The sequence below is a fragment of the Monodelphis domestica genome, chromosome 2 (assembly GCF_027887165.1).
Source record: "Monodelphis domestica isolate mMonDom1 chromosome 2, mMonDom1.pri, whole genome shotgun sequence".
NCBI lineage: Eukaryota > Metazoa > Chordata > Mammalia > Didelphimorphia > Didelphidae > Monodelphis > Monodelphis domestica.
The window spans coordinates 12,825,056-12,969,234 of record NC_077228.1 but is presented as its reverse complement, the minus strand read 5'-3'; the positions used below and the strand labels follow the sequence as shown (position 1 = coordinate 12,969,234).

Here is a 144,179-nt window from a genome sequence, read left to right as displayed (position 1 = left end):
GTCAGGAACTCTAGCCTAGAGACTCCATTTCTCTTTTGGGAAAGGCAGAATGAACTGGGCTATTCTCCAGGAGCTTTCTAGTTAGTCCTGTGGGTCTTACAGAGATCACCCATAAAGATTCAGCAATTTTACCCTTCAACTCTTACTGTCCATGCACTGGGAGACTGTTAGACTAGACATAGCGAATTACAGATCCAACCTTGTGAGCCCCTATCAAGTGGTCAGTGTAAACCATGATGGCCTCACAAAAGACACATTAGACCAAGCTGACTTCATTTCCTTTTTTTTTGTATCAGTAACTATCCTGGTTGACCTGGGGATTTTGGTAGATGAGACATGCTTCTATTTGAGCAAAACATTTCATAGAGTTTCTCAAGCTCTACTTGTAGGTAAGATGGAGGGATGAAGGGAAGATGATAAGTAAGAGTTTGAGCCCAAAGAGTAGTTATTAATGGATTAATATAAAGAGGGAGACTAATGGTAAAGCTCTTAGCACAGTAGCTGGTGCATAGTAAATGTTAGCAATTAGCTGGTATTAACTTGGAGGAAGGTTCTCGTGGAGCCCCCCAAGGATCTGTCCTTGGCTCTGGGTCCCTTCATAGTTATGAGTGACTTGGGTGAAGGCATAGAGGGTGTGTTTATAAACTGTAGAGAGAGGATGGCTAACATGGTGGGTGCTGCATCTTGGTAGGCTAGAATGTAGAGTGCAGAAATGGGAGAGATGCATATATGAGCCAGATGACAAGCTAGATATGTTGGGGCACAGTCATGATGGGCTTTGGATACCAAATAGAGAAATTTACATATTGGCCTGCCAACAAACTGCCAATGAAAAGGGATTCTTTTGAAAAGGAATTTCTATTGGCTATTTAAATACTTCAAGGATCTTTCCTTAGTCTCATGTGAGTCACATTTTGTTTTTATTCATAGCTTCAATAAAGCTATAAAAGAGATGCTTAAACCTTTTTCAAGCCAATGAATGTGGAAGGGTTTGTTAGTGCCATGAATGACAGAAGCAGGAGTCAAAATTACCTCTCCAGGTCAGAATTTGGGGTCCAACCCAATAAAGTGAATACAGTGTTTAAAAGTCTCTTTGGACTCAAAAAAATCAAATGCACAAGTACAAAATGGAAGAGACATAGTTTGGCAACCACACACACACACACAAAAGATCTGGGGATTTAACTTGATTTTATGTAGCTAAAAAGGGGGCTGATGTAATCTTAGGCTGAAGTAATGGAAGTCGGCTTCCTTGATCACAGGAAAGAATCATTTCATTACACTGTGCCCATCAGAGAATTTTGCCTTCCATTCCTCATTTTAAAGATGTTGACAAACTGGTGCCCACACAGAGAAGAATGAAAAGGATGGCAGGGGATGATGAACTGTCTGGAAATTGTGTTAGAAAGAGGAAGAGGGATAATGAGTATTTATTAAGTAACGTAAAAGGAGCTAGGTGGTGCAGTGGATAGAATGCTTGACTTGGAATCAAGAAGACTCATCATCATAAGTTCAAATTTGATTTTAGACACCTGTTATCTGTGGGACCTATTATGTACAAGACAAAAATGGCATAGTCCTGCCTTCCAGGGACCTACATTCTTTTGGGATGGCATAATGTTATAAGAGACTGTTCAAAAGAAGGTCTAGTATCCCCACAATGTCCTGGGAAGAATCTAAAGGACCTGGTTCAATTCCTGGCTTTCACCTGCCCTAAATGAGGCCAAATCACCTAAGCTCTCTTAGGAGCATCAGTTTGCCCAGCTGTTAAGAATTCAGTAAGGCTAGAAGATCTTGGAAATGCCTCCCCTCTCTAAGTCTATGCAACTATGAACTCTGTCTTTTTCCTTCTGGGGCCAATGCAGTTACTCAAGATAGATGCCCTGGGTGCCATTCTCCTTCATTTCTGTTCCATTCATCATCCAGACCTACTCCCTGGTGATGTCCTTATTTATAAAAACATTCCATGACAACAAGATGCTGAGGGGTTTTCAGTCAAGAAGAATCTACCATCTATTTTGTAGTCTTTGTGGGGAAATAGTAGCTGATGACTTTCCTACATTACACAATTATCTCAAAGCATGGGGCTGCTAAAAATGTCAGGGTTTTACTTCCAGAGAGAGATGGCAGAGAGAAGTCACGGTGTGTAAAACTGGTGACACCATTTTTCTCTTGATCTGATATAATTTGGAGTTTTTGTGAACTTACTAAAAAAAGATCTTTACAATAAGTTTCAAAGACTTGCCTAGACAGACTCTGCTGGTAATTGCAGTGTTGACAGAGACCTTCATAATAAAAGGGGTGTTATGAACACATTAGGGAGATTATAAAAATTAACAGCATTGCATGCTGTCAAAAACCTGATAGCAATATGATACATTCTTTGTGGATAGGAAAATGCTGGGATAGCTGGGCTGTTCTTCTCCCCCTCTTAGACTAGGTTTAGTAAACCCTTGGAGCAATTCAGAGGAACATCTGAACTCACAGTTATTGAGATCTCATCAGATCCCAGATATTCTCTGCAATTTTTCCCTTTTAGATCTGATACCTTTCATAGGAACAAAATATGCTTTCAGAGGCTCAAAGAAGATAATGTGAAACTGGTCAACATTGTCATTTAGGCCTATTTCAGAATAAAAAAGTCAAATTAGGAGGATTTTAAGTCATTCACTTATCAGATGAGAAATCTGATGCCCAGAGAGGTCTAGTCACTCATACAAGCAGCCAATTTGAACTCAGATCCTCTGACCTCATCTAAATGCAATGCTTCTTCTGCCTCTAAGTAGCTCTGGCTTCTTTTAACTCTCAGTTCCAGCATCACTACCTACAGGAAGCTTTTCCTGACACTCCCATCACTACTACCCCTCCCCACATCCCCTTGTGTTTCTTTTGTCTCCCTAAGACTACAAGCTCCTTGAAGTCAGGGGCTTTTTCCACTTCCCTTTGTGTGTTGCCTGGAGGCCCTAAGTAACTGTTGATTGATTGGTTGCTTTCCTATTCTTCCCTTGTAGACTGTGTTGACTGTCCATTGCCTAAAAAATGAAGGCCATATTCCTCAGTTTAGCATCAAAGCTCACCATAACAGTGGCCCTATGTGTTCACTCAGCTTCTTCCAGTTTTAATCAAAAAGCTACAAATATAGGTTTGATGTAAGGGAAAAGCCTTCACAACATGAATGGGCTGCCTTGAGAGGCTCTTGGAACAGTGGTTGGACGACCATTTGTCAAGGACAGTGAAGTGGGTGGTGGGAACTCCTTTTTAGGAATTGGTGGAGATCAGATAGATGTCCTCTGAGCTCCTTTCCAAATCTGGAATCCTAAAAAATGGGATTTGCCACGATTCCAGCTTTCTTCACTGAAATTTCTTCTCCTGTCAGATGGGCTCCTCCTCCTTCCTCAAAGACATCAACATGGGTGACTGGAAGAAGGAAGAGCTCTTGACAGAAATAAGGAAGTTTGGGAGAGGAATGTATTTGGAGAGGATAGGGTAATATGAGATTTGCTCTCCAGATCATGTCATCCATGTCTGTTCCTCCAGCTGGGATCACGATGTGTCACCCAACAGAAAAACTGGTGGAAGTTCAGGGCTCTGACACTGCTCAGTGCTCTTAAATATAAAGCCCAACCTCTGAGGAGCACTAATTATAGGTATGAGTTGGAGTTTAGGGGTGGGTGGAAGTTTCCCTAGTGCTACTCTGTAGGACCCTGCATATTAAGTCAATTTATAACTGAATTGAAGGGTTTCAATATGGAGAGGTTATAAGCTTGCCCAGCAGAAAGAGGCATCTAGGTGGAGGAGCCTTCCAGGATGAGGGTCTATGTGGCTCTGTATGGGACTAGGCATGCAAGCGAGTATTGCGGGGATGGTAGTTGATGGATTCAGTAAAGCTCTTGCAAAGTGCTATATAAATGCTAATCATCATCATCACCTTCACTATCATCACCATCCTCATCACCACTATTATCATCATCTTCTTTCCACCATCCTAGCAGTTGATCACACACCTCCTAAGGTCAATCCAAAGATCTCACTTTGGAGACCACCAATGTAATGAACAGAGAACTGGCCTGAACTCAAGAAGACTTGGGTTCAAGTTTCACTTCTCTTTTCTTCTCCTGCTTCCGCCCTTCATTGAATCTGTGGTCTCATAAATATGTCTACTGGAGCCCATCATAAGCCATCCAACCTAGTCTCATTCTGCTTGTTGTTCATTTTATCTGAGCTGGGAAGAGGTGGGGAATCTCTCCATTAGGAGATCTCTCTGCCCATGCAGATCAGCAAACGCTCTGCAATTGAGAGGTTTAGAGGATAGCTAGAGAAGAAGAAAGGACTTTTTCAGGCTCAGCCAGTCAGCCTGTATCAAATCTGGTCATGAGCCAACTCTTTATATATGAATTTCATGTACTAATAATGCTGTGCTTTATTCCTGTCCCTAACCTCCATTGTCTTCACAGAAGATTTAGCCAATATGCCAAAGGCTTTTATTTAGCACCTTTTGTAGAGATGTTGGGGATTAACAAATACAGAGATGGCATTAAGATATTCTCCCCACACCCCAATTTCTGCATTTATAACTGCATAATCCATTTAGTGACCTAAAGATGTCTTCACTAGTGGTTGAAACAAAATTTGCCATTTTCCCTTTCAGAGTTGGATAGTGAAGAGGATGTTGGTGTCATCTACATCAAGTCACCAGAAGAAATATCAACCCTGTCTGAAAAGTAACCTTTTTTTGTTATTGTTCTTGTTGATCTAATGACATCTAGAAAAAGAATGTGTGGTATAATAGCTAGAGATCCAGCCTGAAAGCTGAAGACCCAGGTTTAAGTTCAAGTCTGGCCTCTGACACACAGACGGTGTTTCCTGGGAAACTCACTTACCTTCCCATTGACCTAGCCAACTCTCAAAGAATTAAGCTGTAGACAAGGTGCCCTCGGTTGGCGTGCAATGGTAGGGAAATTCCTTGCTGGATGTTTCTGGCAGTGATAAAATCTCAGATTCCATTCAAAAGAACAACCGTTTTCATAGTTCTTTCCTCAAAGAAGTGATAGATTTCCATTTTCTGTTAGAGATACTTTTTTAAATTTAAGAATGAACTTATATTCTCTTCTAATACAATCAATGTTGATTCCTCACTCCCAATATTCAGAAAAGGGACCCAAGACCTTTTCAATTATCCAATGCCTGTCAATCAGGCAACATACTTTTCTTGAAGTTAAAATGTCTAATTTCTTTCCTCTTCCTAATTGTCTTTCCTCTTCCTGTGCCAGAAATGTGGTTCCTTCTCTTTCCCAACTCTACACAATACTTTCTAGTCAGCATAATATTGATGTTCTATGTCCTCTGAGTAGGTGGGTCTGCAAGTTCCTTGGGTGCAGAAGCCATTTTCACCTTTGTCTTTGTATTCCCTTGGGCAAGCACCATCTCTGGAACACGGTAGATGCTTAAACCCTCATTTGAAACATATGAAGAGGGGGTATAATCCTGTCTGCAGGATTATACCTACACCCCACTGGCTGGTGAGGATCAAAGAAAATAAACCACGTAAAGAGCTCTGAGAATGTCAGTGTGTTATCCACGTGCCCACTGTTAGTATTGTGAACTAGATCCAAAATCTGCTGTTGCACTCACTGGGCCCATGCAGTTCTACAGAGGGAGCCCTTCAGGCCGCCATATTGCATCTTGTTTAAGGCAGCCTCTGTCCCAGGCCAGTGAAAAGTCTAGTTGTAGTGAATATGACCTGGATGCTAGAAGACCAGCAGGATTCTTGGACCTAATTACTAATGGATGGCTCTGCCTCCCTCACTCTCTGTGTCTGTCTATACATCTGGCTCTTTCTATCTGTCTGCTTCTGCCTCTCTTCTCTGTCTCCCTTTCTCTCTCTTCTCTGTCTCTGTCTCTCTTATTCTTTCTCTTTCTCTGTGCCAAGAAGCTCTTGATTCAGACTCAGTCTCTAACACAACTAACTGACTATAATAACCCTGGGCAAGTTACAGCTATGATGCCATCTATATCGATCCAGAGACTTTCTTTTCCTAGAAGCATGTACAAATGAAGTCACAAGTCCAGGCCTTAAACCCTATCCTTTGGGGTATTCATATGGAGATGGCCAGCAGTTGAAAATGTTGGACTTGAGCTCAGGAAAGAGATGGGGTTGATTATATAGATTTGGAAATCATATTTATATAAATACTAGTTGAATCCAGTGGGACTTGGCAATTCTCAAAAGAAAAAGAAAAAAAATCAGGGAAAATGAAGAGGGCTCAAGACAGAACCTTGGATTACACCCCCAAAAATTTTCTCTTCCTTGTCCATCAGAATAGCATAAAAGGTTTCCTAAATACCCTTGACAAAATTCAAGTATGCTATTTCCTCATCGTTCCTCTGATTTAGCAGACTACACCATTGTCCAAAGGGTTTATGTGATCATTTGGGTGGGACTTGCTGACTCCCAGTGGTCATTCCCTGCCTTTCAAAGTACTCACAAATCATTAACTTAATTCCGTGTTCTAGAATTTTCCAGTAACAACAATCAAAACTACAAGTCTATAGCTTGAAGAATCTACCTCCTTCCTCTTATGAAAACCAGAGTGACATTTAAGCATTTCCACCTTTTAGTCAAATTTTTTCTTGATGGGTTTTTCAAAGATCACCAACAGAGGATGGATAATCACAGCTGGCACTTCTTTCATGACTCTAGAATGTCCTTCTGTGTCTGATGTCTTGATACTGGAAGGAATGAAAACAAAGCATAGTCCCTGAAGACCACCGACACATTCATCTGGTCTTTCATGTTTACCAAAATTAAGGTTTCAAGTCTATGAAGCTCTTGCTATTAATTGCTACAACAAACTGTCCATTTGCCACAACTATTTCCACTACCTATAGTTTTGTTTCTAGGGTGGCATTATTTTAAAAAAATATAATGGTTTGTTGGACTTTAAAAAATATATATAATGTTTTCCCCATTTTTTTCTGTTGCTTTTTCAACCATTTCCCCCCAGTCTAGTGCTTAGGCGAATTCAATCTGAATTAAAGAGTTTTCTATGTCCTAAATTGTAGTCTAAAAGAATTTCCTGACAAAATCTGCCTGACATTTCTTGACTATTCCTTCCCGTTTTCAATGCTAATTAGACCCAAGACATCTTTTACTTTTGCTTCTTTTAAAAATATTTTTACCAATTATATATAATAAATTTCCATTTAAGTTCTCCAATGTTACATGATCCAAATTGTCTCCCTTCCTCCCTTCCCTCCACATTCCTGGAGATGGTAGGAATTTGATCTGGGTTACACATGTATTATCATGCATAACATATTTCCATATTGTTCATTTTTTTGTGAGTGAATAATCACATAAAACCAAAACAAGAATCCAAATAAACAAGTGAAAAATCCCATGCTTTTGTATGCATTCTGACTCCAACAGTTCTTTCTCTGGAGGTGCATAGCATTTTTTGTCATAAGTCCATCAGAATTGTCCTGGATCATTGCATTGCTGAGAGTAGCTAAGCCTTTTCCAGTTGATCATTCCACAATATTGCTATGACTGTGTTCAGTGTTCTCCTGGTTCTGCTTATTTCACTCTGCATCAGTTCATGAAGGCCTTTCCAACTCTTTCTGAAAACATCCTGTTCATCATTTCTTACTGCACAACAGTATTCCATCACTGTCATATACCACAACAATTTTATTTCTTTTTCCTGTCATATAGTCTACAAGGCTGAGTTGGCAGTTCCTAGAGGACATTGAGGAAGAGAGGTCCTTTGGGCAGTTGAAAGTCTGGAGTTCAGGAAGGAGAACAGCATTGGAGATAGGGATTTTGGATACATCTCCATTCGTCATCATTAAAACCATGAGGGTGACTGAGATTGCCAACTCAGAGAATAGGGACAGAAGGAAAAGGGACAAAGAATGCATTGCCCTGGAGAACATTGACCTCAGGGGAATGGCAAGAGGTTGGAGTGTCAGCAAAGGAAGCAGTAGTAGAGAAGGAGTAGTAGAGAAAGTACTAGTAGGGAAGGAGTAGTCAGGGAAGTAGATGAGAACCAGGAGGTTGTGCTGTCTCAGGCCAAAAAAGAAGGTAATAAGAAGGAAGGGGTGTCCACAGTGTCACATGCTTTAGAGAAGTCAGGAATCAGGAATACTGAAATGTTGCCTGTGAGTCTAAATTCCTACATAGGATCTTCAAAGCCCTCCATGATTGGGCCCCTCTACCTGTGTGCTGTAATTTCCCCATCACTTCATGATTTTGGTGGTCCCCATCCTCCTCCACTCCATTCCCCCACCCCAACCTCTGCCACATGCAAGGTCTAATCCCATTTAGTAACCTAATAGTAATGAGGATGAGGAGGATAATGAAAATGTTACATCAGTGCATTTATGTGGCCATTCCTCCCAGATCGTGGTTCATCTGCATTTCTTCATCTTATCCAAGAAAGATAAGCTTATGCTTGCTTCTTCTTCCACATCACATACAGCAAGGTGTAGCCTGGAGTCAGGCAGCCCTCAACTCAAACCCTGCCTATACCACAAGCTCCCTGTGTGCCCTGATTCTTCATTGGCAACGTGGAGATAATGACAGCACCTACCTCTGGAGATGGTTTCAAGGACCAAAAGAGAAAACATACAGACCTGAAAATGTTCTAACGACGCTAGCTATTAAAACTCTACTAAGTACCACTGAATAAAAACTCAGCTAATCAGCTGAACTAACCAATCAGCTTGTACTTCTTTATACTCCAAGAGAAAGAGGATTAGACTGAACAGCTTTTGTTATTTTCATGGATTACTTTCAGAAATAGATTTACAAATGTCTTTTTTATTTTAAAAAAGAGCTTCAAAATTCATTGCTTTGTGCGAACTAAACTTTCTCTAAGTCTTCTCTTTTAAGAGAACACTTTTAATAGTTCAGAAAGAAAGCAAGAAACTCCAAAAGCAGAGAGCTTAAAAGTGAACAGGCTGGATCCCAGAGGAGGCAGAAGGTCATGGATTTTCTTTTTTTTAAAACAGACAAAAGACAATGGAGCTCCTTGTGCTGGAAGATTGGACACATACACATACACACAACTTGGTTTCTCTCTCTGTGCATGTATTTATATGTGCCATCTAATGAGGAAAAGGAAAGAAAAGCTTTGCCATCAGAGAGCAGATGCAAGAGTTTGCAAAGAGGACTTCGCACTCGCCATGGAACTGTAAGGACCTTATTTTACAGTGTGGGACGATAGAAGACTCAGGGAGACAGTTGAGGGCCATTGATTGGTTCCTGCCCTTGGGAGAGCTTGGAGTGATAACTTCCTGTGGCTGGGTCCTGTCTGAGCCAAATGGGAGCATTGCCTACCTGTTTGCTGTGGAGCCAAAAGTTCCTGTCCTGCTGTCCTGGTGTCCTGGTGGGAGATCCTATCGACTCTGTCTCCAAAGTTATCATCTACCTGTACTCCTGTTCCTCAGCGTGTTTCCTGACATCTGGGAAGAGAACTGCCAGCAACCCAGTAAAAACTGTCTGTGGGGAAGCCTGTAGCCATCTTGGGTCCAGGCTGAAGAGGTTTGAACTCTCCAAGAGTTCAGCTCTATCATTTTGACAAACTATAAACTTGTCCAAGCACTATTTTGGAGGACTAGTTAGGTTTTATAGAGGAGTGTAGAAACAGGCAGCCGGAAGACTTTGAAGAAGGCCTTTAGAAAAGGTGGGAGGAGTATCCAGAATTCAGAGCATAGGGATTCCTTTGTTCCTAGTCCTCCTGTCCTCCTGAATTTTAATAATAATAAACCCCATCTTTGATGTTTTAAACCTTGATCTAAGCGTCAGATAGCATTTGGGCTTCTAAGCTGCCTGTTGGGTCTTCCCTCTCAGTGGTATATCCAAGCTTGATACATCATTTATACAAACCTTATCATCAATATTACACACATTTTTCAGTTATATGAGTGTATTGACTCCAGATCAATGTCGTTGACCACGTGATCTGTGACAGCAAATTAATCTTGGACTTTTTCTTGTGGGATACAGAATACCATCCTTCATTTTGGTACCTCCATGGCCAATTGTGGAAATGTTTTAATGGCAAATGAATGTCACTTCCTCCTCAGCTGTCTGCATTTCAGAATCTTCTTCAGGGTTCCTGGCATAAGTTTGCATTAGCCTTTTGGAGACAACTTTCAATTTCTCTTAAACATACTCTCATCAAAATCAATCTCTGTAATTTCACTATTACAGCACTCATGGTACAGTAGAAAGAGCCTAACCTCTTGTGTCAGAAGACCTGGATTCAAATCCCACCTCTCGTGTTTACCCTATAGAAGTCACACTTCCCTGGGTCTCAGTTTCTTCATCTGTAAGTTGAGCTGGTTGATCTAGATGGCATAGAAAGTTCTTTGCACTCCTAGAGCTACAATGTTTGTATTCTGGTCTAATTGAACAACTTCTTGGCTGTTTTCAGTTGTTTTAGTTGTGTCTGACTCTTTGTAACTCCATTTGGGGTTTTCTTGACAGAGATATGGGAGTAGTTTACCATTTCCTTCTCCAGCTCATTTCACAAATGAGGAAACTGAGGTAAACATGATTTGCCCTAGGTCACACAGCTAGTAAGTGTCTGAGGCCAGAAGGATCAGAAAGATAAGTCTTCCTGACTCTAGACCTGTTGCTCTATCTATTGTGTCAACTAGCTTCTTTCTCTTAATTGTTTCCTGAGCTCAAAAAGGGATTTCCTGCCATCATTGAAACCATGTCCCATGGCAACGACGTACCTCACTGTATACAGAGGATAAAGGGAGTGGGCATTGAGGTTCTTCCTCTCTTTTTGGTATGATGTAGAATCAGCAGTGATGGTGGTGAGTGGGGATTCTTAAAATGGCTAAACAGCCATGGCATGTGCTTTTTATTTTGTACCCGCTTTATTCCTTGATTTCTAAAGATCTTTAATAAACCTCCATAAAATATAATATTTCTTTTATTAGATATTTAATTTTTACACATCTCAGTGCTTTCTGCCAAGCTTTTTCTTTCTGTTGGATATGTTACCTTTTCATCTCTGACTTATATCCATCAAAGCTCAACACAAAGGCTCCTATAAAACCCTGACCCATCCCAGTCTCTCCTTCCCCCCACTTTCCCACTCCAAGGACTTGGGCTTTCCCTCCCTTCCAGGATGACTTTTGGTAACTTAGCTCTACATACGTGTTGTTTCCCCCCATGGAATATCAGCTCCCCAAAGGTAGAGACTGTTTCATTTTTCCCTGAACCCTATTTTTCGTGACTTGAAGCCCACAGCACATGTTCTAGTTTGCCATTCCTTGGTCAGTTATTATAACGTGATGAGGGTCCCAGATAGCATACTTGCACACCACCTTGGAAGGTTTTCAGATGAGTTCTGGTTCTGGAACCTCTGTGTGCCCAGCAAGTATGAAATTTCACATTTGCAAGTTGATTGTGATTGGATTTGACTTTTCTTTTTCTTTTTTAGAAGTATTAAAGGAATTTCCTTTGATGAATACTACAAGACAGTCAGGAATTGCAACAACACAAACAATGGCTGCAAAATTCATGGTAAGGTCATCAATCTTATCTTATCCTAGGTCCATTGGGCAAGGTTGGACTAAACTTTTAACTTTCCCCTTGTATAGTTTGGCTTTTCCAGTACTGGAGTGAGTTTATTAATTCGCTATAATTTGCCCAGGGCTTGTTGAATTCTTCTGCTGGAAAATTCATTGGGCAATACCCTGAGAGAGGAGTATGGGGCAAAGGAGGTCTTTAAGAGTCCATCATAAGTCCATTGCCTTGAAAAACTTATATTCTGACATTCAGAACTCCCCACCAATGCCTGTACTCAAGTGGTGGTGGTGGAATCTTTAAGAAATAAAACTTCTTTATTACTACTTTTGGAAAGAAAGTGTGATCAGTAAAGACAAAAATATAGAAAAAGGCAAAAGAAGAGTCAATTTGATTTGTGAAACATTGAAAAAATTCTGCTACATACCAATTACTGTGCTTGGTGCTAGGGGTATGAAGACACAATGAAAAAGTGCCTTCCTGCATTGAACTTACATTCTTCTGCTGGGGTTGGGGAAGACAGAGTCATGTCTAGATGTGTCCCATAAGGTAGAGTGTGATAGAATGTCAACAATCACTCAGTTGGATTCATTCTTCCATCACCTGCTACCTGCCATGGGCTAGGCTAGGCCACACCTTCCAAAGGGCATGTACTTGATGAATTTTGTTAGTAGTAATCATGGATTGGCTTCACTGGCCTTCTAAGATTTTCATTCATGAAACTTGTAAAATAGGTCAGATTTCTACTTCTCCCAGGAATGTGGGGCTTCTTCTGTACTCTCCTTCTATGCCTAGGACTCTACAATAAATCAGTCCATCCTCACACCTCTCCATATCCTACCTCAATGCCATTCTACACAGAAAGACCTCAAGGAGAGGCCTGATCTGCCAGAGGACAGTGTCCTACACCCCTAATTCCACCCTTTCTCTAAAATTGTTAGACTGGGTTAAACTTCATTCCTACTAGAGATGCCAAGTCATTTATCATTCCTCTCTCCTAGTTGATAATTTGATGTCTTTTCTTGTATGCAAATTATCATCAGTAAAGTGTTGTAGCCTGCTTAAACCCACCATGCAACTCTTCTCTTTGGGGTCACCTGGGAAACCTTTCTGGGTCTCCCTTAATTCTAGTGCCTTTACTTTACTTTACATCTCCAGTTTATCTCATGTTGATTCCCCTAAGGCTGTGAGCTGGAAGGTAGGGACTGTCTTTTGCCTCTCTTTGTACCCACAGTGCTCCCACAGTGCTTGGCACATAGTAAATGCTTAATAAAGATTGAATGATTGACCGATTCTTCAAATATTGTGGTATTGTGTCATTCAGAGACATATGGCCTCACTGGCATTAACAAAGATAGATTTTTGTTTTAGGGCTTGGAATCGTTGAAAATGTTGTTTAATTTCTGAAATACAATCCAGCCCACTATTTGCCTCCTAATAATTTCTAGGCCTAGCTCACTGTTGACATGTAGTGTGTAGAGAAATATCTGTTAATTAATTAATTAAGAATTCATTAGGAAATAGGGTTAAGTAGCAAAATGTATTAATAGACATATAAAAGAGATTAATAAATTGGGTTTTTTTGAATCTGAATGGAATCTCAGAGATGATTGATGGCAAAGAATTTTCTCAATGAACTTTGAGAAAGGCAGTTGATAACAGCTCAGTCTCTTTGGGCTGACCTGAACAAGGAAGGTAATCCAAAGAGCTGCTCCACAAGTTTGGAAAATCTTGGTGAACTGACATCCTGAGAATAACCATCTTATCAAGCCAGAGAAAAGGAGAGTGTTGGGTGCAGTACCTGTGCTTACCCCAATAAATGGCAGCAATGTCTGATCTGTTGAGTGGAAAAGACTGGAATCTGACCAGCTAGAAATCACATCTGAGCAGCAGGAAAGGGAAAACTGACTTATTCTTCTTGTTTACTTGTTTATAATTAGATTAGGATAGATAGATAAGGATTTGGGGTTTTTAGATAGAATACGAGGAGAGGATAGCTTCAGCTCTGTCGAAGGAGAAGAAAGTCTTCGCGGACCAGACTGGTTGGGTGGTTATAGTAAGATTTATTAGCATAGGGACCTACATAATAAAAGAAACACTTTTCTACCTATTTTTCCTTTTACTATCCCTTCTTCTAAAATTTTTATACCAATAATAAATGTATTTTTCTATAACTGGCCTGAGCCAGAATTCTTTCAAACTGTTTAGAGAAGCCATCTTTCTCAACAAGTGTCTGCTCAAGTTGTTTGCGTTGATAGAGTAATTTGGTAGGCTGTTGATTGATTCACATATATTCTGGACAGTTGGTATGTTTTTATTCACTTGGTTTTTCCTACATATACCAACTCTTTTGAATATTATAGATCTCATTTAGTGTTCTTGGGTTCGATGTTACCAATACAAATTCTTCTGCAGGAATTTGTTTTTTATGGTAAATACCCTTTCTCTTTGGACTGTGCACTGAATATCTTGTGACAGTTTTAAATTATTTGATGAGTCCACATGACCCTAAATATTGATAAGCATTTGGATTGCTCTAGGAAGATTCCAAAGATTATATTGCAAAATAAAGTTCCAGATATTGGGGTCCTTTCTCAAGCTGAACTGCCAAGCATTCAAACTTTACTGTACAAAGGACAACTCCAATGAATTGCTTTAATGGACAAGTGGAGAGAGACAACATTAGGCACAAAGTAGTTATTAATAGAGAAATGTTAATTAATACCGGTCACTAATGGGGTGCCCAAGGGGTCCGTATTAGACCCTAAATTGTTTTATTTTTCTATTAATACCAGGTGGCAATGCTGAGCAAGTGTTTCAAAAGTAGCAAGGACCACTGGAGCACCCCTGAGAATGCCTAGATCTTCCAAAGAGGCTGACCCAATATACTCACCTATTGTTTTTCACTAAACTGGGGTTATTAATGATTTCTGCTGTTGCCTGCTAACAACAGAGAAGAGTTTCTGAGCCTCTGACTTCTTTCCCTAGAGAACAATGTCATCTGAATAATAACAGGTCCTTAATTTAGAAAGGAAAAAAACCAATTAAAATGTAAACTTTACACATATGTTGCTACCCATCCTGAATTCCAAGGACACAGTAGAGTAGGTCCAATGTTCTCTCTCTCTCTCTCTCTCTCTCTCTCTCTCTCTCTCTCTCTCTCTCTCTCTCTCTCTCTCTCTCTCTCTCTCTCCCTTCTCTTTCTCTTTCCCTCTTAATTTTCAGTTTCCTGAAAAAAATGAAGATGAATGTATAGATCAGAGAGCATTTCTTGAGCTACACTAAAATAAAAGAGAATTTAAAAAATAAACTCATATTCTCCAGGTATCTTGTTATCATCAAAAAGATCACTGAAGGCTAGAGAATTTTTTTAAGGTTGTGATCTTGGATGAATACTTCAGAGTAGTTGTATTCAGGTGGTTGATGTTAAGCCTTCTCCTGAATGGATGAGTTTTTTTCCAAGCTTATAAATATAGACTTGGTTACTGACAGAGCAGATTTTTGTTTTATCCACATGGGATTTTACCTGGAAGTATCAAATATGAAATATTTTGCTTTAAAATCATTTGGCTACATGAAATAGTGTGTATGAATATGTAGAGTTTGATTCAGTTCTTTCTGATTCTTTATGACCTCATTGTGAGTTTTCTTGGCAAAGATACTGGAGTGGGTTTGCCATTTTCTTCTCCAGCTCATTTTATAGATAAGGAAACTGAGGCAGAGTTAAATGACTTGCCCGGGGTCACATAGCTCGTGAATTTGTACTTGGGTTTTCCTGACTCCAGACCTGGAACTCTATTCATTGTGTTGCCTACCTGCTTTCATTTATATGTATATGATGTTGATACCTAATGACTGGCATATGGTAAATGCTTAATTAATGCTCTATGTATATTGGTTTCAAATCATGATTCTAACACTGACTAGCTATGTGACCATCTGTGAATCACTTCACTTTTTAGCCTCAATTTTCTCATCTGTAAAATGGGGATAATAATAGCAACTAGCTAGCATCTATGTAATGCTCTTAAGATCTTCAAATCACTTTGCAAATATTATCCCATTTGATCTTCAAAAAGATCCTGGGGAGGTAGGTGCTATTCCTAGTCCCATTTTATAGATGAGGAAACTGAGGTAGATGGAGGTAAATTCAGTTGCCGAGGGTGACACTGCCTGGGAAGTATCTAAGGCCATATTTGAACTCATGAAGATGAGCTTTCCTGAAGTGAAATTGGTTACAAAAATGAGAGTATTGTAGAAAAGTCAACCATTATTACTCTTATTATCACTAATTTAAATATCATTAAATATAGGATATCTCCAACTCAACCCCAGTTATCATGGTATAACAGCAACCAAGAGACTTGGCTTGGAATCTGGTCACACATATGGTTATGAGCAGCAGAGCATTGATGACAGATTTGGAACTCCATAAGGAAATGTTTAGGGGAAGGGATTCTTTGAGAGCACCGGGATCTGTCCCATAGAGGGGAGGCTTCCTGCTGTTCCTTTGCTGTCATCAAGACAGACAAAACAGCCTGCTGGCATCCAGGGGATGTTTGCTTTCACCCTAGGAGTTCCCAATCTCCTGCCAAGCCCAGGGGCCATGGGCTACAAGGCAATGGGAGTGAGTAGGCAAAGTGGCACCTCAGAAGTGTGAAGAATTAAAGCCTGCTTCTAATTGTGTCACCTAGAACCAACTGGACGTGGGGCAAATTGGTTAAGGCTCCGAATCTCAATCCTTTCATCTTTTCACTGGGGAGTTTAATATGGGTCTTGCCTTATTCGTGAGGCTGTCGGAAGTTTGGGGTTTTATTTTTTGGTGTCGGGGCAGAGTGCCCTGGAAAGGCAGCTGGATACAGAGCCGGGACTTGGATTTGAATGTCTTCTATGTTACTGACCACCTGCAGGACCTGGGGCAAGTTCTTAAAGCTCTCTGTTTCCTCAACTGTAAAGAGAGGTCATTGGACTCAATGGCCTCGAAGATCCTTTGTAGTTCTAAATCTGTCATCTTTTGGGGCCAAACAAAATAGCTGGGAATGTCTGGACTCTTCCACTAACTTCCAATATAGAAACTCTACTATTCATTCAGCTTGGTGATTTCTCTGTCATTTAAATCTTAGTGGGTCACCTGAAGCCACAGAGAGGGTGAGTAATCTGTCCATGGTCACACAGTGTCTGAGGCTTCTTGACTCCAGACTTGGCTTGTCTTTACCTTCCTTCTCCTTGTTTCTTGACAGTTCAGAGGCGATAACTCCAGATGGAAAGTGTTCTTGGTAGGTAGATATGCTAAAGAAAGAATGAGAAAGAGTTCTTGTATTCCTTGTTCTGAGGCATTCTTAGAGGCTCCCAGGGATATCAGAGAACACTTGATGCTCCTTCTTCCCAGACGTCTCCCCTTCCATTTCAAGGATAACAAGAGATACCCTGGCAGTTGGGGAAAGAGGGTTGTCGAGGAGGAAGAGCCCATTTGGGGCTGGGATACACTGCCGTGTGTGTAGACAGTGTATGAGTCCCCATCTCTAAAAGTCCATTTAAAAATGCTCCAATGGCCATGGATGGGACCCCCAATGGCAACTAAATGAAAAATGGCTGTCTCATTTCAACCCATTAAATAATAATAACAATGTAAATAATGATAATTGATATAATAATAGCGACTACATGTTGCTTTAAGGTTTGCAAAGCAATATTATCTGGAAGCAGGTAACTGGTGCAGTGGATAGGAAGATGGATCCTTACCTTCCTCATGAGGCTGTCAAAAGTGTTTTGTTTCATTTTGTTGGGGTAGAGTGGAAAGGCAACTAGATTTGGAACCAGGACTTGAATTTGAATCCCATAAAAAGTCAGGAAAGTCTGAGTTCAAGCCCAGCCTCAAATTCAGCCATCACCGGCCTCAGTTTCCTCAACTGTAAAATGAGGGTAATAATAACACCTGCTTTCCAGGACTGCTGTGGTCATCAAATGCTTTCATATTTGTAAAAATGCTATAATTGTTGTTGTTTTATCCTCACAACAACCCTGGGAGGTAAGTGCTATTGTTATACCCATTTTACAAAGGAGGAAAGTGAGGTAGGCAGAAGTAAATTGGCTTGTTTAGGACATTTACAGAGTGCTTTAAGCTTTACAAAGGCCATTTTTAACCTCACAACACCCTAGAGGATAGACATCACTGTTACCTTCATTTTATGTTCGATGACCCCAAGGCTCAGAGAGCTCAATGATTTGCCCATTGTCACACCAGCAAGGTGTTGGAGGGAGGCCCCAAGCCCAGCTCTCTACCTGACTCTGGCCTCAACTCACAAGCAGTAGAACCTTTCTGTGAGATTTTGACCTGAATCCTGAAAGGCTGGAGGGAAGATCCTTTTCACTGGCTGGCTTTGCCAGTTCTTCGAAGGCCATGTTGATTGGTCTGGAAGTTTGAGTTTGCAAAGGTCCAAATTCAAGTCATGTTGCAACTGACATGGCTAAATGGCAAAGTGGGGTGAATGCTGGGCTTAGAGTTAGAAAGACCTACCTCGGACAGCTCTGATACTTGTGTGGCCCCTGGCAAGCTACTTAACCCTCGTTTGCCTCAGTTTCCTTACCTGTACAGTAAGGATTACAGTAGTACCTGTCTCCCCATTGTGAGACTCAAATGAGAATATTTGTAAAGTGCTTAGCATGATGCCTGGCACATAGTGTTAGCTATTATTATTATTACCACTAGTGTGACACAAAGCTTTCCTAGGGAAGTATTTCTGATTCATTTGACTTGTTAAATCTAATTTAGATTTGATGCTGTTTTCTTTTTTAACTTATATTTATTTCTAAGCCCATTTGCTCCCTACTCACTGAGCCTTCCATCACAACCAAGATTTAAAAAGAGAAAAACCTCTTCAGTAAAAAGTGCCCAGATTTTGACACCACCATTGCGCCCAAACTGGCCAGAGACCTAGAAGATCATAGAGTGAGAGGAGGAAGGGAATTTGGAGATCCCCAAGTTTATCCTCCTCAATGTATAGAGAGGGAAATTGAGTCCCAGCAAGGAGTGATTTTCCCATTGCCATACCAATAGTAAAAGATTGTGAAGATTAGATTTAGCTATCTCCTGATTATAACAACGAAGATACTTAGCTCTTCCTTTATTGTAAAGATAAAATTGTAATCTCCAGATTGTAACAATGAAGGTACTTAGCTCTTCCTTTATAGTGAAGCTAGAATTGTAATCCACAATCTATTTTTAGACTTTAATCTATAAAAGGTGATAACTCAGTATTTTAAGTACATCTACCCATTTTAACCACAAAAAGGTGTTAAGTAACTACAAAAGGTGAACTTACCAAAAAAGGTGATAAGTAACCGAAAAAGATATAATATAACCAAAGAAGGTGAGAACTAAAGAGTGGGCAATACTGGAGAGGAGCATCTGCTGTGATTGGTAGACATGAAATTTAGGGGAGGTGACACAAGAGAAAAGGATTTTTTTTAAAAAAAGGACAAAAGGCCAGAAGAGGACATTCGAGATATTTTGATTTGAGTTTTGAATTGAAGGCTCTGACTCGGAGGAGAGACTGGAAGACAGACACTCAGACTTCTTTCCATTTAAACTGTCACCATTGGTGAGTGAAAGGCTGACTTAGTGGCCACGACTTTCCTGGAGCCTTCAGGAGTGAAGGCTCCAGCAAAGGCCCGTCGTCTTGAGACTCTCTTCCCCTGGCTGGGGCTTAGAAATTTCTAACTGGCTCAGAGTTTTCTCTCTCTCACTCCTTAATATCTTCCCTCTATTGTAAATAAACTATCATAAATTCATTTTACTTTAGTAATTTATTTGGGATTTAGAAATTTAAATCCCTGGAAACCACCTATTATATATTCAGAGTCCAACCACAAATAAATTTAACAGGTAGAACCAGGATTTGAATTCAGGTTCTTTAATACCAAATCTGGTTCTTTGTCTGACATGTCCCTCTGTTTCATGTTTCTTTTAGGGTGTCATGAATAGACAAATAGTGATCTTATTTGAGACCTAACTGATTTATTCAAGGAGACAGGCAAATAAGTCTCAGCTTCCCATTTACTTCTATGTTCTCCATGAAAGAGATAGAGCATCAGTCTAGAAAGGATAGAACAAGCATTTTTAAGAGAGGTTAGAGAGAATCTGGGTTCAAATATGGTCTCAGACACTTCCTAGCTGTATGACCCTGGGCAAGTCACTTTACCCCCCAATTGCCTAGTCCTTACACTCTTCTGCCCTGGAACCAATACACAGTATTGTTTCTAAAATGAAAGGTAAGGGGTGGGGGGAGACAGAGAGACAGAGAGAGAAAGAGAGAGAAAGAAAGAATTGTCTTCTTCAGGATCATTGCTGTGCATCTGATAAAAGTGAAGCCTCAAAGGGTAATGAGTTTGTCCAAGGTCACCTCGAGCCAGGATTCTGTTTTAATGCCAGCATTCTTTCCATCACAACATCTCCCTGCTTCCCTCTTCTCCAACAAATTGATTAATAACCTAACTGGTGTGCTTATTATAATTGTACTTGAAGCAAACCTGGGAGGACTAATTAATACACTGGGCAACAAACAAGAATGCTAAAAGTTCTCATTGAGCCCAAATGAGTCATATCTAGTTTTTATTGAAGATGGCATTGGAGCTTACTGTCAAGACTTTGAAGAATAATGTTTAAGACACCACTCAATCAATCAAGTATTTGTTACAACAAATGCCTTCTACATCTCAGGTGTTGAAGATGAAACAGGAAATAAACCAGCCTCCCCATCACAATATTAGGTAATTAAATTTAAGTGACAGACATAATGGCTTTCATTTAAGTAGGGAAAAATGGATGAGGAAACTGGATTGGTGTGGCATAGCAGAGGACAAGGTTAGATTCCCAAAGACCTCAGTTCAAGTCTTACCTCAGACACACACTAGATGTCTAATCCTGGGAGATCCTTTAAAATTTCAGTATGCCAGGTTCCTAAGATTCTAAGGTACAGAATGGTTACTATGTTGGTAGAATGAGTTTCTTTTTTTTTCAGTGCCTGCAATATGTTTTATTATTGTTGTTCATATTAAAATACAAGATGCAATATCCCAGTTAATTTTTTTGTGATTTGAAATTTTTTATTTAATTCATTAATTTAGAATATTTTTCCATAGCTACATGATCCATGTTCTTTCCCTCCCTTCTCCCAATCTCCCTCCCTTAGCCATCTCACAATTCCACTGGGTTTTACATGTGTCATTGATCAAGACATATTTCCATATTATTAATTCTTGCCCTAATCATATCCCCATTGACCCATGTGATCAAGCAGTTGTTTTTCTTCTGTGTTTCTACTCCCACAGCTCTTTCTCTGGTTGTGAATAGCTTCTTTCTCACAAGCCAATAGAGGGAATTTCTTGATGGTAAGTTTTAATGAAATCATTGATCCGGATACTTGTTCCCTAAAAAAAAAAGAAAAGAAATATATTGTAGGGAGTGAACTTCTAGGCCTGAGTATTTAGGAAAGCAACAAGCTTGGAGAACTCCTAGAGTTGTGTAAACATGTCGGAAAAGGCCATCAAGATCCTAACAAGAAGTTTGATAAGAGACTGGGGTGTTGAGTCTGGAAAAGATGAGACTCATGGAAGACACGATACAATAGCTGTCCTCATGTATTTGAAGACGTCACACAAAAGCAGATGAGAATTGTTCTGCTTGACCCCAGAAGGCAAAGTCAAGAGCAGTGGGTGGAAGGAGGAAAGGTTAGACTTCTTTAAAGGGAGCGTTGCTAACAATTAGCACCATCCCAAACTGGAAACACCTCCCAACTGGGCTGGCTCTTTTTCACTGGACGTTTTGACCACTTATCTGAAAAAAGCACAGGGCATTCCTATTCAGATATGTGGTACAAGGGAAAGAGCCCTGAATTTGGGGTCAGAGGTGTGGGTTCTAATCCTAGATCTGCCACTTACCACCTGTGTGACTTTGAGTAAGTCATTTAACCTTACTAAGCTCCAGTGTCTCCTCTATTAAAAATAAGAGGTCTTTAAGATTGCTTTCAGCTCTAAACCTCTGACCATGATGAGGTAATGGTTGGACCAGATGCTCTTCTGAGGTCCCTTCCCATGGTGAGATCCTGAAAAGTTCCATATATTCAGCACTCCTGGGATACCATCAGACCAGGTCTGGGCACCATATTTTAGGGAAAGATTGACAAAGAAGAGATAATCCAGACAAGGGCAACTAGGCAGATAAGTGGGCTGCAAACCACATGAAGCATCCTTATGCTTATGAAGAAGAAAAGTCTACTGCATTTTCTCTGTCTTTAAGTACCAGGAAGATTGCCATGTGAGAGTCAGAATGCTGCTGCAGAAGGAAGATCTAAGACTCAGAGATGAGTTAAAGGCACTTACTATAAGGATCTTATTGTTAGAGCTGTCCAACAATGGAAAGGTTGCCTCCTGAGCCAGTAAGCTTCCCATTCCCCTAAGTCTTCAAGCAATGGGTAAATGACCGCTTCTCAGGGATTCCTATTATAGGATGGAGATTGAGCTACTCTGTTCCAAAGATCTCTCCCATCTCTCAGAAACTGTCTATTTTTGAAGCACAGTCACTTCCAGTGTTTAAGTATTTCCCTGGTGAGTTATTTCAGACTTGTTCTCCATATGTCCTTATTCAAACTGATCACAAGTCAAATTCCATTTCAACAAATCTATGATAATGAAAAGCCCATCGATGGCCATGTGTAGAAAAACCATTGACCTGGGAGTCAGAGAGCTTGGGTTCAAATCCTACCTCTAATGCTACTGGTCTGACCTTGGGCAAGGTATTTAGCCTCCGTGGGCCACTGAATCCTCCACTATAACAATGAAGGGGTGAGTCTAGAAAGCTTATGAGGGCCCTACTCTCCCAACTCTGGGATTCTATAAATAAGCAACATGTTATAAGGACATGCTGAATTTCAGAATTACAAGAGACCTCAGAGGTCATTTAGTCCATCTCATACCCAACAAAGAATCTACCTTAGGACACATTGGTCTGATGGTCATTCAACATTTGCTGTCAGAACCCTCCACCTCTCTAGGCAGCTCCTTCCACTTTGGGAAACTCTCATCTTTAGGAAGTTTTCCTTAACATCAAGCCTCAATTTGCCCTTTTGCAATCCTCCCAGTTGTGCCCTCTGGGACTAAGTAGAATAAACTTAATCCCTCTTTCACTGACAATCTCTCAAGGATTTAGAGACAATTCTGGTGTAATCCATGAGCCTCCTTTTCTCTAGGCTAAACATCCTCAGTTCCTTTGACTGAGATTCTTCAGGCATGGATTCAGGACCCTCCCCTGTTCTGGCCACCCTCTTCTGGATGCTGCCCAGTTTATCAAGACCCTTCTGAAAATGTGCTTTCTGGAACTGAACCCTGTCCTCCACTCTTGACAATTTAATGGAATGTGACATGTACATCAATCAGCAAACACTTATTAAATGCCTATTATGTGCTGGGCTCTGTGTTATGTATTCACATCTCCTCATTGCCAAGTAAGCTGCTTAATGAAAGACATTAAATGACATTTAGTGAAAGGCATTAAATGCTACTTAGTGAAGTCATTAAATCAGGCTGAGATATGAGCACTGAGCAATTCTGGACTCATTAATGTAGCAAAAAATTTAGTTTGAAGTTAAGTAAAGATTTCCACAAGTTCTGATGGACAAGACCATTGAGTGTCATCTTGACCCTGGGAGATCCTGCTTCTGACACTGGCTGGCTCTCTGACCCTGGATGAGTCACTTCCTGTTCCAGGACCCCAGTTTCCCCATCTGTAAAACAGGAATAATAATACTGTGACTCACAGGTGTGTTAGGAGAAAGATGCTCAGCCAAAACTTCAATAGTACATGGGAATTACTGTTTTTGTTTCTTCTTCATTAACATTCATGATCCTAATTTAATGGAATACTACAAAAAAATTGAAGAGCAAGCAAAAAAAAAAGGCAGGTCAAGACTAGAATGCCAAGTAACTTACTTGAGTTAGAGTTCGGATTGTAAATATCATGTAGAATGTAAGCTCCCTGAGGGCAGCAGGTGCCATTTTTGGTTCTGTTGTGCAGAAGGGGACTCAGGCTACCAGGGCAGCTGCTCCCATTGGGCTACTTTAAAAATCAAACGGATCCCAAGTTTCACAGATGATCCCCTTCTTTAGTTCTTTGATCAGGGAAATGATGGTATTTGCTTATACCTGTTGAGTTCATAATTTTTAAAATAATAAAGAAGAAAGTTACCAAAATGAAATCAGCAAAACAGAAAACTTACCAGTTTTGCTAGGAATGCGGATGGACAGGCTTTACATAGCTTTAGGCACTGGATCTTGCCTTCATGGCTGCAGCCAAATATTTTAGTTGTGTTGGCTTGTTTATTATTTTTACAGAACTCTCTTTGCAGGAGTTGCCTCAAAGCTAGCGTAACTAGGCATCCTGTATCTGCATTGTTACTTTCTAAACGATCTTCTAAAATGCCTTCAACATGAGCAACATGTGAGTCTTTTTTCTATCTTGTAATGATGGACTAGAGAGACAGCAGTTTTTCAGTTGGGCTTCTGTCCCACATTTAACACACACTGACTGAATAACCCTGGGCTGTCACTAAGGTTCAGTGTTCCAAACAACACTAAGACTGTTAACCTACAGGTGAGTGGTTGGTCTACATATATAGAGGGAATTCCCACACTGGGAATAGTCCAAATCAATGAAAGATAAGTCTCAACAACCAGGGTCACAGAATCACTCAAACACGTGGTAGCTGTATGATCACTCTCTTTTGCCTCAGTTTCCTCATTTGTAAAATGAGCTGGAAATGGAAATGGCAAACCACTCTAGCGCTTTGCCAAGAAAATCTCAAATGGGGTCACAAAGAGTTGGATAAAACTGAGAAAAAAGCTGAAGAGCAACAATATCATAGATTTAGATCTGGAGGCAATATTGTCATGAACAAAGGAGTGCTGAATCAGGCATTAAAGGGCCTCAGTTCAAATCTCAGCTCTACTACTTACGATCCATACCACACTGAACAAGTACTGTTTCACCTTCCGCTTCTTCATCTTTAAAATGAGGAGATGAAACGTGCTGAATTCTGAAGTCCCTCCTAGCTGCATCAGCTGTGGCTGTGTGGCCCTGAGGACTTCTGGTCACAGGATCACAGGTCCAGAGTCAAAGGGAGCCCAGAGCCCGCCCAGTCCACCTTCATCTTTTTACAGCGTAGAGAACCAAAGCCCGGAGAAACCAAATGGCCCCCACGGCCACACAGGTAGTAAATGACAGTAAAGGCATCATGGTAGTAGCAAAGGCTAAACTGGAGGCCTTAATAACAATAGTAACATTCAGGCCTTTGCATTTCGATGCTTCCCAAAGTCCTGAAAACTTCAGCCTTCCACCTTTAACAGGATAATTCAAACGATATTTTTCATCTGATTTTCTTTTCTTGGCTGACTTCAGCAATAGCTTTTCTTGAAGCCCAAGTTGAAGAAAGGCTTTTCCCCTCCTCTTTGATATTGTTCTGCTTTCAAAATGAATTAGGAGTAGGAGAGCAGCCTCTACTAAGCAAGCCTGCTGTTTGCTGATGGCCAGTGTGGGGCTTCTCTGAGGGTGGAAGAAACCTAGACGAGGAGGTTAATTCTCCTCTGACACGACTTCCTTTCTGATTTCCTCTAACAGAACGGCTTTGTTGGATTTCTGGGCTAATCGATTCATCATGAATATCCCAGCATCCCTCGGGGCCCTGAAACCAGCAAAAGTCAGATCTTGTCACTTTCAACTTCTCTGTCCATTTCGACATGTGGCGGAGGCCATCAGGAGCTCGTGGAGCCCTTGCATGTGTCCCCCGCATTAGGGTGAAGGTGGTGGACAAATTGCTGTAGGCCTTGATGACTCTGTCAGGGGAAAATGCTCCCACTCGCTGCCATCTGGTGGCTGAGGAGAACTTCTTTGGCGTGTTTCTGCTGTGGATTTCATTAGTTAAAAGCAGACTCAGACTTGGGGCTGCCCAGTCCTCAGGACTTTTCATGGGCTGAGGTGACACAAGTATTTTCTTGTGGTTAGTTTTTGAAAGACAAAAGTCCGGTGAAATAGGAAAGGTCCGAAGAACAGAGATATTCAGGACTGATCAGTAAGTGAGAATCATTCGGAGGATCATAGCTTGAGATCCAGAAGGGATGCTCACAGTCACCGAGTCCAACCCCCCATTTTTATTTTTTAAATTGAGGAAACTAAGGCCCCGAGGACTTAGCGAGTCTTAGCCAGGGAGAAGTAACAGCTGAGGCATTCAGTTCAGGTCCTCTTTTCCCAAATTGATGAGAACCAACATCCTCAAATATTAACTGAGCACCTACTGTGTGCCAGACATCATGCTAAAAGCTCGAGACTCAAAGGAATCCAGGACTCTTTCCAGTATACCCCAGTGCTCAGTGAAGGTTTGGTTTGGGCCAGGAAATCTTGAGCTGTTCCTAAAGCATGGCCTTCATCACAGCAAGCTTGTTCAAGGACTTGAACCAGAGAGATGCCAATAATTGTTTCTGAAGACTAGCAATGAGTATTCCCTCTGTCTGTGGTTGGAGTTACAAGTAAAGCATAGTTGGAAGATGTATTGAGAAGAATGAGAAAGAGGCATTGGAGTGAAGAGCCCTGGGCTCAGATCTCGTCTGAATGAATAGCAGGATGCCTAAGGGCAAAATAACTCACCTCCCTGGGCCTCAGTTTCCCTAAATGCAAAATAGGAATAAAGATGTTCATAATACCTACTTCATAGGGCAGTTGAATTGGCTGGAGACCAGAACTCCATACTTATTCTTGGTCCTCTTCCTGGCCTTCTCTTCCCTATAGTACTTGCCTTCTACCAATGGTCTTGGTCTTCTCCCTGCTGATCTTCCTCCCACTGGAAACTTGGACTCCTTCCCAGGATGCCCTAGGTCTCATAGGTGTGCTTTCACATTCTTGCACAAATCCAGTCCTTCTTGCTACTTTGGGGGAGGGGGCACTTCCTCCTCCTCATATGCTCTCTCCCCTCCACCCATTTACATATTGTTTTCTTCCATGAGCAAGTGAGCTCCTTGGAGATAGGGATGGTTTTATTTGTATCCACAGTTCTTAGCATAGTGCCTGGAACGCAGTAAGAATTCAATATAGATTTTCTCTCTCTCTTATATAAACACACATATAATGAGATAATGCACATCTATGCAATATGTTGTTTAAAGTTTAGAGCGCCGTACAAATGCAGTCATTGTTATTGAAGGTGCTCTCGAAACATGCGTAGCTACTTGTATATGGAATCTCAGTTGCCTAAACGTCTTGGCTTTCATCTGGCCCAATCTATTTCTCCCATTCTTAGCACTCCTCTAGCCTTTGCCTGGAGAGAACTGTGGAAATGGCACTCTCGACCGCCTTTGGCACTCCACTGCACTTAGGGAAAGCGTTAATTGGAAGGAAGCTTTTTCTTAGTCCAAGACGACATCTTCCTGCTCCCAGCTCTGACCCACTGCTGATTCCTTCCTCTAGAGGCAAGTAGAGACGTTCCCTCCCTCCTTGGCATGGCGAGCCTTCCTGTTCTATCAGCGCGTGACCTGTCCCATAAGTGTTGTCCAAGATAAGGATTTCCAGTCCCTCCACCCGGATCTTCTCATGGCATGCTCTCTAGTCCTTCAGCAGCTCAGGCATTTCCTATTTAAGTGGCCCACCTGTCAGGCAGCTCCTAAAATGGGTTACCCCAAATTCAACGTAATACTCAGGATGCTGTTTGACTGGGATGGAGAGAGAGAACAAAGTTATCATCTTCCAAGTTCATGGCCTCAGACTTTGCTTCTCTCTGTGACCCTGGGCAAGTAACCCAGCCACAGATCCCTAGCCCCCCTGCCTAGCCATTCCTGCTCTTCTGCCTTGGAACCAATATTTAGTATTGATTTTAAGATGGAAGCTAAGGGTTAAGATATATATATATATATATGCATAAGCACATGTGTATATGTATATATGGCAGATTTAATGATAAATTCAAGGAAGAATAAAGATGACATTAAGTGTGAATTTCTGTCTGTACAGTTTGCTTTTTTAAATTCAATTTTGTTTTTCCCCAATTCCATGTAAAAACAGTTTCCGACATTTTCCAAGGAATATTGAGTTTCCAATTCTCTCCTTTCCTCCCCACCCCCAAGCAACCCCCTGAGATGGTAAGATGGTAAGAAATCTCATATAGATTTTACATGGGCAATTATGTAAAACATTTCCCTGTATTAATCCTTTTGTGGAAGGAAACTTGAACAAAAAAAATGAAGAAAAAGTGAAAAAAAGTTTGCTTTGGTCTGGATTCAGACTCTATCAGTCCTTTTTTCGCTCAGAGCAGATGATATTTTTTAACATGAGTTCATTGGGATAGTTTGCATCATTGTGTTGCTGAGAATAGCTAAGTTAATTCACAGCTGCTCATTGTAAGGTATTCCTGTCCCCATATGTCCTGTTCTCCTGCTTTCACTTACTTCATTCTGTTTCAGTTATTGTAAGTCTTTCCAGGTTTTTCTGACTCCTTCTGCTTTTCATTTCTTATAGCATAACAGTATTCCATTTCAATCATATAACTTGCTTGGACATTGCCCAATTGATGAGGATCCCCTCACTGTCCAGTGCTTTGTCCCCACTGAAAGAGCTGCTTTAAATAGTTTTGTCTTTTAACATTTAAGTCTTTCCTTTTTTTAAATCTCTTTGGGATACCAACCTAGTACTAGTACTGCTAGATCAAATAATATATACTGTTTCGTAGCCCTTTGGCATAGATCAGAATTACTCTCTAGAATGATGTGAATCAGTTCATAACTTCGACAACACTGCATTGGCTTCGCAAGTTTCCCACTTCCCTTCAACGTTTTGCCATTTTTCTTTTCTGTTATACTTGCCAATCTGATACATGTGAGTTCTAATTTGCATTTCTGTAATGAATAGTGATTTAGTGCAATTTTTACATGACCAAAGAGAGTTTTAATTACTTCGAGAACCATTTGTTCAATAGCTTTAACCATTTATCCATTGGGGAATGACTTATATTCTTACATATTCGACCCATTTCTCTATGTATTTGAGAAATGAGGCCTTTATTAGAGAATTGAAAAAAATGCACCATGATGATTACTGTGTATTACTCCCCATCCTGTTTTCCCCATTTAGCTTCTGACCACCACCTTCCCCAATTTGTCCTCTTTTCTATCATCCTCAACCCCTTTTTCTTAATCCCTTCCCCTCCTACCTTCCTGAAAAGGTAAGAAAGATTTCTATAACCAAATGATTGTGGAAGTTCTTCCCTTATTGAGCCAATTCCAATGAAAATAAGGTTTACGTGTTCCACAGCCCACCTTTCCAACCTTCTCCATCCACTGTAAAAGCTCTTTCATGCCTCTTTTATGTGTGATAATTTACCCTATTTATTTCATTTTGACTTCCCCCTCTTCCAAATGCATTTCTCTTTCTCATGGCTTCATTTTATTTTTTTAAATGTCACCCAATCAAATACAAATCATGACCTTGCCCTCTGTCTATATATATATATATATATATATATATATACATATATATATATATGTATGTATTTCTTCTAACTATGCTAATAAAGTTTCTTTGAAATTATAAAAATCATCTCTCCGTGTAGGGAAGTATAGTATTTAACCTCATTGAAAGCCTCTTGATTTCTCTTATCTGTTTACTTTTACATGCTTCTCTTAAGTCTTGTATTTGAGAGTCAAATTTTCTATTCTGTTCTGGTCTTTTCATCAGGTACATAGGAAAGTCCTCTATTTAACTGAATACCCATTTTCCGCCCCTGAAGGTTTATACCTATTATGTTGGGCAAGTAATTCTTGGTTGAAGTCCTACTTTTTTGCCCTCCAGAATATAATGATATTCCAGGCCCTCTGATTCTTTAATGTAGTAGCTCCTAAATTTTGTGTCATACTGGCTATGGCTGCATATTAGAATTGTTTCTTTTTGACTGCTTACAACATTTTCCCTTTGACCAAAGAGTTCTGCAATTTGGCTATAATATTCCTGGGAGTTCTCTTTTTTGGATAACTGGAGATGATCAATGAATTCTTTCTATTTCTATTTTGCCCTTTGGTTCTAGAATATTAAGGCAATTTTCCTTGATAATTCTTGAAAGACAGTGTCAAAGCTCTTTTTTTGATCACATCATTCAAGTAGTCCAATTATTCTTAAATTTTCTCCCCTAGATTTATTTTCCAGGTTAATTGTTTTTCCAATGACATATTTCACTTTTTCTTCTAATTTTTCTTTTGTACTTTGTTTCTTGATGTCTCATGAAGTCTTTAGCTTCTATTGGCCTAATTCTAATTTTTAAGGCATGATTTTCTTGAGTGAGCTTTTGTGACTCCTTTTCTCTTTGCCCAATTCTACTTTGAAAAGAGTTCTTTTCTTTAGTGAATTTGTGCACCTATTTATTCCATATGGTCAATTTTCCCCTTTAAAAGGTTATTTTCTTCAGTGTGTTTTTATTTATCCTTTTCCATTTGTCCAATTCTGCTTTTGAAGGAGTTTTCTTCTTTGGATTTTGATGACTCTTGTGAACTGGCATAATATTGATTTTTAAAGTATTTATTTCTTCAGTACTTCTTCATGACGTTCTACATCTCATTTCTTTTTTTATTTTTTCTCCTCTTTTTTGATTTTTAAAATCCTTTTTGATCTCCTTTAATTATTTCAGGACTTGGGAACTAGTCACATTTTTTCATTCAGTTTTTAAGTGTAGCAGTATTGACTTTGTTTTCCTCTAACTTTATGTTTTGGGCTTATCAGTTACCAAAATAGATTTCTATATTGAGGAGTTTTTTGTTGTTGTTCTTTTCTCACTTTCTAGACTTTTTCTTTCTTTTTTTTTTCATTAAAAAAAGAATCTGTTCAATTTGGGCTGTGGTGAAAGGAGCACTGTTTGAAGCTTCAAGTTCTTTGTGCAACTGTGGCCCCAAGCACTGGTTTGTGCTATTGCTACTCCTCACCCTGAAACCTCCTCTAAGACTGTTACCTGGATCTGAATAAGGGTAAGGCAAAATGTGTCTTGTGCCCAGAGGCAACAAAGGGACTCCTGCAATCTCCTTCTGAATAGTGGTGTGATCCCCACCCCCTGCTCCTTCCTGTCTGTGGCTGAAGCTCCACAAGCCTTTGCTTTTGGTTCAGTTGTGCCCAGGGGCTATTGCTATGGTTGGGTCCTCCCTGGCATATTGCTTTGTGCTCCCCATCCACCCTTGTGTACTAGACCTTTCCTATTGATCTCCTGAGTTGTTTTGGACTGAAAAATTACTTCATTTTGTGTTTTTTGTGGATTATACTGCTCCACAATTCATTCTGAGGCATTTTATCATAGTTTATTGGAGGGTAATTTGTTAGAGATCAGGTGGGTCCATGTACCTTCTCCACCATCTTGGCTCCACCCTCCTGTACAGTTTGCCTCTTATGAAATATCTGTATCCCTAGAGAGTCATCATGATGAAGTAGATAGAGAGCCAGCCTTTGAAGCCAAGATGATCAGAGTTCTGGTCCAGTCTTTGACTTTTAAAGTCTGTGTGTGATCCTAGACAAGTCATTGATATCTCCATACTCTAGATCAGGAGCTCTATAGTAACTTAGTTTTAAAATGTAATATCTGTTTATTGGTGTTTATTCTTTACTTATTTGGCTAAGTCTTTTTCAATTATGTTTTTAATATGATTCTGGCAGCTCTTGGATGGATGGCACGAGACTTGTGGGCCCTGTGTCTGACACCTAATTCATTAAAAGAATAAGTTGCAAAGGAGTTCCTGACCTATATTTGTAGAGGGTTTTTGTTTTTATCTGAGAATATCCCATGTAGATGAAAGCACAGATTTCATAGAAAGAGTCTCTACCTATATATTTTAACTCTCTCTTTATCTTTAACCTTATCATTACCAATATATAGACATATACATGGAGATTTATATAAACAGATTATATATAAACACACACACATTTTTATGAAATATATATTATAGGATATCATATAGCACATATACATTTTAACAATGAAGTAAAGCAATTGTAGCTAGGTGATACCCTAGACAGAGTGCTAGCCTGGAATGTGGAAGACCTGAGTAGAGACTGAGTAGAGAATTCATCTACTGTAGCCACTACTGGGCTTTTATAGAGCTTTTCCATCCAGAGTTCTCTCCTCCTTTCCTATTCACTTATAGGTGTGAATCCCAACCTTATCTCTCTCTCTCTCATCAGGAGAGAAGTTGTTGAAAAATCCCTTTGTTCTCCCTCACCAACTCACCTCTCCTCAGGAGCTTAACACTTCTCTGAATGAACACTTAGTTCTGAAACCCTTGTGAATGCCTCAAAAAACTCACAACTGCAAAATAGTGAAGAGGGAGTTCACACCCTTGATCAGTTCACTGTAGCAGAGTCCTAAGCAGTGAAGAGACCTTACTAGCTCTGTGGACTGGACAAGTCACTTATTTGATTTACTTTCCCTAATGGTGAAGTGGAGTTAAAATCAGAACCTATTAGGATCATTATGAAGATCAAATGAAGTCATCCTTTTAAAAGTTCTTAGCACTTTGACAGGATGTAGTTGGTTGGCTGGTTGTTGTCTTTTAACTTGAAGTGTACCAAAATGATATCACTGGTGATGTCTTATGGCTCTGCATTGTGAATTTTCACTCCACCCTGCTTAGTTTAGCAACCAGGAATGTCTACACCCCTACTTAAGGATTAAATGTTGAGGAGGATGGCTTATGATGGATATGTGCTAGCCAGTGACAAATAAGAAACAACTGGGCTGTCCTAAGTCAAGCTTAAACTACCATTGGTACATGTGAGACACAGGAAGTGATGAAAAAAACAGTCTATATACTTCGTGTCACTTCCTCCCTCCACCCATTTTTTTGTAGAGACATGACTCTGGCTTTCTTGCAAGAAATGGGTCTGGTTCTCTCATGTGGAGACATTGGCAATGTAGGGAGTGCTGGGCAGTGTTTCACATCTTGGGTCTTGGCATCTTGGCATGAGCATGCTAGGTGAGTGAATTTAGACCAATTCCTTTTCCGTTTACCTTCCAAAACACTATTCTCTTAGGAAGCCCCTAATCTTCTGAGAAGGCTTTATGGCTGAGTTCTCTGAACTTCCCTTGGCTTAGGCTAGGCCAGAGAAATCTTATACCCCTTTTTCTCTCTCTTCTTAATTCCTTCCATCTATGTTAATTAAACCACCACAAAATTCCCAAACTTAATTGAGTATTTGACCATTAGTATAATATATTAGTGAAAACCTCTAAAATTACCCCTTACAGCATGAGCTGGATTGAAGTGAAGCAAAGGTGTGCAAAGTTGTCAGATTCCCTTTTCCAAAGGCATCAAAACCAGGCAATGGCCCAGTATGCAGTGGATGTCTTTGGCTTTTTTGATGTCTAGTCAGGCTCTAAGTGCTCCACAGTGCCCACTTTAGCCACCTACTTGGCTGGTGGAACAAATTGTTCTCCTCTAGCCCTTCCTCTGGGGGAAGTCTTCACGTGCCTGGGGTAGACACCTTCAACTTACCCAAGGGTTTGAGGTCACTTGACTATCCTGGACCTGTCTTAGGTTTCCAAAGGCTTTGACAGGATCATACTATGCAGAAAAAGTTATAGATCTTCGAGTTTTGAAATAAATACCCCCTCCTTAGAATGTACCATAGGTTTGCCATCACTGCTCTAGAGTTTATTGGGTGGTGGGCTAGAATGCTTAGATCCTCATTTAAGAAAATAATTTTGGCAGGTGAATGGTGAATCAATTTGGAGAGCTGTTGGGGGCAGGGAGACCAGTTAGGAAGGTATTGTAACTGTCCAGGCAAAAGGTGATAAGAGTTTGAACTAGAGGATGGGTGAATGTGTGAGTGGAAAGAGGGCAAGTATTTGAAAAATGTTGTATAGAAAGAAGTGACAAGAACTGGGAACTAATGAGATGTGAGAGATGAATGAGAGGGAGGAATTAAAGTCAATATGAGACTGTCAGCCCTGAGGAAAAGGAAGATTCTGTTGCCTCAACAGAAATGGGAAAGTTTGGAAGGAAGGAGGATTTGGGAGAGAAATCAGCTCTGTTCATGGTTGGGTAGATGTATTCTTAGAGGCTTCTCATCTTAGAGGGAAAGTTCATGTTGTTATTCAGTCATTTCAATCTTGTCCAACTTTTGTGACCCCATTTGCGGTTTTCTTGGTGGTGATACTGGGGTGACTTGCAGTTTCCTTCTCTAGTTCATTTTATTGATGAGGAAACTCAGGCAAACCAGGGGAAATGAATTGCTCAGGGTCACACAGCTAGTGAGTGTTTGAGCCCTGATTTGAACTCAGATCTTCCTGACTCCAGGGACATTGAATTATAAAACTCGATAGATTGGAAGAACTTGCTCCATCATCTTTTCCCAATCCCACTTTTTCTTTCCAGATGAGACAGTGCAAGGAAGCTAACAGTATAATCATAGTGATAGCTCACATGTAATGTTGGCACAATGCTTTCCAATATTATCGCATATTACTAAGAGCCTTTATTCATGTCATTCTTACAAATATGGAAACTGAAAAAAAAAAAAGACAGATTCAATTACTCACCCAGTCACAGAGCTGGAAACTGAGGCACACCGTGGTGAAGAGATTTCTCAGGGACACAAAGCTGGCAAGTGGCTGAGGCCAGATCCTCCTGAGTCCAGGGATCTATCCACAGTGCTGAGTGCAAAGAGTGCCATAGTGAGAGGCATTTCACTCATTATCTTTGGGACTTTGAGCAAGTAGCACAATTCTCTGGGACTCAGCATTGTTTCCTCTAAAATGGGAAGATTGGACAGGATCAGGCCTTGGGCTCCTTCTAGCTCTCACACCAGGATCCTAGAAAACAAGTAGTTGGACCTTCTTTTCTCTTCTTTTCTCCCCTAATCAGAAAGATTCGTGTTGAGCAAAAGTTGAAGGTGATACTCTCTAACCTTCATGCATTTTGGTCCCTGATGACAGGTGTGTGAGATCAATCCCGAAGGACACCAGCACACAGTCTGCACACTTCGCCTCAGTTTCCTTAGTGACAAAGTAAGGGGATTGAACTAGATGATCCCTGGCACAGTTGAAAGGAAAGTGGGTCTGGAGGTTCAGATCCTTTGTTCAGAGCCCAGTTTACTTCTTATTGCCTTTGTGACCTTAGCCTAGTCATGAAACTTCTTGGGGCCTCAGTCTTCTGATCTGTAAAACTGAGAATGGAAAGCTTTGGACTAGATGACCTTTAATGTCTCCTCTGTTCTAAATCTATGGTCCTATGAACTTGAGAGTGTGGGATCTGGTCTGAAGGGATGGTCTCTGACCCCTAAAGGCTGAGCCTTGGCTGCCATCTCGTGGCCAGAAAGAATATCGCCTTCTGGGCTAAAAGTGTTCCAAGAGATCTGAGCAGTCAGAGGATCATTGAATTTGGGCTTAGGAGTCATTTAGGTTGTCAACGTAGAATCTAGAAGCCCCCAAAGTTGTAGCCTAGAAAGACTGAATGACCCCCAGGTTACATGGCTTAAAGGTGAAAGCCCCAGGTTTGAACGGGTCCCATGAGAGTTCCTCCCTCAGGGGGAGTCCTACATCTCAGACTAACAATAGACCTTAAGGTGGTTTGGGTGGGAATAGCTAATCCAGCAGATATGAAGTATCTCTTTTATCCCAATGGTTTCTCCCCTTAGGCCAACATCCTTTACCAAGATGGCCCATCCATTTTCTGGGTCCTTTCCTTTTGTACCCATTGTAAAGCATCAGCCCCTCTTTGTTATTCTCATTTTCCTTTATTACCATGGTAAAGCCAATCAACTGTACCTCTCATCCTCAGCCCCCATGTTTCACCTAGAAAGGTTTTTAAGCTTCCCAACTTTAATGGCTCCTTGGAATTATCCAATCTAGCAAAGTTGGCTTTCTCAGGTTTCAGTGTCCAGAGCATCCAGAGTTCAATCCTTGGACTCTATGTAGTTGTTAGTGTGCAACTCTGTGTAGAGGCCTACTATTATGCTGAATCTCTTTTCCTTGATTAAAGAGTGATTTTTCTGACTATTGAATAGTTCTGTGTTTTTCAAAGTCAAAAAATTGGAGGTCCCACCAAGATCTGAAGTCCCAGCTGCCTAAGCCTCCCTGCTAATGAGGAACCCAAGAGATGAGTTACCCATACAACCCATTTGGGGTTGAGTCAGGGTGTTAGGTTAGCAGAGGGGCCTGGTAAGTGGCTCTTAGAGTATTTGGTAGTGACCCACTCTTTAATTAAGGGGTCATGAAGCACTGGTCTGTGGATTACACAGAAAGCCTCTGAGTCCAAATTTACCTGGGAGCTCCTGGAAATGGGAACAGCATGTCTGTGGTTCCCAGGAGGAGGTGGGGGCATCGGGAAGCCGAAGGGACCACCTAATGATACATCCACAAGTTAAATGTTTTCAAAGTTTGGGCCTGATTCTGGCAAAGGTTTAGATAAGAGGGCAGGTTGCCCTGGGCAGGGCAAAGGATCAGTCAAAATAAACAACAAATGGAAGACAGCTTAATCATTACAGCCATGGGACTGCTTCGCATCTGATAGCTGCTGCGCCATTCCCAGGCCTGGGATTTATTTTTATACCCATTTTCTTGGAATGCAGATTACATTACCTAATACACATGTTCAAAGAGAGATAATTGGAGAAGTGATACATTAACTTTTTTCAAAATAATATTTTATTTGATCATTTCCAAGCATTATTCATTAAAGACAAAGATAATTTTCTTTTCCTCCCCCACCAACCCCCATAGCAGATGCGTGATTCCATTGGGTGTCACATGTGTTCTTGATTCAAACCCATTTCCATGTTGTTAATATTTGCATTAGAGTTTCGTTTAGAGTCTCTCCTCTGTCATGTCCCCTCAACCGCTATAGTCAGGCAATTGCTTTTCCTCGGTGTTTCCACTCCCACAGTTTATCCTTTGCTTATGGATAGTGTTTTTTCTCCTAGATCCCTGCAGATTGTTCAGGGACATTACACCGCCACTAATGGAGAAGTCCATTACGTTCGATGATACCACAGTGTGTTTGTCTCTGTGTACAATGTTCTCCTGGTTCTGCTCCTCTCGCTCTGCATCACTTCCTGGAGGTCGTTCCAGTCTCCATGGAATTCCTCCACTTTATTATTCCTTTTAGCACAATAGTATTCCATCACCAACATATACCACAATTTGTTCAGCCATTCCCCAATTGAAGGGCATCCCCTCATTTTCCAATTTTTGGCCACCACAAAGAGCGCAGCTATGAATATTTTTGTACAAGTCTTTTTGTCCATTATCTCTTTGGAGTACAGACCCAGCAGTGCTATGGCTGGATCAAAGGGCAGATAGTCTTTTATCGCCCTTTGGGCATAGTTCCAAATTGCCCTCCAGAATGGTTGGATCAGTTCACAACTCCACCAGCAATGAATTAATGTCCCTACTTTGCCACATCCCCTCCAGCATTCATTACTTTCCTTTGCTATCATGTTAGCCAATCTGCTAGGTGTGAGGTGATACCTCAGAGTTGTTTTGATTTGCATCTCTCTGATTATAGGAGATTTAGAACACTTCTACATGTGCTTATTAATAGTTTTGATTTCTTTATCTGAGAACTGCCTGTTCATGTCCCTTGCCCACTTATCAATTGGAGAATGGCTTGATTTTTTTGTACAGTTGATTTAGCTCTTTATAAATTTGAGTAATTAAGCCTTTGTCAGAGGTTTCTATGAAGATTTTTTCCCAGTTTGTTGTTTCCCTTCTGATTTTAGTTACATTGGTTTTGTTTGTGCAAAAGCTTTTTAATTTGATGTAGTCAAAATTATTTACTTTACATTTTGTGATTCTTTCTATGTCTTGCTTGGTTTTAAAGTCTTTCCCCTCCCAAAGGTCTGACATGTATACTATTCTGTGTTTACCCAATTTACTTATGGTTTCCTTCTTTATGTTAAAGTCACTCACCCATTTTGAATTTATCTTGGTGTAGGGTGTGAGGTGTTGATCTATTCCTAATCTCTCCCACACTGTCTTCCAATTTTCCCAGCAGTTTTTATCGAATAGAGGATTTTTGTCCCAAAAGCTGGGATGTTGTAAGCAGTCAAAAAGAAACAATTCTAATATGCAGACAGTATGACACAAAATTTAGCAGCTACTACATTAAAGAATCAGAGGGCCTTGAATATCATTATATTCTGGAGGGCAAAAAAGTAGGACTTCAACCAAGAATTACTTGCCCAACATAATAGGTATAAACCTTCAGGGGCGGAAAATGGGTATTCAGTTAAATAGAGGACTTTCCTATGTACCTGATGAATAGACCAGAGCAGAACAGAAAATTTGACTCTCAAATACAAGACTTGGGAGAAGCATGAAAAGGTAAACAGATAAGAGAAATCAAGAGGCTTTCAATGAGGTTAAATAGTATACTTCCCTACATGGAGAGATGATTTTTATAATTTCAAAGAAACTTTATTAGCATAGTTAGAAGAAATACATATATAGACAGAGGGCAAGGTTATGATTTGTATTTGATTGGGTGACATTTAAAAAAATAAAATGAAGCCATGAGAAAGAGAAATGCATTTGGAAGAGGGGGAAGTCAAAATGAAATAAATAGGGTAAATTATCACACATAAAAGAGGCATGAAAGAGCTTTTACAGTGGATGGGGAAGGTTGGAAAGGTGGGCTGTGGAACACGTAAACCTTATTTTCATCAGAATTAACTCAATAAGGGAAGAACATCCACAATCATTTGGTTATAGAAATCTTTCTTACCTTTCCAGGAAGGTAGGAGGGGAAGGGATTAAGAAAAAGGGGTTGAGGATGATAGAAAAGAGGACAAATTGGGGAAGGTGGTGGTCAGAAGCTAAATGGGGAAAACAGGATGGGGAGTAATACACAGTAATCATCATGGTGCATTTTTTTCAATTCTCTAATAAAGGCCTCATTTCTCAAATACATAGAGAAATGGGTCGAATATGTAAGAATATAAGTCATTCCCCAATGGATAAATGGTTAAAGCTAATGAACAAATAGTTCTCGAAGTAATTAAAACTCTCTTTGGTCATGTAAAAATTGCACTAAATCACTATTCATTACAGAAATGCAAATTAGAACTCACATGTATCAGATTGGCAAGTATAACAGAAAAGAAAAATGGCAAAACGTTGAAGGGAAGTGGGAAACTTGCGAAGCCAATGCAGTGTTGTCGAAGTTATGAACTGATTCACATCATTCTAGAGAGTAATTCTGATCTATGCCAAAGGGCTACGAAACAGTATATATTATTTGATCTAGCAGTACTAGTACTAGGTTGGTATCCCAAAGAGATTTTAAAAAAGGAAAGACAAATGTTAAAAAGACAAAACTATTTAAAGCAGCTCTTTTAGTGGGGACAAAGCACTGGACAGTGAGGGGATCCTCATCAATTGGGCAATGTCCAAGCAAGTTATATGATTCTAATGGAATACTGTTATGCTATAAGAAATGAAAAGCAGAAGGAGTCAGAAAAACCTGGAAAGACTTACAATAACTGAAACAGAATGAAATAAGTGAAAGCAGGAGAACAGGACATATGGGGACAGGAATACCTTACAATGAGCAGCTGTGAATTAACTTAGCTATTCTCAGCAACACAATGATCCAAACTATCCCAATGAACTCATAATAAAAAATATCATCTGCTCTGAGAGAAAAAAGGACTGATAGAGTCTGAATCCAGACCAAAGCAAACTTTTTTTCACTTTTTCTTCATTTTTTTTGTTCAAGTTTCCTTCCACAAAAGGATTAATACAGGGAAATGTTTTACATAATTGCCCATGTAAAATCTATATGAGATTTCTTACCATCTTACCATCTCAGGGGGTTGCTTGGGGGTGGGGAGGAAAGGAGAGAAATGGAAACTCAATATTCCTTGGAAAATGTCGGAAACTGTTTTTACACGGAATTGGGGAAGAACAAAATTGAATTTAAAAAAGCAAACTGTACAGACAGAAATTCACACTTAATGTCATCTTTATTCTTCCTTGAATTTATTATTAAATCTGCCATATATACGTATACACATGTGCTTATGCATATATATATATATATATATCTTAACCCTTAGCTTCCATCTTAAAATCAATACTAAATATTGGTTCCAAGGCAGAAGAGCAGGAATGGCTAGGCAGGGGGGCTAGGGATCTGTGGCTAGGTTACTTGCCCAGGGTCACAGAGAGAAGCAAAGTCTGAGGCCATGAACTTGGAAGATGATAACTTTGTTCTCTTTCTCCATCCCAGTCAAACAGCATCCTGAGTATTGCATTGAGTTTGGGGTAACCCATTTTAGGAGCTGCCTGACAGGTGGGCCACTTAAATAGGAAATGCCTGAGCTACTGAAGGACTAGAGAGCATGTCATGAGAAGATCCAGGTGGAGGGACTGGAAATCCTTATCTTGGACAACACTTATGGGACAGGTCACGCGCTGATAGAACAGGAAGGCTCGCCATGCCAAGGAGGGAGGGAACGTCTCTACTTGCCTCTAGAGGAAGGAATCAGCAGTGGGTCAGAGCTGGGAGTAGGAAGATGTCGTCTTGGACTAAGAAAAAGCTTCCTTCCAATTAACGCTTTCCCTAAGTGCAGTGGAGTGCCAAAGGCGGTCGAGAGTGCCATTTCCACAGTTCTCTTCAGGCAAAGGCTAGAAGAGTGCTAAGAATGGGAGAAATAGATTGGACCAGATGAAAGCCGAGACGTTTAGGCAACTGAGATTCCATACACAAGTAGCTATGTGGCCAGCAGAGAAGAAAGAGAAGGTGACAGACTTTTTTTTCATTTGCCCCTGGTTTGGGTTGATCAAGTCCAAAACACTGAGTAAAGCTGATGACCAAATCATTCTCACTTGTTAAGTGTTTTTAGAGTTAAGGAACTCAAATTTCAGGGATTTTCAATTATCCTCAGTATTCAGGAATGTAAATGGATAAAGAGATCACAGAACAGAGACTTCCCTTCTAAAATCCTAGCTATGCACACATGGATAGAGGAATTAAGGAGTTGGGGGTGGGGTGGGGGAGGCAACATGCAAAGAGCAAGATTCAGACGAAACAAAAAGAAGATAATCACCAGGGGAAAATCCTTCCAATTATCCAGAAATTATCCAGAAAGAAGTATGCAGAAAGTCTTTGCCCCATGGACACCAAGTTTAAGATTCTTTTGAGTGGGTGGTGGTTATCTCTCTCAGGTGGTCAAAAGTGGCCCCAGCTACATGTTGTGTTCTTCCCTCAGTTCTCCTTATGTATAGTATACTGGCCCTACCAATGTTTTCCACTCTTGCTGTTCCTTAGTTCTCTGGCCCAGTACCAGTAACACAGAGACTGCTTTTCTCTGCATTCACAGTTCAGAGCTCTTGGAGCACTGATGATTCCACAGGACAGTCCCCAAAAGGCGTTTGATCCTGAAGGATTGTCGCCAAGGTAAGGCCAAGAACTAAGCCAATTTCTGCAGCATGAATCTGGGGTTTCCATAGCACTGGGAAGAGGGCTAAAGAACAGGAATAGGGGTGAGTTTTGTCGTAAGCCTGTGCCATATCCTTGGATTTGCTAGTGTGGCCTTGCCACTGAGTCATGGGAAGTGAGGGAGTGCTGATGGTCAATGAATGCCAATTTCTGGGAGACAGGTGTAGGTAAAGAATTTCCAGCACACTGGAGGAACTCAACCTGTCTGGGAAGACCCTTTTCAAGAATTGCTAACTACTCCAACTGCTATCAAAATTGGAGAAAAAACAAATAAACTCTTGAATTCATTGTTCTCATGGAAAACACACAAATAGCTGCTGAGGGGACATTCCCCTTTGTCGTAAGAATTTACAATCAGGATGAATGACTCACTTGCTGGAAAAGAAAGTCTCATAATGATGTTTGGTTTTGCTAATTCAAATAGTAAAATCAATAAATAGCTTCTAGATGCTACATCTTTTAGACAATTTTAATGAGGTAAATTGTAAATGACTTTCAACATACATATATCCTTATTAATATCCTCTAAAAGGATGTCCTTAATGTCTGTGTAAATTTATCATATATATTTTTTTTCTTGGAAGGGAAAATAAACATATAGGTCTGTAGTTGCTATATTTCCCTTAGTTTCCTTTTTATCTACTTATTTTTTAGTGTTAATAAGGCTTATGATTTTCCCTCCACACTTTTGGTATATTTTTCCTTCCTTAGGAACAGAACACTTAATGTCATCATACTTATGCTACCTCCAGCACAAATATTTTCTGTGTATAATAGGTCTAATCCAACTGCTTTCCCATCTTTATTTTCCTTAGTACTGTTTCTACTACTCAAGTCAATACATCCAGGATTGAGATTTTAAAGTCCAATGGATCCACACCATCCAAAGATAACTTGAGGAATTTGTAGTAAACATCTTGGCTGATCTTTTCTTTCTTATTCTTGTCATCCCTCCAGTTCCATCCTGAAATGCTGACAGAATGACTTTGCTTAGTAATATATCTCTCTAAGCTTTCTTTCTATATCATCCATTGTTTCCTCTGTTTTATGAAGCCATATTGTTCATTATCTTCAACCACCAAAACATTCCACATCCAAATCAGTCTAAACCTTTATAGTCTAAACCTTTCTCTGCTTGGTAAGTAAATCAAATTTTGAGATGAGGCCTGGAACATTTATTAGATTCTTTCTTTCATCTTTCTTTTTTTTTTCATCATTCTTTCATCCTCTTTCTGTGAAAGTTGACTTACTACAATGAATCTATGATTTTGGTAGTAGATGTTTGTCCTGCTCCATCCAGTGTTTGTGACCAATAACTTTAAACAGATTATGTTCGAATTATTTTACTTCATCTTAAATTTTTTTTATTGTGTTATTTCTTCTAACTCTGTTCTCATTTTTAGTCTTTGCTCCAAATAGTTGATTCTCTGTTATACACAAACAATTGATTCAGGAATGACTTATCTCCATCAGTAATGAGTAATTTCCTGTGACAAAATATCATGTTTTATTTTTTATGCCATTCAGCGATTGCCATAGCCAGTACCTCCCAATCCCACAAGAGACTTCTTATTCTCCAAATTTTGACCTCTGTTTATATGTCTGACCCCCATATCCCACCATATGTTTTCCATTCTCCCCTTTGCTCTCACTCTTTCTTTGAAGTCAGTGAGTACCAAAGAGTATGATGATTTAATTTGGAGGATCTTAAGGTGTTCTCCTAGAATTTCGCTAGGTCTCCATCCTCTACAACAGCTTTTGTTGCATAGACTGCAATCTTCCTGGTGGTCTTTGTCTTATCATAAGCTCTGAAATGAATGTCTTAAGGAATTTACATTTCTTGTTGTCTTTGGATAGATGATAAAACTAACTCATACAACTCTGTTATTTGCCATCCCAAGGGGGGCCTGGCCTCCCAACCATCTTGCCATTGATCTTGAAGCTTTCTTATTTCTCTAAACCTGTAGATACTTTCCCATCCAGACCTTCAAAAATCTTGTCCTAGTCTTTAGAAGAGTTAAATTATTCATCTTTGAAGCTCCTCCTCTAGGATTTAGGTATCTTGATTGGTGAATTATTACAAATTCACCTAATCTGTTTATCTAATAAACCCCAGACCAGACTATCCCTCTTATTGCATCCAGCCACACATCTGGGCTCCAGCTAGTGTCCGCCATGTCTAGAATGCTGCTCTCCCTCCTCATCCCTACCTCCTGGCATCCTTTCAGTCCTAGCTAAAATCACCTCTTCTATAGGAAGCCTTTACAACCCCTCTTCATTTTAGTGCTTTTCCTCTATTAATTATTTCCTCTTCATCTGGTAGATAGCTTGCATCATTCACATTCCTTTTCTCATTTTTTCCTCCATAACTCTTTATCTCTTTAACTCTTCAAGGATTTCTTATTGAGCTCCAGTCTAACATTTTACTGTCTGGCTTTTTCAGTAATTGTTTTCACCTTGTCATCTTCTTCTGGGTCTATATCTTGGTCTTACCTGCCACTGTAATAGTTTTTATGGCAAAAGGTTTTTTGTTGTTGTTTTCTCATTTCCCCAGCAAGGTAGAGCAAGGAATAGAGCACTGAGTCTGAAGTCAGGAAGACCAAGGTTCAAATCCAGCCTCAGACACTTACTAGTTATGTGACCTTGGGCAAGTCAGTTAAGTTTGCCTCAGTTTCCTTACCTGTCAAATGAGCAGGAGAAGGAAATGGCAAACCACCCCAGTATCTTTGTTAAGAAAACCTCAAATGGGATCATGAAGAGTCAAACATAATTGAAAAACAACTGAATAACCACAACCATTTTTCTAGCCTATTTATTAGCTTTGATTTTGTTGTTATTATTGTTAAAGATGGGTCCTGCTCCCCTAGGGGTGAAGATATACTTTCCCAAGCTTCAGGATGATTCATGCTGTAAAAATGGAGATTTTGAACCCTAGAAGTCAATTCCCAGAAGTCCTTGGTATTTCCCAGAATTCCCTATAATCTCACCGGAGTCTCCACTTAGGTGAGATCACAATTGGTATTTAACTGGCAGTAATGCCTCCCCCACTCTCTACTCTTCCCTTCCTTTGCAAGATGTAGAAGTAAGCTAAGTGCAGGGATTTTGAACGGGCTAATCAGCCATAGGCATGTGATTTTTATTTTGTATCCTTGATTTCTAATAATCCTTAATAAACCTCAGAAAATATAATATTTTTATTATTAGAGATGTAATTTAATTTTTACATGCTCCTGTTTCTAGTGCTAGTTCTGAAGGTCTGAAAGTTTTCAATGTTTCTGAGGTGCATTCCAGGGAGAGGTGTGATTGCTGCTCCTGTTCTTTACATTGTGGTCTTTACCCAGAAAGAGTCCCTGCTCTCTTGCAACTATCAGCACTAACACTCCTTTTTAACTTGGAACTTTGACCAGGGTCCCTGCACCTTTGTCACTGAACAAAAGCACTCCTCTCTACCTTGGGATTGCAACCCAGAACTGGTTACATGCAATAAAGGTACCAATCAGCACCACCTATAATCATTGTTAGCAATGGGTCCCCTGTAATCTCTTTCTGACCGGTTTTCTGACCCCTTAACCACATCTAGACTGACAACTCCTAAACCTATTCCTATTGCTGCTATTGCAGTCAAATCCAGGATCCACTGCTTCATACACTCCCACCCAGTGTCACAGACCTCTTTTGCCAACCTCCCAAATTGTCTTGGCCTGGAAAGTTGTCTCACCCCCCTCACTTTTTATTTTTTGTTGGCTCTGCTGCTCCAAAATTTGATTTGAAGAGTTATTCTAAAATTAGGTGGCTGCCTGTACTCTGCCATCTCCCATCTAGGCTTTGCACATATTATTTGCTTACTAAACATTTGCTGTATTGAACGGGGAGTGGCATATGTATTAATTGATGTAATGAGAAAATGCTGTATATCAAAGAATATGAGGCAGAATTCATTTGAATAGGACTGATGGGTCTGTGATGTGGGAAGCTGGACTCTTTAAAGGCAATGGGATCTTTAGAACCGATCTAGTTATGAAGGGTCTCCATGTGCCTAATACTACTGAGTAAGTAAATCATTCTGGAATTTCATAAGATTATAGAGTTTAAAGCAGAGAATGTTCAAGCTGGAAGAAACCTCAGTCATATAATGTAAGGACACAGCATATATGATATTAGAGCAGAAGGAGTCCTTAGGGTTGTTATAGAACAAGGAATAGAGAAGGAATAAAGGAACAGCAAGGGGCCTAACAACAGAGCATAAGAATATAGGAGAAGATTAGGGAAAGGGAGCTCAGAGGAGGGGAGGGGAGCTTAGAGATTATTGAGTGGAACTCTATTTTAGAGAAGAGAAAGATGAGGTCCAGAAAGGCCCAAAATCACATAGCTGGTAAGTAGAATTCAGAAGCAAAGAAGACATTGTCATGTAATGGGGTGGGGGAGAGGAGGAGGAGGAGGACTATGTTTCATTCAATAACTGCTTGGTGACTGGCTAACCAATTGCATCTGGAATCAAAAGACCTGGGAATGAATCCTATCTTCACTACTTGCTACCTACATGGAAAATCACTCTCTCTGGGCTGATTCTCCTCATTTTTTTTTGCATGTAACACGTTATTAACCTAAAAAGTATTACATAAATGGATACTATTATTCTTTTTCTATTCAAAGATATTTTATTTTCCTAATTAATGTAATAATAATTTTCAAAATATGTTTTCCAAAATTATAAGATCCTAATTGTCTCTTTCCCTCCCCCTTCCTAGAGATGGTAAGCAATTTGGGGTTTTACATGTATTATAATGTAAAATATTGATCATTGTTATAAGAAAACAGTCACATAAAACCAAAACCCCAGAATAAAACCATAAATTACTGTGAAAGATAGTATGTTTTGATCTGTATCTGACTCAAACCAACAGTCCTTTCTCTGGGGGTGGATATCATTCCTTGTCATAAATCCTTCAAAATTGTCCCAGACCATTGTATTCCTGATTCTCCTCATTTTTAAGATGAGGTAGTTGTTCTTAGATGATGAGGTTCTTTCCAGTTCTAAATCTTCTAATTTACCACCTCCAAATCCAGTGCTCTTTCCTTAGCCTTATCCTCCTCTCATCCCTTCCTTTTATTTATAAATAATTTTCCTCAGAGCAAAATGAAGGTTTGGACTAGTTGATCAGATGTTTCTTTCTATCATCACCTCTTTCTCACACTCCTCTGCTATGTTTGTTTTTCCCACACCTTGTTTCTGAACAGCTCCCTTTCTGCTCTGACTTGGATTACTTCATATTCTATGTATAGTCCTCATCCTATCAGCCTATGTTTCTAAGGTCCTCTCCTCCTCTACCTATTTCTTGTGCTAAATATTCTATTCTTAGAGCTCTATCCACATCCAGAGAAAGAACTGTAGGATCAGAAATGCAGAAGAAAAACCTAGGATCGACAACCTAGTTCAATAGGGATATGATTAGGGTTTTGATGTTAAAAGATGGCTCTGCTGCAAATATAAATAACATGGAAATAGGTTTTTGAACAATGATAACATATATAACCCAGTGGAATTGCTTGTCAGCTCCAGGAGAGGAGAGGAAAAGGGGGGGGGGGATCATGAATCATGTGACCATGGGAAAATATTCTAAATTTAAAAATTTAATGAAATAATAAAATAAAATTAAAATTAAAAAATAATCCTATTCTCAAACTAAGACCACTATTTCCAAGGTCATTTCCTGCTTTCACCTATGTTCCCTGATTTCACATTCTAAAGTCCTGATTCTATGGTTCTACGGTCTTCTTCTGTTACTAACTTGTCCTAAAGTTCTATTTCCCTCCTTCTAAGATAAATCTGATATTCTCCTATTCTAAACCTGCCCAATCCCCAACCTCACCCCTTACATTCTCTGTTTCTAAAGACTTCTTTCTCCCAGCTCTAACATCCCGGGGTTCTCCCTCTTCGTTCTATGATGTTCCTTGGATGTTCCAGTTTTCTAAGGACGCTTCCCCACGGGGCTAACATCCTGGGACTCGGGCTTAATGGGTGAGAACCCGACTGTAGGCGGGGGAGAGGGGTGCTGAGGACTTTCTTATCTGCAAAAGGAGAGCTTTGGCTACAGGAGCTCTAGGGTTCCACAGAGGCCCCAGAACCGCTCCTCACCCCCACGCCCCCATCTTTAACGCCAGGATCTGAAGGTACAGTCCTCCGCAACTCCGGGCTCCTTCTGACTGGACTGCCCAGAGGACGCTCAGAGTCTTCTGTTGGCATGACAACTGCAGGCGGGGCTGAGTCGTTCCCGCCTTTCCCAAGAAGGACCGTTGGATGATTGGTCTTGGAGCTCGGCCCTCCAAGTTGCCCTTCGCTGATTGGAGAAAGTGGAGGCTCCTTGCTCCGCCCCCTCGTGGTTGCCAGGACAACTGCTCCTTCAGCAACAAGCCCACAAGGGGACCAAGTCTGCAACCATTACCACCATCGCTGTCAGCAGTAGGCACACACCTGAGGCTCCCTCCTCCGTGGTCTGTGGGTGGGAACACCCTCGGCCCCGACTACAACGCCGTGGAATCCTCTCCTGACGTAGTCCCAGCCCAACCGCCAGGAAAGCAAGTTCACCCCCGGCAAGGTGTCTGCTAGCCCCCAGCATCCTTGTTACAGCCGTCCTGAGCCCAGGAGAAGCGGAGCCTTCGGGAGTCTCCGGACGGAGGCGTTTCTTCCCCTGAGAGCAGTGAGGAGCCCCTCTTAGGACAGCTCCGGGAAGCCAAGGGCTACCCCGGGCCATCGCTTCGAAGGAGAGTTCCCTGCCCTGAGTCAGCTTGGGTGTGGGCAGGCTCCTGCTCTCTACAGCCCCGCCATGCATTGCAGGGCGTACTGGTTGCTGGAGAGAGAATACCTAGAGCTGAAAGAGGAAAACCCCTACGTGAGTGGGAAGGGGGGGGGGGGGGAGAGGGAAAGCGGAAGGGGTGTTGCTGGGGGGGGGCGGGGAGGAGGGAGGGGGCTGTTGCAGGTGGGAATTAGTCTTTTAAAATCCTGATGCACTTCCTCTCGCCTTCATGGTACAATGCAAAGAACAAGACTTAGGGTCAGAAGACTTGGCTGGAAACCCCGCCATCACAGCTTGCTGCTCCTGTGACACGTCACTTAAACTTTCTGGGTGTCTTTAATCATCTTTAAAACGAGGACGTTTGACCACATGGCCTTTGCTCAGAGTACCTTCCAGCTGGAAATCTTTGATCCTGTAAATGGTCTTTCACAATTGGGACTGTTTGAAGATGGAGATGGGTTGGGGCTGTCCCGGTATGGGAGGGGCTCCCACAGTAGGTACTGAGTTGCCTGTCACCAGAAGGCAGAGAACCACTTCTCAGGATTCTAGTTTTGAGATTTGGAAAGAATATTAGGAGGGAGTTAGATTGGATGAAAAGTGGTGAGAGACGGCTCTTTGTAAACTTGCACTAGCTGCATGAATCTGAACTATTATTAGTCTTATTATCTTGTAATCCAACTGCCTTATTGAACAAATGAAGGAACTGAGGTACAGCAAGATGAGCCCTGGAGTTGGAAATGCTATAACCCAAATGGCTGGTTTCTGCTTGCCTTAGCAATTACTCATGGAGGTTTGGAGTGGAAAGTTAGAAGGGAAAAGGGATAAGGGACTAGAATTGCCTTAAGGGGGAGCAAGGAAAGAAACCTGGGTTGGGAAGTGTTCCCTTTGGAAATATTCTATTTCAATACTGGGTCGTGTGCATTTTGGAGTAGAACTCCCCCCCCCCCCCCCATCAGTGATACCAATAAATGTTTGTTGTTTACAAAGAAAAAGAAGAAAAAAATGATGCAGTTATGAATCGGATTCTGTGGCCTCCAATATCCTTCCTATTGCCAACAATACTACAATTATTATTTGGGGCCAGATTTGCAATGTTATTGGTATTGGGGACTACCAAAGAACAGAACCCTGCTACCAAAGCAAATTAGCTCCTGACTTGCAGCACCTATAGTATTTCTTTTAAAACTTTTACTTTCTGTCCTTCCCATGACTCTAAGATAGAAGGGCAAGGGCTAGACAAATTGGATTAAATGACTTGCCCAGGCACATACAGCTAGGAAGCATCTAAGGGCAGATTTGAACTCAGATCCTCTTAACTCGTGACTTTGCTCTTTATCCAATGTGTTATCTAGCTGCCACACAACTTATAGTCTTAAGAGGAGCCTAGGGAAGTGAAAGACTAAGTGATTCACACAGTCAGAAGGCTAGTATCTGTCAGAGATGAGGCTTGAATTCATGACTTCCTGAATTTAAGGCTTGGCTTTCTATCCATTAGACTTTGCCAATCAAGTCAGGTAAATAGTGTTTAAGTCTTATATGAATGCACTGAGCACTTGATTTCAAACATTTTATGTATTCCATTCTTCATCTAAATGGTACCACCTGTACCTAAGTACCTCCTCATCATAGTTTTAAAGGCCTCAACTCTACTGGACCCAAGAGTCACCAATTGCTAAGCAAGCCAACTGGTAGAACTCAGACAAGAGCTATGGAGAAAGGGAAAAAAGAGGAGAAGAGTGGAAGAAAAACAAAAGCGGGTGTGGGTGTGGGTGTGAGTGTGAGCTAGATTGACAGTCATAAAGTAAAACTGGAACTCCAGTCCAACCACTCCTTTTAGAAAGGGAAAACTGAGGTCCAGAGAGGTGAATTCTCAGCTAATAAATGTCAGCCCATCAGAACTAGAGAATGGTGGCTTTCCACTTGTCATCCTTTGCTGTTGCCAGGGACCCAGGCAGAAAGGATGCAAAGATGAAATCAAAATAGACCTGCTCTTCAGGAACCATACAATTTATCCTTGAAATATCTGCAAGAAAATGCAGTGTGATATGAGGAAAGAATGCTGACCTTGGAATGACAATGTTCAAATCCCAGCTCTGTCATTTATTAAATGTGTGTCCTTGAGTGAGTTACCTACCCTCTCTGGGGGTCTGTTTCCTTATCTGTAAAATGAGGGGGGTGGATTAGAAGACATCTCAGGAGCCTTTTAACTCTAGATGTAATAATAATAAAAATATAAATTTTAGGCAGCTGGATGACAGTGTAGATAGAGTAATGGGTATAGAGTTAGGAAGACTTGAATTCAAATCCAGTTTCAAATACTAGTATAGGACCCTGAACAAGTCATGTAATCTCTGTTAGCCTCCTAATAAAATAAATATATATTTTTATAAAAGCTAATAAAACCACCTATCTCCTTAGGTGGTTTTGAAGGCCAAATGAGATAATATTTGAAAAGTAAAGTATCTGACACATAGTAAGCTCTATATAAATTTCAGCTATTATAATTATGAGTTAATAATAATAACTAGCACTTATGAGGTACTTTAATTTTTGAAAAGCTCTTAAACATACATCATTTCATCAATTCTCATAGGAACCTTCTTACATAGGTGCTATTTTTCACTCCATTTTTATAGATAAGGAAGCTGATGCTAAGAAAGGTTAAGTCACTTGCCCAGAGTCACAAAGCTAGCTAGTTGATTTTGCTATGAATGATCATAAACATAAACATATATCAGAGATAAGTCAGGGCAAGTCATTATTCATCATCTTATTATAACATTTAAATGCTTTCAGTTTTTCTGATTTCTTTTTTTCTTTTTATTGAAGGGCATAACTGCATTTCCTCTCAGCAATGATTTATTAAAATGGGTAGCTGAAATTAAAGGCCAGAAGAAGTCAATTTGGGAAGGTTTGTGATTTCAAGTTAAGATACAAGCAACCTTTTAAGTTTCTTGTTTTTTGTGGATATCTTTGGTTTCTCTATCCTAATTATTTCAGATCCTCCCTACATATAGGAAGACCAAACAAGAACTTCTGATGTGGTGACTCCATCTGATGCTGTCCCCAGTGTTCAGGCTCAGGGGTCTCCTGTGTCTCCAGGATGAAGGGGTTGGGGAGACACCTGCTCTGTTATCCACTCACTTGGATATTCAATGGGTTTGCAGTTACTCAGAATTAAATTCCTTTTTAGTAATCTTTTCTCTTTAAAATATCATTATATGTATCGATTCTGATAATTGGTTCATAGAAATCTCTGTGTTTCTCAGAATTCTCATATCTGTCATTTTTCTCTGCATGATAATATTCCATTTCATTCATATGTCATAGTTTTTATTTTGAGTCATTCCTGAATGACAGGCACCCTGGCATATGTTGGACCTTTGTTTTGCTCCTTGACCCCCTCATGGTATAGACTTAGTAAAAACATTTGGCAGGTCCAGTGGTGTGGACAGTTTTGTTACTTTTCTTATGTTAATTCCAAATTGATTCCCAGAACAATTAGATCCCTTCACAGGATGTTAAAGGGACACATTTTATTAAGCATACATTGTGAGCATCACATCTCCTTGAGTGCCTGAAGGTGTAACAATATTTAGGAAAGACCGATTTCCTGCCCTCTTAGACCAAACTATCTGCATTATGCTTATGTGTATTGTGAATCTTAAAATTTCTCAGACTTGTGAATCTTAAAAAATTCTCAGACTCTACCTTAGAACATTTGGTTAAGGCTATTCCCCATTTCAAGCAATGGAGGTACTTAGGAATGTATGTGAGAATTTTACATTACTCCACCCATACTTAGGCATACTTTCGGGGAAGATAAAGTTGTAAACTCCTTACTGAACAATGGAAAGTACTTAACTCATACTTAAAGTAAAGCTAAAACCCTTAAGCTGGGTCTATTTTTAGACCTAATACAAAAAGGTGCTAAGTACCTATGAAGGTCAAATTAATCACCAAAAGTTCAAGCAAGCTTAGCAAGAAGTGTGAGGTTTTAGTCTACTCAGGTGTGAATTACTCAAAAGTTTAGTCTACTCAGGTGTGAATTAAGAATGGTCAGTCCTGTGAAAACATCTGTGATTGGTAGATGTGAAAACTTAGGGGAGGTGACATAGGAGAAAATTCTCTTTAAAAGGAGGCCAGAAGGCCTCTGAACTTAATTCAGCTATGGAGCTGAATTGGAGGCTGGTCTCTGTCTCAGTGGCTGAAAGGGAATTCAGCCTTGGAAGCTGAAGTGGAGCTCAGGAGCTGAACTGGAGGGTCTCTCTGAACACTAGAATTTTGCTTGGAACAATCTTGTGGTGAGTGATTAAAGACTGACTAGTCTCTCTCTTAAGGCTCAGGCCTAGGCCATGTTGGCTTAGGCCCTTTATACTATACTTCTCTTATTTTCTCTCCTTTTTCTTAATTCCTTCATTTGTATTAATTAAAATCTCCATAAACCTAGCTGACTTGGGTATTTTATATTGACTTTTATATATGACTTAACTTGCTTTTTAAGTTCTTTTCCCAGTTGTCTTCAGCCTCTCTTAATTGTGTTTTGAATTGTATTTTGAGTTCTTCCAAAGCCTGTGTCCAATTCGCTGGAATTTCTGTGTTTTTGTTTGGTGTTCCTTCATCCTTCTCTGTTGCATTTGCTCTTCATTCATTGACTGAATAGAAGCTGCCGATTGTACTTTGTGTTTTCTTTTTCTGCTATTTGCTCATATTTGCCTCTTCATTTCACCCTGTAGTGGTCTACACTCTTGCTCCTCTCATTATGTGCTGGATCTGTGGTTCTTGTCTTTTCTGTCAGCCTTCACCCTTGGAGCATAGTCAGGAAATCCCTCAGTGCAGTCAGTGGGGGAGGAGTGTTGGAGCTTGCATTTCCCTGCCCTCTGAAGGCTTGATGAGATTAAGCCCAGCTGAGTGGAACTTGCAGAGCAGGATGTGCCCTGAGGCCCAAACCTCAGGAAATGGGGTGGGGGTGGGGGGAAGGGCACAATATGGAGTGTCTCCACTGCTGTGACTAGGTTGCCTGCTCTGAGCTTCTTCAACTACTTCCCCACCACCTGTGTTCAAAACTCTGAGCTTGGGACAGGTTTGCCTGCAAAGTACTCCCTCCAGACCAGCACCCTTGCCATGGCAGAGGTTCCAGCCACTGCTGAAGGCTCGGTGCTCTAGGTGGGGGAGGGGTCCTGGTGCCTTCCTTCTTCCTTCCCCTTAAACCTGAGTGTTCTTGAATTCAGGCTTGGGGGGAGGGGGGCGGCGTACCTTTTAAGTTGAGTCCAGCAGGAGGGTTCCTTGGCTCTGTCTTGGTAGGTTTGATTTTCAGCCCCCAGGAGCATTTAGTTTGTAATTGGTAAGGAAGGGTTTTCAGAGGTCTGAACTTTTGCTGCCTCTAAACCAGTATTTGACTCTGCCCATTGTACTCTTTATTAGAGAGACATTTGTAGCCAGGTAAATACGAATGATGTGACTTTTGTTCCCTTATTTCAGGATGTAAATTCCCTTTGGTAATGAAATTTTCCCCGGACTACAACTATTTACCTCCAGCTGTGGCATTTAATCCTGTTCCCTTCCACCCAAATGGTAAGACCCAGATGGGTGAGTATCAAGCAAAATCATATGTCCTTGGGATTGATCCCTCGTCATCATGGGTGTCTTCCGTAATCCCTCCCTGTGGTACCAGAGTAAGTTTTACTCCTGGCATCTTCATCTAAAACATTGCAGCAGCCTCCTGATTGGTCTTCTTGACGTGAAATTTCACTTTATTTCCTTTTTCCATTTGCATTTGAATCTGCATTGCTGCAAAAGACAAAAGCCTTGAAGTGTGAAGCCCAGCAGGGCACAGCCTTCTCCATCAACTCCCCTGAGGGCTTCTTTCTTATCTCTAGGCTTTCCCTCTCTGGCTTTTCAAGTCCTTCACAGCTGGCTCCATCCTATCATTCCAGTCTGTCTGCACCACCTCTTTCTCCCTTTCTATGGCCCAGCCAAAATTGCCTTTGCCCATCTCCCATCTCATTGCCTTTGCCCTGGCTCTGTTCTAATCCTGGCGAGAACGCCATCTTTGCCTCTACTTCCCAGAATCCCTCTCTCCTTCCAGGATGGAGCTCAAGCACTCCCTTGTACATGGAGCTTTTCCTGACCCCCAACAGTTAGCACCCCAACTACCTTTTATTGAACACGTGCTCCTGTGCTTGCAGTTCACCTCTGGAAGCTGCTTGAGCAAAGGGATGGTTTTGTGTTCTATATTTGAATCCTCAGCAACCAGTACAATGTCTGGCTCAAAGCACGGAGTTGAATAAATGCATTTTCATTGGTTATTGACTCTTATCTTGTTTGTTTGTTTTCAAACAGTTGACCCCACAACTGGCAAACCATCTATGGATTTTCTCGATGACCCCAACGCTTGGGATCGTAATCATACACTAAAAAGCATCTTACTTTCGATTCAGGTAAGGGGGGGGCTAATATTTCAGTTTGAAAATTTGCAGCTCATTCATTACTTAAAGTACAGAAATCAAATAAAGCCTTTTTGAAAACCTGTGGCTGGATGACAAGGTGAAGCCTTCCGTTCACGATGAGACAAAATGGGAGGAGGAGGCAATTTGCCATTGGGGTATTGATGGTGATGAAATGGTTGGATGAGCAGATAGCATGTTCCCATCACTACTGGTGCTACAGACTCCATAGATCGCTAGAAATGGAAGAAAATTCTTGATTGTCCCCATTTTTAGCACTGCTCCCCCTTAAAAACTCGCTTGATTTTCTTTGTATATATTATATATTGACTTGCCTATGTATATGCTGTAATTACTCGAAGGCAAGTTCCCAGAGAACAAACACTTTTTAAAAAATCTCCAGTGCCCAGCAGCCTTCTAAGAACAAAATAAGTTTCTAAAAATTCTTACTTTTTGTGTTAGAATCAATACTCATTATCAGTTCCAAAGGAAAAGAGCTAGGTAAGAGCAAAGTAAGGCTAGACAATTAGGGTTAAGTGACTTGCTCAGGGTCACAAAAGTAGGAATTGTCTGAGGCTAAATTTAAACTCAGAACCTCCCATTTCCAGGCCTTGGCTCTTTATTCACTGAGCTGTCTAGCTGCCCCCATAAAATAATTTCTTAATAAGTATTTATTGACTTGAATTATTAGACTATCAATTTAACTTGAAAAAAAACAATGAAAACATTTTTAAAGGCTTTTCAGGAAAATAATAAATAAACAGATTTTTCCCAAAATAAAAAAAAAAATCATGGTATAGAATCATACCTGAGAATTGGAAGGGGCCTTCGAGGTCATAAAGTGTGACATTGGGAAAATCACTCACTCTCTCTGAGCCTGTTTCCAGATATAATGGGGGAGTTGGGCTAAATAGCCTCAGAGATCCTGTCTACCTCTAAATCTGTGTTCCTGTGATCTAGTCCAACCCCTTTATTTTACAAATGAGGAACGCGAGGCACAGGTCAAGGGACTTGTCCAAGGTCACCCAGATAGCCATTGTCAGAGGCACACTTTCAACCCAGGTTTCAGGTATTCCTGAGCATTCCAAGGCCAATTTTCTATCAAATGTGAATAATACACACTAATCCCTTGGTTTCCTTCTTTATAAACTATGGATTCTGCTAGAGGTTCCCTTAAACTGTCATCCTGTTATCTAAACTTTAAAGATTATGTCAATGCAAGATATGCTTATTGTCCACTAAATCAGTGTCCTTCACTTTAGTGAGCAGATCACTTTCTATCATAGTTCTTCATCAGTGAAATGAAAGCGTTGGACAAGATCATGAGGATATGAGCTTAGTACAGAGCAATAAAATGACTTGCTCAAGGTCACATAACCTTGAAGATCCCTGCTAACTCTGGATTTATGATCCACTCTGTTTCTCCTTTAGAAAAAAAATTATCTTGAGTATATTTTCCTGATAAGCCTTTAATAGTATCTTCACTGTTATTTTCAAGTTTTCATCAAGCATCACTAAACATGTTTTTAAGTCCTTTCCAGCTAGCTAGATTCCTTCCTTAGATTCAGTCCCCTGGTTGCTCATTTTGTTGAGCTAACACCCCTTTAGACATGCATAACACAACTCACTTAAGCTATGTCCAAAGAGCATAAGTTGCAAGTTCACATAAATTTATGTGGTTTAATTCTATTTTACCAAATCTTGCCACTTGGCTTAATTGGACTCTCATACATTAGATATTACTCCCTACTATACTCCTATATTCCCAGCCTCAAAAATTCTGTGCCTTTGATTCTAGATATTAATATACAGCCAATATATAGCTAGAAATCCCTTCTTTTCAAGAAGAAATGGGGAATTATATTGGGACCATCATGTAATGGATACTTTCCCCAATATTGACTTTTTGATACTATTTATTACTAATTAAGTATCATTGCTTAATAGTTACTGTCTAGGTTCTAACTAGGAGGGGGCAGTTAGAGGTCTTTGGAAGAAGGGATGACTAGAAGAATGCCAAGTAAATGTTACCAGATGTACCTCTCCATGTCAGATTGCTGCTCCTCTTCCCTTCACCCACCTCCCTCACCGGCTTCTTTTTAAAAGACAAACACCCCAAATCTGACTCTTGGAGACAACTTTCCTCTGTTTCCCACCCACTTTGAAAGATATTCTCCAATCTATTCAAAAACTTTATTCAATCAAATTATGATGTGGCTATTGAAAACCCATCTGAATATATATTTCCAAACAGGAACACAGTAATGATGGTAAAAGAGCTCCTAAAAGATCATTTCCCCCAGTGCTTTTGAAAAAGTATTCAATCAGAGAAATATTACCATTATTTATATATTTATATAGCCCCTGTCAGTGTTCATGGAGCCCCTGTCTACACTATGATTCTTTCAATAGCTTCTGCCATAGCCACATTTTCTCTGTCCACTTTTCTCTGTTAAAATGCATGAAATATACAGTTCTGATTGTTAAAATAAATATTTGCCTTTGGGGCAGCCAAAGACCATTTTCTATATCATGGAAAAAACATCCCATGGCCTCATTGAAGGGATGAGTTATGTTAAGTTGCCAGTCTTTCATGTAATTTATCCACAATCTCTGCAACTTACTCACACAGCCTTTAGAAGGGCATTTAAGAAGCCCTTAAAAGGCTCTCGAATATAAGCTCCTTGAGGTCTGTGAGATTTAAAATGGTTGAGGTCTTAAACTGTAGTGATTAAAATAGTGGAAGATATAAATTGTGATAGATATAAGAGAGGGTGAGTAAATTTGACCACAGAAATATGTTTCACTACAGTGTCTTGGGTTTTAAAATCAAATATAAGGTGGTCGCCAGGGAAATATTCCCAATTATTCAAATACCCAAGTCAATTGGGTTTTATAGAGATTTTAATTAACAATACAATGAGTAATCAAAGAAAGAGAGAGAGTAAGAAAGGAATAAATATGAAGGGCCTCAAGCCAATATGGCCTAGACCTGAGTCTTAAGAGAAATCAGTCAGTTTTTTTAGCACTCACCACAAGGTCTGACTAAACAAGGATACTAGTGACACCAGGCCAGCATCCTTCCTCAAAGAGTCTTCCAACCAGAGATTGTTTCAAAGGGCCTCTCTCAAGAGCCTCCAGAGCTCCTACCCCAGAGGGACAGAGCCCCTCAGAGGAGCTCCTCAAGGAGCTCTCCTCCAGAATGAGAATCAGAAATTGAGATCCCTGAATGAGATCCAAGCTCTTATTTTTAAGGGCAAAATCTCCTCTGTCACCTCCCCTAAGTCCTTACATCTACCAATCACTGTAGATGTTTCTAAAGGACCGCCCATTTTGAATTCACAGCTGAGTAGTTTTAATCTCTTTAGTAAGTCAGGAAAAAATGCTGCTGTGTTGACAAATTTCATTAGAAAAAACCTCTGAATAAGTTATCACCCTTTTAGGTTTAAGTAGTTTACAAGTTGCCCCACCTTTATAGGTACTTAGTATTCCATTGTATCAATTCTAAAACAGTCATGACTCAAAGAACTTCCTGTCCCTTCCATAAGCATGGATCAAAGTACTTTCATTGTTTAGCAAGCAGTTTTCTGTCCTAAAGCAGTCTTAAGTAGGGTGGAGCAGGGACACTCCCATAGCTAGGAGCCCTCACACTCAAGTAGAGTTCTCACCATCTGCTAGGGAATTTTTTAAAGTAGAAGATTCCCCAATGGGGGAAACCCCTAACATTCATAAGTCTGAGAAATTTTGAGGTTTACAGGTCACAACTCCCCTTTGTCTTTGAACTCCAGGGTCTATCACATGGCATGGCACCCAGAACACATTTAATAGGTGTTAGTGAAATCCCGTTGTGGAATGGAAGATGAAGCCAATGGAATAATTATACTAGGAATCCCAGCATCCCAAATCTAGGACTGAAATGAACTGGAGAAACCATCACATCCGGCTCTCTCATTTTCCAGATGGAGAAACCAATGTCAGTGAGGTTAAGGATCTTAGGATTCATTGGATCACACTATGGTTAGAGAAGTGCTTCATCCTGCCCATTTAACAGTTTCATTTGGATAATGAAGTATAATATAAATAAATAATAGATAATATCAATTTTGTCTTAGTGTAGTTGTACTCTCACATATTGTATAGACAAGTTAAATAGAAAATGTGGCAAAATATTCCAGATAAGGAAGAAAATGTGGTAGTTGGTAGATTTTAGAAGAGGATTAACTTCCCCCCCTGCTTTCCCCCAGAGGACAGAACCAGGGATAATGAGTAGAAGGGACAAAGAGATCACTTTAAACTTGAGGCTCATTGATATCAGAAAACAAAACAAACTAAAGTCCTAATCATCCAAGCTGTAGTAGGTTCCCCTCATTGGAGGTAAGATGACATGTCAGGTACTCTGTAGAGGGATTCGTGGTCAAGTATGGTCTAGATGAGATGGGCCACTGAGGACCCTTCCAACTCTAAAATTCTACTGACTGTTGTGGTCTATCCCAATTTGATCCATTTCCCAAATAATCTACATATGGTAGGAAAGAAACTTGCCTATTGTTTTGCTTTTAATTGGTGATTTGTGTATTTATCATTATGAAACTGAAGTTTGTTGCATTTCTGTTGCATCCCCCACCCACTGGTAGTTTATAGATTTATTCATTAGGGGAAAAAAGATTAATTTCAAAATCTGATGCCTGTTATGTATGTCTTCTTCTAGGAGATGCTTTCTTATCCAACATTACATGATCCAATTAATTTGGAAGCAGCACAGATGATCATAGATAACAAAATTTTGTTCAAAGATTTAGCGCTGAAGTCGATGAGTAACCCCCCGATTATAAGTGGTAAAAAACATCATCATTATTATTTTGACTTGTGATTATTATTATTATGATTATTCAAGGAGAACATTATAGGAAATATTGTATCCATTGAAGGGGAGCAAAGTGATTTAAGCCCTAAAATGTAAAGAGAACTTTTCTTTGTATGAATGGTGGTAACATACTTTTGAGCTCAGTCTTCTGTCAATAAGTCCATTGGTAGACAATTATTTATTAAACTTTAAGTTCTAGATTCATTGTGAAGTTCTGGGGATTGAAAGAAAAGCAAAAATATGGTTTCTACCAACATTCTATTGGGAAGAATACAACACGTGAAAAGTTGATCCGTAGAAGATATATTCATATGAATGGAAGGTTATGTTAGAGGGGACACATTCGGAGGCGGAGGTCAGGAAGGGCTCTTTACAGATGGTGGGGTGACCCAAGTTTTGAGCCAGGTGGCTGAAGTTGAGAGTAATTTCTCATGAACCAGGAAAGCTTGTCTAGACATCGGGCCCCAGGCTTGTTAGAGACACATTGGTTCCTCCCTTGGTACTATGATATTCTCATTAATATGGACATTCCTTCCATTGGGATGGATGGCACTCCTGGACATCCTGCGCTGATTTTGTCTGGGTGCTCCCATTGGACCTCAAGGGTGAATATCAGGTGAATGTTCTTGAGACTTGCTGACAAAGCTCTTGTTCAGTCAGGCATGGTCTGCTCTGGCTGGTCTGTGAGCTCCTCTCTAGCTCTGAGAGTCTGATCTCTAGATGAATAAAATTTCAAGGCTCTGCCAGTGGATTGAGGGCAGAAACCTGAGGCTGAAATCTTGCTCTGAAAGAATAGGGGCATCCATTGTGGAGCAGTGAGTTGTCTTATTGTAGCAGAACTCTGCAGTGGGTCTGGAAAGGTTGTTCAGTGACCCTGATGATAGGATGTATTCTGGCAGAGGTAGTAGGTAACAATTTGTTTCATTTAAGTGGGTATTTATTAAGCATTTCCATGTGCCAGGTATGGAGATATAGGGATGGAGAAGGGAAAAAAAATAAAGAAAGGGAGAAGTGAAAAAATAGTGTTCTAGGATATCATTTGTAGTGTGGCAGAAAGCAATGACTTTAGAGTCTGTGGACACGGGTTCTACCTTCCCTAACTATGAGTACAAGCCCAAGTCATTAACCTATCTGGGCCTCAGTTTCCTTATCTATAAAAATGAGGGATATGGGGTAAGTGATTTATAAGGCTCCTTAGAGCTCTTGTGACTCAAGTACTTCTGTAGCTGGAGTATGTTGTGATTTATGTGATAAGGCTCCATTTTTTTGATTAGAGGCAGTTTGACATGTATACTTTAGGAAAGCTGGATTTGTTGGGTGAAAATAGAGGCCCTGCTCTTTCTGTTGTTATTTTCGTTTTCTGACATCTTCAGAGATACCTCATGTTTCTCTGACTTGACTGGCCATCTAGGGAGATCTGAGTTCTCTCCTGGCACCAGTCCTCAGCTGTTTCCTTCACTGCTAGTAAGTGCCTTTCCCAGATCATATAATTCTCTTGAACTGTTGATATAATCCATCAAAAATATGGCCGGGGAGGATGACCAGGATATGTGCTACTCTAACAGATGGCCTTCCAGAGTCCTCAGGACTGTGACGCCAACATTTTTCTAAGAATGCTAGAATTTCTGAGTTTTCATCCCTTAGAGGTAATTTGGGCAGGAGCCTGAAAGTCTTTGGGAGCTGGAAGAGTCTCCAACTTCACTTTATGACTTCCTTCTTTTCCAGTGTTCCCAACTGAGTGTGTTCTAGAACTTAGTCAGGAATGGAAGTCATGGTCAGGAACTCTAGCCTAGAGACTCCATTTCTCTTTTGGGAAAGACAGAATTGATGGAGGGATGAAGGAAAGATGATAAGTAAGAGTTTGACATACTTTAAACTTGTTCAAAGACTGGAACCAAAGAGTGGTTATTAATGCATTACTATAAAGAGGGAGAATAATGGAAAACACTCAGCACAGTAGCTGGTGCATAGTAAATGTTAGCAATTAGCTGGTATTAACTTGGAGGAAGGTTCTCATGGAGCCCCCCAAGGATCTGTCCTTCACTTTGGGCCACTTAGATGAATGCATAGAGGGTGTGTCTATAAACTATAGGTGAGGCAGAGCTGAGAGGATGGCTAACATGGTGGGTGCTGCATCTTGGTAGGCTAGAATGTAGAGTGCAGAAATGGGAGAGATGCATATATGAGCCAGATGACAAGCTAGATGGGTTGGGGCACAGTCATGATGGGCTTTGGATACCAAATAGAGAAATGTATATATTGGCCTGCCAACACCATTCACTCTATTTGAAAACTGCCAATGAAAAGGGATTCTTTTGAAAAGGAATTTCTATTGGCTATTTAAATACTTCAAGGATCTTTCCTTAGTCCCATGCGAGTCACATTTTGTTTTTATTCATAGCTTCAATAAAGCTATAAAAGAGATGCTTAAACTTTTTTCAAACCAATGAATGTGGAAGGGTTTGTTAGTGCCATGAATGACAGAAGCAGGAGTCAAAATTACCTCTCCAGGTCAGAATTCGGGGTCCAAACCAACAAAGTGAAATCTAAATAATAGTAAATACAGTGTTAAAAAAAGTCTCTTTGGGCTCAAAAAAACCCAAAACAAAACAAATGTACAAGTATAAGATGGAAGAGATGTACTTTGGCAACCATGGACACAAGAAAGATCTGGGGATTTATCTTGATGTGTGTGGCTAGAAAGAGGGGCTGATGTAATCTTAGGCTGAATTAATGGAAGTCTGCTGTCCTGATCACAGGAAAGAAGAGAATTTTGCCCCCCCCCCATTCCCCATTTAACTTAATTAATTTTAAAATTTTAATAACAAATGGAAACAATGATTATATAATCATGCAAAACATTTCTATATTATTCATTTTTATGACTGAATAATGTTATAGAACCAAAACACTAAAATATATACCCAAATAAACAAGTGATAAACCAAAAGTTTTCATCTGCATTTCTACACCAACAGTTCCTTCTCTGGAGGTGGCTAGCATTCATTTTCAGTAGTCCTTAGAATTGTCCTGGATCATTGTATTGGGATTGGTAGCAAAGTCTATCACATTTGATGGTTTGGCAATATTTCAGTTACAGTGTAACATTCTCCTGGTTCTGCTTCTTTCTTTCTTTTTAAAAATGTCTTTCTTTTTTTAAATATATTTTTATTTTTATTTAAAATTTTATTTAAAAATAAAATTTTTAAATTTTATTTAGAATACTTTTCCATGGTTACATGATTCATGATTTTCCCCCACCTCTGCTCCCTCCCTGCTCCTGGAGCTGACAAGCAATTCCACTGGGTTATACATTCATGGTGCAAAATCTATTTACATATTATTCATATTTGCAATACAGTGATCTTTTAATGCCAAAACCCCATTGAACTACATGATCAATCATTTGGTTTTTCTTCTGCATTTCTGCTCCCATAGTTCTTTCTCTGGATATGGAGATCATTCTTTCTCCTAAGTTCCTCTGGATTGTCCTGGGTCATTGCATTGCTTGCTAGTAGAAAGGTCTATTACATTTGATTGCGCCACAACATATCAGTTTCTATGTATAACGTTCTCCTGGTTCTGCTCCTTTCACTCTGCATCCATTCCTGGTGGTCATTCCAGTTCACATAGAAATCTTCTCAGCACAATAGCATTCCATCCCCATCAGCTACTACAATTTGTTCAGCCATTCCCCAAGCAATGGACACTTCCCTATTTTCCAAATTTTTGCCACCACAAAGAGCGCAGTTATGAATATTTTTATACAAGTATTTTTCTAATGATCTTTTTGGGGTATAAACCCAGCAGTGGTATGGCTGGATCAAAGGGCAGCCATTCTTTTAAAGCACTTTGAGCATAATTCCAAATTGCTACCCAGAATGGTTGGATAAATTCACAATTCCACCAGAAGTGTACTAGTGTCCCAATTTTGCCACATCCCCTCCAACATTTACCAATTGCCTTTGCTGCCATATTGACCAGTCTGCTATGTATGAGGTGGTACCTCAGATTTCTTTCAATTTGCATTTCTCTAATCAGGAGGGATTTAAAACACTTTTTCATGTGCTTATTGATTGTTTTGATTTCTTCATGTGAAAACTGCCTATTCATGCCCCTTGATCATTTGTTGATTGGGGAATGGCTTGGTTTTTGTAAATTTGACTTAGTTCCTTATATATTTGAGAAATTAAACCTTTGTCAGAGAATTTTGTTATAAAAATGTTCTCCCAGTTTGTTGCTTTCCTTCTAATTTTGGTTGCTTTGGTTTTGTTTGTACAAAACCTTTTTAATTTGATATAAAGAGTCATTCCTTTTATATTTTATTAAGTTCTCTATCTTTTGCTTGGTCTTAAATTTCTTCCTTTCCCACAGATCTGACAGGTATACTGTTCTATGTTCACCTAATTTATTTATGATTTTACTCTATATTTAGGCCATTTGCCCATTTTGAATTTATTTTGGTATAGGGTGTGAGATGTTGATCTAAACCTAATTTTCCCATACAGTTTTCCAATTTTCCCAGGAGATTTTGTCAAATAACGAGTTCTTGTCCCAAAATCTGGGATCTTTGGGTTTATTGAACACTAGCTTGCTGAGGTCATCTACCCCTAATCTATTCCATTGTTCTACCCTTCTGTCTCTTAGTCAGTACCATATTGTTTTGCTGACCACTGCTTTATAGTATAGTTTAAGATCTGGTACTGAAAGGCCCTGTTCTTCATGATTTTTTTTCCTAGTATTTCCTGCAATATTCTTGATCTTTTGTTCTTCAATATGAACTTTTGTTATAATTTTTTCTAGTTCTATAAACAGGTTTTTTGGTAGTTTGATAGGTATGGCACTGAATAGGTAGATTAATTTGGGTAGAATTATAATTTTTATTATGTTAACTCGTCCTACCTGTAACTACTGTTTTTCCAATTATTTAGATTTAGTTTTAATTATGTGAAAAATGCTTGTACTTGTATTCAGATAATTCCCGTGTTTGTCTTGGCAGATAGATTCCTAAATATTTTATATTGTCTAGAGTGATTTTAAATGGAATTTCTCTTTCTAATTCCTGCTGCTGAATTTTCTTGGATATATACAGAAAAGCTGATGACTTATGTGGGTTTATTTTATATCCTACAACTTTGCTAAGGTTGTTAATTATTTCCACTAGCCTTTTAGTTGATTTTCTAGGATTCTTTAAGTATACCATCATCTCATCTGCAAAGAGTGAGAGTTTAGTTTCCTCATTGCCTACTTGAATCCTTTCAATTTCTTTTTCTTCTCTAATTGCTATCACTAGCATTTCTAGTACATATTAAATAATAGAGGTAATAATGGGCATCATTGCTTCACTCCTGATCTTATTGGGAAGGTTTCTAACTTGTCCCCATTGCAGATGATATTTGCTGATTGTTTAAAATATATACTGTTTATTATTTTGAGGAATGGCTCTTCTATTCCCATACGTTTTAGTGTTTCCAATTGGTGGTGTATTTTGTCAAAGGCTTTTTCTGTATCTATTGAGATAATCATGTGATTTATGTTGGTTTGATTATTGATATGGACAATTATATGGAAGGTTTTCCTAATATTAAACCAGCCTTGCATTCCTGGTATAAATCCCACCTGGTCATAGTTGATAATCCTTGCAATAACTTGCTATAACCTTTTTGCTAGTATTTTATTTAAAAATTTTGCATCTATGTTCATTAAGTAGATCTGTAGTATTTTTCCCTCTGTTTTTGGCCTGCCTGACTTTGGAATCAATATCATATTTGTGTCATAAAAAGAATTTGGTAAAACTCCTTTAGTCATTCATTTATCAAAAGAGAAGTGTAATACCCAGAGAGGTCTAGTCCCTCTTCCAAGCAGCCAATTTGAACTCAGATCCTCTGACCTCATCTAGATGCAATGCTTCTTCTGCCTCTAAGTAGCTCTGGCTTCTTTTAACTCCCAGTTCCAGCATCACTACCTACAGGAAGCTTGTCCTGATACCCCATCAACTGCTAGTGACTCAGTACTACCCCTCCCCACATCCCCTTGTATTTCTTTTGTCTCCCTAAGACTACAAGACTACAAGCTCCTTGAAGTCAGGGGCTTTTTCCACTTTCCTTTGTGTGTTGCCTGGAGGCCCTAAGTAACTGTTTGTTGGTTGATTGGTTGCTTTCCTTACTCTTCCCTTGTAGACTGTGTTGACTGTCCATTGCCTAAAAAATGAAGGCCATATTCCTCAGTTTAGCATCAAAGTTCACCATAACAGTGGCCCTATGTGTTCACTCAACTTCTTCCAGTTTTAATCAAAAAGCTACAAGTATAGGTTTGATGTAAGGGAAAAGCGTTCACAACATGAATGGGCTGCCTTGAGAGGCTCTTGGAGCAATGGTTGGACAACCATTTGTCAAGGACAGTGAAGTGGGTGGTGGTAACTCCTTTCTAGGAATTGGTGGAGATCAGATAGGTCCTCTGAGCTCCTTTCCAAATCTGGAATCCTAAAAAAATGGGATTTGCCATGATTCCAGCTTTCCTCACTGAAATTTCTTCTCCTGTCAGATGGGCTCCTCCTCCTTCCTCAAAGACATCAACATGGGTCACTGGAAGAAGGAAGAGCTCTTGACAGAAATAAGGAAGTTTGGGAGAGGAATGTATTTGGAGAGGATAGGGTAATGAGATTTGCTCTCCAGATCATGTCATCCATGTCTGTTCCTCCAGCTGGAATCATGATGTGTCACCCAACAGAAAAACTGGTGGAAGTTCAGGGCTCTGACACTGCTCAGTGCTCTAAAATATAAAGCCCAACCTCTGAGGAGCACTAATTATAGGTATGAGTTGGAGTTTAGGGGTGGGTGGAAGCTTCCCTAGTGCTACTCTGTAGGACTATGCATCTTAAGTCAATTTATAACTGAATTGAATGGTTTCAATATGGAGAGGTTGTAAGCTTGCCCAGCAGAAAGAGGGGTCTAGGTGGAGGAGCCTTCCAGGATGAGGGTCTATGTGGCTCTGTGTGAGACTAGGCATGCAAGTGAGTATTGTGGAGATGGTAGTTGATGGATTCAGTAAAGCTCTTGCAAAGTGCTATATAAATGCTGATCATCATCATCACCATCCTCATCACCACTATTATCATTATCATCTTTCCACCACACACCTCCTAAGGTCAATCCAAAGACCTCACTTTGGAGACCACCAATGTAATGAACAGAGAACTGGCCTGAACTCAAGAAGACTTGGGTTCAAGTTTCACTTCTCTTTTCTTCTCCTGCTTCCGCCCTTCATTGAATCTGTGGTCTCATAAATATGTCTACTGGAGCCCATCATAAGCCATCCAACCTAGTCTCATTCTGCTTGTTGTTCATTTTATCTGAGCTGGGAAGAGGAGGGGAACCTCTCCATTAGGAGATCTCTCTGCCCATGCAGATCAGCAAACGCTCTGCAATTGAGAGGTTTAGAGGATAGCTAGAGAAGAAGAAAGGACTTTTTCAGGCTCAGCCAGTCAGCCTGTATCAAATCTGGTCATGAGCCAACTCTTTATATATGAATTTCATGTACTAATAATGCTGTGCTTTATTCCTGTCCCTAACCTCCATTGTCTTCACAGAAGATTTAGCCAATATGCCAAAGGCTTTTATTTAGCACCTTTTACAGAGATGTTGGGGATTAACCAATACAGAGATGACATTAAGATATTCTCCCCACACCCCAATCCTTGCATTTATAACCGCATAATCCATTTAGTGACCTGAAGATGTCTTCACTAGTGGTTGAAACAAAATTTGCCATTTTTCCTTTCAGAGTTGGATAGTGAAGAGGATGTTGGTGTCATCTACATCAAGTCACCAGAAGAAATAGCGACCCTGTCTGAAAAGTAACCTTTTTTTGTTATTGTTCTTGTTCATCTAATGACATCTAGAAAAAGAATGTGTGGTATAATAGCTAGAGATCCAGCCTGAAAGCTGAAGACCCAGGTTTAAGTTCAAGTCTGGCCTCTGACACACAGACGGTGTTTCCTGGGAAACTCACTTACCTTCCCATTGACCTAGCCAACTCTCAAAGAATTAAGCTGTAGACAAGGTGCCCTCGGTTGGCGTGCAATGGTAGGGAAATTCCTTGCTGGGTGTTTCTGGCAGTGATAAAATCTCAGATTCCATTCAAAAGAACAACAGTTTTCATAGTTATTTCCTCAAAGAAGTGATGAATTTCCATTTTCTGTTATAGATAATTTTTTAAATTTAAGAATGAACTTATATTCTCTTCTAATACAATCAATGTTGATTCCTCACTCCCAATATTCAGAAAAGGGACCCAAGACCTTTTCAATTATCCAATGCCTGTCAATCAGGCAACACACTTTTCTTGAAGTTAAAATGTCTAATTTCTTTCTTCTTCCTAATTGTCTTTCCTCTTCCTGTGCCAGAAATGTGGTTCCTTCTCTTTCCCAACTCTACACAATACTTTCTATTCAGCATAATGTTGATGTTCTATGTCCTCTGAGTAGGTGGGTCTGCAAGTTCCTTGGGTGCAGAAGCCATTTTCACCTTTGTCTTTGTATTCCCTTGGGCAAGCACCATCTCTGGAACACGGTAGATGCTTAAACCCTCATTTGAAACATATGAAGAGGGTGTATAATCCTGTCTGCAGGATTATATCTACACCCCACTGGCTGGTGAGGATCAAAGAAAATAAACCACGTAAAGAGCTCTGAGAATGTCAGTGTGTTATCCACGTGCCCACTGTTAGTATTGTGAACTGGATCCAAAACCTGCTGTTGCACTCACTGGGCCCATGCAGTTCTACAGAGGGAGCCCTTCAGGCCGCCATATTGCATCTTGTTTAAGGCAGCCTCTGTCCCAGGCCAGTGAAAAGTCTAGTTGTAGTGAATATGACCTGGATGCTAGAAGACCAGCAGGATTCTTGGACCTAATTACTAATGGATGGCTCTGCCTCCCTCACTCTCTGTGTCTGTCTATACATCTGTCTCTTTCTATCTGTCTGTTTCTGCCTCTCTTCTCTGTCTCCCTTTCTCTCTCTTCTCTGTCTCTGTCTCTCTTATTCTTTCTCTTTCTCTGTGCCAAGAAGCTCTTGATTCAGACTCAGTCTCTAACACAATTAACTGACTATAATAACCCTGGGCAAGTTACAGCTATGATGCCATCTATATCGATCCAGAGACTTTCTTTTCCTAGAAGCATGTACAAATGAAGTCACAAGTCCAGGCCCTAAACCAGGGATGGACAACCTTTTGAACTTGGTGTGTCAAAATGTGCCAGAAAAAACGAGCATAACTTGCGTGGTCTGTTATTTCGAGAAAAAAAAGTCTTTCTTGGCATGTGACCCCATACTTTTCTGTATGCGGCCGTATGTCATCAAAAATGGGTACAGCTGTCAGTGCTGACACATGTGTCATAGGTTTGCCATCACAGCCCTAAATCCTATTCTTTGGGGTATTCAGATGGAGATGGCCAGAAGTTGAAAATGTTGGACTAGAGCTCAGGAAAGAGATGGGGCTGATTATATAGATTTGGAAATCATGTTTATATAAATACTAGTTGAATCCAGTGGGACTTGGGAATCCTCAAAAGAAAAAATATCATGGAAAGTGAAGAGGACTCAAGACAACCTTGTGTTATACCCAAATCTCTCTTCCTTGTCCACCAGAATAATATAACAGACTTCCTAAATACCCGTGACAAAATTCAAGTATGCTATTTCCTCATCATTCCTCTGATTTAGCAGACTACACCATTGTCCAGAGGGTTTATGTGATCATTTGGGTGGGACTTGCTGACTCCCAGTGGTCATTCCCTGCCTTTCAAAGTACTCACAAATCATTAACCTAATTCCGTGTTCTAGAATTTTCCAGTAACAAAAATCAAAACTACAAGTCTATAGCTTGAAGAATCTACCTCCTTCCTCTTATAAAAACCAGAGTGACATTTAAGCATCTCCACCTTTTAGTCAAATTTTTTCTTGATGGGTTTTTCAAAGATCACCATCAGAGGATGGATAATCACAGCTGGCACTTCTTTCATGACTCTAGAATGTCCTTCTGTGTCTGATGTCTTGATACTGGAAGGAATACAAACAAAGCATAGTTCCTGAAGACCACCGACACATTTATTTGTTCTTTTATATTTGCCAAAACTAAAGATTTCAAGTCTATGAAATTCTTGCTACAACAAACTTCCCATTTGCCACAACTATTTCTATTACCTATAGTCCTTTTTCCTGGTTAGTAATTTTTAGTATATAATTGTTTGCTGGGCTTTTTAAAAAATGTAGTGGTTTCCAGAACTTTTCTGTTGCTTTTTCCATCCTTTTTTCTAGTCTATTTTGCTTAGGTGAATTCAATCTGAATTTAACGGTTTTCTGTCTATGCCAAATATGAGCAATTATTGTCCTGAATTGTAGTCTAAAAGAATTTCCTGACAAAACCTGACTTTGCCATTTCCTGACTATTTTCCATTTTCAATGCTAATTAGACACAAGACATCTTTTCTTTTACTTATTTAAATTTTTTTTTTTACCAATTACATATAATAAACTTACACATAAGTTTTCCAAAGTTATTTAATCCAAATTGTCTCCCTTCCTCCCTCTACCTTCCTGGAGATGGTAGGAATTTGATCTGGGTTACACATGTATTAACATGCAAAACATATTTCCATATTGTTCATTTTTGTGAGTGAATAATCACATAAAACCAAAACAAGAATCCAAATAAACAAGTGAAAAATCGCATGCTTTTATATGCATTCTGACTCCAACAGTTCTTTCTCTGGAGGTGCATAGCATTTTTTGTCATAAGTCCATCAGAATTGTCCTGGATCATTGTATTGCTGAGAGTAGCTAAGCCTATTCCAGTTGATCATTCCACAATATTGCTATGACTGTGTTCAGTGTTCTCCTGGTTCTGCTTATTTCACTCTGCATCAGTTCATGAAGGCCTTTCCAACTCTTTCTGAAAACATCCTGTTCATCATTTCTTACTGCACAACAGTATTCCATCACTGTCATATACCACAACAATTTTATTTCTTTTTCCTGTCATATAGTCTACAAGGCTGAGTTGGCAGTTCCTAGAGGACATTGAGGAAGAGAGGTCCTTTGGGCAGTTGAAAGTCTGGAGTTCAGGAAGGAGAACAGCATTGGAGATAGGGATTTTGGATACATCTCCATTCGTCATCATTGAAACCATGAGGGGGACTGAGATTGCCAAGTCAGAGAATAGGGACAGAAGGAAAAGGGACAAAGAATGCATTACCCTGGAGAACATTGACCTCAGGGGAATGGCAAGAGGTTGGAGTGTCAGCAAAGGAAGCAGTAGTAGAGAAGGAGTAGTAGAGAAAGTGCTAGTAGGGAAGGAGTAGTCGGGGAAGTAGATGAGAACCAGGAGGTTGTGCTGTCTCAGGCCAAAAAAGAAGGTAATAAGAAGGAAGGGGTGTCCACAGTGTCAGATGCTTTAGAGAAGTCAGGAATCAGGAATACTGAAATGTTGCCTGTGAGTCTAAATTCCTACATAGGATCTTCAAAGCCCTCCATAATCGGGTCCCTCTACCTGTGTGCTGTAATTTCCCCATCACTTCATGATTTTGGTGGTCCCCATCCTCCTCCACTCCATTCCCCCACCCCAACCTCTGCCACATGCAAGGTCTAATCCCATTTAGTAACCTAATAGTAATGAGGATGAGGAGGATAATGAAAATGTTACATCAGTGCATTTATGTGGCCATTCCTCCCAGATCGTGGTTCATCTGCATTTCTTCATCTTATCCAAGAAAGATAAGCTTATGCTTGCTTCTTCTTCCACATCACATACAGCAAGGTGTAGCCTGGAGTCAGGCAGCCCTCAACTCAAACCCTGCCTATACCACAAGCTCCCTGTGTGCCCTGATTCTTCATTGGCAACGTGGAGATAATGACAGCACCTACCTCTGGAGATGGTTTCAAGGACCAAAAGAGAAAACATACAGACCTGAAAATGTTCTAACAACGCTAGCTATTAAAACTCTACTAAGTACCACTGAATAAAAACTCAATGATTAGCTGAACTAGCCAATCAGCTTGTACTTCTTTATACTCCAAGAGAAAAAGGAGTAGACTGAACAGCTTTTGTTATTTTCATGGATTACTTTCAGAAATAGATTTACAAATGTCTTTTTTATTTTAAAAAAGCGCTTCAAAATTCATTGCTTTGTGCGAACTAAACTTTCTCTAAGTCTTCTCTTTCAAGAGAACACTTTTAATAGTTCAGAAAGAAAGAAAGAAATTCCAAAAGCAGAGAGCTTAAAAGTGAACGGGCTGGATCCCAGGGGAGGCAGAAGGTCATGGATTTTCTTTTTTTAAACAGACAAAAGACAATGGAGCTCCTTGTGCTGGAAGATTGGACACATACACATACACAGAACTTGGTTTCTCTCTCTGTGCTCGTATGTATATGTGCTTGCATATTTCAGTTATATAAGTGCATTGACTCCAGATCAATGTTGCCGGCTATGTGATCTATGACAGCAAATTAATCTTGGACTTTTTCTTGTAGAATACAGAATACCGCCTTTTATTTTGGTACCTCCATTGCCAATTGGGGAAATGTTCTAATGGCAAATTAAGGTCACCTACATGTAAAGTGAGGTCTCACAAAACTCCTCCAACATTATGGCAACTCGAACATCATGATGAATTTTATTTGGTCAATTTTTAATCCTCACTTAAGGGTGATCACAGGAGTAAAGTTGCCCTTGTAAAATCCTTTTAAAAACTAATCACTTCGGGGGCAGCTGGGTAGCTCAGTGGATTGAGAGCCAGGCCTAGAGACGGGAGGTCCTAGGTTCAAATCCAGCCTCAGCCACTTCCTAGCTGTGTGACACTGGGCAAGTCACTTGGCCGCCATTGCCTACCCTTACCACTCTTCTGCCTTGGAGCCAATACACAGTATTGACTCCAAGACGGAAGGTAAGGGTTAAAAAAAAAGAAAACTAATCACTTCATGCTTTTAGGAAGTTTTAGAGATGTTTCATGTTTGGTACTAATAAAAATTCCTTCTGGCCTGTCAATACAAAGGACAAAATCATGGAATATGATATCACAATTTTCATGTCACATATATGACTTGAGCAATGGCAGAATTCACTCCAGAGGAATCATTATTATAATATTCTTGAAAAATAGTCATTTAGTTTTAGATTAAACAAAGAACTAGCATCAATTTCAGTTCAACTTACCGTAACATGCATTGTTCTTCTTTTACTCGAGAAACCTTTGTGGCTCCTTCAGCATAAAATACAGATGCGTCAGTTGGATATGTAAAGCCTTTCATGATATTTCTTCAACCTCTTTCTAGCTTTATTTCATAATACTCATGGTACATTGGAAAGAACACTACCTCTTGTGTCAGAAGACCTGGGTTCAAATTCCACCTCTCCTGATTACTCTGTAGAATTTGTACTTCCCTGGGCTTCAGTTTCTTCATCTGTAAATTGAGGTGGCTGATCTAGATGGCAAAGAAAGTTCTTTGCACTCCTAGAGCTACAATGCTTTGTGAACATTGTATTCTGATCTAATTGGAAAACTTTTTGGCTGTTTTCAATTGTTTCAGTTGCGTCTGACTCTTAGTAACTCCATTTGGGGTTTTCTTGACATAGATATAGTAGTGGTTTACTGTTTCCTTCTCCCTCTCATTTCACAAATGAGGAAAATGTGGCAAATGTGACTTGCCCAGGGTCACACAGCTAGTAAGTGTCTGAGGCCAGATTTGTAATCAGAACTCTAAGTCTTCCTGACTCTAGACCTGGCACTCTCTCTGTTGTGCTACCTAGCTTCTTACTCTTAACTGTTTCCTGAGCTCAAAAAGGAATTTCTTGCCTTCACACAAACCGTATCCCATGGTTACTGTGTGCCTCATTGCTGACCAGTTAGCTCCCAGCCTCCAGAATCCTCCTTTTCCTTCAAGACTCAGCTCAGGTTGTATCGCCTCCATATGATTTTCTTTGGCACCTTTTAAGAAGAGTTTGCTGTCAGTATTCTCCTGCCTTGTATCTCTCGGGAGCCAAACCAGCCAGTTAGCATCTTTGCACACCACCTTGGGAGGTTTTCTGATGAGTTCTGGTTCTGGAACCTCTGTTTGCCCAATAAGTGTGACATTTCACCTTTGCAAGTTGATTGTGATTGGATTTGACTTTCCTTTTTCTTTTTAGAAGCATTAAAGGAATTTCCTTTGATGAATACTACAAGACTTGGTCTGGAATTGCAACAACACAAACAAATAATGGCCTCAAAATTCCAGGTAAGGTCATCAATCTTATCTTATCCTGGATTCTTTGGGCAAGGGGAGACTAAACTTCTAACTTTTCCCTGGTAGTTTGGCTTTCCTAGGCATCATGGACATAATAAAAGTACTTGATTGAACCTGTTGATTCACTATAATTCAACTAGGGCTTGCTGAGTGCTTCTTATGGCAAGTTCACTGGAAAAGGAAGTCTGTAAAAAAGTCCATCGTAGTCCATTTCCTTGGAAAATTTACATTCTGACATTCAGAACTCCCCACCAATGCCTGTACTCAAGGTGGGGGGGGGGTCTTTAAGAAAGAAATACTTCTTTACTACTCCTGTTGGAAAGAAAGTGTGAGTGAGAAAGACAAAAATATAGAAAAAGGCAAAAGAAGAGGTGAAGCAATTTGTGAATCATTGAAAAAACCCTGCTACGTATATACCACTGACTGTGCTTGGTGCTAGGGATAGAAGACACAATGAAAAAGTGCCTGCCTGCATAGAACTTACATTCTACTGGTAGGGTTGGGGAAGACAGAGTCATGTCTAGATGTGGCCCACAAGGTAGAGTGTGATAGAAGGTCAACAATCAATTGGGTTAATTCATCCATCACATCCTTCATGCCATGCACTAGACTCTGGCCTGATGATACAAAGGAATAAAGGAAATCGTTTCTGCCTTCAGGGAATCTTGAGGCATTCTGATGGGCAGAACTGAAGACTGACACAGACTCCAGCTAAGAGATGAATGGATCCTGGTAGGCAACACCCCTTTGAGGAGTCTTGCCCTTTGTTTTCCATACAGCTTGGGAGCCAAGAGCAGGTGGACAAACTAGGCTAGCAAGTATGTGAGGACACATTTGAACTCATATCTTCTTGACTCCAAAGTACAATTCTCCAATCATTGGGTCACCCAGTTCCTTCCTATTTTTTCCATCAAGAATCATCCATCTGGAAGTGGTAGAGATCTCATATGGGGAACTAATCCATTCTCTTCATTCTATATAAGAGGAAACCAAGTTACGGAAGAGTATAGTGATTTGCCTAAGGTTGTGCAGGGAACAGATAGTTGGCCTGGGTCCCAAACCAAGGTTCATAGGCTCAAAATACCTCCCTTTAAAACCTTTAACATGTCTGGAAGTCATTATCATAAAGACTTTGTAGTCATGAGAAAATAAATATATGGGTGCAATGTTGATTAACAGAAGTGTCTGATATCCCCTTACTTTCCTTTATTTGGTAGTAATACTATGCATGATTTTTGGAATTATTTAATTTCTTCTCTTTTTGATACCTTAAGAATTTTTCTTTCAACATCGTTTAAATATTGTCAGCCCCAGGATTGTTTTCCTCTTTGTCTCCATGGCCTGGTCTAACTACTCTCCCCACATTACCTTCTTTCCATTTCCATCTCCTCATGCAGTAGCATCCTGGTACCAAGATGTTCAGTCTAAATGTGGCAGTTCAGTTCATTGATGAATATATCTCTTTTTTTCTTTTTCACAAATGTTGCTAGAACTCTTCTCTTTCTTCTGGGCTTTTTGCTCTCTATCCTATTGGTTCTTTAACTTCTTATTTTTATATGCCTTCAATGAAATTCCTATCAAGATTTCTATAAACTAATCCTCCAACTCATTTTTTTGCCATTCTATGAGGCATTATTTCTCATTCTCTCCCAATATCATTCCTCATAAGATTTTGCAATTTAAGTCCATGCTCTAAGGCATTGGTACTCTTGACTTGACTACCTCATCTCTTTTCTTGGTAAGGTGTTTGGTGAGAGAGTCTTTTTAAGACATTTGGAGAAGAGAAGACATGAGAGCATTTATATCTGGGAGATGTTAACCAGTCATTAAGCTTTGATTGACTACTGGGAGGCCATCAGATACCTTCAGGGAGAACAGAAATAACATTAATGTCTGTTGTTGCACTGACACTAAATTATTTAACTTGAAAAGGCTACAAGCCAAGACTGAAGTAGAGAGAGAGTTGGTACACAGCCTCCTAATCACACACACTCAATATAGCCACTGAGACTGAGATGGAACAGAAGATGGATTGATTCTCTGGCACTAGTGCTAATTATAGGCTGACAATTATCCCCAAGAAAACCTAGGTTCTCCCCTGGTCAGCACCTCACCATCCATATGTGGGAACCATCAGTTACATCAAATGGAGAAATTTGGAATGCTGGGTATAAGTTCTCTTACCATGGTATTGCACCTTCCAGGGATGTCCAAATAAATGATACAGTTGATTCGGGCATAGCCAGAGCTGGCTCAGTATTTGGAAGATTCTAAAGGAATGTGTGGGAGAGAAGAGGCATTAGGTGGCTTATCACTCTGAAGGTCTACAGAGCCATTGTGCCAACATCATTGTTGCCTATTCCTGGGAAGTCTGGATAGTCTATCAGCACTATGGCAGAAAATGGAATCTCTTCCATTTGGATCATTCTAGGAAGATTCTGAAGACTGCTTTGTAAGATAAAATACCAGATATTGAGGTCCTTTCTCAAACTGAACTACCAAGTAGCCAAACTTTACTGTAGAAAGGAAAACTCCAATGGGTTGGCCCCATTACTTGAATGCCAAATCCGGGTTTGTCCAAAAGACTTTTTTATAGAAAACTCTCATCAGGATACTTTCAAGGTCTGTCTGAAGAGCTTTAGTATCTATTGAGACGTGGGCGACTTTGGCACAGGAGCATCAAGCATGGAATGCCCATATCAAAGAAGGTTCTGTGCTCTATGAACAAAGCAGAATTGCAGTATTAGAAAGAAACATCAGATGTGCAAATTTGGAGGCATCTCCATCCCAAATGTTCTTACAGTGTATTTGTGCCCAGCCTGTGGTAGAGCCTTCTGACCTAGTGTTGGTCTGAGCAGTCACAGCAGGATACACTGTACATTGACTCTGACCTAGTGATGTCATTTCGGTCCTCCTCATGTAAGAAAGGTAACAACCAAGGGAATATTAGTGGAAATTTAACTCCCCGCAAAATCATTAACCTTTTTTTCTGTCTAAATTTGGCCTGTGTGAGCAGCCACTAACTGCAAAACAAAAAGCTTGTCCAGGTTATAGAATTTCTAACAATGGAACTGAATTACTGAGAATGTACAAGTCTGTTTCTCTAAACTGCAATTGGTGAGGTAAGATTTACTGTTGGAAGGAAAAGCTTTTTGGACTGCAACTAATTTTATTTTGAGTTTTGAATTCAGGTATAGTTGTTTGATGGATCATTGATCAGTGTGTTGGTAATCCACCATTCAAGAAAAAAGCCGGGGGCAGCTGAGTAGCTCAGTGGATTGAGAGTCAGGCCTAGAGATGGAGATCCTAGGTTCAAATCTGGCCTCAGACACTTTCCAGCTGTGTGACCCTGGGCAAGTCACTTGACCCCCATTGCCTACCCTTACCACTCTTCTTCCTTGGAGCCAATACACAGTATTGACTCCAAGAAGGAAGGTAAGGATTTAAAAAAAACAAACAAAGAAAAAAGCCACAAGGTACTCAGATGGAATGTAATCCTGAACTATCACAGATAGTAGACTTCTCTGTAGGGTAAGATGGAATTCTGTACCACTCTCTGAGCCATGATGATGAGAGTAAAGTTTAAGCATTGCCCATTACCACCCTCTTCCTCCCCTCCACTATAGTAATTTTTCATGTCTCTTTATGTTATGTAATTTGCTCCATTCCACCTCCCCTTTCTTTTCTCTCAGTGCAATCCTTTTTTTTTACCTCTTGATTTTTTTTGCATATAATATCATCATAATTAGCTAAGTTCCCCACTTTCTGTCTAAATATACTCCTATATGCTCTATTAATAAGAAGAATTTTTAAGAATTACAAATATCCTCTTCCCATGTAGGAATACAAACATTTTGACCTTAATGAGTCTCTCAAATTTTCTTTTTTCTTATTTATTTTTTAGGTTTCTCTTGGATCTTGTGTTTTCTGTGGATTCTTTCAATTTTGTATTTTATTTTCTTGTTCAAGAATATCTGGGAAGTTTTCTTTGATAATTTATTATATTATGATGGCCAGGATTTTTTCTTGTCATGATTTTCAAGTAGTTCAATAATTCTTAAATTGTATCTCCTGGATATATTTTCCAGTTCAGTTTTCCCAATGAGACATTTCATGTTTTCATCTATTTTTTTTCATTCTTTTGATTTTGTTTTATTGTTTATTGATGTCTCATCAAATCATTAGCTTCTAGTTGCCCAATTCTTATTTTTAAGAAATGCTTTTCCTCCATCAGCTTTTGAGCCTCCTTTTTCATGTGGTCCATTTCTTCTTCTTTAAAATAATTAATTAAGAATATGTTTCCATGGTTGCATGATTCAGTTTCTTTCCCTTCTCTTTTCCCTCCCCCCTCCTGGAGTTGACAAGCAATTTCACTGGATTATACATGTATTGTTGCTCAAAACCTATTGCTATTTTATTCATATTTGTAATAGAGTGATCTTTAAAAACCAAAACCCCCCATCAGATAGCCATATAAACAAATGACAGATTATATGTTTTTCTTCCTTGTTTTTATTCCCATAGTTCTTTCTCTCAATCTGTGTAGCATTCTTTCTCATAAGCCCCTCAGGATTGTCCTGGATCATCATCTCATTGCAACTAGTAGCAAAGTCAACTGTATTTGGAATCAAAACTTGAATTTGAATGCCATATAAAGTCAGGAAAGCCTGAGTTCAAGCCCAGTCTTAAACATTAAGCCTTCATCTGCCTTAGTTTCCTCAACTGTAAAATGAAGATAATACCACTTTCCAGGACCTTTTTAATTATCAAATGATTTCATGTTTATAAAAATGCTATTATTATTATTATTATTTTATCTTCATAACGACCCTGGGAGATAATTACTGTTATAAATATCCCCATTTTACAAAGGAGGAAACCGAAGTTGGCAGAAGTTAAATGACTTGCCCAGGACATGTACACAATACCTTAAGATTTAGAAAGGCCATTTTAACCTCAAAACACTTATCTTCATTTTATATTAGATGACTGAGTCAAAGAATTTTCCATTGTCACACCAGCCAAATGTTGAAGTGTTGTACTTGGCTCTGGTCCCAAATCACCTTTAATGGGATCTCTGAGATATTGACTTGATAATGAAAAGCCCATCAGGTGATCATGTGGTGTCCTTGGAATCAGAGAATGTGGGTTCAAATCCCACCTCTGATACTACTGGCCTGACCTTGGGCAAGGTATTTAGCCTCCTTGGGCCACTGAATCCTCAACTATAAAAATGAAGGGGTTAGTCTAGAAAGCTTATGAGGGTCCTACTCTCCCAACTCTGGGATTCTATAAATAAGCAACATGTTATAGGACATGCTGAATTTCAGAATTACAAGAGACCTCAGAGGTCATTTAGTCCATCTCATACCCAACAAAGAATCTCCCTTAGGGCACATTGGTCTGATGGTCATTCAACATTTGCTGTCAGAACCCTCCATCTCTCTAGGCAGCTCCTTCCACTTTGGGAAACTCTCATCTTTAGGAAGTTTTCCTTAACATCAAGCCTCAATTTGCCCTTTTGCAATCCTCCCAGTTGTGTCCTCTGGGGCTAAGTAGAATAAACTTAATCCCTCTTTCACTGACAATCTCTCAAGGATTTAGAGACAACTCTGGTGTAATCCATGAGCCTCCTTTTCTCTAGGCTAAACATCCTCAGTTCCTTTGACTGAGATTCTTCAGGCATGGATTCAGGACCCTCCCCTGTTCTGGCCACCCTCTTCTGGATGCTGCCCAGTTTATCAAGACCCTTCTGAAAATGTGCTTTCTGGAACTGAACCCTGTACTCCACTCTTGACAATTTAATGGAATGTGACATGTACATCAATCAGCAAACACTTATTAAATGCCTATTATGTGCTGGGCTCTGTGTTATGTATTCACATCTCCTCATTGCCAAGTAAGCTGCTTAATGAAAGACATTAAATGACATTTAGTGAAAGGCATTAAATGCTACTTAGTGAAGTCATTAAATCAGGCTGAGATATGAGCACTGAGCAATTCTGGACTCATTAATGTAGCAAAAAATTTAGTTTGAAGTTAAGTAAAGATTTCCACAAGTTCTGATGGACAAGACCATTGAGTGTCATCTTGACCCTGGGAGATCCTGCTTCTGACCCTGGCTGGCTCTCTGACCCTGGATGAGTCACTTCCTGTTCCAGGACCCCAGTTTCCTCATCTGTAAAACAGGAATAATAATACTGTGACTCACAGGTGTGTTAGGAGAAAGATGCTCAGTCAAAACGTCAACGGTGCATGTGAATTACTGTTTTTGTTTCTCCTTCATTACAGTGACTCATGACCCTAATTTAATGGAACATTTCATAAAATGGAAGAGCAAGCAAAAAAATACAAATCGAGGCTGGGATGCCAAGTAAGTAGCTGGAGTTCTGATTGTGAATATCAAGTAGAATGAAAGCTCCCCGAGGGCAGCAGCTGCCATTTTTGGTTCTGTATTCCCAGAGCCCAGTCTGGGTACTTGAGGCAAGAATCCTTTTTGATCGGATAGATTGAACATAAGACATCACAGGAAACCTTTCCAAACATGTGTTAAGTTCCTCCTGCATGCAGAACACTGTGCGAGGTCTGGGATGGATATGATGGTTAAAGAAGATAGGATTCTTGTCCTTCCCAAGTTCACTATCAAATAAGTGGTAAAATACAGGCACAAATATGGAACCCATTGAAAGAACTGAGCATAATCAGTGAACAAACATTTACGAAGAGCCTGCTGGGGACCTGCTAAGTACTAGGTGCTGGGGACTACAGGGCATAAAGCATTTCCCACCCTACAGGAGTGAAAAGTGAGATCAAGTTGAGCAGACCCAATGCTGTGTGAGATCTGAGGGGGTGAGTACAATCAGGGAAGGTTTTCATTCTCCTTCTCAGCCTTCAGTGCTCTTGGACTCGGGGACACCTACATTTCTGGCAGTGGCTTCATGCCCTTCACAGCTGGCAAAGGGGACAACTGAGAAATCTCCATTCCGGGAGGATCCAGGGGAGTTGAGGCAGTCAGTGGAGATTTGGAAATTCTTTTTTTTAAATATATTTTATTGTTGTTGTTTGTTTGTTTATTTATTTATTTTGGTTACAATAATCACTTCATTTCCCTCCCTCCCCTCCACCCACCCTTCCTGCAGCTGACACGCAATTTCATTGGGTATTACTTGTGTCCTTGATCAGAACCTATTTCCACGTTGTTGTTTACACTAAGATATTCATTTAGAGTCTACATTCCCAGACCTTATCCCTTTGACCCATGCATTCAAGCAGCTGTTTTTCTTCTATGTTTCTACTTCCACAGTGTTTCCTCTGAATGTGGATAGTGGAATTTCTCGTAGATTCCTCCGAGTTATTCAGGGTCACTTCATTGCCACTAATGGAGAAGTCCATTACGTTTGATTGTACCACAGTGTATCAGTCTCTGTGTACAATGTTCTCCTGGTTCTGCTCCTTTCGCTCTGCATCACTTCCTGGAGGTTGTTCCAGTTCCCATGGAATTCCTCCACTTTATTATTCCTTTGAGCACAATAGTATTCCATCACCAACACATACCACAATTTGTTCAGCCATTCCCCAATTGATGGGCATCCCCTCATTTTCCAATTTTTTGCCACCACAAAGAGCGCAGCTTTGAATATTTTTGTATGAGTCTTTTCCCTTATTATCTCTTTGTGGCATAAACCCAGCAGTGCTATGGCTGGATCAAAGGGCAGACAGTCTTTTAGCGCCCTTTGGGCGTAGTTCCAAATTGCCCTCCAGAATGGTTGGATCAGTTCACAACTCCACCAGCAATGAATTAATGTCCCTACTTTGCCACATCCCCTCCAGCATTCATTACTTTCCTTTGCTGTCATGTTAGCCAATCTGCTAGGTGTGAGGTAATACCTCAGAGTTGTTTTGATTTGCATTTCTCTGATTATAAGAGATTTAGAACATCTTTTCATGTGCTTGTTAATAGTTTTTATTTCTTTAACTGAGAATTGCCTATTCATGTCCCTTGCCCATTTATCAATTGGAGAATGGCTTGATTTTTTGTACAATTGGTTTAGTTCTTTATAAATTTGAGTAATTAGACCTTTGTCAGAGGTTTTTGTAATGAAGATTATTTCTCAACTTGTTGCTTCCCTTCTAATTTTGGATGCATTAGTTTTGTTTGTACAAAAACTTTTTAATTTGATGTAATCAAAATTATTGATTTTACATTTTGTGATTTTTTTTTCTAGCTCTTTCTTGGTTTTAAAGTCTTTCCTTTCCCAAAGATCTGACAAGCATACTATTCTGTGTTCACCTAATTTGTTTATAGTTTCCTTCTTTATATTCAGGTCATTCACCCATTTTGAGTTTATCTTGGTATAGAGTGTGAGATATTGATACAAACCTAATCTCTCCCATACTGTCTTCCAATTTTCCCAGCAGTTTTTATCTAATAGTGGGTTTTGGTCCCCAAAGCTGGGATGTTTGGGCTTATCATAGAATATCTTGCTGAGGTCGCTTACTCCAAGTCTATTCCACTGATCCTCCTTTCTGTCTCTTAGCCAGTACCAGATTGTTTTGATGACCACTGCTTTATAATAGAGTTTGAGATCTGGGACTGCAAGTCCTCCTTCCTTTGCATTTTTTTTTTCACGATTTCCCTGGATATCCTTGATCTTTTGTTCTTCCAAATGAACTTTGTTATGTTTTTTTCTAATTCAGTAAAAACTTTTTTGGTAGTTCAATGGGTATGGCACTAAATAAGTAAATTAATTTGGGCAGGATTGTCATTGTTATTATGTTAACTCCTCCCACCCATGAGCAATCAATGTTTTCCCTATTGTTTAGATCTAGTTTTAATTGTGTGGAAAGTGTTTTGAGTTGTGTTCATATAGTTCCTATGTTTGTTTCGGCATATAGATTCCTAAGTATTTTATGTTGTCTAGGGTGATTTTAAATGGAATTTCTCCTTCTAATTCTGGCTGCTGAAATGGGTTGGAGATATATAGAAATGCTGATGACTTATGTGGGTTTATTTTGTATCCTGAGACTTTGCTAAAGTTGTTGATTATTTTGACTAGCTTTTTGGTTGATTCTCTAGCATTATTTAAGTAGACCATCATGTCATCTGCAAAGAGTGATAACTTGGTCTCCCCATTGCCTATTTTAATACCTTCAATTTCTTTTTCTTCTCTAATTGCTACTGCTAGTGTTTCTAGTACAATGTTAAATAATAGAGGTGATAATAGCCATCCTTGTTTCACTCCTGATCTCATTGGGAAGGCTTCTAGTTTATCCCCATTGCAGGTGATGTTTGCTGATGGTTTTAGATATATACTGTTTATTATTTTTAGGAAAGGCCCTTCTATTCCTATATTTTCTAGTGTTTTCAATAGGAATGGGCGTTGTATTTTATCAAAGGCTTTTTCTGCATCTAGTGAGATAATCATGTGATTTTTGTCAGTTAGCTTGTTAATGTGGTCAATTTTGTGGATGGTTTTTCTAATATTGAACCATCCTTGCATTCCTGGTATAAATCCTACCTGGTTAGAGTGAATAGCCCTTGTGATCACTTGCTGGAGTCTTTTTGCTAGTATCCTATTTAAGATTTTTGCATCTATATTCATTAAGGAGATTGATCTGTAGTTTTCTTTCTCTGTTTTTGACCTTCCTGGTTTTGGGATCAGTACCATATTTGTGTCATAAAATGCATTTGGTAGAATTCCTTCTTTGCTTATTCTGTCAAATAGTTTGTATAGTATTGGGGTAAGCTGTTCTTTGAATGTTTGATAGAATTCATTTGTGAATCCTTCTGGACCTGGGGATTTTTTCTTAGGGAGTTCTTTGATGGCTTGTTTGATTTCTTTTTCTGATATGGGGTTGTTTAGGTAATTTATTTCTTCCTCTGTTAGTCTAGGCAATTTATATTTTTGTAAGTATTCATCCATATCACCTAGGTTGGTATATTTGTTGCCATATAATTGGGCATAATAGTTTTTAGTGATTGCCTTAATTTCCTCTTCATTAGAGGCGAAGTCTCCCTTTTAATCTTGGATACAGTCAATTTGGTTTTCTTCTTTCCTTGCTTTAGGAATTCTTGCTGAAGGCATCTGAGAGCTCAGATCCAAAACAGGAACATCACTTAGAGTTTGAAATGGTAGAGAAGAGACACGGTCCAGGGGCCAACTCGAAGGGACCCAGACAGCAGGCGTAGCTTTCTTCAGGCTCAGATGTATCCCAAAGTTGGGCTTTGGGGTACTCCCATATGAACTACAATAGGAAGCTTTTTAGGATCCCCTGTAATTCATGTCCTGTGAACTGCAAGAACTGTGGAAGTCATCGAGTCCAACTCTCTTATTTTGCAGATGAAGAAACTAAATGACTTGTCTAAGTTGATAGAGCATAAGCAAAAGCCTGGGCATGGGCCATGAGTCTGACAAATGCTAAAAAAGGAAGAATGGGGCCATGATATGGAGACCCTGGAATGTCAGCCTAGCATGCTAGATGGTATTAAATAGTCACTAGGGAGGTACTGAGCATTGTAAGCTGCAGAGTGACATGTTCAGAGAAGCTCTCAAATAGCTTCTGAAGCTATTTAAGGAGCTTCCATCAAACTTTTACAAATACAGAATTTTTTTTTTTTTTTACAAATACAGAATACAGAAATTTGGGCAGAAGGAGACTTGGGCTCTCAGGGCATATCCTTTAAAAATCAAAGCACACATTATGGAGATCCCAAGTTTCCTGGATGATCCCCTTCTTCTGCTCATTGCGGAGATGATGGTATGTGCTGATGCTTGTCAAGTTCACCATTTTTTAAAAAATAAGGAAGGAAGTTACGAAAATGAAATCAGCAAAACTGAAAACTTACTTGTTTTCCTAAGATCAAGGAGGGTCAGGTCTGACTTAGCTTCAGGCTCTGCATCTTGCCCTCATGGCTGCACCCAAATATTTCAAAGATTTGTAGGTTTGTTTATTGTTTTTATGAAACCGGAATTTAAAAGAAATTATTTATTTGTTTGTTTAGAATATTTTTCCACAGTTACATGAATCATGTTCTTTCCCTCCCCCCTCCTGTAGCCAGTGAGCAATGCCACTGGGGAACTGGAAATTTTTGCAGGAGTTGCCTCATAGGCAGAGTAGCCAGTCATCTTGTATCTTGCAGGCTCCCTTTCTAAGTGGTCCTCTCAAATGCCTCCTTCATGAGCGATGTGAGTCTTTTCTGTCTTGTAACCATGGGCCAGAGAGGCAGCAAGGTGTCATAGTCAGGTTCCAGGCCCACTTTTAACACAGACTGACTGGATGACCCTAAGGTCCCAGTGTTCCCAACAACACTTTAGATAATAAGTTACAGGTGAGTGCTTGGTTGACGTAGACAGAGGGAAGTTCCACACTGGGAATAGCCTTATCAATGAAAGATAATTCTGAATAACCAGGCACATAGGCTCACAGTATCACTCAACTGCGTTACCCTAGGTAAGTCACTCACTCCTGTTTGCCTCAGTTTCCTCATTTGTAAGATGAGTTGGAGAAAGAAATGGCAAACAACTCCAATGACTTTGTTAAGGAGTTGGATACAACTGAGAAACAAGTGAGCAACAACATCATATATTTAGATCTAGAGGCAATACATTGCCATGTCAAAAAAGAGCAGCTGAATTTGGGATTCAAGGGTCTGAGTTCAAATCCTAGTTCTACTCACTAAAATCCTTACAATACTGAATAAGTCTTTCAGCCTCAGCTTCCTCATCTTTAAAATGAGGTTAGACTGGGCTGACTTCTGAAGACCTTTCTGACTCCTTCATGCATGGTGGTTTGGTCCTGAGCTCCAGAGCCCACCCAGCGCAACTTCACCATTGAACAGTTGAAAGAACCAAAGCCCAGAGAAGCCAAATTGCCCAAAGCCAATATGGAGATAGGTGCCAAGTGATAACATTTGTACAACCCAGTGGAATGGTTTATGGGCTCTGGGAGGGGGGAGGGAAAGAAAATGAATCATGTGAGCATGGAAAAATATTTTTAAAAAGAAAATAAAACTCAAATTGCCCAAAGCCACAGAGCTAATAGTGAAGGTAGCAAAGGCTAAACTGGAGGCCTTAATAACAATAGTAACATTCAGGCCTTTGCATTTCGATGCTTCCCAAAGTCCTGAAAACTTCAGCCTTCCACCTTTAACAGGATAATTCAAACGATATTTTTCCTCTAATTTTCTTTTCTTGGCTGACTTCAGCAATAGCTTTTCTTGAAGCCCAAGTTGAAGAAAGGCTTTTCCCCTCCTCTTTGATATTGTTCTGCTTTCAAAATGAATTAGGAGTAGGAGAGCAGCCTCTACTAAGCAAGCCTGCTGTTTGCTGACGGCCAGTGCGGGGCTTCTCTGAGGGTGGAAGAAACCTAGACGAGGAGGTTAATTCTCCTCTGACACGACTTCCTTTCTGATTTCCTCTAACAGAACGGCTTTGTTGGATTTCTGGGCTAATCGATTCATCATGAATATCCCAGCATCCCTCGGGGCCCTGAAACCAGCAAAAGTCAGATCTTGTCACTTTCAACTTCTCTGTCCATTTCGACATGTGGCGGAGGCCATCGGGAGCTCGTGGAGCCCTTGCATGTGTCCCCCGCATTAGGGTGAAGGTGGTGGACAAATTGCTGTAGGCCTTGATGACTCTGTCAGGGGAAAATGCTCCCACTCGCTGCCATCTGGTGGCTGAGGAGAACTTCTTTGGCGTGTTTCTGCTGTGGATTTCATTAGTTAAAAGCAGACTCAGACTTGGGGCTGCCCAGCGCTCAGGACTTTTCATGGGCTGAGGTGACAAGTATTTTCTTGTGGTTAGTTTTTGAAAGACAAAAGTCCGGTGAAATAGGAAAGGTCCGAAGAACAGAGATATTCAGGACTGATCAGTAAGTGAGAATCATTCGGAGGATCATAGCTTGAGATCCAGAAGGGATGCTCGCAGTCACTGAGTCCAACCCCCATATTTTTATTTTTTAAATTGAGGAAACTAAGGCCCCGAGGACTTAGCGAGTGTTCCTGTCTTAGCCAGGGAGAAGTAACAGCTGAGGCATTCAGTTCAGGTCCTCTTTTCCCAAATCGATGAGAACCAACATCCTCAAATATTAACTGAGCACCTACCGTGTGCCAGACATCATGCTAAAAGCTCGAGACCCAAAGGAATCCAGGACTCTTTCCAGTATACCCCAGTGCTCAGTGAAGGTTTGGTTTGGGCCAGGAAATTTTGAGCTGTTCCTAAAGCATGGCCTTCATCACAGCAAGCTTGTTCAAGGACTTGAACCAGAGAGATGCCAATAATTGTTTCTGAAGACTAGCGATGAGTATTCCCTCTGTCTGTGGTTGGAGTTACAAGTAAAGCATAGTTGGAAGATGTATTGAGAAGAATGAGAAAGAGGCATTGGAGTGAAGAGCCCTGGGCTCAGATCTCGTCTGAATGAATAGCAGGATGCCTAAGGGCAAAATAACTCACCTCTCTGGGCCTCAGTTTCCCTAAATGCAAAATAGGAACAATGATGTTCATAATACCTACTTCATAGGGCAGTTGAATTGGCTGGAGACCAGAACTCCATACTTATTCTTGGTCCTCTTCCTGGCCTTCTCTTCCCTATAGTACTTGCCTTCTACCAATGGTCTTGGTCTTCTCCCTGCTGATCTTCCTCCCACTGGAAACTTGGACTCCTTCCCAGGATGCCCTAGGTCTCATAGGTGTGCTTTCACATTCTTGCTCAAATCCAGTCCTTCTTGAAGTTTTGGGGGGTTTCCTCCTTCTCACACCTTCTCTCCCCTCACCCATTTATGTACTGTTTTCTTCCATTAGCAAGTGAGCTCCTTAAAGGTAGGAATTGTTTATGCTTGTAGCATAGTGCCTAGAACACAGTAAGAATGCAATAAAGATTTTCTCCCTCTCTCATGTATTTATACACACATATAATAAGAAAATGTACATTGTGTAAAACTCTTTGTTTGAATTTTAGAGCACCATACAAATGCAGCCCTTGTTATGAAAAGTGCTCTCAAAACTTTCATTTAGGGGCAGCTGGGTATCTCAGTGGTTTGAGAGCCAGGCCTGGAGACAGGAGGTCCTGGGTTCAGATATGCTCTCAGACACATCCTAGTTGTGTGACCCTGGGCAAGTCATTTAACTCCCATTGCCTAGCCCTTACCACTCTTCTGTGGTGAAAAATAACGGTTTAAAAAAATCCCATATATTTGTATTTATAAGAATATGATTTTTTAAAACTATGAATGCTAGAATCTCAGTTGTCTAACATCTCAGCTTTCTTCTGGTAAAATCTATTTCTCCCATTCTTAGTTCTCCTCTAACTTGCCTGGAGAGAACTGGTAACGGCACACTCCCTGTCACCTTTGGTGCTTTATTTCACTGAGGGAAAACTTAATTGGAAGGAAGGTTTTTCTAAGTCCAGGCCTAAATCTTCCTGTTCCCAACTCTTACCACTTCCCATTCCTTCCTCTGGAGGCAAGTAGAGAAGTCCAGTCCCTCTTCTACATAGCGATCCTTCCAAATATCAGAAGGCTAGCACCTCTTACCTACATTTTCTCCAAGTTGAGAATTTCCAGCTCCTCCACCTTGATCTTCTCATGTCATACTCTCTAGTCCTTCAATATCTCAGTCATTTCCCTATTTAAGTGGCCCACCTGTCTGAGAGCTCCCTAAAATGTGTTACCCCAAACTCAACACAATTCTCAGGATGCTGTTTGACTGGGGTAGAGATAACAAAGTTATCATCTTCCAAGTTTATGGTCCATTAAGCTTCTACTTAAAAAAATATGTAGTGGGGCTGCCAGGTAGGTGACTCAATGGATAGAGAGCCATGCCTAGAGATGGAACATTCTGGGTTCAAATCTGATCTCAGAAATTTCTTATCTGTGTGACCCTGGAGAAGTAACCTAGTCCCCGTTACCTAGCCCTTACTGTTCATCTGCCTTAGAATCAATATTTAGTATTGATTTTGTGATGGGAGGTAAGGGTTAAATATAAATATGTATGTGTGTGAATATATATTCATACACATATGTGTGTATATGTTTATATATACTGGATTTAATAATCTATACAAAAATAAGAAAGATGAAATTATTAATTTCTGTCTGTATAGTTTGATTTTTTAAATTTAATTTTGTTTTTCCCCAGTATTGTATTCTTGTCACTGCGTACACTGATCTTCTGGTTTTGCTTATTTCACTCTGCTTCAGTTCATGTGACTCTTTCCAGGTTTTTCTGAGTCAGCCCAACAGTATTACAACCATATACTATAATTTATTTGGCCATTCCCCAATTAATGGGTATCCCCTCACTTTCCAAATCTTTTGGGACCAAAAAGAAAGAGCTGCTTTAAATATTTTTCTACATTAAGATCCTTTCCTCTTTTGTTTTTATCTCTTTGGGATACAAATCTCATAACGGAATTGCTGGATCAAAAATATATATACTTGTTTATAGCCCTTTGAGCATAGGTTCAAATTACTCTCTAGAATGATTGAATCAGCTCATAACTCCCACAACAGTGAATTTATGTCTCAATTTTTCCACTACTCTTCCAAGTTTTACCATTTTTCTTTTCTGTTATAATAGCCAATCTAATAAGTCTAAGTTCTTTTAAATTGTATTTCTGCAATTAATAGTGATTTAGGGCATTTCTTTTTTGCACAACTAAAGAGAGCTTTAATTACTTTGAGAACTGCTTGTTTATAACCTTTGACCATTTTTCAGTTGGGGAATGACTTGTAATCTTATATACTGAAGTCATTTCTCTAAATATTTGATAAATGAAGTCATTATTAGAGAAAACTGTAAAAAAATGTGCACCGTTATGAAATACTGTGTATTACTCTCCATCCTATTTCCCCCATTTCATTTCTGACCACCACCTCCCTCAATTTATCCTCTTTTCTATCTATCAGCCCCATTGCCTTTCTCTTAATCCCTTCCCCTCCTGCCTTTCTGTAGGGTAAGATAGGTTTGTATAACCTATCGATTGTGTATGTTCTTCCCTTATTGAGCCAATTCTGATGAAAATAAGATTCATGTGATCCCCTCCCCATGTTTCCTATGTTCCCCATCCACTGCAAGTGCTCTTTCATCCCTCTTTTACGTGTCACAATTCACCTCATTCTATTTTCCCTTTCCCCTTGTAAGGAATCAAATTTAGGGGTTTGAGTCCAGTCAAAGAAGTTCAGGGATTTTACAGTGACCTCTTGTCCTTTCCCCTCTTCACAGGGGCCGCATTGCCCAGCACTGCCCAGTGTAATATTTATACAGAAAGATGGGTGGATGTGAAGAACAGGGGATATGGAAGATTTGTAGCAGGGAATGGAGGAGTTGAAGGGAGAAAGGGAGAATATGGCTGCCGATGAGGCAGTGGGAGAAAAGATGCCTCCTCTAAATATTACACCAGGGGGGCAGTGTCTGTGGGATTCACACCTCTCATCCTCTGAAGGTGTGAACTCTTATCAAAAGGATTCACAAGTTCCTGGCTGATTGAGTTTCTAAGGGTGTGAACTCTTTAAGTAAGTGACTTGGGAATTCTCCTACCTGATTGCTAAAAAAGTGCTAAGTAGGAGCGTTTTCAGTTTTTGGCTGATTAAATTAAAAGTTGCTGATTGATAGACAAAGAAAGTTTGATTCATACTTCACACCCTCCTCCCAATGAATTTCTCCTTCTCATGCCTTCATTTTATTTTTTTACTATCATCTGATCAAATTCAACTTATACCCTTGCCCTCTGTCTCTGTCTCTCTGTGTCTCTGTGTGTGTCTCTCTCTCCATATATATATATTCCTTCTAACTACCCTAACACTGATAAATTTCTTTGGAATGATAAAAATAATCTCTCCATGTAAGGAAGTACACAGTTTAGCCTGGCTCTCAATCCACTGAGCTACCCAGCTTTCCCCAGTACTCTCTATTTTTGAATATTCTATTCCATCAAATATTCATTTTTTTTTCATTTGAAGGATTGTGCCCAATTTTTCTGGGTAAATGATTCTTGATTTAAGTCCTAACTACTTCGTCTTCTGAACTACCATATTCTGGGCCCTCCCTCTGATCCTTTAATATAGAAGCTGTTGTTATTTTGTGTTATCCTGACTATGGCTCCATGATATTTAAACTGTTTCTTTTTGACTCTTTGCAACATTTTCTCCTTGTCCTGGTAGTTCTACAATATTTCTGGGAGTTATCTTTTTGGATAACTGGAGGTGATGAATGGATTCATTCAATTTCTATTTTGCCTTTTGGTTCTAGAATATCAGGCAGTTTTCCTTGATAATTTCTTGAAAGATAATGTATACCTCCCCTCCCCCTTTTTATCACAGCTTTCAAATAGTCCAATAATTCTTGAATAATTTCCTCTGGATTAATTTTCTTGGTCAATTATTTTTATGACATATTTAACAATTTCTTCAATTTTTTCCCTTATTTTGACTTTCTTTAATTATTCCTTGACGTGTCATTGTGTTATTAGCTTCCATTTGCCTGATTCTGATTTTTAAAGCACAATTTTCTTGAGTGAGCTTTTGTGCCTCCTTTTCTATTTGGCCAATCCTACTTGGAAAAGAATTCATTTCCTCAGTGAATTTGTGAACTGCTTTCTTTCATATGGTTAAGTGTGCCTTTTAAAACGTTATTCTCTTCAGTGGGTTTTTGTATATCTTTTTCCATGTGGTCAATTCATATATATATATATACACACACAAAAACTACATATATTATTTACACACATATATATTTACACAATATAATATAGGATATGATATTCTAAACATATATTTAAACAAGGAAGTTAGTTTTCTTCTTTGAAGGAGTTCTCTTCATTGGATTTTGGTGAGTCTTTTAGCAGTTGCCCTGATATATATTTTTATGGTATCAATTTCTTCAGTAATATTTTATGATTTAACTATTATCATTTATTTCCCCAATTTCTTATCTGCTTCACTTATTTGATCTTTAAAATCCTTTTTTGATCTCCTTTAATTATTTTGGGACTTGGGAGCTATTCACATTTTTCATTCAATTTTTGAATATAGCAGTATTGATTCTATTTTACTCTGAGTTTATGTTTTGGACTTCTCTGTGACCAAAATACCCTTCTATATTGAGCTTCTTTTTTGTCTTTTGCTCATTTTCCAGCCTTTTTCTTTTCTTTTAATTAAAAAAAAAGTTAAATTTGGGCTCAGTAAGTATGATGAAGGGAACACTGTCTCAAACTTCAGGTTCCTTGTGCACATGTGGCCCCAAGTACTGATGTGTGCTATTTATTGCTCCTCCTCACACTGAAATCACAACCCAGGACTGCTACCTGGATCTGCATATGGGTAAGGCAAAATGAGTCTTGGGCTCAGAGGCAAAGAAGAGACCCTTGCAATCTCCTTCTGAATAGTTGTGCCACACCACCTCCCCTCTACCCCTTCCTGTCTGTGGCTGAGAGCTCTACAAGCCTTTCTTGCTGCTTCATCTATGCCCAGAGCCTGTTGCTATAGTGGGTCTGCCCTGGCATGTTGCTTTGTGCTTCCCATCCACCCCAATGCACTAGATCTTTCCTACTGAAATTCTAGGTTGTTTTGGGCTGAAAAATTACTTTGCTTTGTGTTTTTGTGGGTTATGCTGCTCCAGAATTCATTCATATCATAGTTTATGGGAGGGTAATTTGGTAGAGATCAGATGGGTCCATGTACCTTCTCCACCATCTTGGCTCCACCCTCCTGTACAGTTTGCTTCTCAATATCTGTATCCCTAGGGAGTCATCACGATGAAGTAGATAGAGAGCCAGCCTTTGAAGCCAAGATGATCAGAGTTCTGGTCCTGTCTTTGACTCTTAAAGTCTGTGTGTGATCCTAGACAAGTCATTGATATCTCCATACTCTAGATCAGGAGCTCTATAATAACTTAGCTTTAAAATGTAATATCTGTTTATTGTGTTTATTATTTACTTATTTTGCTAACTCTTTTTAAATGATATTTTTAATCCGCCTCTGGCAACCCTTGGAAGTGTTGCATGAAACATGTGGGACCTTTATATGACACCCAATTCATTAAAAGAATAAGTTGCAAAGAGGTTTCTGATATTCATAGGTAGCGGTGGGTTTTCTTATCTGAGAATACCCTATGTTGATGAAAGCACAGATCTCAGAGAGAGAGAGAGAGAGAGAGAGAGTCTCTGATTATATATTTTTATCTCTCTTTTCATCTCTAACCTTATCTTTACCAATATAAAGACATATGCATGGATATCTATATATACATATATTTATACAATATCACATATATTATCTGTAAGATATCATATACTAAACATACATTTTAACTAGGAGGTAAAGCAATTGTAGCTAGATGATGCATTGGACAGAGTGCTGGGGCTAGAATCAGGAAGACCTGAGTTTAGATCTGGCCTCCTATACTTATTAGCTAAGTAATCACTGGCAAATCTGTTGGAATCAGTTTCCTTATCTGTAAAATGAGCTAGAGAAAGAAATGGCACACTACTTGGTATCTCTGCCAAGAAAATCCCAAGCCAAGTCATGAAGTTTTAAAGTTTGTTTATTTTTAATATTCTTTAAAAATTGTTTTGAATTCCAAATTAATTTCCTCTCACCTTTCCCTCAACCACTGGGAAGGAAAAAATATACAGATTATACATATGTGAAATTATGCAACACTTATTTCTATATTAGTCATGTGAGGAAAAAAGCTAGAAAAATACAGAAAGGAAAAATCTTTGCTTCAATTTGTACTTAGAGTTCATAATTTCTTTCTCTGGAAGAGCACAGCATTTTCCATCACAAGTTCTTTAGAGCTCTCTTGGATCATTTTATTGCTGAGAATAGCTCAATCATTTACAGTTAATCATCATTACAATATTGCTGTTACTGTGTATAATGTTCTAGTTCTCACTTCACTTTTCATCAGTTCATGTAGGTCTTTCTAGGTTTCTCTGAAAGCATTTTGCTCTTCAAAATTCTTATGGTTCAATGGGATTACATCACAATCACATACCATAACTTTTCCAGCCATTTTTGCATTCTCCAATTTATGGAGATTCCCTTAATTTCCTTCTTTTATTTTAGCAGTTTTTAAAAATAGTATTTAATTGTCTCCAATTACATATAAAAATAATTTTTTACATTCATTTTTTTCATTTTGAATTAGAAAATCTCTCCCTGGCACCCCTTCCTCCAATCTCCTCACTGAGACGCTAAACAATATGATACAGATTTTGAATGTGTAATCATGTAAACATATTTCCATATGAGTCATTTCATGGAAGAGATGTCAAACAGAAAAAAAGAAGAAAGAAAGTGAAATAGAGTCTGATTTGGTTGGTATTCAGACTCCGTCAGTTCTTGCTCTGGAGGTGGATGGCATTTTTCATTCTGTCTGTGGGATTGTCTTGGGTCAGTGTATCGCTAAGAATACGTAGGTCATTCACATTTGTTCATTGAACAACTTTGCTGTCACTGTATGCAGTGTTCTTCTGGTTCTGCTCCTCTCGCCTTGCATCAGTTCATGTAAGTGTTTCCAGGTCTTTCCAAATCACTGCTGGTCATATCTCAGAGAGGAGCAGTATTGCATTACTATCAAGTGCTACAACTTGTTCAGCCATTCTGCGGCTGATAGACGATGGACACTCCCCCAGATCCTAATTCTTTGTCACCCCCAGAGAGGTTGTATGTAGATTCTTGGAGTCAGGGGTTATGCACTCAGTACATGGAGTCATGGAGTTCCTTTAGGGTCCAGGCAAAGAGCAGTAACAAACTAGGCAGGACAAGAAGTTTGTAGAGAGGGCAGCAAAGCTCAGAGTTGTGAAGACCACCCGATGACCTCAGGGGAGTTGGGTGCTCGGTTACCTCCTCAGTCTAAAGTTAGGGCCCATTTTCTTCCATTTCAGCCTTGAGGGCCTCCACTGAGATGAGGTAGGATTTGGGGTGTCCATGCATAAGAACACAATGATTTTTGGTTTTGTCTTAATGTGGTGAAACACTGATGACTTCTGCTGAGTTCCATCAGAGCCATAGTTAACCCAGGTAGCTCTGAATGTCCAGGAAGCCCAGCATGTTGGTGAATAGCACCCAGGGGAGCTGAAGTAGGGTTTGCCTCTGACCTGGATTGTGAAGGAGATGGAGCTAAAGCTAAAGACCAGTCGGCAGATACAGTCAGCATGTTTGGGGTGCTACCTTCGGCAGTCAAAGCCACCCCAGGTCCTGGTGGAGACTGATGTCTGACAGTCCCTGAATATTCAGGTTCTTGTCCGTGATTGGCAGGTTCCTCCTTGTGCCAGGATGCATCCACTGCAGGCTGAGAGTCTTTCTCTGATTTTCCTTCCAAATTGGCATGTGCTACACAGGACCATACTCTCTCCTTTTGACAGACATCTTTAGCCTGTGACTCTCTTCATCTGATCCTACTGGCTTTGCATCATCAGCCACAAACATGTCATGGGTCCTCTTCAATGATCTGAACAGGAGTTTGTTCACAGCATCTTTCTGAATCTTCTGCATCCTGAGGCCAACAATATCCAAGAAGTCCCCTGATTTCTCTGTAGCCACCTCTGATGCCCTGCTACCAGGCTTCTCTGTGAGGAACAGGGCTCCAGCTGGAAGCTAGACAGAGCAGAGAATTCATCTACTGAGCCACTACTGGGCTTTTATAGTGCTTCTCCATCCAGGGTTCTCTCCTCCTTTCCTATTCTCTTACAGGTGTGAATCCCAAACAGATAAGGTGTGAATCTCCAACCTTATCTCTCTCTCTCATCAGGAGAGAAGCTGTAGAAAAATCCCTTTGTTCTCCCTCACCAAATCACCTCTCCTCAGGAGCTTAACACCTCTCTGAATGAACACTTAGCTCTGAAACCTTTGTGAATGCCTCAAAGAGTTCACACCTCCATAGAGGGAGTTCACACCCTCGATCAATTCACTTTTGAAAGGAAATTCTCTTCGTGTATTTTGAGCTTACCCTCGTGAAAAGTAAATCCTTTATTCTCTTTGCCTAGTTGGAGTTAAAACTTTGGTTAACACTAACTTAAGTACCTCACTAGTTTGTGATGACAGGATTTGTCTACCTTCTGATTGAATCCACACAAGCTTGAACTAGGTGGAGGAGCTCACAAACCACTTAGTGAATTCACACCCTACTCAGTGCTAGGTGAGAATCCAGCAAGATACTTGGAGAGCTCCACCCTTTTTTCTGAATGAACACTTAACTCTGGAACCTTTGTGAATGCCTCAAAAAACTCACAACTCCGAAATAGTGAAGAGGGAGTTCACACCCTTGATCAGTTCACTGTAGCAGAGTCCTAGGCAGTGAAGAGACCTTACTAGCTCTGTGGGCTGGACATGTCACTTCACTTATTTGGTTCGCTTTCCTCAATTGTGAAGTGGGGCTAAAACCAGAACCTATGAGGGTCGTTATGAAGATCAAATGAAGCCATCCTTTTACAAGTGCTCAGCACCTTGCCAGGATGTAGTTGGTTGGTTGGTCAGTTGTTGTCTTTTAACTTGAAGTGGACCAAAATGGTGTCCCTGGTGTTGTCTTTTGACTTTGCATAAATGGATTTAAATGAAGCAAAGGTGTGCAAAGCTGTCAGACTCACTCTTCCAAAGGCATCAAAAACAGGCAATGGCCCAGGATGCCCTTGGATGGATGTCCTTGGCCTCATTGATGTCTAGTCAGGCTCTAAGTGCTCCACAGTGCCCACTTTAGCCACCTTCATGGCTGGTGGAACAAATTGTTCTCCAGCCCTTCCTCTGGGGGAAGTCTTCACGTGCCTGGGGTAGACACCTTCAACTCCCCCAAGGGATTGAGGCCACTTGGCCATCCTGAACCTGGCTTAGGTTTCCAAAGGCTTTGACAGGATCATACTATGTAGACGAAGCTATAGATCTTGGAGTTTTGAAATAAGTAGCATTTTTCATGCCCAAATCCTGTCAAGGCAGACCCTGGATCTGTCAAGAAACATTTTTAAGTCCTTCATATATACTTGACACCACGTCAGTCACTGGGGATGCAAAGATGCACAAAGAGCTCCTATGCTCAAGGAGCTCACACTCTAACATGGGGCACAACAAGGGAATAACTCTGCCCATTCAAGGTACAGACAGGAAAAATGAGAGTTCAGCTCAGAAAGAAAGACTTGCTGGCAGTTGGGAGTCTGGGAAAGACCTCATGAAGAAGATGCTGTTTGAGTTGAGTCTTGAAGGTAGAAAAAGATTATAAAAGTGAAGACCAGAGAGGCTCCATCCCAAGAATGGAAGACTGCGAAAGCTATGGTATGGAGACTGAAGCTGGAACTTCTCATGTGAGGAACAAGACACCAGCCAATTTGACTAGACCAGAGAAGGACTAGAAAGGTAGGAAAGCCAAGTGGAAAGGAGTTTTAAATGCCAAAGGACTCCATGCTCGATCCTGGTGGTTATAGGGAGCCCCTCGAGTTTCTTGGGTGGGCCAGAATGCTCAGATCTGCAATTCAAGAAAATAACTTTGGCAGCTGAGTGTTGAATAAATTAGGAGAGACTTTGGGGGCAGGGAGACCGGCTAGAAAGCTATTTTGATTGTCCAGGCAAGAGGTGACGAGAATTTGAAGCAGATGATGGGCGATTGTGTGAGTGGAGAGAGGGCAAGTACTTGAGAAGTGTTGTAGCAAAGAAAATAAGATCTGGCAACTCTGGATATGTCGGGTGAATGAGAGTGAGGAGTTGGAGTCAATATGAGACTGTCAGCACTGGGGAAAAGGAAGATCCCGATGTCTCAACAGAAATGGGAAAGTTTGGAAGGAAGGAGGATTTGGGAGAGAAATCAGCTTTGTCCATGGTTGGGTAGATGTATTCTTAGAGGCTTCTCACTTTAGAGGGAAAGTTCATGGCATTGTTATTCAGTCATTTCAATCTTGTCCAACTCTTGTGACCCCGTTTGGGGTTTTCTTGGTGGTGATACTGGGGTGGCTTGCAGTTTCTTTCTCTAGATCATTTTATTCAAGAGGAAAGTGAGGCAAACAGGGTGAAATGAATTGTTCAGGGTCACACAACTAGTGTGTATTTGAGCCTAGATTTGAACTCAGATCTTCCTGACTCCAGGGTCATTGAATTATATATAAATATATTGAACTCGATAGATTGGAAGAACTTCCTCCATCATCTTTTCCTAATCCCACTTTTTCTTTCCAGATGAGACAGTGCAAGGAAGCTAACAGTATAATCATAGTGATAGCTCACATGTAAGGTTGGCACAATGCTTTCCAATATTATCTCATATTACTAAGAGCCTTTATTCATGTCATTCTTACAAATATGGAAACTGAAAAAAAAAGACAGATTCAATTACTCACCCAGTCACAGAGATGGAAACTGAGGCACACCGTGGTGAAGAGATTTCTCAGGGACACAAAGCTGGCAAGTGGCTGAGGCCAGATCCTCCTGAGTCCAGGGATCTATCCACAGTGCTGAGTGCAAAGAGTGCCATAGTGAGAGGCATTTCACTCATTATCTTTGGGACTTTGAGCAAGTAGCACAATTCTCTGGGACTCAGCATTGTTTCCTCTAAAATGGGAAGATTGGACAGGATCAGGCCTTGGGCTCCTTCTAGCTCTCACACCAGGATCCTAGAAAACAAGTAGTTGGACCTTCTTTTCTCTTCTTTTCTCCCCTAATCAGAAGGATTCGTGTTGAGCAAAAGTTGAAGGTGATACTCTCTAACCTTCATGCATTTTGGTCCCTGGTGACAGGTGTGTGAGATCAACCCCGAAGGACTGCAGCACACAGTCTGCACACTTTGCCTCAGTTTCCTCAGTGACAAAGTAAGGGGATTGAACTAGATGATCCCTGGCACAGTTGAAAGGAAAGTGGGTCTGGAGGTTCAGATCCTTTGTTCAGAGCCCAGTTTACTTCTTATTGCCTTTGTGACCTTAGCCTAGTCATGTAACTTCTTGGGGCCTCAGTCTTCTGATCTGTAAAACTGAGAATGGAAAGCTTTGGACTAGATGACCTTTAATGTCTCCTCTGTTCTAAATCTATGGTCCTATGAACTTGAGAGTGTGGGATCTGGTCTGAAGGGATGGTCTCTGACCCCTAAAGGCTGAGCCTTGGCTGCCATCTCGTGGCCAGAAAGAATATCGCCTTCTGGGCTAAAAGTGTTCCAAGAGATGTGAGCTGTTCATAGATTTGGGTCTTCTAATGGTTAGAATGGGTGATGGCCAAAATTGTAATGAACCCTTAAGTTACAAAACTGTTAATAGCTAGATTTATTAGTGAGAAAAAGAAAACAAGAGAGAAATAGGGAGAGGAGGGGAAGAATTTCCGAGCCTAATAATCCAGAGCCTAACAACTCAGGGTCTTGCCTCTTAAACTTAGTCTCAGAAAAAAACAACAGCCTCCCCCAGCAGCTTCCTGCTGGGGCTCATCTTGTAAATCCTCACCACTCCCACTAGCTCTCTTACACACTCCCCAGGAACCAACCACAATTCCTCAATTAGCCTGGCACCACCCGGGGGGGGGCAGTGCCTGAAGGATCAATGTTGTGGTTGTTGATTGACCCAAATTTAAAACAAATGGAAGGGAAGTCTAAATCTCTGACTGATCAAATCAGCACACAGATTCCCTTCTCACAGTCTTAGGCATCATCCAGTTCAATCTCCTCATTGGACAGATTGAAAGTTAAGTGATGAGCTCAAGATGAGCCAGGGAGGGAGTGAGCAGAACAGGAGTGGAAAGGAGGTCTTTCTCCAGATGCCCTCTCCACCATGTGCTCCTCTCCTAAGAATAGCTTGTGTAGCCCCCTGACACACAGCTATCTGCCATCTGCTCGGACATTTCCTCTTACCCAAGGCCATCCCATTGCTCCTCATCTGGCATGATCAGAAAGTACAGCTTCGTGATGGGCTGACATGTGACTTCCTGGAAGGCCACCCATCGCTCCTATTCCTGTTCTCTGCAATCACACATTCTCCCCCTCCAAAAATCGCCTTTTTCTAGAAATACTTCAATAGAGTCATGGTGTCCTCTAGTTAGCACATCCTCAGTTCCTTCAGTCCATCAGTCAAACATTTATTCTGTTCCTCCAGTAAATGTAGGGTTTTTTTGGTCAAATGATTGGCTCAAGGAACTGACATTCTATTGGAGGAGGCCACATGCAAACAATCACACACAAGCTAGCTATGTAGGTGTAAACTGGAGACAACCAACAGAAAGCGCTAGAAAAGAATGAAGAAGAATGGCAGTTTCCTATAGAACCTGGGCTTTTAGAAGGAGCCAGGAGGCAGAGATGAGAAGGGAAAGCATTCAAGGCACGGGAGACAGCCAGAGAAAATGGAACTTGGCAAGTGAATAGTAAGCACTTAATCAGTGTCTGAGGCAGTTCAAAGGTGGAGTGTTGTACTGGGGCTTAGGAAGAGGAGAGTTCAAATTCTGCCTCTTGTGCATAGAAGTCACTTGTCCCAGTGTCAGTTTCCTCATCTGTAAAATGCAAACAATAATGGCACCTGTGTCACTGGGATGTTGTGAGGATCCAAGAGACAATAATGTATGGAAAGTGTTTTGCAAACCTTTGGGTGTTCTCTAAGTGTTAGTTCTTACTCATATAGTTGATTGAAGAGGACATGCACAGACTGGACTGAAAAATGGCTGAACCACAAGGAGTGCCCCAGGAGCTGACTCTTCTGTTTACCTGGGTTTACTTACTAATCTCCTTAGCAAGTGAAAGCTCAAGAGTTTGGTGAGCTCCAGCTATTTAGCTAATCTTACCCTGAGGCTTCCCTGTGCCTACAGACCTAACTTGTGCTTGACCGCTAGTGTTTACAAGCCTCTATGAAAGAAGACTAGTTAGCCCTGGACGACAGTGAGGATCTCCTCCTGTCTTTCAAACTGTTCTTAGGGGAATCTTTCATCTTTCCAAGAACTTATGAGATCCTTATTGACCAGAAGCAGACAGTTACATAGAATTTGTCTGCCATAATGGACTAGAAGCCTGGAGTAATGTGAGGAATAGGAAATGTAATAAGGATAAGGAAAAATAATGTGATATAGTGGATAAATGGTTAGCTTTAGGGTCAGGAAGCCCTGCTCTAGAGATATACTATGGCATTATCCTTTTTTTAAAACATGTTATATAGATTTATTCTGAATCAGCTCAGACATGAAGCAAGAAAAGGGAGTGAAAGGCAAGATTAGACAAAATGACAAAATTATATGCCTGTAGATATAAGATATAGTTGAAGGTTGAGGGAATCCCAGATGTTCTAGTAGCAGATCTAGAGTTAATGTCCATCCTAGATCCTAGATTCTATAGACTGAAATGATAGATTCAGTTAAATCCTGTGTCCCAGACAGTCTAAGGTCATAAACCAGAGCAATTCTGCTTTGGTAGAAGTCACCATATTAATGATGAGAGATCCGATCCAAAGGAAATGAAAAGATGAAAACCACTGTGTCTCTGTATTTGAGTTGGAAGTGACCTAAAAAGCCATCCCACCTGAGAGATAAGACTCTATCTGACAAATGGTCATTCAGTCTTAAAGATCTGCCAAGGAAGCAAATTGATTGTCTGTTGTGGAAGTCCATTCCATTATGAGATGACTCTCATTGGTAGTCTTTCTTTCAAAAAATTTTAGCTGTGCCTCTTGGACACTTCTACCATTCCTTCAAGTCTTCCCTCTGGTGTCAAACAGAAGAGGTCAATGGCATACAATGGAAGGAGGATCCAGTAATAGAGATTTTAAATTTAAAATCCCTTCACTGACTTATTTGGAGTGACCTGGGAGAAATTAATGAAGCTTTTGGCCTCAGTTTCCTCATCTTGAAAAACATGGTGTCTAAACATTCTATCAGTTCTAGATCTACCATCTGTAAAAATGGAGACTTGAATCCAGGACTTCAATCCCCAGAAGTCCTTGCTCTACTTCCCCAGAATGCTTTGTAATATCACTGAATTCTCACCTGGGCTGAGATCGAGATGGGGTATTTAACCTGATTGGAAAGGTTTCTGAGTCTCTCTGCTCTTCCTGTCTCTGCTAGCAAGCAGACCCATCTCATGATGTGAGTGAAATTGAATTGGGCCTCTTGGCTCACCTGGCATGTGCCTTTCTTGTATTTTTCTTAAATTCTCAACCTTTAATAAACCTCTAAAAATATCATACTCCTTGCAGAGAGAAACTAATTTCTACCTGCCTCAGTTTCCCTAAATTTTAACTGTTACACATCCATCAGGTGGGAAGTCTTCAAATGCTTGAAGAAAGTTAGCGAAAGAGAAACCCCTCTAGTATCTTTGACAAGAAGAGATCCCCAAATGGAGTCATGAGGAGTTGGACATAACTGAAAGTGACTGAACATCAAAAGGTCCTCCTCCCCCCTAGTATTTTCTTCTCTAGGCTAAGCATTCCCTTTTCCCTCAAAAGAAATTCGAAGGCATGAAATGAAAGCCTTTCATTTCACTTCATTAAACGTTTTCAGTGCCTACTCTGTGCTATATTGGAACCGTAATGGGGAAAGTTGTGATGGGGGGAAATGTTCATGATATACTGACCCAAGTGTATAACCTGTGAGTCACTAAGCAAATATTAAGCCAGACACCAGAAGTCTTTGACCTCTTTTCATTTCTTAATTTGTTTGCATATTTTTTGCTGCCTATCGCCTATGCCAGTCTTTATATTGACATCACCAAGTATGAAGTTATATATTGATTTCTCTTGGAGGATCTTGTTAATTAGTCACCCAAGTTCTCCCTCCCTTCATCTTCTCTAACAGATGTTAATGTATAAGCTGCAATTATCTTCATGGTAGTCTTTTTGCCTCTCTCACTTTCTTTAATCCAGACAACCAACAAAACAATAAATCAAGCCCTGATGTGCACTTTGACAATTTCTCAGGTGTAAATGCTCACACTGAACATTTCATAATCAGCTCTTGCACACTTGTTTCAGTGGGTTCCAGGATACTCCTAAGTTCAGCAATTCTGGAAAGATTTCAATTATACCTCAATAGCTATTACATTATGAATAATTTTTATCATAGATAAACTGCTAGATCTATATTCCAAAGAAATCAAAAAAGAGGGAAAAGGTTTCTCGTGCAAATATATAGGTATATATACAGAGATAAGCTCTTTGTGTGGCAGTAAAGAATTGGAAATTGATGGGGTGATGAATAACTGAGGAATGACTTAACAAGTTATATCAATGGGACGGAATATCTTTTTTTTTTAATAAAAAGAATACTGGAACTGACTTTAATATTTCTGCACACATTTTAGTCAAGATTTGTGGCTTCATTTGTGAGGTGAATTTCCACTGTTCAGATGCCCTCTGTGGATGCTAACTTGATTTCTTTTTTTTTTAAATAATATTTTATTTGATCATTTCCAAGCATTATTCATTAAAGACAAAGATCATTTTCTTTTCCTCCTCCCCCCACCCCCCATAGCCGACGCATGATTCCGCTGGGTGTCACATGTGTTCTTGATTCGAACCCATTTCCATGTTGTTAATATTTGCATTAGAGTGTTCGTTTAGAGTCTCTCCTCTGTCATGTCCCCTCAACCGCTGTAGTCAGGCAGTTGCTTTTCCTCGGTGTTTCTACTCCCACAGTTTATCCTCTGCTTATGAATAGTGTTTTTTCTCCTTGATCCCTGCAGATTGTTCAGGGACATTACACCGCTATGAATGGCGAAGTCCATTACAGTCGATTATACCACAGTGTATCAGTCTCTGTGTACAATGTTTTCCTGGTTCTGCTCCTCTCGCTCTGCATCACTTCCTGGAGGTCGTTCCAGTCTCCATGGAATTCCTCCACCTTATTAGTTATTCCTTTTAGCACAATAGTATTTGGGATGGAATATCTTTATGCTGTGATAAGTGAAAGTGATTATTTCAGAGAAACCCAGGAAGACTTATATGAACTGATGCAAAGTGAAGTGAGTAGAATCAGGAAAACAACGATATAATTACAACAGTATTGTGAAAACTACTAACTGAAAATCTCAATGTAATGACCAACGCCATTTCCAAAGGAGTCATGATGAAACATCCTAATCACTTACTGACAGAGAGGTGGGCTCATTATGCAGACTGAGGAATATTTTTTGGCCCTGAGTAATGCAGGGATTTTTTTTTTTTGCTTGACCATATATGTTTATAATGGATTTTGTTTTCCTTTCCTTGCTTGATATGGCAGGGAGTAAGTTAGGAAGGAGAAAAGGTAGAAACTTTGAACTTTCATTGATTAAAGAAATAAAATGTATTGCTTAATGGAAAAATCTATGACCCTTAGCACTTTCTGTCCCATTTTGGACCCTCTGCCACCACCCTTACAGAATCAGAAAATAGCTGCATAGTACTAAATGTCATTTGTTTTATGATCTGCCGTGGCCAAAGAATTCATAGCCTACTGCCTAGCCTCTTGATGATAAACCTTTCCATACTTAGTTAAGCTTATCCTTGCAGAACCAGTGCTATTTATTAGTGGAACCAAGAGAAATTATGGGGACAAAATATATGGAGTTAATTTTATAACATTGTAATCATAGTCTGAGCTCTGTCTTCATTGGTTGGACTAGATGACTTCTAAGATTCTATAATTTTAGAATGACCTTATATTTTTTGCTCTTAACATCCTTACTGTCTGGATAAGTCCCTTCCTTTGTTTACTAATGACTATTCCACTGGAAACTTCATGTAAGTCACTTTTGGAAACAAATGGACTTAATGTTTGTCAATCTTAATAATGAAAGAACCTTCAAGGCTTCACATTTCAGGTTGCTTCTATAATTAAAAAACAACAACTATACTTTTTCTAAAAGATATATAGATAGTCAAAGACAATGAACCAACAGTTTTCAAAGGAAGAAATCCCTGGTTTCATTAACCATATGAAAAAATGTCCCATGTCACAAATAATTAGAGAAAAGCAAATTACAGCAATTCTTTTCTACCTCATACCTATTGTATTGACAGAATTGATTAAAAACAAAGAGAAATGGGGCAGTTAGCTGGCTCAGTGGAGAGAAAGCCAGACCTAGAGGTGAGAGGTCACAGGTTCAAATCTGGTCTCAGATACTTCCTGGCTATGTAACCTTATTGTTCTTCTGCCTTAAAGCCCATACTTAGTATCAGAAGATAAGAGTTTAAAGAAAAAAAAGGAAAACAATATGTTGGAGGGGATTCAGGAAAATTAGCATATGTACACTAGTGATGGTATTGTGTATTAATCTAGCCATCATGGAAAATAATTTGTAATCACCCCAAAAGTTACTAAACTACTCAACCGTACAGACTCTTTGATCCAACTAAGTTTACTCTTATGCCTATATCACAAAAAGAGTCAATAAAAGAGTAAAAGCACAAATGTCAAAAATATTCATAGAAACTCTTAAAATAGTGCCAAAGAAATGGAAACTAAAGGGGTTTTCATCAAGTGGGGAAGAGCTTAATAAATTAGTTTTCATGAATATTGGGGGATATTATTGTGCCACAAGAATTATGAAAGAGATGGATCAGAGAAACCTGGAAAGATTTTGTGAATTAATGCAGAGGTTTATGAGCAGAACTTAAGAAAATAATTTATACAGTAATGATACTAAAAAAAGAAAACTTTGAGAGAGTTGAGAATTCTGATCAATGCAACGACCATTATGATACTACAAGCCTAATAATGAAGCCTTCCCACTAACATCTCCTGACAGAGAAGTAAAGGACTCAGGGTACTGAATTTTTTTTTACATGACCGAATTTGTTTTACTTGACTGACATTTGTTAAAAAGGGTTTTGTTTTTATTTTTCAATGAGGGGCAGAAGTTGAGGGAGAAAAGGGTAGCTTTTGCATAATTGAAAAATAAAATTTAAATGAAATCAAACAGACAAAGCTTGATCTGGTTTAAAAAGTGGATGATTTTCTTTTTCTCTTTCTAGATTTCATTCCATCATGACTAGAATTGCACAGGAAAATAGGCTACCTACCAAGTTAGATAGAAGCTTAATACAATCCATCAAGAGTGCACAGATCAACACAACCCCAGGTAAATTGAATCTGATCTAACTTTTTGTAAGTAGAACTTATGGAACTAAAGTATCCAATATAAGATAAATTGAAAGGTGGCCGTTGCCATCTGTTTTGTTTGGTTTTTTTTTTTCTCCTCTGAAATCTTGGCTAGTTTGTCAATATTCTTACTGAAAGGTCACACCAACAAGTATTTCAAGAACACCATATTCTAGATAGTGTCCACCCATGGTGGAGGATAGGCACAATTTGTGTATTTTGTCTTCTTCAGTGAAATTTAAAATGGCAATGATTTTTTTGGCGACTGCCTCATACTTATGTGCTTATCCTGAACCTACTAAAATCCCCTAAATTTCTTACGCTCTTGCCACACCTCTCTCATTTTGGACTCAGGAAATTGACTTTTTAACAACTTCACTTTCAAGGCTTTAAAATGACAGAGTCTAAAATCACATCTTGTTAAATTTCACATATTAGTAAATACCCCCTTGGGATCCTGATTACGTATTCCGGTATGATGGTGATCTTTTCTAGTTTTGTGTCATCTGTGAATTTGATCTTCAGTAAAGATATCAATGAATTGTACAACAGTATCCTTGGCCCATTCCAAAAGAGATGTCTTTGCAGGTTAGCATCGACCCATTAGAGGTAACTCTTTGGGTTTAATCATTCACACGGTTATGAATTCACATAGCCATAATACTATAACCTCCATAAGAATGCCATCTATGATTTCAGTATCCTTACTTTATGCTGTGGTATCTTCCTCCATCAATATCATGTGTGCCTTTTGTGAATCACCCCAAGGAGGTCTTAGTCACTGAATTTAACAGGCCTTGGAAGGTTCTTCATCAAATCCTTCAAATGTGCTGTAGAAAGACAAAAGACTTCTCTACTACCATTAATGGATCAGCCAACAACTGTCTCGTTCTTCTTTAATGGGGAGGCACCAACCACCATGATTCTGATTCACCAGTTTCCTATGACTTTGGGCAAGTCAAGAGTGGCCTCTAGATCTCTGAATAATAGAAGGTCCAAGCTGGAAGGGAATTTAGATTTCATACAGAGTAGCCTTTACCTTACCAAGAATCATCTCCATAGACATACTTGACAGATTGTCATCTAATATTTGCTTGAAGACCTTCGATGAGAGAACTCACTAGACCCTGAGGCATTCTATTTCCCCTTTGACTCAAAATCTAATCTGTCTTACACTGTACCATGTTAGGAAGTGTTTCTTTACAGCAAATCTTAATCTGCCTTTTTGAAATTCCATAAATGTAACAGGAAGTAATGCTCTACTTTTTTTTAAAGCAATGACTTGAATTAAGGCAATCAATAAACATTTATTAAGCACCTATGGGCCAAGCAGTGTGATAAGTTCTGGAGAGTAAAAAAAAGGTAAAAATCAGTCTCTGCCCTCAAGAAGCTCACAACCTAATGCTATAGATGGCATCCTTATCAAATTTTAAAATGAAATGAAACTAGAAGATACTGCTAAGTCATTGAATGACACTGTTAGAATCCAAAAATGTCTTGCATACTTAGGACATTGGGTCAATTTAATAGGTTGAAATTTAATAGAGATGAATATATCTTGAAAAGCTATCACATAGAAAAGGTCAAGACTTTTTTCTATTTGGCTCCAAAAGGCGAAACCAGAATCAATAGATGGAACTTGAAGAATCAGATATCTCCTTTGTATAATGAAAAATAAGTAGAACTGCATGAAAATGAAATAAACTGTCTTGAGAAGTGGTATATTCTATTGGAAGAATTCAGGAGGAGGTTTCTATCATATCAGAGAAAACAGGGAGGACATTCCTCATCTGTTATAGATTAGATAGAGTCTGCAAATGTGTGCCTCAAACTTTTGGGTCACATGAGCAAAAAGATGGCCAATTAGACAATTTCTACATTCCCTACAACCTCTCAAAACTTTCCACAGCAGAACATAGGCACCAAAGACAAACAACTTCACATGTTTCTTTGGCTTAAGATGCCATGGGCCCAAAAGAACGTTAAAAAACAAACCAAAACCAAAATATAGGAACTGACACTCGTTGATCATCACCACTCCCTCATCTCCCATTCCATTCAATGACAAGGTCATACTAGCAAACCCAAGCACATGACACAGGTTTACAACAAAACTCGCCTCTATACCTATCTTTTATACCTCTTTCCAGTGCTATGGAGACCCCAGATTCAGGTTTCAATAGTTGGTTTAATACTTGACCATATCTTGGGCACAGTCCTTCAGAATCAAAATCTTTTTGGGGCCTCTAATCCAGAACCACCAGTTCTCCAAAGCTCTCAACTGACAATATTCAAAAAAGCATTCTCTGCATTTCTGGTGATGGATCAGAGAACTAAGGAACAAAGCAAGTGGAACAGGTTGATAGGATCAGCACATTGTGCATATGGAGAACTGTGCAAGACTTGGAAGAGCACAGCATGTAGCTGGGGCCACTTTTGATCACCCAAAAGTCATTTGGAGCAGAAACCTAGACTGGAGAACTATGAATTGCCTAGTGTGGGAAGAGACTGAGATGCTTTGAAATCCAGCTCCCAAATAGAAAAAAAAATCAGAGGGGAGAGAGTTATGAAGTGAGTAATAAGTCCAAGAAGGGAGGAAAAACTGAAAGTATCAAAGATTTCTGGGGGGGAAATTCTTAAATAGAAATAAATCAACCAGAAAACATTAATATAAGGACATATAGCTTCAAGATCTAGTAAGTGAGTTCAAGGATGTATGGATAAATACTACATATGAATAAATACCACAAAATAGAGAGAATTGATGCAACAGTTGATGAGATAGAGGATTCTGTGTAATTTGATTCTTTAAAAAATTTATTTAAAATATTTTTCCTTATTACATGATTCATGTTCTTTCTCTCCTCTCTTTCCTTCCCCCTCCTGGAGATGAAAAGCAATTCCACTGTTTATACATATTCTGTGTAAAATGAGGGGAATGTGGAACCACCACACATTATTCCTGAGTGATTTAAAAGGTAAATTGTAATTATGAATGTAGAATGTGTCATTTGCAGCAAAAATAATGAGTAGAATGAGAAACTTGAATCTGCAATGGTAAGCTTCACCAAAGAAACAAAAGAGAATACAAATGCACAGAAGTAAAAGACAACCTAGAAGAAGAGCATCAAAAAGAAGACAACAGCAACCAGATAAAATAAAAAGAAAATATGTTTACTTTGGAAGAAAAAACATATTGAATTCAAAGGCAGGATATACATAGACAATCTAAGGATGACACAACAACAAAAAAACAAAACACCATAATGAAAGAAAGAAGAGAACCACCTAGAATTTCTGAACACAGAAAGTAAAATTATGATAGAAAAACTTCACAGATTACCAACAGAAATATTCGAAGACTGCAAATTCCAAGACACATAGTAATTTAAAAATTTGATTTAAAAACATTAAGTTCTGCAAGCTTTTAGAAGGACCTTCAAATACAAAGGAATAAGGATCTAAGACTATTCTGTACTCACCGGAAAAGAAGGGAATAGAAGAACATACCCTGAAGAGCAATGGAAATTAGGATGCATATAGTCCACGATGATCTATCCTAGACATCTGAGTTTAACCATAAGGACAAAAGATAGACATTCAGGAATAAAGAAGAGCTCAGCTTATTTTTAGAAAGAAAACCAGAACTGAAGAGAATTATTTGCTTCTCAAACAACCCCCAAAACAGAAATACATGGGCAATGTGATAGGCAAATATAGCAACAGTAGAAGAGTGACAATAGAAAAGGCCAGTAAGAAACTTTTTTTCCTAAATATGCATAATGAGACAGGGGTGAAGGTTGAAATCTGGTAGAGGTAGTGGTGAAGGGACAAATAAGGCATTGTGGACAGAAGTGTTGACACCGTAACAACAAATTAATCAATGTTGTAGAATAAATTAGATGATCTATGACCGTGATGGCGAACATATGGAACAGGTGCCAAAGATGGCATACAGAGCATTCTCTGTGGGCACATGGCCATCCTCTCCCCATCCAGAGTTTGCCATTAAAAAGGTAGAGGGTCTGAGGTGGAGCTGCTCCCTTTTTTCTCTTCACCCAGCCTGAGGACATTTTTTCATATCATCCACCCCTCTGCTCAGCAGCCCAATGGGAGTGCACATGTGGTAAGGTGGGCAGCTGGCAGGTGGCAGAGATGGAAGGGAGAGGAGTGCTCTGACCACTCCCCTCCCCCTCTCTACACTCTCTGAGAACATTCCTCACTTCACCTGCTCCTCTGCCCAGCAGCCTAATGGGAGTGCTTTCTCCCTCCTCTGTGTGGGGTAGTGGTGGGCATGATGCACCCAGCACTTGCGTTGGGGGAGGGGCATGGCCTGGGGTCCCAGGGCCCCCTAGGCACAGCACTAGGGTCTTGGGGGTGGGGCGTGAGTGGGGCCTGCCACTTCATCTCTGAAAGATTCACCATCACTGACCTAGGAAATCTGTCCCATCCATGCAATTTTGTAATTATCTATCATCATTTTATGGCAGACTAAAGTTCACACCACCCCAACCACTGATGCTGAAGATACCAAAGGTGATCAGTTCTATAAAGACCTACAATATCTTCTAGTTATGACACCCCCAAAAGATATCACATTCATCACAAGGGATTAGAATGCTAAGATAGGATATCAAAAGATATTTGGAATAAGAGGCAAGTTTGGCTTTGGAGTACAAAATTAAACAGGGCAGAGACTAATGGACTTTTTCTTTTCAAAATAGTTCCCTGTCAGCAAATACTCTTTTCCAATAACCCAAAAGATGACTTTATAAATGAACTTCACCAGTTGATCATTATCAAAATCAGACTGATTATATATTTTGCAACCTAAAGTGGAGAGGCTCTATACAATCAATTAAAAGAAGACCTAGATCTGACTAACTCAGATCATGAGCTTTATATTGCAAAATTCAAACTAAATTGAAGAAAGTAAGGGAAATCATCAGGCCATACAGGTATAGCCTAATTATCATTCCTTTTGAATATGAAATGGAAGCAGTAGATTTAAGGGATTAAATCTGGTAGACAGAGTGTCTGAAGAATAATGAACAAAAGAATATCATATAGGAGACAATAACAAAAAACATCCCAAAGAAAAAGAAGAACAAGAAAGCAAAAGGCCAGCTGATGAAGCTTTACAAATAGCTGAGGAAAGGAGAAAAGGGGAAGTAAACAGACAAAAAGAAAGATCTACCCAAATTCATGCAGAATTCCAGAAAATATCAAGGAGACATATGAAAGTTTGCTTAAATTAACAATGCAGAGTAGAAGGCAAGATGGCAGCATAGTAGCAGGAGTCTTCTGAATCTCCTTCCAACTAATCATTACAAAATATCTCAAAAACATCAGAAATAAATTAGCAATGCAGAAAAATAGGAGAAAATAATAGAAGGATGAATATGAGATCTTTTCAAGAAAGTTAGAGATCTCAAAGAAAAGTTTCATGCAAAAATGGACATGATAAAAGAGAAACATGGTAGGGAATCAATAGTAGACAATATTAAGAAGAGGTAGCAAGAATATGCAGAAGAAAAATATAAGAAAGATGTTAACATCACTAATAACCACAATGATGTGGTTGATCATCTAGAGCCAGACATCTTGGAGAACTCAATCAAGTGGCTCTTAGAAGTCATTGCTAACAATAAGGCTGATGGAATTATATTTAAGCTATTTAAAAGAAGATGCTGTTAAAGTGATGCACTCTATGCCTATATCAACAAAAAAGAGAAAGAGATCAATGAATTGGGCATGCATCTAAAAAATCTAGAAAAAGAACAAATTAAAAATCTTCAGATAAAGATCAAATTGGAAATTCTAAAAATCAAAGGAAAAATTAATAAAATTGAAAGTAAGAGAACTATTGAACTAGGAGCTGGTTCTTTGAAAAAACAATTAAAATAGATAAAGTATTGGTTAATATAATTTTTAAAAGAGAGAAGAAAATCAAATCAAGAGTATTAAAAATGAACAGGGTGATCTTACCTCTAATGAAGAAGAAATTAAGGCAATTATTAAAGGCACTTTGCCTAATTATATGACAATGAATATGACAATCTAGGAGAAATGGAAAAGTATTTACAAAAATATAAATTTCCTAGATTAACAAAAGAGGAAATAGAATACTTAAATAATCCCATTGCAGAAAAAGAAATTGAACAAGCCATCAAGGAACTCCCTAAGGAAAAAACCCCAGGACTAGGTGGATTCAAAGTGAATTCTATCAAACATTTAAAGAACAACTAATCCCAATACAATACAAATTATTTGACCAAATAAGCAAAGAAGGAATCTTACCAAATTCTTTTTATGACACAAATATGGTACTGATTCCCAAGCCAGGAAGACAAAAACAGATAAAGAAAACTATAGATAAATCTTCTTAATGAACATAGATGCAAACATCTTAAATAAAAAACTAGCAAAGAGACTACAGCAAGTTATCACAAGAATTATCCACTATGACCAGGTGGGATTTATACCAGGAATGCAAGGCTGGTTTAATCTTAAGAAAATCATCCACATAATTGACCATATCAGCAACCAAACTAATATATATCACATGGTTATCTCAATAGATGCAGAAAAAAACCTTTGATGGAATATATCACCCATTCCTATTGAAAACACTAGAAAGGATAGGAACAAAAGGACCTTTCCTCAATATAATAAACGGTATTTATTTAAAACCATCAGCAAGTATCATCTGCAATGGAAATAAGTTAGAAGCATTCCTAATAAGAATAGGAGTGAATCAAGGATGCCCATTATCACCACTATCATTTAATATTGTACTAGAAATACTAGCAGTAGCAATTAGAGAAGAAAAAGAAATTGAAGGGATTAAAGTAGGAAATGAGGAAACTAAACTATCACTCTTTGGAGATGTTATGATGGCATACTTAGAGAATCCAAGAAAATCAACTAAAAAGCTAGTGGGAATAATTATTAACTTTGACAAGGTTGCAAGATACAAAATAAACCCACATAAATCATCAGCATTTCTATATATTGCCAACAAAAATCAGCAAGAGTTAGAAAGAAACTCCATCTAAAATCACTCTAGACAACAAAATATTTGGGAATCTATCTGCCAAGACAATCTCAAGAACTATATGAACACAACTACAAAACACTTCACACAAATAAAACTAGATCTAAACAATTGGAAAAATATTAATTGCTCATAGGTAGAATCAGATAATATAATAAAAATGACAATATTACCTTAATTTATTTATTTAGTGCCATGCCTATCAAACTACCAAAAATTTTTTTTTGTAGAATTAGAAAAAATTATAACAAAGTTCATCTGGAAGAACAAAAGATCAAGAATATCAAGGGAACTAATGAAAAAAAAAGTGAAGGCTGGTGATCTAGCAGTACCAGATCTTAAACTGTACTATAAAAAAGTGATCATCAAAATGGTCTTCTACTGACTAAGATAGAAGGATCAATCAATGGAATAGATTTGGGGTAAATACCAAGATAAAATCAAAGTGGGTAAATGACTTAAATATAAAGATGGAAATTAAGGCAACATAGAATAGTATACCTATTGCATGTATGGGAAAGGAAAGATTCAAAGACCAAGTAAGAGATAGAGAATATTACAAGATGTAAAATGAATAGTTTTGATATGTTAAATTAAAAAGGTTTTTATACAAACAAAACCAATGCAGCCAAAATTAGAATGGGAGCCACAAACGGGGTAAATTTTATAATAAAATTCTCTGACAAAGGTCTAATTTCTCAGATATACAAAAAACTAAGTCAAATTTCTAAGAAATCAAATAATCCCCCAATTTCAAATGGTCAAGGGATATCAATAGACCATTTTATAATGAAATCAAAACTACCAATAAGCATATGAAAACAGATTCTAAATCTCTCCTGATTAAAGAAAGGCAGGTAATCCTCTGATCCTTAGCATCAGGTATAAAACATGGAAGTATATGCTTTGTGAAGAAGTTCACCACTGTCATGGAGGCGATCCATAAACACTTCAGTTCAGGTTAAATAAGGATGCCCTATAAATGGAGAAGTCCTCTAATTGTTCCTTTTTGATGATGACATTGTGCTGATTGCACTCAGCCTTGAAACTTCCTAATTAAGATTCATAAACGTCTCAAAAATTTGCCTCAATTATCTTTACAAGAAAAACCAAGTGGATGAGAAATGCCTATTTTCCAGTCTGACATATTGTTGGATGAACAAAATCATACAACTGTGTCTGTGTATGTGTGTGTGTGTTTATTGAAAACAGACATTGATTTATGCCCATAATTGAACATAAAGAGTAGTTATATCATCTTTGAGAAATTGAAAAATCCTTTAATTACCATATATTTCATTCTAAAATAAGACTCAATTTTTTAACATTAATATTTTTTATGATGTTGGAAGGACATGATTGATCTGATTCCAAAGACAGAGAATATGGTGAGGTATAATCCAAGGGAAAAACTCAAAGTGAAGAATAATAGTCATAGATAGTATTTATATGATAAAATAAAGTTTGCAAAGCATTGTACATAAATTAGCTCACTTAACTCTCACAACCCTGTGAAGTAGCCTCTTTTCTTATTCCTGCTTAACAAATGAGGAAATAGAGACTTGGATGCAGAGACTTGTCCAGGATCATCAAACCAGTAGGTGTCAGGATTTGAATTTACTTCTTCCTAATTCTAGACTTAAGAAGAGCTTGCTCAACTTGACATGCATAAAATATGCTATGAAAGAAATAAATATCAATAACTCACAACACCAAGGACTCTAAGGGGTAAATTTTGGGGTTTTGACTAATGTATTATTGGATTTAATTCAATCCCAATAAAAATACTCAAGTCAGTTTGGGAATTTTATGGTGGTTTAATTAATATAGAGGGAAGGAATTAAGAAGAAGAGAGAGGGAAAGGGGTATAAGATTTCTCCGGTCTAGCCTAAGCCAAGGGAAGTTCAGAGAACTCAGCCACGAGGTCTGCTCTGGGACGAGGGGCCTCCTAAGAGGATAGTGCTTTAGGAGGTAAAGGAAAAAGGAATCAGCCTAAACTCTGAGAGGAAGGAAGTGGGTACATAAAATTCTTTAGGTTTAATTCTGTGAATAAGATCTTTGGAGTGTATCTTTGAGGTAGTATTCTGGAGGGATTAAGCATGGGATATGTGCATCAAACCTCTGAGTATTTTATTCTTATATTATTTTTCCTGAAGTTAGGGAGAGAACAATAATCATAATTTCATTAGTAAGGGAAGTTACTACTCCCACATTAGTGGGAGAAGTCACATAGAGGGGGGGCTGAGTGGGTGTCTCCATCTTTCCAGAAGGTCGCTTTGCAACTCTGGTATCCATGTGTGACCGTGTCAGACAGTGTGGGTTTGACAGCTCTCAGCAATCTAATAAATTAGACATTTATTAGAAATTTTTGTTATAAAATCCCCCCCCCATTTGTTGTTTCCTTTCTAAGCTTAGTTACATTAGTTTTGTTTGTACAAAAGACTTTTAATTTAATGTAATAAAAATTACTCATTTTATATTTATAATGCTCTTCATCTTTTGTTTGGTCATAAATTCTTCCCCCAAAATCTACCAGGTAAACTATTCTATGTTCCCCTAAACTCTGCTTGCAGAACTTGGCTCTGTAGCATGGTTTAGGTGAGGCATCTTCCCTGAGAGACCTTGGTGAGTGGTAAGGCTGATTCTTTTCCTTGACCTCTTAAAGGCACTATCCTCCTAGGAGGCCCTTCATCTTGGAGGAGGCCTCGTGGCTGGAAGCCAAGCTAGATTTAATCTTCTGAGAAGGCCCCTTGGCTGAGGTCTCTGAACTCCCTTTGATTTACTCCAGGCTGGAGAAAATCTCCTACCCTTACCCTCTTCTCCTTCTTCTTAATTTCTTCCTTCTATTGTAATTATCCCATCATAAAATCCCAAACTGACTTGATTATTTCATTGGGATTGATTTTTAATCCCTGGTGACCACTAATATAATATATTCAGTCAATAGCCCCTAATTTTACCCTTAACACTGTGTGACCCTGGGCAAGTCACTTAACCCCCATTGCTTAGCCCTTACCACTCTTCGGCCTTGGAACCAATACACAGTATTGATTCCAAGATGGAAGGTGAGGGTTTATAAAAAAATAAAAGAAAAGAAGTTATATGCATAAGCAGAAGTTAACCCATGATAGTCTTTTGGGTTTGGTTTTGTAAGTATGATATTTTGGTGGTATTCTTGGTGGAGGGGGATAATATACAAGTATTTTGTTCTCATATCATTTTCCCTGAAGCTAGGGAGAGAACAATAATCATCGCAATTCCATTAGTAAGGGATGTTAATGAGAGAAGTCACACAGAGGGGGGATGAGTGGGTGTCTTCATTCTGCCAAGGAGCAACTTTGTGATGACCTGGCCTCCACATGTGACCATGTCAAGACATTGTGGCTTGATGACCACCAGCAATTATGCTGATTTCCCCCCTAATATTAAGATAACCCTTCATTCCTAGTATGTATCCCACTTGGTAATATTGAATGATCCTTGTGATGTATTGCTGTAGTCTGCTTGCTAGTATTTTATTTAAAAGTTTTTGCATCTATGTTAATAATGAAATTGGCCTATAAAATTTTCATTCTCTGTTTCTGTTCTTCCTGGTTCAAGTAACAGTAATCATATTTGAGTCATAAAAAGAATTTGATAGGATTCCTTCTCTGCCTATTTTTTGAAATAGTTTTTGTAGTATTGGGATTTATTATTCTTTAAATGTTTGATAGAATTCACTTGTGAATTCATCTGGCCCTGGGGTTTTTTCCCTAAGGAGTTCATTGATGGTTTGTTCAATTTCTTTTTCTAAGATGAGATTATTTAAGTATTCTATTTCCTCTTTTGTTAATTTGAGCAATTTATATTTTTGTAAATATTTGTCCATTTTGCCTAGATTGTCAGATTTATTGGCATATAATTGGGCTTTAATACTTTCATTTCCTCTTCATTGGTTGTGGGTTCACGCTTTTCATTTTTGATATAAATTATTTGATTTTCTTCTTTCCTTTTTTAAATCAAATTAACCAATGCTCTGTCTATTTTATTTGTTTTTTTTAATAAAACCAACTCCCAGTATTATTTATATTTCAATGATTCTTTTCAGTTTTATTAATGTCTCCTTTAATTTTTAGGATTTCTAATTTGGTCTTTAACTAGGAATTTTTAAAAACCCTTACATTCCATCTTAGAATCAATACTGTGCATTGGTTCTAAGGCAGAAGAGCAGTTAGGGTTAGGCAATGGGGGTTAACTTGCCCAGGGTCACACAGGTCTGAGGCCAGATTTGAACCTAAGATCTCCCATCTCTAGGCCTGGCTCTCAATCCACTGAGCTACCCAGCTGCCCCCTAACTGGGAATTTTTTATTTCTTCTTTTTTCTAGTTTTTTTAGGTGCATACCAAATTCACTGAGCTATTTTCTGTTTTATTGATATAAGCACTTAGAGATAGAAATTTCCCTCTAAGTACTGTTTTGACTGTATCCCATAAATTTTAATATGTTGTCTCCTCATTGCTGTTCTCATTAATAAAACTATTGATTGTTTCTATAATTTGTTCTTTAACCTAACCCCCTTTTTAGCATTAGATATAGCTTCCAATGAATATTTTATTTATCTTTACGTGGATCCTTATTGATTATAATTTTATTGTGTTATGATCTGAAAAGGAAGCATTTATTATTTCGGTTTTTCTGCATTTTGTTAAGAAGTTTGTATGCCCTAATATATGGTCAGTTTTGGGGGAGGACCCATGTACTGCTGAAAAGAAAGTATATTCCTTTCTACTGCCATTTCATTTTCTCAAGAGATTTATTTGTTCTAACTTTCCTAAAATTTCACTTACTTCCTTTTCTTCTTTCTTGTTTATTTTTTGGTTTGATTATCTAGATCTGAAAGGGGAAGCTACTGTCTCTAAAGTTCATTTAATTACTCCTTTAAAAATAGGGAGACTATACTATTTGGTGCATATATGGCAAACAACTGATTCAAATGAAATGATGATGATACATAAGCTCCATGACTGAGCAATTGTTATCCATTGCCCTCCACTGGATTCTCACTTTCACAATATATTTTCTACTCTCACCATCTCCTCAGTCATACATATTCTTTCAGTAAATATTGTTAATGGAACACTATTTCTTTAAAAAAGTTTACATTTTTAAAAGTTTGTATATTTGGATAGCACATTAAATAAATGTTTCTACATACTAACAACACTGTTATTCAATCATTATCCAAAGATATTTTATGTCCAACTAAGCAAAAAAAGAGAAATTTAGTGATCTGTATGGAGGAAGTCTGTGTCTATGATACTCTTTCCAGTAGATAAGTCCTAAGGAATTGCATGAGACCAGTGGTGAGAATTGAACCCAGTTGTTGTTTTACTCCAAACTCAATTGTCATACCACTTTACCAAGATGCATCCATATGGGACAGTCCTAAAATATGCCCACCACCTCCACCCCAAGCATGCAAACTCTTTCAGGGAAGGGACAAGTTTCCTTCATCTTTGAATTCTAAGAGTCAAGAAAACTTAGTGAGGGGTAGCTAAGTGGTTCAGGGGATAGAGCATCAGGCTGGAGACAGGAGGTCCTGGGTTCAAATATAGCCTCAGATACTTCCCAACTGTGAGACCCTAGGCAAGTCACTTAACCCCAATTTCCTTCTACCTTCATTCCAATAATTAGCATCAATTCTAAGAAGAGAGAAGATAAGGGGATTTTTTGTTTTGTTTTGTTTAGGAATGAAAGCTTAGTGAGAGATCTAGCTGAGTCAAAATATTACAAGGTTATTTGAGGATGAAACTGAGAAGACAACAAACCTAAGAAAAGATGGGAAAGCTCTGCACATGTTTTTATTTAAAAATCATTTTCATCATCAATTGACAGTGGATCCAATAGTCTTGGACTCAAACATTATGATCTTAGTTAGATTTGCTCATTGAGATGTACTCATTATAGAAAGCATGAAGGAGATATATGCTTGTTAATTTTTTTTCATTCCTGCCATGGAAGAGGTCTGGCGCAGAGTCTGAATTTAAGAGGAGACAGAGGAATTTCTGATAGATGGCAAAATGGTTCCCTTTGCTCCTATTATTGGACAGCACTCTTCAGGTTGCATCAAAAAAAAGCAGAGATGGGAGGCAGCTGGGGGGCTCAGTGGATTGAGAGCCAGGCCTAGAGATGGGAGGTCCTAGGTTCAAATCTGACCTCTGACACTTCCCAGCTGTGTGACCCTGGGCAAGTCACTCACTCCCCATTGCCTAGCCACTCTTCTGCCTTGGAGCCATTGACTCCAAGACGGAAGGTAAGGGTTTAAAAAAACAACAACAGAGATGGATTAGACCAAGAATACATGATAAAGGTAAATTCTGGGGCAACACAATTGTGAGAACACCAAAGAATCAATATTTAAGATATCTTAATCAGAGGAAGACACTAAAATAATGAAAAATATTTTGGATATTATTATACAAAAATGGTGGATAAAGACCATCAACAACTAATAACTAATATACATATATGTATATAATTTTCTGAGAATAACATGCATATGCGCTGAGAGAGTACATAAATGAGGGTATTTTTGTAGACAACAAGAAGCCTTTCACAAGCAATATTCAATAGCAGGTTACATTTTTACTATTGTACACTCGACTAAAAGATGTAGAAAATGCAAAATTCTACTGTGCGTATTATTTAACTAAAAAGAATCATTTTGATTCATTAGAACAAAATTCTACCTTAAAGTCTCTCCTCCAACAAATTGTATTTCCTAATTTAAAAATCATAAAATACTCCTTGAGAGATATGACAACAGAAATAACCTTATTCAAGGGCTTTTTGAGCACTACCATTATGTAAAGCATACAAAGGGGAGCTGTATGCTTATTTTTTGATCAAAATCTTTCACTCCTCTCCCGCAGGAGGTCCATTGAAAAGTCCACGCTGAAGAGCAGTTCCTAATAGATAGTGAGATGTTTCCATATGCTCCTGATTTTGGATGACATTGTGCTGGTTATATCATGCCCTAGGAAACTTACAGAGCCTCCTGGATGAGATCTTTAGCTTTCCCAAGAGTTCCATCTAACCATCAACTCAGGAAAAAACCAATGAATGAAAAATGCCTATAATTCAGATCATGAAAGGCAGTTAGATGGCCCCAAAGAGTACATCCACTTCTGTGTGTATGCATATGTACATATATGTGTGTGTACATGCACATAGACATCTATCATGACAATCACATGGTGAGAATGAGAAATAAATAATGGAAGTCCCATTTGCTACACTGGTATTTTTGAAATGTCAAAAGAAATTGAAGAAGGGTCCCCCAACTTTGGGTGAATCCCTTGTGAGGACCTTATGGGAGATTTTGAACAAGAGTCCTACAGCATGGTCAAGCAAGGCTAGATTGCAATCTACATCACTGGATTGAGGAGATTACAGATTAAGTGTTTGAGTGTGTGGGGCCTTGTGCAGGGTAGGATACACAATCACTATTGCATTCCAGTGAATGGAATATCACATATGAATGTGTTGCTGATACTGCTGTTTCAGTGTGTGATATATAGATATAGTTGGGTGAAAAATAGCAAATTGGTAGTGGTGGTGGGGAAATCAAGGACTACTTCTTAATAGAATGGGAAAAGAGAATGTGGAGATTTTCAGTTTATTGAGGATTTTCATATCAGAAATTCTATCTGTATAACAGAATAGAGATGTCTATACTTGAATACCACAATCTCAGAATTATAGTGATGAGTCACCCAAAGATCAATCACACCAAGTCGTCTCATCTCGGTTTCAGGAAGTGGGCAGCTGCTTTCATCATGAGTCCTCTGAAAGTCTATCTGGTCATTGTGTTAACTGAGTGATTTCCAATGATCTTGTTAGGGGATCACTTGTTCTCCTGGTTCTGCTCACTTCACTCTCAGTTCATAAAAGTCTTCTCAGGTTCCTCTGAAATTGTCCCTTTTATTGTTTATTTTTTCAGCACAAGAATATTCCAATAATGCCGTTGTCTATTCAACCATTCTTCAACTAATGGGTACCCCTTTAATTTCAGTTCTTTAGTGCCACTAAAAGACTGCTATAAATATTTGTCACTGCTAGTCCTTTGCCTGATTTACTTTCTTATTGACAACTGAATAATATATTCCTTAATCCCAAGCCTAAGAAAAAAGAGGACTCTTCAACAAAACAGGTATTTGAGGCATCCCTCATCCTGAAAAGGCAGAGAGGTAGATAGACCCCCCCCCAACAATATAAACGTTAGAAAAGTAAACAAGTATAATCCTAAAAATATAAGTAATGATTCAATTATCTCACGTTTTAAAATTATTGTTTTTCAAGAGACTGATGTGTAATGTACAAGAAACTATAATACTAATTGCTATGTGTCGTGCTTGGTTTGTTTTTATCCTATGCTTGTTGAGTGTGAGGTTGCAATGGTGAGTAGGATGCATTTGAATGAAGCCTGTATTCAGAGGACCAGGTGTTGGGTTGTGGCTGTGCCACTTACTACATGTATGGGCAAGTCATTTAACTCCTCTGAATCAGTTTTCTCATTTTAAAATTAGGTCTTTCTCTTCCAACCCTCAGTCTAAAACTGTGATCCCATGAATATGTCTATTCAGGGTATGGGGCAGATTTAGGATTTCATCAATTTAGGGAACTTCTGGTATGGAAACTCCCTCCATTGATGCCGATCGCCTGTAAGTATTGTCTTAGAGAATTTCCTGGAAACTTGTCCATAGTCTCACAACTGGTATGTGTCAGAGGTAGGACTCCAACTCAAAGATCTTGACTCTACAGTCACTCTTCTGTGCAATGTGCTACTTAATTATTATTAAATTTATTATTCACCAAATATTTCCTAATGATTCATTTCTGAGATTTAACTATTTCATCCAACTACAGAGTGACAAAATATTGAAGAATATGCAATTAAAATTCTTTTCAAGCCCAGTAGTTTAATTATAGACCAAATGTTAGTAATTATGTCAGGGGAAAAGTCCAAGAATTAGTCCAACTCTTATCAGATTACAGCTGCTGTTGGGGAATGATCTGACAAAATTTAATAGATAACAGTACTACAAAAGAAAGCAATAAAGAATGTCATAACAGCTTGTCGATGTGTTGAGTAATCTTGACTTCAGAGGATCAAGGATGAAACACGTATACTTCCCTTGTTTTTAGTAGGGAGACAGTGGATGCTAAGAGCTGACTGAGCCACTGTGTTGGAAGGGTTTGTTTAGCTTAACTATGATCCTCTGTTACAAGGGAGGGTTCTGTTTGGGTCTCTTCCTTGTTTAGCTGTTTGACTCTGTATGTCTCCTGACTTCTCTGAATCTTGGTTCTCATATCTGCCAAATGGTGGCAACTCTGCTTGCATTGCCCATCTCACAGAGTTTTGTCATGAAGCACCTTTGGAAAAACACATATTACCATCCCCAAAGGCCAAAGGAGTTCTTGCTCCGACACCGCAACTCTATTTTAATTTTTCTTATTTCTAACCACAGATTTAAATATTTTGGGTTCTGAGGATGAAGAGGAACATGTCCCCAAAAGGCGGAAAAGCAAAAAGAGGACTAGGAAGAGTAAGGCTAAGATGAAGACTAAAAGTCCCCAAGAAAATGATGATGATGCAGAGGAGGCTTGGGAAAAAGAAGTGGAGAACCTGGTAGCCTGGACCAACAAACTCAGCACGACTGCGTTAGAAGATTGAGCCCACACACGAGACAAAAAAAGGACTCTCTTCTGCCTTTCCCAGGCTCAGGGCTTTTTGGGGAGCTGGCCCTTCAGGGTTCTGGTCCTTTAGAAACCCTCTTCTCATCCTGCTAAGCAGTCAAGTTAAAATATAGTTTGAACTCATTGGAGACACAACGGAGCTGCCTGAATAGGGATTGCTTCTTTGGTACCACCCATCATTAAGAGATAGAGCAGCCCCTGGGGCTGTTTTTGTCCAGGGAAAGCTGTTCAAAATTCAGGCTTATTTAATGGGGTGGGAAGGACAATTAAGAGATCCACAGTCACTGTGCCATTGGAAAGAGATGGAGAACCCTATGGGTGGACACCTGGGAAAATGGGGCTTTCTACAAGGTGGGCAACGGGAAGCGCAAATTAATTGTTGAATCCTGCTAACTAGGTTCCAAGGTCTGTTGTTTCTGTGCTTGTACACTGTATCTCAATATAGGATTGGGGAACTAGTGGGAGCACCCAAGTTTGAGACCTTGGGCCAACATGAGAACATGGAGCATCTGAGAAGAGAGATCGTAGGAGGTAGAAAAGGAAGGGGAGTGGGAGGGTGCCCCAAACCAACTCTGTCTCCTTACAAATTCACTTGAGCTCCATCCCGGTGACAAGGAGGAAAAAGTACTCTTCTGCCTCCTTTCTAAACAACAGGCTCCCTTTCTCTTCCTAGGATCCAGACATAAGGTTACTATATGAAAGCTATAACTGCAGTCCTGCTACCGGGAACCTCGCCCGTTTAAGTAGCACTTCTACACAAGGTGGGTTTCAGGTTTCAAATGGCCCGTTTTCAAACTATTTTGGATGGCTCGGCCATATTAGTTGGTAAATCATTTGTTCTCCATTCATTCATTTCAATTCAAATGAAATAATCCAAGCAGATTCCTATAAATCATAGGATTAGAAACGCAAAGTAGTTTTAATGTAGAGCAATGATCTTATTCTCCGTGCCATATTTCCAAATATGAGCCTGTGATCCAATCATCTCAACTTATGCCAGTATTTCTGGTCTAGACAATATACGTATAGTTTTACGTCAAGGAGGCCATAATGACATCTCTGAGTGCATCAATAGCGCAGCCTAATTACAGGAGGGGATGTTGGTGGATTTAGTCCAGTTGTAGGAAGAAGACATTGTATTGTCTCTGATGATATCTGATGATGCACTTTTTGTATTTATGGTCCTCCCCCTCTGCTGAGAGAAGGTGTCTGTTCCAGGATCTGCCTTCTGGAGTGTTCGATATTGGAAGTTGTCTTTAATCTTATTACAATTCCTTTTCATTTGCATCACTGGTGTTTTTGTATATATATTGTCTCCTGGTTCTATTCTACCCTTCATCTCTTCATCCTCATATTCTATGTTTCTCTTTCCTTCATTTCTCCTTTCCTTTCCTTAATTCCTTCTTTCCCTCTTCCTATTGTATAGGAAATATAATGAATTCACAGAATGGAAACTACTAATGAAGATTTTCTGTCATTGAGACTCTTAGAGTTGCATGGGGGCAATTACTTGCCTAGGGTCTTACAGTGTCAGAGTTGGGACTTAAATCCATATCTCACTAACTCTAAGACCACTATTCTACCAGACCATCTCACTTAGTTCATCACTCAGAACAATATAGTTGGGGTAGCTGGGTGGCTCTGTGGATTGAGAGTCAGGCCCAGAGATGGGAGGTCCTGGGTTCAAATCTGACCTCAGACACTTCCTAACAGTGTGACCCTAGGTGAGTCCCTTACCACTTTTCTGCCTTAGAACCAATACCCAGTATTGATTCTAAGACAGAAATTGAGGTTTAAAAAAAAAAAACAACCAACAATATGGTCACTCTCTGATGCATAGGCCATAATTTGGTCTGTCCCTTTCCCAACCAAACAATATCCACTTTTCTGATTTGTTGCTATCATGAAATTGATGGAAAAATTCGGGTAGACTTGGGGCCTTCTGTCCTTAAAATCCTGGGGACACATAGCAAGCAAGAAGCTCTCTGGATCAAGGGTATGAAGGGTTTAGTTAAAAAAGAAAGTATTTGAGATCCGTTTTCTTCACTAATCAGGACTACTGGTAAAATGAAAGTGAATCAAGCTCCCTTTCTAATAATTGGTTAGTGGAATGGTACAGCCAGGTTGGAGGGTAAGCCCAGGTGTAAACAAGCTACCACTTGCATTTGTCTTTCATTTAATCATTTCTTCTTGGACTGACTGAATTCTCTACTCTTCAGGAAATGGAGATGGGCAAGGGAATTTCTAACTCCTACTTATACTAGTAACTCCCAACAGAGTAAGCCAGAGCAACCAATATTGAGATTTAAGATGGAGGAGAGCGACATCAGGAGTCTTTAGTTTAAATCATAAAATTTTATATGGTGAAGACATTGAGTACCAGGCTGTGGCTTGGCAAAGTCCAGCAGCTTCAGACATGGCATTTAACTAAGGTTCTTTACTACAGCATCGATGCCTTTTCCTCCCACAAATTCAATCCAGTCCAGTCCAATAAACATAAAGCACCTATAGACATTCCAAGTAGTGTGCTAAGCACTCAGAGTACAATGAATAAAAAAAAAATCCCCTTCCAACACACAAAAGGATGCAAGAAAGCAGGGGGAAGAAGGGATGGATACCAGGAGGTGCCCAGCCTGGTGCCATCTTTTTCTTGGAAGTGGAAAAAGGCAGAGTAGCAACCACAGAGTGGGATGAACCACAAGTCCATTCTCTGCTTGGTCCAGCCCTCCAATCAAAAGGGATAAGAGAATGAAGGAAATGTAAGCACAGGTAAGCTTGATTCCTAGTTTCCATGCCTAAAGTCAGGTGGGGCAAAATCTAGGTAATCTAAGAAACTTGGCCAGGAATGGTCACTCGACTAGCAGTTTTCTCTACCTGTGCCATTTTGTGGTTTGACAATCAATGGGAAAGATCATTCCTAGGATCTTAAGTTTAGAGCTAGAGATCAGGAAGTCCAACCCCTCAGTCTTAAATCTGCAGAAAACCATGACAAAAGATTGGGTGATTTCTTCAAGATCAGTCCCAGAGCTCCATAGCATTGGTCAGAAATTTAACAGGGAATTTGGGGGCTGAGAATGTGGAAGTTCTCTTTGCTACCTGTATGAAAGTCACTTTTCTAGCCCTCCGTTTCCCCATATTAAAACAAGATTGAACTCAATTCTTTTAAGATTCCTTCTACATTTAAATCTGAGATCCCCTGGCTTATTTACATCCATTTGGGGGGTTGTTTTCTTTAGAAAAAATAACTCCAGTTTGTGGGGTTTTCCCCTCCAAACCCCAAATGGAAACAAATAGCTGTTTAATAATTATGACCTATGTATGTGAGCTGATAGATCCAAAGTAATCCTGTTGTTATGGTTCCAGAATGGATCTCAACTACTCTGATCTCCTAGACTCTCCTTCCTGGGTTTTCATAACTGCGCTCTTCTTGTTCACTTTCTTATGTCTGACCATTCCTTCTCCATTTCCTTTGCTCCATTATCATCAATGTCATGCTCCTTTTTGTATGGGCTCTTTCTTGGGTCTTTCCTCCTTCCCTCCCCTCCACTCTGCTCCCTTCCCCTTTCCTCTCCATCTCATTAACTCATCTACCATTTATCTCTCATCTATATATTTAGTCTACACATCTCTCTTGACCTTCAATAGCACCAGATCACCCTCTTTCAGAGCATTTCTCACCTAAATATCTCATGAATCAGAACCCAATATATCCCAAACAGAAGTCATCCCCACTCATACCCAAAGACCTCAACCCAAGCCAACCCTTCATCCTTATTTCTCTGTTTCTGCCAAGGGCTCCACCATCCTTCCAACCATTCAGGTTTTGTAAGATTTAAGTATCAATAACTCCAAGTATTAATTTCACAAAGTTTATTAATTATTACTTGAAGTAGAAGAAATAATTTTTAAAAAAGAAATAGAAGTTCAAAGACTAAATTTCTAACTAAAGACCATGTGTGTAATTTCTCCAGCCTGGCTGAAAGCCACCTTCAGCAGCTGAGTTCAGGGAAAGAGAGGGGTAGAGTCACACCAAAACTTTATCCTCCCCACATAAACACAGAAATGGGATGCTGGGTAAGACAGTCCTGGGGAGCAAATTCTATCCACACATTTTGCAAACTTGAACTCATCCCAGACTCTCCCCTCCCCACATCTAACCAGTCACAACATTCTGCTGGCTCTAGATGACATTTCTTGCATCTGTTATTCTGCTTTTTACTAACCCAGCCACTTCCGATATTTCAAGACTCTGCTGCCTCTATGCGGTGGCGATAGGTTCCTAATTGCTCTCTCTCTGCTCCCATCTTCCTCCTCCCCAATCAATATCCATAACTGACAAATCAATTGAAACATAGGCCACTCCCCTGCCCAAGAGGCTTCCAAGGCTTTCTATTGCCTCTCTTTTCTCTGGCATTTAAAACCCTGCACAAACACTGGTACAACCTGTATCAAACTATTATTGCCTCAGGGATGGGGGGAGAAATCTGCAGCCTCAAATGTCAGAAAACAGCTGTCAAAAACTATTGAAAAGATGAATAAAGCCTTTCCAGTCTCCCCTCGGTCCCACATGGTGGCCCTTCATGGACTCTGGGTTCTGGCCCAACTGGTCTCCTGCATCCCTCCCTCTGTTCTTTCAGACTCCCATCTCCCTCTCTCTGCAACCTTCTAGAACCCTGAGCTCCCTGCTTCTATAACATTGATCTGTGACCATCTGCCTCATCCTCCTCCGGCGAAAAGGAGACCGCGGGATTACAAAAGAAGCCTTCCCGCCAGGCCATTGGGGGAGCAGGTCTGGGGCTGTCCTGGCGGAGAGCATTTCCTCCCCAGTTCCCCGGTCCCATGAAATCCCAGCTCTCGTCACGGATCCAATGAAATTAAACATCTCTTTCGAGCCAATGTGCACTAGAGGGCGCTCGGGCGTTAGGCAAGCCCTTTCGGCACGGAGCGGCGTTTTCCTTAAAGGCCCCCCAGCCTGGCTCCTCTTTTCCTTGGCCCTCCAAGGCTCAGCCGGGCATTTTGCCTGGGCCAGAGAGATGTTTATTCTGAACCAGCAAAGTTTTACTCACAAGGGCAGGGCCAGCAGCTTCCTAGCTTTCCATGCTGACGAGCATCCAAGGCTGGGGAAAAGCTCCGGAGGTCACCTAGTCCACGCCGCCGCCTCCAGGCAGGACCACACAGGCACCAGCCAGGGATACGGGAGATTCTAGCTTTTTTTCCCCCAAGACTTCCAGACATCAGTGTAAATACCGAGAGAGCAGCCTGTAATTTAGACCAGGGACCGCTCTACCCATTTGGGGAGCTAAAGCCACCTCCCTTCCTTCCCCGGGAGGAGGGGGGAGCAGGAAAGAGATTCCTCCCCCCGCCTCATTCTCCCCCGGAAACAACCTTGTAACCCCAACTCTGAGTCAGTATTCCTGGAGACACAAAGAGAGCGGGCCAATGGACCCTGCCTCGCTGCTACGGATGAGTTTATTCCAAATCTAGAAAATGGTAGAGGAGAAATAAAAATGCTCTTCTTCCAGGCTTCACTTACCTCCCCTGCCCCCCCCCCCCCCCCGCCCCAATTCCAGTAGGAACTCCCAACTGCCCTTAGAATGCAAACTCCTGAAGGGGAGGGACTCTAGCTTGCATTTATGTCCCCAGTGCATAGCCTAGCACCTGGTGCACAATAAAATCTTTCAGTCTTTTTCTTTCTTTCTTTCTTTCTTTCTTTCTTTCTTTCTTTCTTTCTTTCTTTCTTTCTTTCTTTCTTTCTTTCTTTCTTTCTTTCTTTCTTTCTTTCTTTCTTTCTTTCTTTCTTTCTTTCTTTCTTTCTTCCTTCCTTCCTTCCTTTTTCTTCTTTCTTTCTTTCTTTCTTTCTTTCTTTCTTTCTTTCTTTCTTTCTTTCTTTCTTTCTTTCTTTCTTTCTTCCTTCCTTCCTTCCTTCCTTTTTCTTTCTTTCTTTCTTTCTTTCTTTCTTTCTTTCTTTCTTTCTTTCTTTCTTTCTTTCTTTCTTTCTTTCTTTCTTTCTTTCTTCCTTCCTTCCTTCCTTTTTCTTCTTTCTTTCTTTCTTTCTTTCTTTCTTTCTTTCTTTCTTTCTTTCTTTCTTTCTTTCTTTCTTCCTTCCTTCCTTCCTTCCTTTTTCTTTCTTTCTTTCTTTCTTTCTTTCTTTCTTTCTTTCTTTCTTTCTTTCTTTCTTTCTTTCTTTCTTTCTTTCTTTCTTTCTTTCTTTCTTTCTTTCTTTCTTTCTTTCTTTCTTTCTTTCTCTCTTTCTCTCTCTCTCTTTCTCCCTTTCTTTCTCTTTTACCTTTGTTAAATTTAATTGTGGTTGAACTTGAATATTTGATTGATGGTCATCACCAGGGATTTAATTTCTAAATCCCAAAATGAATTACTAAAGTAAATGGAATTTATGGTAGTTTATTTGCAATAGAGGGAAGATATTAAGGAGAGAGAGAGAGAGAGAGAGAGAGAGAGAGAGAGAGAGAGAGAGAGAGAGAGAGAGAGAGAGAGAGAGAGAGAGAGAGAGAGAGAGAGAGAGAAACTCCAGCTTCCTCTAAGCCAGGTAGAGATTCTAAGGCTCTAATTAGGAAAAAGAGTCTCAAGACAATGGGCCTTTCTTGAAGATTCACACCTCTGAGAAAGGCAGGGTTACTAAGTCAGCCTTTCACTCACCAAGGTGACCTTCTAAAAGGAAAGCAATCTGAGGTCTCCTGCCCGAGCTCCTCCAGGGGTCCAATTCCACAGCCAAGTTCGAGTGTCCATCTTCCAGGCTCTCCTCTCAGTGACAGTTCTTTGATCTAATTCAAATAGAATGAAATTCTTCTGGCAGAAGAGTGGTAAGGGCTAGGCAAATGGGGGTTAAGTGACTTGCCCAGGGTTACACAGCTGGGAAGTGTCTGAGGCCAGACTTGAACCCAGGACCTCCTGTCACTAGGCCTGACTCTCAATGCACTGAGCTACTCAAACCCCCACAATAAAATCTTAATAAAAGCTGTCTCTGTCTCTGACTCTGATGGACTGACCAGGAAATGTATCATCTGCCCACAGATGGAGATCACCACTTCTGTCCATTTGTCCATTCCCTGCAACACTTGTCTAGGATGGTTTTGAGTTATTGCCTTCATTCTAGATCTAGAATGATGTGGGATCTTCAACGATGTGGCATCGAGTCCAACCTGCTCTTTTTGACAGATGAAAAGACTGTTGGCCACTGAGATTGGGACTTGCTCAGAATCCCACAGCTGGTTAAGCATCAGAAGCAGATTTCCAATTCTGGTCTATCTTACTCCCAAGCTCAACTCATTCTCCCTATTAACTACACCATGGCATCTCGCCAGTCTTTTTTTTAACCCTTCCCTTCCCTCTTAGAAGCAATACTAATTATTGGTTCCAAAACAGAATTCCACCTTTTAATCAGAGCTTGTTCAGGAGACTCGGGACCTCAGAGGTGATGCACCTCTCTGCTTACTATGGTAAACTCTAAGGGGTGTCGTTGGAGGATGGGAGAGATGGACATACTAATATTAAAAACCCTTGTCTTACTGTATATTGGTTCCAAGGCAGATAAATGGTAAGGGACAGTCAATAGGGTTTAAGTGACTTGCCCAAGGTCACATGGCTAGGAGGTATCTGAGGCTAGATTTGAACACAGGATCTCCTATCTTAAGATTTGGCTCTCAATCTATTGAGTCACCCAGCTCCCCCCCCCCCCACATACTCTTGAATTTGAGGACCTGGGTGATGTAAATTCTAGAGATTGCACTTCACTACCTTTGAGGTCTCTTGTACCTCTCTAGATCCATGTTGGCGAACCTATGACACGCAGCCTAATGAAAGATCTTCCTCCCTCCCCGGTCTGGGTAAAGGAGCGGCTCACATGTAGCATGAGGGTGCAGTTTGGGCACTCGGTCTCTAAAATTCTGCTCTAGATGGATGGCTGCTTTGGAGGAAGTTGTTTAAATATCTCGGCTCCTCTGCTTACTGCCCAATGTGTATGACCCTGGGCAAGTAATTTCCCTTCTTTGGGCCTCACTTTACTTATCTGTAAAAAACAAAAGCTGTCATTTAAATAGAGCTTTAAGGTTTGCAAAGCACTTACTTATCTCATTTGGTCATCACAGAAGTGCCCCATTGGCAGTGATGCAAGTTATCACCTCCATTTTACAGGTATGGAAACTGGCTAGTAACTCTTTGTTCCTTGTCCTGGTTCTCCCCACTATTAAGTGTCTGAGGCAAGATTTAAGCCTAGATCTTCTTGAATCCAAGTCTAGGCTTTATTTCTCGTGTAACACCACCATCGCTGGACAAGATGGCTTGGTGGAAGCAGGATTCTAGGACTTCTCTTTGTACTTTTAGGGTTCGCCCTTGTCAAAGGCCTGTGGGTGGCCCTGTAAGGATGCTGATGTGGTAGCTGCCCCCACACCGCTGCTTCGCCTCCTGTTCTCATAACGCTTTGCCATGGCAATGAATGCTTTTGATGGGGGTCCAGCAGGAAAGGACTCAAACCAGGAAATGACTGGAAATGTGCAAATGCTGGCTGGCTGAGCAGTGAGTCTGGGGAAGAACCTAGATAGAGGATCTGTTGGCCTGCCCAGGGCTGGGCTCTTCCTTTGCAGTTTTGTGAAGAATTAGTTACTACTCCATTGCTGACCCAGTACTTCATGAATTCACTGACGGTTCTAACTGTCCCAAGTCCTTCTGGCCCTAAATCTCAGGATTTGATAATACTAGATTATTGAAAGGGAACACTGGCATGTCTCTGGGTCCCTGTCCATTTAGCCCTGCATGTCCTTTTCATGAAATAGATGGATGATGTCACAAATGCTTGACATTTATCATATTTTTAAAAAATATGTTGATGATTTATGAGGTGCCAAGGAAAGGGTGCTGATCTTGGAGTCACGAAGAGCTGAATTGGAATTCTACGTCTGACACTTGATAGCTGTGGGACCTTGGGTGAGTCACTTAACTTAAAATTGGCTCAGTTTCCTCACCTGTAAAGTGAAGAAATAGAATTCCTCTGAGCTCCCCTCTAAAGCTATGATCACAAGAACCTGTGTAAAGATAATTTTAGGGTTGTGACTTAAAATCTAAATCAATTGGTCACCAGGGAAAAATCCCAAACAAAATACTCAAGTCAGTCTGGAAATTTATGGTAAGTTTAATTAATATAGAGGGAAGGATTTTAAGGAGAAAGAGGGAAGAGGGTATAGGATTTCTCCTGCCTGGCCTGTGCCAGGGAGAGTTCAAGATCTCCGCCACTAGGTCTCTGAAGAAGATTAGAGGCTTATAAGAGGATAAAGTTGGAAAGTAAAGGAGGGAAAACTCAGCCAGAAACTCACCACTGAACCGGACAATAGCTGTAGCCACACCAAGATGCCAAAAGGCCCAGCATGCTGCCACCAGCCACCTCTCTGCCTCCAAAGGGTACCAGAGAGAGGAAGTGATGCGAAATATATATATATATATATATATATATATATATATATATATATATATACCTTTTACTATTGCATCTCCTCCTCTAAATTTTAATGTCTATCAATCACATCAGAGGCTTTTCTCCAGAACTACCCATTCTTTAGTTCTCATCTTCTTTGATTAGATGATATCTTTTGAGTTACTTAACACTTTGTTAAGTTCACCTTTTCTTAGTTACTTAACCTTTTTATGATTAATTTACCCTTTATAGTTACTTAACACCTTTTTGTAGTAAGATCTAAAAATAGACTTAGCTTAAAGTTCTAGCTTCACTATAAAGTACCTTTATTGTTCAATCAGGAGAATACAAATTTATCTAAGAAGGGTGGAGTAATTTAAATTTCACACCTGTGACCTATATTGACTTATTTTGGCAAAAGAAAAGTGTGTTAGGTGATGAGGCATCAGCACCAAAAGCAAACACCGAGAAGCAAATTATTATTATTTTTAAAAACCCTTACCTTCTGTCTTAGAGTCAATTCTGTGTATTGGCTCCAAGACAGAAGAGTGGTAAGGGCTAGGCAATGGGGGTCAAGTGACTTGTCCAGGGTCACTCAGCTGGGAAGTGTCTGGGGCCAAATTTGAAGACCTCCCATCTCTAAGCCTGACTCTCAATCCACTGAGCCACCCAGCTGCCCTCGAAGCAAATTATTTTGTAAGGGAAAGGAGCCTTAAAGCGCTTCTCTTTAGATAAGGTTTAGGCACCTTATCTGACCAGCACACTCCATCTTTGGCCACCTCTACTAGGTATATCTCCAGAGTTCCAACCCAACTCCAGAGTTCCAGGTCCTCTTGGTGTCATTTGACTGTTGCTCTAAGTTAGGTTGGCATCTCAAGGATTAGCAGTCAATGAGATAACTAGCAATTTGGGACCATGGGACAAACACCCCAAAGGGGGCACGAGAAGTGCTCTTGAGCCAAATTTTAAGAAAAATGCCATTTTCAATCCAGTACATTCCAAATGGGGGGGGGGGTATGGAACAGGCTGGCAATAGCCAGAGAGTTCTTGGGGAGAGACCTCAGATGTTGGGGCATAAGGTCCTCAAAGGAAAAAAGTCCTGGGACGCCATTCCAGGATAATAACCCCCATGAACTGAGACCTAGGACAGCAGGAAGACACTTTGTGGAAGGCTTTCAAGGAGGGAGCAGGGAAGCCTGGGAAGGGGAGGGACTGCTGCCAAGGGTGGGGGCTAAAGAACTGAAGCTATACTTCCATTTAATCAATCAGCCTGTATTTGACACTAACCATATTCCAGACACTATGCCAGAAAAGTGAAATAATCCCTGCTTTCTAGGAGCTTCCATTTTCTTAGAGGACTTAGCCCCTATTTTTACTCTTCTTGCAATTTGCGGAGCTCAAGTCTCTATTGCCTGAAGGAGCACAAGAGTTCTTGGTGTCCCCTAAACATGGGCCAAGCCCAGCTACCTCGCCCTTTATGTTTCACTGGAAGATGTCTAGTCAAACTGAAGAGAGTCCATGTGACTCCACTGGTTCTGGAGGCAGAGACTTGGCTTTAAACAACTGTGTTGACACTTCTGGGCCTCAGTTTCCTCATCTGCAAAGTGAAGAAGTTGGACTGGATGATTTCGGAGGTCTATTCTAGTTTTCAGACTGTGACTCCAACTTCTAATCCATGAGGGCAAAGCATACAAGTGGTGTCCATGTCATTCAAGAGATCCAAGTGACAGGAAGTCAAAACAGAGATCATCAGTTAACCAAGACCTTCAGGAACCACTCAGAGACTGCTAGGAGGTACTCACAGTCTGGGAGAAAATCTCAGCCTACAAAACCTCCAGCCTCACATTTTCTCAAAGATGAAGTGATGAAGCAATTATGTAGATTAAAATCTTCCTTTATAGACATTTCTGTTCAGACTTGAATTATAAAGTCATAAGTGAATTGTTTCTCCTGATGACCGATGCTCCTAGGGAAGTTCTCATTGTTTTTATATTCTCAGCATCAGAAATTCTCAGAGCAGGAAGAGTGTCAGAAGTCAGCTTATCCAAGCCTGAAAGGAAGCAGGTAGCCCTGGCAAATGACTGTCCAGGATCTCCTTGAATACCTCCCACATAGGTAGCTACATGGAGAAGGAATTGGAAAAGGGACAGATTGAAGGGTGAGACCAGGAAAGAGGTTGTTACTACCATATTCCAGGTGAGGGTGATGGGAGTCCACACCAGGGTAATGGCCGTAGGAGTGGACAAAGAGAGGATGGATAATTTTTAGACCCTTGTTTCATTCAAAAGTCATCGTAAGCACTGCCCGGTACATGAATCCCTTTCTTAAACCCTTTCCCCAGTCTATCCTGTATTAATTTTATATGCATTCCTTATATGCTTATTTAAGCACATGTTATTTCCCATAATAAAATGCAAGGTCCTCAGGAGCAGGAGCCATTTCTTGCTTGTCTTTGTATCCTCCCTTAAATGTTTGTTGGTTGATTGATTGACACAAGGGACTGAGAAGACTTGGAAACTGATTATATATGGCATACATGTTTGTGTCCATATATGTCTTTTTGTTATTATATAATAGCTGATTTCATATATAATGATGGCAAATATTATGTTATAATATAGCATTTATTACATATCATATATTAAAAGTATGCTAACATATCTATATGAGTATGTGGTGAAAAAATGAGGAGTGAGTGATGATTCTGAATTGAGAAGTTGGGCAGTGTCCTTGACAGAATTAGGGAAGTTCAGAAGAGGGTTTGGTTTGGGGGAAGGAAAACCAATGAACCATAAAGGTATGACCTAAATAACATCCCTTATGAATATGAAGTGGAAGTGATAAATAGATTTAAGGCATGATATCTGATAGACAGAGTCTGTGAAGAACTATGGAAAGCTGGAGCTTTCCAAATAGCTGAGGAAGGGAAGAAAGCAAAATCCAACTGCATGCAGAATTCTAGAGAATAGCAAGAAGACATAAGAAGGTTTTCTTAAATGAGCAAAGCAAAGAAATAAAAGAAAACAGAACGGGAAAGACAACTGATCTTTTCAAGAAAATTAGATATATCAAGGGAGTGTTTCATGCAAAAATGAACATGATAAAAGACAAAGAGAAGGAGCTTCACAAAAACAGACATTAAGAAGTGGCAAGAATGTATAGAAGAAATATACGAGAGAGATCTGAGCATCACCAATAACCAAGATAGTGTGGTTATTGATCCAGAACTAGACATACTGGAGAGTGAAGTCCATGTGGGTCTTAGGAAGTATTACTATTAGTAAAGCTAATGGAAACGATGGAATTCTAACTGAGCTGTTCATAACCCTAAAAGATGATTCTGTTAAAATACTGCACTCAATTTGCCAGCAAATTAAAAATGCAACAGTGGCCACAGGATTGGAAAATATCAGTTTATATCTCAATCCTAAATAAGGGCAATGCCAAAAAATTCACTTTACCAAACAAATGTGCTAATTTCACAAGCCAACAAGGTTATTCTCAAGAATCTGCAAGGCAAGTTAAGTTTCATCAATATACATACTGAGAATTTACAGAAGAGCAGACTGGTTTTCAAAAAGGCAGAGGAATTAGAGACCAAATTGCCAACATTTGCAGTATTATAGAGAAATCAAGGGAGTTCTAGAAAAGCATCTACGTCTGCTTCATTAACTGCTCTAAAGTCTTGACTGTGTGGATCAAAACAAAATCTGCAAAGAGATGAGTGTATCAGATCATCTTACTTATCTCCTGAGGAAAGCCCATATGCAACAGACCAAGAAGGAACAGTGAGAAAGCATGGAACAACTGATTGGATTAAGATTGGAAAAGGAGTGTATGTTGTCACCTTATTTATTCAACTTCTATATAGAGTGCATCATGGGAAATGCCAGACTGGATGAATCAAAACCTAGAATGAAGGTTGTCAGGAGAAATATCAGCAATCTCAGATATGTGGACAATATCACTGATGGCAGAAAACGAAGAACTAAGCAGCCTCTTGATGAGGGTGAAAGAGGAGAGTGTAAAAGCTACCTTGAAGCTTAACATAAAACCCCCTAAGATCATGGTAATCAGTGCCATCACTTCCTGGCAAATAGAGGGAGAAGAATTAGAAGCAGTGTCAAATTTTATCTTCTTGGGCCCAGAGATCATAGAAGATGGTGGTTGAAGCCACAAAATGTAAAAAATGTTTGCTCCTTGGAAGGAAAGCTTTGGCAAATCTGGACAGCCCAAGAGACTTTGCTATGCCAACAAAGGTCTTTATTGTCAAAGCTATGTTTTTTCCAGTAGCAATCTATGGTTGTGAGAGTTGGACTGTGTGGAAAGCTGAGCACCATATAATCAACGCTTTTGAATTGTGGTGCTGGGGAAGACCTGTGAGAGCCCTTGGATAGCAAGAAGATCAAATCAGTCAAAACATAAAAGCAATTAACTCATCACTGAGAGTCCAAGCACTGAAGCTGAAGCTTAAATACTTTGGCCCTATGAACACAGGACTCATTGGAAAAGACACTGATGTTGGGAAAGACAAGGCAAAGGGAGAAGGGGACGCCAGAGGACGAGATGGATAGATGTCATGGAAGCAAAGAACAAAAGTTGAGTCCGACTTTGGGAAATAGTGATGACTAGAAGAGCCTGCTATACTTTGTTTCATAGATTCCTGCCAAATTAGATGTGACTGGATGATTGAACAACAAATGAATTCTGTTTTGCACAATAACTTAGAATGTTAATTTTAATTAATTTAATTAATTTTAGTTAATTTAATTAATTTTACTTGACAGTATGTATGAAAGTGTAACCAAACTTTCACGCTCATAAGAGAGAGGTTTCCCCTCTCACCAATCTCACCCAAATGGAAATGCTCTTTCCAAAGTCCTTGGGGAGGCAAGCTGAAAATCAGGGACATGCTGAGTAACTGGTTTCTTTTATGTGTCTGCAGCTTCCAAAATCTTTCTCTCTTTCCACAAGTCTTTCTGGGAGGGAGTATGTATGGTTCTTCCAAGCAGTTCTGGATCTACCTTCACCTTTTATTCAGGTCCTGGTCATGTGTCATGCTCAGCATACTCTCTACCAATCTGGAGTCATACACATGCCACAATGCTCAAAACCCCCAGACTCAGTTGAAAGTCCAGTTCCAAATATATTTCCAAAAGATAGGGATAGAGGCTGGATCTGTGATTACATTAATATAGAAAATCCAGAGGGTAGGAAACTCTCTTCTGGTGTATTTTGGTACCTTCTTTACCATTAATTGGCAAACTTAGTGAGTGGTCTGGGGGAAGGTACTGGGAGGGAAGTGACTTGTCTAAGATGATACAACTTGTCAGAGGCAAGATTCAAACCAAGGTTTTAATGTGCTTCAAGTTCAACTCTCTCTCCATGGCACAAGTGCCTCTACTATGGGGAAATGGTTGTATTCCTCTACTGAGCTTGCCCAACCCTAGAACCAACCTCATGGTTATTTCCTCTTACACATAATTCAAAATAAAACCATTAAATGTGCCCATGGCCATGCATTTGGCTCTTTCAAAACTCCCCTCATCTTTTATCATCAGCTCTAATTTTTGTGAACAATATATCTTGGCACAACCACTCATTTTGATCCCCTGCTAAATCTGAGTAGAGCAGTCTTTGGTGGAATCCAGAGATTTTTAAAGAAACCCCTGAGAGTCATGACTATTTTCAATGGAGAAAAACATGGTAGCTTGGACTGATTGTGAAAGGCTGAAGACCAATGACGTTGAAAAGAACACTTGCCCATCCATTTCCCTTTCAGACACCACTAATTAGCAGAAGGCTCATAAGATCTCATATCTAGAAACCAGGTAGTTCAACCCCTCCTTTTAATGTGAGTATACTGAGACACAAAGAATGAAGCGATACAGATGGGATCAAAGTGCTGCAGAGCTCAAGCTGGAAGGGAAGTTAGAGGCTAGATGCAGAAACTGAGGCCCAGGGAAGTTGTGATTCACCTAAAGTCACCCAAGATCACACCTCAGAAGAGGAATCTCGAGCCACTATATTATACTGTCTCCCTAAGTTTTATCCTTTCCGTCAGGATGGGCATCTCCATCATTTATAGAAACAACTTCTAGTATTTAATCCAATTCAAATATTGATTAAGCATCTACTCTGTGCAATTTGCTGGTGGAGGCTGCAGCTAAGGAGGATGAGCCTGATGCCTTTTCCAAAACACAACCCTCTCCATATGACCCCATCCCCATAGAGGACAAATCTTCTGGTTTCCAGTAAAATCAATGATTCCTCACTGGACGTTCTTCCATCGCCCTTTCTTTACCCTACTCTATTGAGGGTGCAACAGTGTTTTCCCTAAAACTGGACACACAGAATGATGCCACCTTCCAAATGGAGTCTAAGCCGGTCAAAGCACAGACGGTGTATTCTACTCCCTCATTTTGGATGTTCTAGGGATAGGGACAGGATCAGTGATTTCACTGGCCCAAGGAGCTTCTAGGAGAGGAAATGCCAGCTATCGATGTGCAGTGGCTCATCCCCAGTGACTTAGTTTCCTAAAGCTTTAAGAGTTTAAGCGACTCACCCAACCTCAATATTGTGTCATGGGGGACACTATAACTCAGATCTTCCTGTCTGTTTCTCTAACCACAATGCCAAGCTGCCTCATGCACTATGCACAGTCCTATTTATTATTTGCTGAGCATCACAGACATTCATTAATGCAGCAGGACACCACAGTTTTTTCAGTGGTCACATCACGCTCCTGACTCAGACTGATTTTACAGCCCGCTGAAACCTCATGTGAAACTATTTTCACATGAAACAGTCTAGAGGTGGCTTCCTCATCCTACAGCTATGCAATTGATTTTTTGAGCCTAAATGGATCAGCTCATCTTTTATCCTTATGGACATCCATGCTTGGTAGAACCAGTTCACATTTCAGTTTGCCTGGATCTTCTGGGATCCCAGATCTATCATTTAGCACATCATCCACCCTTTCCAGCTTAGTATCATGAGCAAATAGGATGTCTATTGGTTTTAGCTATTCATCCAAGCTCTCGACAAAAATTTTGAAAAGAGCCAAGGACTGAGACCTATGGGCACTGATGAGAGCCCTATGATGTGGAAGCAGCATTTTCCTCCAGGTGCTGCCAATTAATATTCCCTTTTGCTGGTCATTTAAGTGGTTCTGAAAAAACAATCTGTGGTTTAAGACAGTGAATGATTCTCTCTCCCTCCCTTCCCTCTCTATCTCCCTCCTCTTTCCCTTCTCCTTCCCTTCCTCTGTCTCTGACTCTGTCTCTGTCTCTGTCTCTGTCTCTGTCTCTGTCTCCGTCTCCCTCTCTCTCCCTCTCTCTCTCTCTCTCTCTCTCTGTCTCCTCTGTCTCTGTCTGTCTCTCTGTCTCTGTCTCTCTCCCTCCCTATTTAACAACAGTTTATAATTTTACCTCTGCCCACATCACAGTCACTAATCTATGATTTGTGAGATTTGGGAATTTGGGAAGTGGGTTCAAATCTTTCCTCTGACACTCAAGCTGTGTGAACTTGAGCAAATCATTTCACTGTCTTTTTCTTTTTCTTTTTTTTTGTAAAATGAGAAGGTCTTTGAAGTACTTTCCAGTTTGAGATTTGTGATTCTATGTTTTGCTCATCCCTGGAAGAGAGGGAGTAGAATTTCAGATTCACAAAATTCGAGAGCTGGAAAGGACCTCATCCAGCCCATTCATGAAAAGTATCATCACTATCTGACAAATGGTCACCCAGATTCTGCATGAAGCACTCCAGAGAGAAGAAATCAATATGAAGAAAGGCAGGGAGGCAGATATTAAGTTAATATAATTAAAAATACCCTAACAAGTTGCTGTCCAAAAAATACAATTGGCTGCCTTGATAGCTAGTAAGCCTCCACTCTACCCCTCTGCCTCCTCCACCCCACAGCTTCAAGAAGGGAGGTTATCCCTTTATCAGATTGCTGGCCTCCTCAATGAAGGGAGAGAGGCCAGAAGGAGGGAGAGTATCGAATCTCAAAAAATGTTTAATGTTAAAAATTAATTTTATATATAATTGAAAAAATATTTTTATTTTTATTTATTTAAACCCTTACCTTCCATCTTGGAATCAATACTGTGTATTGATTTATTACTGTGTGGTAAGGGCTAGGCGATGGGAGTCAAGTGACTTGCCCAGGGTCACACAACTGGGAAGTATCTGAGGTCAGATTTGAACCTAGGACCTCCCATCTCTAGGTCTGGCTCTCAATCCACTGAGCAATCCAGCTGCCCCTGAAAAAAAATTTTTTTTAAACCCTTACCTTCCATCTTGGAGTCAATACTGTGTATTGGCTCCAAGGCAGAAGAGTGGTAAGGGCTAGGCAATGGGGGTCAAGTGACTTGCCCAGGGTCACACAGTTGGGAAGTGTCTGAGGCCAGATGTGAACCTAGGACCTCCCATCTCTAGGGCTGGTTCTCAATCCACTGAGTTACCCAGCTGCCCCCTGAAAAAATATTTTTAAAAGGATATTATTAGGCACAGCTGGGTGACTCAGTGAATTGAGAACCAGGCTTAGAGACAGGAGGTTCTGAGTACAAATCTAGCCTCAGACCCTTCCTAGCTGAATGACCCTGAGCAAGTCATTGAACCCTCATTGTCTGGCCCTTAATACTCTTCTGCCTTGGAACCAATACACAGGATTACTTCTAAGACAGAAGGTGAGGTGGTTTTGTCTTTGTCGTTGTTGTTTTTAAGGAGGTTATCAGACAGGTTTTGGATAGCGTTCTACAATTCTAGCAAATGCTTTGAGTAGGATTTGGGCCAGATGAGCTTCAAGATCTGTTCCAGTTCCAGCATTGTATGACTATGAATATTTGCTACACACAACTCCCCCCTTCAGATCTGATTCTTCTGACTAAGGCATACATACCCTTCTATTACTATCGTCCAGTGGTAAGTCTCATTTCATTAAGTCTTGGTTCTTATTTCCCTTCTCCCATAAAAGTCCCCAGCACACCTAGCTCTATCTCAGTAAGGGTATCTGTCAGTGCCTCCCACTATTTCACCAGTTGTTTCTTCCTGTGAATTAAGGAGAAGTTCTACTCTCAGTCTTCTGGGCCAAATCTGATGGATTTCCACTTACATCTGTTCATTGGCCTGTTTGCCCCACACTTTCTGACTTCACCTAACCCCAGCCTGATGATCATGTCTCTTACTCGTAAGATCTGCGAGCGCTTTTCATTGCAAAGAGTACTCGAGGCTTCCTCCCCTCTTGGATGGAAGGCTTGAGGATCGGAGTGGATTTCTTGAGCAATAGGATTTCCCCAGAGCTAAGATGGTGAGTGTAGAGATTTTGTGTAAGAGTGGTTGCAAACAAGCTGAAGGAACCAATTTATCTCCAAAGTATTTGCCTGAGTGTGTTAATTTTGTCAAGTACAAACACTTGGAGAGAATCCTGAAGGATGTACGCTGTCTTTCCCCATGGCTAAATCGAATTGAGCAGCATGGAATGAATAGAGATGATGTATTCCTGTTTGGATCAAACTTTCACCTTTTGTCTCAGTTTGTTGAAAGGAAAAAATCTATGAACTCCCAACATTAGAGATTCAGAAAAATCCCATTCATTCATTAAAAGCAGCTATTTTTCTTTTTTTAATTACTTCTGGGGAAATTTTTATTTAATTAGTCAATTTAGAACATTATTCCTTGCTTACAAGAATCATGTTCTTTCCCTCCCCTCCTCCCATCCCTTCCCATAGCCAACATGCAACCTCTTTTCTTATAAAAAGAGTTTCCTTCTTTCAGCCATATTGCAGAATCTCAGAGCTGCTGAGGGAGCCAGAGGTCAGCATAAATGTCTAACTTTAAAATCTCCACCGACACCTTCAGATCTCTTCTGGTCAGACTGACATCTAACCATCCTTTTTTCATCTTGCACTAAATTATGAAGGGGATCTTTAAAACCTAAACACTAGACTCAATTTTTATCTTCATTAAATCTCACTTTATTTAATTTTTTCAATGTTCTAGCCTTTTACAATTTTGAATCTTTCATCTATTATGTTACTTATCTCTCCCAGGTTCGTGTCATCTGTAAATTTGGTAAGCATAATGCCTAAATCTTTATCTAAATTAGTCCTTTCCCCATGGCTTTGGACACACACTGGCCATGGCATCAACCTCTTTCCATGTGGATTCCACTCACCTGGTCATGCCCATCTTTCTTTTCTCTGCCAAGACGAGAGAAAGGATGAAAGAAACAGAAAAAAAAGGTTCAACCCTGTATACAAATATCATTCCCTTAAGCTAACACATGACTTCTGAAACCCTGGCAGAAGCAGTTAGTTCCTAGAGCAGTGGATTTAGAGACTGGAATATCTATATTCAGATCTTGTCTCAAACATTTAGCTAACTGAATGATACTGGACCTGCCTTAGTCTCCTCATCTGTAAAAAAGAGGATTTGACTCAATGACCTTCCAAGGTCCCCTCCAGCTTTAAATCTATAATCTCTCTGCAATACCAGGATTATCTGAAAATTTCTCTCTCTCTCTCTCTCTCTCTCTCTCACTCTGTCTCTCACTCTGTCTCTGTCTCTCTCTCTGTCCCTCTGTCCCTCCATCCCTCCGTCCCTCCATCTCTCTCTCTCTCTCTCTCTCTCACTCTGTCTCTGTCTCTCTCTCTGTCCCTCTGTCCCTCCATCCCTCCATCTCTCTGTCTCTGTCTCTCTCTTTCTCTCTCTCTGTCTCTGTCTCTCTCTCTGTCTGTCTCTCTCTTTCTCTCTCTCTCTCACTCTGTCTCTCACTCTCTCTCTGTCCCTCTGTCCCTCCATCCCTGCATCCCTCCATCTCTCTGTGTCTGTCTCTGTCTCTGTCTCTCTTTCTGTGTGTGTCTCTCTCTCTCTCTCTCTCTCTCTCTCTCTCTCTCTCTCTCTCTCTCTCTCTCTCTCTCTCTCTCTCTCTCTCTCTTTCTGTCTCTCTTCCTTTCTCTTTCTCTCAAAGTAAGATATAAGCTGTTTCAATGAGGGAGATCACCAGACAAGCAAATGCCATTCTACAAAGAACAAAGGATAGCCACTGGTGGAATCAAGGAAGCCTTCCAGTTCTTTTAAAAAGAGACTCCAGAAGCATTCTGCAGTCCTGGGTCTCATCTCCCCAAGCTGCAATTAATGCTGTGAGATCAGATTTGCCTCCTGGCACTAAGGCTTCTGAATTCTCACATTTGTTGTCTAACTTTGTGCATTTGTGCACAGACCTTTGAAATCATGGGTTTACCCACTGGCTCTTTTCATGGATTTTGCTTCATATAAACTAGCATAGATATCTAAATTGATATTCTTCTTCTAGTAATGGTTAGCCTGGTGGCTACATCTAGGCAGTCATCTCTCCCCCCCCCTTTTTTTTTTTCAGTTTCTAGTTCTTTTGATTAGATTTGCAAGGAATGAGGCAAGTATATTCTTACCAGTCCTTGTTAGGTGTACTCCTATGGCCAAGAGTCTGTCATTTCTATTTTTTGATCCATATTTCAGAAATCTAAATCTCTTGCTCAGACGCCACGTTCTTTACCTGCTGTTCATTTCCCAAATGTCTATTTCTCCTGTTCATTGCTGGCCTTCAGTGAGCTGCAGTGATGAGAACACCACTTGTGCGCCTAAGGTCTAGGACGCCTTACCCAAGATTTCACCATCTTTGGCAAACTTTTCTAGACTCCTGGAGTGATATTTGTGCCCATGGATGCCATGACCACATGTAATCAGGCTTTCTGCCAAGTGTTGGAAATCACCCGAACCGAATTACAATCGTATTCATGAAATGATCACCAAAAGGAAGCTGAACTGTGAATAAGAAACAAATGGTTCTGGAGAACAGACAATGTTCTCTCCTCTCAATAGACTCACAAACTCACTCCTCTCAGTAGACAAGTGCTGTCCACACTGTCATATGGGGTCACTCCATTCAGTATTTGGACTGAACTTTTTTCTTTATTACCAGCTAACATTCAGTTTGGAGGGAGAAAGGGGTCACGTCTCTAGAGTTAGTAAGCTAGCAAATTAGTTTACAACCCAGTTTTTAAGAGAATAGTTCTGGAAGACTTGCCACCACCTCTTCGAGGCATTCCATAGGATAAAGCAGAGACTTCGTTGCTCATCTTCAGTGAATCATGAATGATTTCCAGAGCTCCCAGGCTTAGGAAGGAGGGACTATCAGCTCTCTCAGAGAGTTGCCAATAGGCAATCCAAACCTTCCACAGGAAAATATAATCAAAGTCCCACCAAAGGGTTATTTCTTTAAATTAAATTCGTCAGGTTCCTTTCTTGAGAAATGTGTCACCCTGCAGTTCCTGCCCATTGGTTTTGGCTTTCTTTTCTGAAGTCTCATCGGTGTCTCACATCTATTCCTTCTTGCAAAGAGCCCTCCGCACACATGGCATCATGTATTGTGTCCACTCCAATTCTCTATGACAAATATGTCTTCACTGCTAACTATGGGGCAAAGTCACTTTGCCCTTCTGGGTTTTCATTTCCCCACCTGTACAGTAAGAGG

At 39.8% G+C, this 144,179-nt stretch overlaps 1 protein-coding gene across 1 annotated transcript; it reads left to right on the top strand.

Annotated features, from left to right (window-relative positions):
- Positions 1 to 47,810: 47,810 nt before the first annotated feature.
- Positions 47,811 to 123,531, top strand: UBE2U (ubiquitin conjugating enzyme E2 U). The gene is made up of 10 exons (XM_007480465.2): positions 47,811 to 47,943; positions 50,677 to 50,758; positions 53,329 to 53,421; positions 54,190 to 54,287; positions 59,002 to 59,128; positions 66,940 to 67,012; positions 73,338 to 73,426; positions 79,727 to 79,808; positions 105,323 to 105,429; positions 122,016 to 123,531. The coding sequence occupies exons 1-10, from the start codon at positions 47,878 to 47,880 to the stop codon at positions 122,219 to 122,221; spliced, it is 1,023 nt and encodes a 340-aa protein (XP_007480527.1). The 5' UTR covers positions 47,811 to 47,877; the 3' UTR covers positions 122,222 to 123,531.
- Positions 123,532 to 144,179: the final 20,648 nt, after the last annotated feature.

Excerpts from the sequence above, each read along its gene's own strand:
- UBE2U (XM_007480465.2), top strand. The coding sequence starts at position 47,878 with ATGCATTGCAGGGCGTACTGGTTGCTGGAGAGAGAATACCTAGAGCTG. Across the intron at positions 50,759-53,328 it reads GAAGAAGTCAATTTGGGAAG|GATGTAAATTCCCTTTGGTA; the intron begins GTTTGTGATTTC and ends CCCTTATTTCAG. Across the intron at positions 79,809-105,322 it reads AATCGAGGCTGGGATGCCAA|ATTTCATTCCATCATGACTA; the intron begins GTAAGTAGCTGG and ends TTCTCTTTCTAG.